General features: G+C 45.4%; 2 protein-coding genes across 5 annotated transcripts in view; both read right to left on the bottom strand.

Moving 5' to 3' along the window:
• Positions 1-3,408, bottom strand: part of DGKI (diacylglycerol kinase iota) — a 402,429-nt gene extending 399,021 nt beyond the window's left edge. For all 4 annotated transcript variants that reach the window (XR_009244222.1, XM_058654978.1, XM_058654979.1 and 1 more), the window contains exon 1: positions 2,964-3,408. Coding sequence is in view for 3 of the 4 variants with exons in the window: in XM_058654978.1 (XP_058510961.1) it covers positions 2,964-3,376 (413 nt within the window). In the remaining variant the exon portion in view is untranslated. The remainder of the gene's footprint in view (positions 1-2,963) is intronic.
• A 27,593-nt stretch (positions 3,409-31,001) lies between these two features.
• On the bottom strand, positions 31,002-140,680 carry CREB3L2 (cAMP responsive element binding protein 3 like 2). Its single transcript, XM_004594380.3, has 12 exons — positions 140,053-140,680; positions 69,288-69,504; positions 60,711-60,886; positions 58,803-58,890; positions 53,491-53,675; positions 50,978-51,124; positions 49,921-49,979; positions 47,945-48,013; positions 33,979-34,078; positions 33,659-33,785; positions 32,235-32,451; positions 31,002-31,194 (listed from the first exon to the last, which is right to left on the bottom strand). The coding sequence occupies exons 1-12, from the start codon at positions 140,152-140,154 to the stop codon at positions 31,119-31,121; spliced, it is 1,563 nt and encodes a 520-aa protein (XP_004594437.2). The 5' UTR covers positions 140,155-140,680; the 3' UTR covers positions 31,002-31,118.
• Positions 140,681-144,179: the final 3,499 nt, after the last annotated feature.

Here is a 144,179-nt window from a genome sequence, read left to right as displayed (position 1 = left end):
TATGTGTCGATTGCAGCACCATAATTTTCAAAGAGCAAGAAAGTAGCAATTTGCAGAGAAAAGTAGCAGCTCACTGGCACTGCCTTCCAAAAGCCTCAGCTTTACAGGCCATGGAGACCATGAGCCGCAGGGGCGCACGTTCAGAAAGAAAAGAAGAATTATCATGGGAAAACCGTGCCTCCCCACCAAAAAAACAAAAACAAACAAAAGATAATGAGGGGAAAGCCAGGAGTAGATAAAGGAGTTTATTTTACTTAAGAAAGTAAAAGTGAAGCAAAATGAAAAAAAAAAATCTGCCTCCAGAAATGGTTATTTAAAGGCTTTTTGAAAAGGGCTCTGGTTCCTAAAAAGACAGGAGTCACTGCATATGCCCACCCACTCCTCATTTATTTTTAAACCCTAGCTTATATGTTCCTTAGCAACAGAGCAGATGAGACCCCCTACACGCGCGCACGCACACACACACACACTCTCCCAAAGTCCCCTTCCTCTTTCTTGTCAAGTTTCAATGTGCAGTTACTCATGTTCTACAAGCTATTCCTTGCCTACCTGTGCAGCTCCACTGGCTCACCTTAAGCGACACCCTACACAAGCACCCATCCTCCCCACTCCAGCTGAACTCCTGTGTGGGCTGCACACTGCGTCCCTTCGTGACTCCACCCCGTGGACTCCCAGCAGTGCCCCTCAGGAGCAGGGCCGGCAAGGTCCTCACCGAGGAGCCGACAGCCACTTCCAGCCAACAGCGCTCTTTCCCCACACACCGTCACAGACCTCCCAGCACACCAGTTAGGCCCAGCTACATCTAAGCCCAGCACAGAACGGCCACTGGGACTACTGGGTTGGTCATTCACCATGACTCCAAGGAAAGAATGTAAACAGTGCTTGAAAAGAAGCAGCTTCCAGTTACAGAGGACAAACGTGGGACAGCTAAAAGCACCTGCCACATCACTGTCTGTTCCTCAGTTTCTGGAATTGCCTGGTCTTGTTAAGCCAGGCAGGGTCTCATCAGTTGAGGAATCAATTGTTTAGCCTTGGGGGAAAAAAAAAATTGGGCAACAATCCGTCAGATCCTAGTGTGTTTAAGCACTGCCTGAGGACCCTGTTAAAAATCTCCACCCACAGAGAGTGTATGCTGTAAGTGTGGGGTGTCAGGCACTTCTAACAAGCCACCTAAGATGACACTGATGCAGGGGTTCACTGCGCTGGAGACCATGACGCTACCTCTAAGAGGAAAGGATGCCCACAGAGTAGAAGCAGCTTCCCCGCCTGTCATGCAAGGAGTCCCTGCTCGCGCTCATGACTGTGTGTGAACACACATCTCAGAAAGCTGTGCTTCTACCCAGTATGGGTACACTTCCCCCTCACCCTCCACCCCAAGACAGGTGCAGAGAACTGTGTTTCCCAAGAGGCGAAAATGATTTCCCTTGCAAACTCAAGCTCTGTAGCCCTACCCACTGGGAAGTCAACATGGATATCCAAGACACAGGACCATTCCTCTGTCTCAAAGCCCAGACTCACCCTGTGCATAAGCAGCTCCTAAAAGAGGCTCAGTGTAGTCCCTGTTCCCCTAAGGGCCCAACAGGCCATCCTAACTGGGAAGTAGAACTGCCGCTGTCCTAGCAAACCTCCCTGGAGTTAGCCCACTCCCTCCCTCCCACCTGCCTATTTTTAGAAACCAAAAATATAACATGAAAATCCATTTCGAGCCTCTCTGTGTGAGTAACTGAGAAGAAAATCCAGGTGGGAAATTCCCTGAGCGCACAGGAAGGGGGCCACAGATGCCAACCCCTCACCAGAGAGGCGGAGGAGCCGGCACCAGACCACAGGAACACACCGAGCACATGCCCGCTGCCGGGGGTGGGGGGTCAGTCCAAGCTCTGCCCGTGGGGATCCCGGTGATTCACCCACCTGCCCCCATACATCAAGCGCACCCTCACCAGCCCACACACCTCTGTCATCTGCTTTTGCTTACATAACAGCACATGGTGTGACAGGCTGAACACATCAGATGGTTTTCTGGAAGGCTTGCTGACTCAAAACGAGTAGGGGCATCAAAGTGCACTCACTGACCCTTTTCAAGACACACTTGAAGCCCTAGTAGATGCAGGTCACCGTGCAACTATGCTTGCGCCTGCACTTTTACAATCAACAAGCAGGAAAAGTCCTCCCAGCGACTCCGCGAACGTGTCTTTACTCTTCCCTTGGCATGGGGAGATGGGGGAACCTACCGAATGCCCTTTTCTTTTGGGAGATCCTGACACAATCTGGAGCTACCTTCTGACCTCCTCCGGTGGCCAGTTATCCCACCCCAGGCTCTACAAATGCACCCATCATTAAATGCAAATGCAGTCCCGCCCTGTCCTCACCCTGACCTTCTGGGAACACCCAAGAGAGACAGAGAGCGAGAGAGAGCGAGTGTGTCAGGAATCCCCACAACAGAGACCCACCTCCCACTTGCCCCCTCACTGGGGGAATGTGGCTGCAGGTGCCACTTCCTTAAGGATGGTTCCCCAGTAACCCAAGCTTCAAGTTCGTGCCAAAGGTTCAGCCATGAAATCTGGGGAGCTGGGGGAGCGGTGGGAGATGACACCAGCTTAAGGGCAACTTTGACGACTTCTCTCAAGAAAACGAGGCATCTCCGTGTGTCCTCACCGCCCCTGCCCCAACCCCCCCCCCCCCCCACACACACACACAGGCATTTGCGTTGCTCTGGCAGCAGGGACCCTGGTAGGCGCCCGCAGGCTCCCCCAGCCCAGAATGATGGCACGAAGAAACAACAGCGCGGATCTCCCGAACGGTTCTAGGAGAGAAAGAGAGAGAGAAAAAAAAAAAAACAGAGCGCGCGAGGCAGAGAGAAACGAAGTGCCCCCAACTCCTGGGAAGCGCCTCTTGGACAGAGAAGAGTGTTTACCCCGCCCTCGGCGGCGGCACCTGTCTGGGGCTGCTTGGCTCCCCGTGCCTACCTGTACGACACCTGCTTCCGGAAAGTTAAGTTCCTCAGCTTCTCCTCCAACGCCTCGTCCTTCTCCTTCTGGCCGGCAGCCGCGGGCTCTTCCAGAGCAGCGGCCGCCGCTGCCCCTGCGCCCCGCGGGTCCACACCGCCCTCGGCGCCCAGGCAGCAACTCCCGGCGCCGCTTCCGCTGCTGCTGCTGCCGCCCGTCGCCCCTTTCTCCTCTCCCGCCGAGGAGCTGGGGTTCATGGCGACCGCTCCACCGGCGGCCGCGGAGGGAAGCGAGGCGGCGCAGCTGCAGAGGCCGGACGGACTGACGGCTCTGGTGGCGGTGGCGGCGACGCCGGCGCCGGCTGCAGGAGCGCGGGCAGGTCCGCGCGCAGCTGGCAGGGGCAGCAAATGGCAGCCCCTTCCCGCAGCATCCATCCGCGGCTGCAACGCACCGGGGCATTGTGGGAAACTCCGTGCCTCCACTCCCCCTCCCCGACCAATCAGAGGCCACCTCTCTCCGCCTCTCTTCCCTGCCCCCTCAGCCCCCCACCCCCAAGGCTAGCCGGCGCCCTCAGTCCCTCTTTGGCCTTTACCCAAATTGGGAGCAAAAACCGGGGCTGAACCTGAACTCGGAAGCGAGGCGAGTGGCCGCAGCGGAGGGAGAGCCAGCGAGGGATGAGGGACAGCCTAGCTTGGGGCGCTGAGGTACCGAAAGCCGGCACCCAAGAAAGGAGAGCTTTGAAAAACTCGGAAAGCGTGCCGCACCCTGCTTAATACACCAGGGAACTGGGACCAGGACCCGCGAGGTGGCCTGTGGTGGCCGTCGCTCCGTTAGCGATGGTGCATACCTGGGTTCGAGCGCCCTGATGCCAGGTGGGCGCGAGCCAACATTGTCTCCACCACCGTTCTTGAGCGCACAGGGCAGCGGCCAGGAACAAGCCCCGAGACGCGCAGACCTTTGGGGAGCGGTGGCAGGGGGGAATGTAACAAGACTGAGACTCACCGGCGCCTTGGAGCGAATTCGCGCCAAATGTAAATTAAAGGGGAGGGGGCGCCAAGTTTAAACCTTCCCTCTCAGGTCAAGGGTTGAGACCTCAACGGGCGGAATGCCCCAGTCCAGCTCCTTTCTCGCCAGCGTGTATTCTTTACGCGTCGCAGGTGTTCGCTAAAGAGCTGTTAATTCCATTGCCTTGGTTCTCGGGGCCCTGGACTGCTCAGCAGAAAGGTTGAGCAGAAGGGAAGGGAGAAGTGGCGGGTGCAGCTGCTGCGTTCGGGCAAGAAGACAGATTTAACCAAGGATGGGGCATAGAGCCTCGGGGGTTTTAGGACCCAGTCTCTGCAGAATTTAACCATCTGCCTCACACCCAGTTTGTGTTTCTAAGATGACAGAAAACTCCTTGTGGTGTGAATTGGGTTCTACAAAGTGTTTAAGATGGATCGTTTTCCAAATTAGAGGTTTCCACCCAAGAAAAATCGCTGCTGTCGGCATACATGAGAAATTCATCCTTAATGGCAGGTGTTCCTAGCCCGATTGTAACATGCGGATCTGCGGTGGTAAGTGAGCCAGACTAGTCAGGCAGGCAGCGGAAGAGCCAGAAAATTTTCTTGTAACGAAAACCTCCAGCATCTTCCAGTTCCCACATTCAGTAACTCTCCTCGTATGCACCTTTGTCTTAATGTAAAGAAGCGCACTAGGATTGAAGGGTAAACGTACTTTAATGTGAAAATTTCTGAAGTCCATACAATGTGATCAAGCCACAAATTCAACTTGAACAAATTTGTGCCCTGACATACTTGTAGATGCCCACAAAAAACAATTTAAGACTAGAAGCAGCTTCAATTACCAATTTAAGTAACTACATGTTTGTTATCATCAGTCGGTTACTGTCATGTGAACAACAGAATTCTCTGTTGCCACCAAGAGAAATAAGGCAAAGTGATAATGTATTCGTGCAAAGCAATCTCAAAATTATCTCAACTATAAAAGCCATACAATGTGCAAGTGGAATATGTAGTGGTGTGCTGCCCTTTATACTCCAAGTTAATATACAGGCACATGACCCAAAGGGTTCGCTATTCTTGGGGTGTCCACTCTTATCCCAAGGGCTGTCTGAGTCCTAGCTATATCACTCTGATCCGGCTCTCTTCTAATGCACATGGGAAGCACTGGATGGTGGCTCAGGTCCTTGGGTTCTTAATGCCCACATAGGAGCTGCACCCCTGTGGTCACTAAGCAACTTCATAATATATTTATTCACCCCCTTTGACTCTAAAATGTGGAATCCTTGGGAAGGGTCAAAGTGATTCCAATCACAGGGAAAGAAAATAATGTTCTACTTTTAAAAGACATCTTGTGAAATTCTGAGTATTAGAAGAATAGAAGCAAGAGAATGAGTGTGTCTTGGAATGACAAAGCATCCGGCTCCAGGACTTACAAGTCCAACCCAGACCTAAGGTTAACAATATCTCCATTACTAGCCCAAAGTCATGCCCCGATTCAGGAAACTCCTTGACTTAGCTCTCCATTGCTAATTACTGTTCAGTGAAAAATTGGTATCATTCCAGTCTTTGCATACCACATTTGATTCTCTTAAATTTCAGGCTGATGAAAAACGCTTTGAGCATGATGCTCTAAAGAAAAATAAATAAATTTTAATTTTAGCTATCTTAAGCCCATCAGGAAGGTAGTGGAACTGAAAATTTCTCAGCTAATAAGACTGCAAAACTAGATAACAATGAAAACACATTGTCTAGCATTTTTTAAAATGTATGTAGTCATCAGAAAATTTTAGGAAATGACACTGAATCATGCTTTCTGTAAGTCCGTAACCCACATACACATTCACAGGCGTACATGAAGAGCTCCAGTTGTCCATAGGGCTTTGGGAAGTTAGGTCACTAAAAGACGAAAGGAAGTTTCACGGTTGAGCTTTTATGTGTTACAGTCTATAGGAAAATGCTAACTGAGCCTTCCAGCAAAGCCTGCGTGGCCTTCCTGGTCACTAAGTGAACAGTTTGCTCTGTCCAGACTCAAGGCCCACTTGCATGCTGAGCTCACGCAGGGCCCTTTGCACTTGCTCATTTACTGCTCACAGTGACCGTAGTTTCTTGGCTTTCCTTTTTCTACTTGCCAGTTGTTTAATTCTTTACCTAATGGTGTGTTCAGCCTGTGCCTGCAAAGCAAACTGAAAGCGTGCCATTGTAAGAATTGAAAAAAAAAATTAAAGACAGTGGAAAGGAGGAGGGTGGGGGCCCGAGGGGCAGTAGGATAGAAGGATCACCACGCTTCTAAACCTGCATTGTGAGATATATGCAATGTCTTCACTTTATCTAAGTAACGTAACTCAAAATATATATAATATATATACAGAAAGTATACATAAAGCTTTATGTCAGAAATTCCAAAACTTCCTCAATTCCCAACACCCCTTGCTTTCTCAGCACTTCTATTTTCTGATACTCCTCTAGGCCTTCATGAAGGAACTTCTAACACTTAATGTTTCCTAGGTAGTTAGGTGTTAGCAATTTAATATGTATTTACATCTTAGCAACTTTAGTAGCTGTTTGAAAATAAGGCATATACATCAAAAGAGAAAAATAGTGTTTGCACTTCACATTTAAGTTGCAACTAATACTTACCAATGGTATAGTCACAGACATGGCACAATTCTCAGCCGTAGAACTGTTTTGAACACCACCTCCCTCATTTGCTGTTCCACATTGTAGTACTTCTTAGAGCCATACCACCAAAAACAAAACAAAACAAACAAAAAAAAACCAGCTTGCAAAAGAAATGATGTCATTGAAGGAATCTAGTAAGATCTGGCGTTGAAAATGTCAACTACTTTGAGTTAATGGAATTCATGATGTCTAATAGATGTTGAGTTATTTTCCAAAATGTAGTCTATTCTTATCTCCAAAGTTAGCTGTAATTATACTGCAGAGAACTGAGTGCCTTGGTAGATAGTTTAAGAACTGTTACTCTACCTCTGATTCCTGCAGAGTGTTGTGTTTTGTTTTGTTTTTGCCTTGGTTCCCCGAGCCAAGGACTGATGAGGAATTACAACCCCAGGACTCAAGAATGAAAGGAAAGACTGCTGGCGGCTGCTGTCGCTGCCTCAACCACCATTCCTGTCAATTGGAGCTACAGGTTCTCACAAGGCGTGGCTTGTAAAGTCTGTGCTGGTACCTGTGCTGAGCACTCAACATTGCGGGGAGAGTTGAGTCTAACACTCACTTCCTTAACTAGGAGTCTGAACGCAGCATAAATGTCTTCCTGGAAACCTTGAGGAAAAGAGGAAAGGCTGTCTCTTATATCAGCCCCAACCAGAAAGACCCTGGAACCCCAGCTCTGCGGCTCAGTCTACAGGGAGGTAGGATGCTGATTCTCCCCTGGCTTCTGGAAGGATCTGATACCTGGCATTCCGGCTCAGTGATGGGTGTGCCCGTGGGGACCCTCATCTGCCTGCTTTTCCCCAGTTTCTTTGCAATAAACTCAAGTGGTTTTATTGGAAAGAAAAAAAATAAATGAAAGGTTGAAGGGAAAATGAAAAGACAGAAAAAATGAAAGTAAATTGAAAGTGGTCAGTTATGAAATGGCTACGACCTCACAAAGAAAAACTGTCCGCTTGCTTCTCCCAGACAAGTGTTACCATGGCAAGTGGAAGTTACTCTCACTCCTTGGTTCTCTTCCTGGCTTTTTAAGATAACCACTGGGGAACCCGGACACCTTCTTCCCAAGAGAATCTCCCTTCCGAAGTGATGGGAAGAACCTGTGTGGTTAGGGCCTGAGTGGGCCTGAGCACTGCAGTCTCCTGCCAATCCCATTTCAACAGATCTTGTCTCAGAATCCAACCCTCCCTGAGAAAAGAGGGGATGACTGAGACTGCTCGTAGAGATACAAAATGAGACAATGCGGGGCCGATAGCAGCTGGGACTCTCCATGAAGCCAGGCATCAAGGAAGGCTGGGTAGAGCAGAGGTCAGCAAATGGAGCCAAGTCATTCTGGGGAGTGTGTCTTACACCCTCCACCTCTTATCTTTCACCTCTTGCTTCATGACTTCGACTTTTCAGAGAAGTTTCTCAGCGCTCGTTAAGTGCCTCCCCACACCCAGCCATTAGCTGCTATCTAACTTGGATTCACTTTCCTGCTTGCACTTCCCACTATCCAAATGCTGTTTTCTGTTTGCCTGTGTCTCTCTGCTTTCACTAAAACTTGATCTCTGGGGACACTGCAGTGGCTCATAAGCTAATCCTCCACCTGCAAACACCAGCATCCCATACGGGTACCAGTTCATGTGCCGGCCACTCCCACTTCCCATCCAGCTCCCTGCTGACAGCCTGGGAGCACAGTGGAAGATGGCTCAAGTCCTTGGACCCTAGCCCCATGGGGAAGACTCCAAAGAAACTCCCGATTCCTGGTTTCAGATTAGTTTAACTCTGGCCATTGTGGCCATTTGGGGAATAAATCAGTGGATAAAGATCTTTCTTTCTCTGTCTCTCCTCTCTAGAAATCTGACTTTCAAATGGAAAATAAATATATCTTAGAAAAAATTCTCTGCAACTTAGCTAATATTGTTCAGCAAAACTTGACTAAGCTCAGTAAATGGCTCGGATGAATGGAAGGACCTTAAGCAGCACTCCATTGTCCAGGAGGAAGATCAGAGCATGGGGGGAAGGCCATGCCATCCCGTCTCCCATGCAGGCACGCTCCCCCATGACGGCCCCTGGTGCGATCCTTCCAGCCAAGGACAAGCCAAGTTACACAAGTGTCACAACTTTCTGGGACACTCAAGTTTCTTTCAATTGGCTCTTTCATAAGTTCTTGCCATTTTTCATCATTATTCCTCTTTCTAACCGCTGATTCTCCAGAAAAAAAAATGTAATATACTTTTTGTTTCTGTATTGAAGCAGCTGGTTTAGAAGCCAAATTGAAGGAATTAATGTTTATCTCCATTAAGTTTTTGCTGTCTACTGACTTTTAGCCATCCATCCAAGAGTCTTTGGGATCTGGAGTTGCTCATTCGTTGTAGGGAATGCGTCTCTCTTGGTTTTTAATCAAAAGCAGGGCTGGTCATCAATACCCTTAGATGATTAGTGAAATCATCAATAAATTGTCCTGAAAGGGGGAAGGTTAGAAACCTCAATCCAGGCTGCCAATCAATCATGGTACAAGGAGTTACTAAATATCCTCATGGTGACAGACATCACTCTAGTGAACACAAATTCAGCATGGAAAAATTAAAGACTCTGTTGTCTTGGCACAAAAACATTCTCAGTGTCCCACCAACCAATAGCTTCTGTTTATAGAGAGTGAAGTTCATTGTAAAACATTAAGTTGAACTCTCCTTGAACCCACATTGCTCTGTGTACGAACTTTGATCAGGAGACTAATATGCTAGTTCTATCGCATTTCCCAATAGTATTCGAGAAAAATCCTTATCAAAGGAGTTCATCGAATGTGACTTTTAATTAACTCATCATAATTTCTAAGGCTCCTATATTGACTTTTCAACATATTGACAAAGTCCTTTCTTTCAAAACACGATGCAAATAATAAGGATTCAAAGAAGGCTACAAGCCAATTACTTCCCTAAAGGAGTTTACCAGTTAATTATAACAAATGAGAACCATTATACCGCTCCTCTTTCTCATTTAAAATGATAAAAGTCACAGGGCAGTCATCATGCCCTTTTTACTCAACAGATGAGCACAGCCCCTTACTCGCCTCCTCTGACTGGAGAGAGGTATATGATCTAATGTTCTCTTTCCCCACCTGCCCTGAAGTGAAGTGTGACCACCTGACCTGATTCTGAGCAACAAGGTCAAAGTCAATACAATCAGGGCTTCTGCGTAAGTGCTTTGTTGGTGCAGCAAGTTAATACAGCCTTCAGTCCTTTGTCCTTCATCCATCGTCCTGCTCAGAGAGCCGAGCCAGTGCCTTGAAGTATAATGCCATCTCCCAGACTTGAAGATGAAAACCATTACAAAAAAAAAAAGGTCAAGAAATATCATATTCTGGGCCTTGATGCCCCTGAGCGGCTGCCAGTCCAGGACAGTCTAGCCACTAGCTAACCATTCTACCATGTGGAAAAATTAACCTTCAATCTGTTTGAGTCACTGTTGATTGGATTTCTAGCTCCGCTTGTAGTCAAATGTATTCTTGTCAGATAGCTGGCAAAAAGAAATTTAGAGAAATATTTAATGTCTTGGTTGAAATATTCCTAATAATCTATATCCACTGGGGTATTTGGAGCATCTTCTCTCATAACTACACTTTTGGGGACAAATTTCCTTTGGAAACAAAACTATGAAACAAATGGGACAGTCCTTCAACAAATCATTCTACTTTTTTATTTTAATGCTCAGTGCTTTTAAAGGTTTATTTATTTAGGAAAGGCAGATGTACAGAGAAGCAGAGACAGAAAAATCTGCTGTCTGCTGGCTCACCCTCTCCAAGTGGCCCCAACAGCCGAAGCTGAGCTAATCTGAAGCCAGGAGCCTGGAGCCTCTTCCGGGTCTCCCATGCGAGTGCAGGGTCCCAAGGCTTTCCCAGGCCACAGGCAAGGAGCTGGATGGGAAGTAGGGCTACCGGGATTAGAACCAGCACCCATATGGAATCCTGGCACGTGCAAGGCAAGGACTGTAACCACCCTAGGCTATCACGCCAGGCCCAATCATTCCACCTCTAAAAAGACATCTCAGGAAAAAAATTCCAAGTAAGCAAGATTCTAGATTCAGGAGGTTATTTGTGGGAAAACTGCATTGAATGAGGTGGCATAATAGGTCAACGATAGGAAAATAATTAAGGAAATTTTTTAATGCTCATTCAAAATATTAGATCTTATATGAAGACATTAGGATGGAAAATGGAGTGACACCCATATCAGAACTGTATAAAATATGTGTACATGAAAAAGAACATAGAAATAGGAAAATAATTTATTTAAAAATATGCATAGTGAGGCCAGAGCTGTGCTGTAGCATAGTGGATAAAGACACCGTTTATGGTGCTGGTGCTGGCATTCCATATGGAGGCCAGTGTGAGTTCCAGCTGCTCTACTTCCAATCTAGCTCACTGCTAATGTGCCTGGGCAGAGGATGGCTCAAATCCTTGGACCCCTGCACTCACATGGGAGACCTAGAAGAAGCTCCTGCCTTCTGGCTTTGGACCAGCCTAGCACCAGCTGTTATGGCGTTTTAGCAAGTGAACATTGAATGGAGGACCTCTCGTAGCGTCTCTCCCACTCTCTCTGTAACTGTCTTTCAAATCAATAAGTAAATCCTTAAAAGTAAATAAAATTTTTAAAATGTCAATAGATTGTGACATTTTAAATGATGTATATTGTTTCAACCAAATATCTTCCCAAAATATCATCTTATGCTTCCACCAAGAAAAAAAGTATTGCAGAATTATGCCTTGGAACATCTAGACATAAAACCATAGTCATATATTTAATTGAAGCTATTGGCTTGAAACAGCTTGAATACTTGTAAGACCAGAAAAGATCATAAAGATTAGAAGGGGGCCACTGAAGAATGAAGGTGAAGTGTAGCACAAAATGTGCTAAACAAATTTGTTTCTGTGTTTGTTTTTCCTGAATTTCATGGACAATAATTTATTACGATGAATGTTGGTTTTTCTGCAAAAATAAAAATGGCGATCATAACATATCAGAGTGGCATCTAAGAGGTTATCTGTTACCACCTTTCATTTTGCAAATAAGCAAACTGGACTTAGCGTCAATGGCCTACTCGAGGCCACACAGGTAGTACGTGTCCTCCTTATCATGGCTCATCCCCCAAGTAAACACTCATCAAATAATTAATTTGTTAACTAGCTAAGCCGTCCGTGTGTACTAGAATATGTTGGGTGTTGTGCTGGGAACTATAGATATGGAGAAATTAGCCACATAGCCTACCCTTCAAGGATCAGGGTCTTGGTGGCTGAGCAATAGGATAATAAATATAAGATTAGAGACATAAATGCTATGTTCTTAGACGGGGACCTGGGAGAACAGCTCGCTGACATGGTGCAGATAAGGAATGAAAGCGAGGGCAAAGGAAGACGGGAAGGCATATGGGACCAGAATGAGTAAGTTACAGACACGTTGAGAGTTTTTTTCCTGTTCTACTCTGAGGGGTTTGAACTTTCTAGTACAGACATATTAAACATGACTCGTTTCTAGGCAAGAAAAACGGCATAGTCAGGAAGAAGTTTTAGAAAGCTGTCAAAGTGCGAAGGACAACGCTGAACAGGAAAAAGCAGGACGGTAGTTGTGAAAGCACTGAAATAGCCCAAGAAACAATAGTAAGGACTCGAACTAAGCCAGAGGTAGTGACCCAGAAAAAAGATAAATACTGGAGAGATAGTGCTGAGTTGGGACCAAAAAAGTTGACGCTGTTTATTTGTAAATAGCAAGGGAAATCATGGATTAAAAGTTAAACTGCACCAACCTGAGTCATTCTTCCTATGGATAGCTCTAGAACTTTTAGGCAAAACCTAAAAACACAAAGGCCTTAACAGAATTGAACTGATTCGTGCGGCTGGCGTACCGGATTAGCTGCTGCCCGTGCTGCCAGCATCCCACGTGGGTGCCACCTTGAGTCACACTTGTCCCGCCTCTGATCGAGCTCCCTGCTAACGTGTATGGGAAAGCAGCAGAAACTGCTCAGATCATTACAGTCTCTGCCACCCTGTGGGAGAGCCTGCCAGCACAGGTTCTGGTTTTAGACCAGCCAGCTCTGGCCACTGCAGCCGTTTGAGGAGTGAACCAATAGGTGAAAGACCTCTCTAGTCTTTCCCTTTTTCTTTGTAAATTCTGCCTCTCAAATACATATATAAATCTTTTTAAAAAGGAATTTGTTCTTGTCTGTATGTCACTCACAGCTGAATCATCTGGCATATCAAATCTTTCCTAATGAAATGTGAGTTGTACAAGGGAGAGTTCAATTCAGGCATAGATGTCAGGACCAGTGGGATGGCCTAGCAGCTGAAGTCCTTGCCTTGAATGCGCCAGGTTCCCATATGGGCATAGGTTCTAATCCCAGCAGCCCTGCTTCCCATCTGGCTCCCTGCTTGTGCCTGGGAAAGCAGTTGAGGACTGCCCAAAGCTTTGGGACCCTGCACCTGCGTGGGAGACCTGGAAGAGGCTCCTGGCTCCTGGCTTCCGAATGGTGTTGCTCTGGCTGTTGTGGCCACTTGGGGAGTGAAACAGTGGATGGAAGATGTTCCTCTCCATCTCTCTCTGTTTATCAAACTTTGCAATAAAAACAAATAAATCTTTAAAAAAATAGATGTTATATTTTCAAAGACAAAACTACACAAAAATAAAAATCTGAACAGATCTATTACTGCTAATGGGATTGAGTTGTAAACAAAAATTCACAAAAGAAAGTGAGGAACCAGGTGTCCTCATTTATGAATCCTGCCAATCAAGAGTAATATATTAAAATTGAGAAATTTAAGGAAAAAAACCCATCAACCTACTTGAACCTCTACTAAAAACCTGAAGAGCAACACTGCCAAACCCATTCTGTGAGAGCAGCAGTAACCTGGCGCCATGTTAGAACAAGGAATTTCAAGAAAATTGCAGACCAATATTTCTGATGAATAGTGGTAAAAATATTTGATGAAATGCTGGCCAAAAATTAAAAAGCATGAGTAAATGATTACACATCATAAGTAAGTGGGATTCATTCTTGGAACACAAGGATGGTTGAACATCTGAAACTCAATCAGTGTAATATACCACATTCACAAACATTGTGATATGCCACACGGACAAAGGGGAAGCATGGGAAAAGATGTCAAACACCACTGACCACCAAGGAGATGCAAACCAAAACTGAAACTAGATATCAACTCACACCTGTTAAGATGACAGCTTTGAGAGAAATGAAAACAAAATGTTTTGATGAAGGCGGAATTGGAACCTTTATGTACTGCTGACATCGCAAAGCAAAACAAGTGCAATAGGCTCGCATCATTCTAAAGCACAGACCAGCCATTCTACTATTGTGTATTTATCCAAAAGAACTAAAGACAAAATAACAAAAAGGTATTTAGGCACTAATATTTATAGCAATGCTATCCATAATAGCCAAGAGACGAAGGAAACCCAAACGTCCATCCATGGCTGAACGGATAAGCAAGATGTAGTTTGTACAGATGCATTTAGCCCTCAAAAGCCAGCAAACTCTAACACAAGCTACAACTTGGAGAAAACTTGGCTGAGTGAAGTCACTCACAAGAAGACAAATACTGTCTGATTTCACTTATTTCAGCTACCTAAGGTAGCCTAATTATTAACGAAAAGTAGAATGGATTCTGCCAGGAACTGCTGTTTCCGGGGGTTGGAGGGGAACGGTGGTGTGGAGAGGACGTGTAATGGCTACAAAGATCCACCGAGACCCGGTTCTGCAAGACAGAAAAGTTCTGGGAACTAACTGGACAACAATGTGTATCTATTAAATCACTGAGCTGTGCATTTAGAAATGGTTAAGAGGGCCTGGTGCAGTAGCCTAGCAGCTGAAATCCTTACCATGCAAGCACAGGGATCCAATATGGGCGCTGGTTTGTGTCCCGGCGGCTCCACTTGTCATCCAGCTCCCTGCTTGTGGCCTGGGAAAGCAGTCAAGGACAGCCCAAAGCCTTGGGATCCTGTACCTGCGTGGGAATCCTGGAAGAGAACGGCCCAAAGTCCGGGGGCCCTGCACTCGCATGGGAGAGCTGGAAGAGGCTCCAGGCTCCTACCTTCAGATCGATACAGTTCTGGCCCTTGTAGCTCCTTGGGGAACGAATCAATGGATGGAAGATCTTCCTCTCTGTCTCTCCTCTCTGTATATCTGACTTTCCAATAAAAAGAAATAAATCTTAAAAATGAGCGGGGGGGAAAATGTTTAAGAAAGCCAGTTTCATCAACTGGCTAATTCCACCTGTAAGGCATCCCACATGGGCCCCGGTTCACGTCTTGGCTGCTCCAAACTTCCCATTCAGCTCCCTGCTTTTGGCCTAGGAGGGCAATGGAATATGGCCTAAAGTCTTGTGACCCTGAACCTGCATTGAAGACCCGGAAGAAGCTCCTAACACTTGGCTTTGGATCAGCTCAGCTCCAGTCCTGTTCATGTTACACATTCTTATATCACAATAAATCATGTTTCCAGAAAAACTGGAAAGTTTTTGGAAAAAATAAATTAAAAAAAAAAAACTATGTGCTGGGAAACCATGAAAATGAATTTCTGCTATGAGCATGAATTATTGTAATCCACCTCTGACTTCAGATTTCAGAACTCAAGAAAGGGAAAAAGATCCTGTGGAGAGACGGGTCCGAATGACTGGCAGCCAGGTAGAAGCCGCACAAGGCAAAGAGAGAAGTAATTTCTTCTTGGATCCATCTCAGCTGCAATGCCAAGCCTTGCACCAGTTTTCTTGCTTGCTCTTCCCTCTTCATTAATCAAAGATAATGCAGAATTACGGGGGCAGGGGGGAGGATTATGTGCCAAAGAGTTTTCCATTTTCTGCCTCTCTGAGAGGATGTTGATTGGAGAGAAAAAAGTTCCCTGAGGACAAATACTCTGGCTAGTGGGACCCGAATTCGCCTGCAGTGAAAACAGAGTGCTTGGAGTTCTGCTTCTGGTACTGTTCTTCGGGTCCCTCTGGTGAGCCCTGTGCAATCAGCCACACTCGCCCGAGCCGAGCCACCATTAAGGAGCCGCTCATCAGAACATGCACTTTTCCCCTTTGTTCCAAGGGAGTTGCGTCCTTAATTGGAGCTCTGTAATTTAACTTAGGCCAACATTACATCTGCTGTCCAAAGGCTACAAAGCAGTGCCCGTTATGTTTAGTTGGACTTCTGTAAGATACATCAGCAGTATCATTTCTCAGTCTTCAGTCATCTATCGAAGTCCTGAAGAAGGTGTAAGGACTCATAGATTCACTTAAATTTTTTCCATGATAATTGTTATTAAGAGCATCTACAGAAACACACCACACATACATACCTTTTACTGGTCACACAATAATACAGCCCAAGTAATTTTGAAATACAAAAACAAGTACATGGCACACATACTGGGAATCGCGATACTCATGCTGTTTGAGGGATGATGTTGTTTTCCTGAAATGGAATCACGACGTTGAACGCGAATACGGCCGTCCTGCTTGCTCCAGAGTGAGTTCTTTTGAGACAATGTTTCCTGCTTGTATTTCTGTCTTGCAATTATAGTGACGTTTTCACTCATACAGCCTGCCGTGATGCCATTTGGCCTGACTTCACACAAAGACATCATTTACATAATAATTCCATTTCTATTCGTTACTCATTAGTGCACAAGCACACCATTGCAAACAGCACCCTGAAGTGACAAAGCAGTTAGCACTAAAATGACAGCCCAGGTGAGGCAGAACGCATGCAAAGCGCATTAATAATTTACATGATCATATAAATGAAAACAAAATTTTTAATTTTAAAGACAGAAGACAGAAACCCCAGGTTATTGGGATCCACTGAGTAACATCACACCGAGCCCCTCTTAGCATCTAATTAATGTTTAATCTCAGTCTCTTGCTGTTTTCTCTTCATTTCTGCTAGTTAATGTCAGCCTTGAAAGCCAGAAGCCCTAGGGTTGTATTTCTTCACCTGCAGGGCCTAACAAATCTCTGTTTCTCATCCCAAATTGGAAGTGACCAATTGTAGGCTTGCTTCAGATACTGCTGAACTGAAAGATCATTCTGATTTGGAGTTTGGACCAGCCATTTCTTCAGGTAAGATGTTAGAGATCCAGGTGATGCCTCAGTCCATATGAGGGCTATTTTGAAAATTGAATACAGTTCTTGCTGCCTATACATACTGCTGTCGGTATTCCATGAGTACTGCTCCATTTACCAACTAGAGTCAAATTGTAACACTGAGCACTTAGGCTTTCATCCAACCGGATCCCTGAACTAGAAACAGGAGGCCAGACTTCACATCTGAGAAGTATGAAACCCTTAATGAATCTTCTGTAGTCCAGCTCAGGAGGATTTGGCCGTGGAAAGCGTGCTGGAGAGAAAGTCAGAGCCCTCATTTCTCAAATCTTCTTCAAGTAGTTGTGCAGCATCAGGAAAGCCAACCTGTAATATTTACTTCTCTTACACATAAAATGGAAGAGTTGAGCAAAGTATCCTCTAACATGGTTTCTTCTCCGAGAACCTAAAATAAGAATGAGGAAGAGGATCTGACGCGACAGCCTAAGGTAAGGCTAAAGTCCTCGCCTTGCATGCAATGGGATCCCATACGGGTGCCAGTTCATGTCCCGGCTGCTCCATTTGCCATCCAGCTCCCTGCTTGTGGCCTGGGAGAGCGGTCTAGGATGGCCCAAGGTCTTGGGACCCTGCACCCACATGGTTCCTGGATTCAGATCAGCTCAGCTTGGGGAAATGAAGCAAAGGATGGAAGAGCTCTCTGTCTGTCTCTCCTTCTTTCTGTATATCTGCTTTTCCAATAAAAATAAATAAATCTGAAAGAAAGGAAAGAAAGAAAGAAAGGAAGAAAGGAAGAAAGGAAGGAAGGAAGGAAGGAAGGAAGGAAGGAAGGAAGGAAGGAAGGAAGGAAGAAAGAAAGAAAGAAAGAAAGAAAAAGGAAAAGAAAAGAAAAGAAAAGAAAAGAAAAGAAAAGAAAAGAAAAGAAAAGGAGAAAGGCTACCACACTTGTTTTAAAACAGGAAATGAGGAAGAACTTGGAGTGTCTGTCTGTCTGTCTGTCTCTCTCTCTCTCTCTCCCCCTTACTTTGCTCCCCAGGTGTGAATGCTGTCAAGGGGAAGAAAGGGCTGGCAGCAGTGGCATGCGCTGCAGAACTTCTTGAACTTGCCAACATGTCCCCTTTCTCTCAGCAAAGGATATGGACGCTTCTGATGCTTTTCTGTTTCAGAAAACAATATCATGAGTGTTTGCCAGTCTGAACGTTGAACTATTTCCAAAAGTCTGCTTCATCAAAGCTAATGGATAACTGTAGTAGTCAGGAGTTCCATTACTCAACATTAAATAGCAATAATAGAAATGATGCGCTTACCAGCACTCTGCAGGAATTCTTTTTTTTATACATTTTTTATTATTGTTATTATTTTATAATACAGTTTCATATTCCCTTATCCCTTCCCCAGTTCCCTCCCCCCAGTTCCGCTATATCATTACTAACATAAAGTTCTTCATACTCAGTCATATGTCCATCATTGTGGGCACGGACACCGGCAGAGGGTCCAGAATCCTATTGTCAAGATATAGTAAACAGTTTCATTGTAAGTCCATCTTTGTCTGAAAGTAGAAATGCATGCCACACTACATCCTCACATCTGAATGTTAGTCTCCATTTCACAGCTACCATACATCCCCTTAAATGAAAAGTCATGATTCAAAATCAACAATAGAAAGAAAAACAGAAATTTACAATGCCATGAAGTTAAATGACATGGTACTAGATATGACAGTCTCCATTACACAACTGCTGTACGTCCCCTTAAATGAAAAGTCGTGATACGAAATCAACAATGAAAAGAAAAATAGAAATTTACAATGCCTGTAGTTAAATGACATGTTCTTCAGCTACACATTAGTCATTTAATAACATGTTATTTAACTTCTTGATGTTGTTAATTTCTTTTTTCTCCCAGATGTTTTTTTTGTTTTGTGGCTCTTCATTTAAGGGGATGTATAGCAGCTGTGTAATGGAGGAATTCTTGGAAATGGAAGGAAGTGGGAAGGGAGAGGAGGGACGGCGTTACAGAGGTTAGACCTGCGTCTGCTCCCCTCGTACCTGCACTTGCCAAAACAAGAAGACAGACAGATGCAAAAAGAAATGAAGATGCCCGTTGAGTTTGAAAGGGATCAAAGCTAATGGCTGGCTTGATGACTACCTGTGGTGATGTCAGATTTATCAGGAAAAACCAAACTTCCAGCATCCCTCTGATACATTTGCAAACTCAGACTATGTTTTGATTCCAGAAACTCTAATTTGTTCTTTAAGGAAACATCTCCAGGGGCTCTCATTATGCCTTTATTAGCATTGTCTTCAGCTCTTCCATTAGCTCTGCTTCCAAGGAAAGAACCTAATCTGATTACTCAGCCTGAACTCGCTTTTGAACAGTTATCTCCTTAAATGGCTAATGATGTTTCTTTGCTTTCTTGTGCCCATCAGCCTGTGGAATCCTCAGCCTGGGCTCAGTGAGAAGGCCAAGCCCCTGGCAGAGAAGTGAAGGTAAAGACAGTGGAGGAGTAGGATGCCACCTCCCGTCCCACGCTGAAGAAGAATTTCCGCGGGAATGGTGAAAGTGAGCAAAGCATGAATTTTATTGAAAACCAGAAGTCAGAAGCAAAGGCTGCAGGGCAAGAGTTGCCTGCACTCCACCACAAGCCCGGGAAAGCAGTCGAGGACGGCCCAGAGCCTTGGGACCCTGAACCCGCGTGGGAGAAAGAAGAAGAAGAGGAAAAAGAGAAAGGAGGAGGAGGAGGAGAAATTGTAACTGAACCAGCAAGCAAGGGGTCTTGCTGCGGGATATCACCAGGAGATGTTTGGTAAGCCTCTGTCTTCCAGAGAGAAACCAAGTGCTGTTCAAGGCCAGCCCAGAGGGTAGCAAATGCTTTTCTTTCGCATTTAAAGGGATCTTGAACCCTTTTTCCATTTGAAAAGGATCTTACCTAATTTAGTCCATGTGACTCTTTAAAAAAAAGGGTTTTTTTGTTTGTTTGTTAAAGGATAGATATAAAGGGAAAAGGAAAAACAGAGAAAGATCTTTCATCAGCTGATTCACTCCCTAAATGACTGCAATGGCAAGAGCTGAGCAAATCTGAAGCCAGGAGCCAGGAGCCTCCTCCAGGTCTCCCACATGGGTGCAGGGTCCCAAGACTTTGGACCGTTCTTAATTGTTTTCCCAGGCCATAAGCAGGGAGCTGGATCGGAGGTGGAGCAGTTTGGACATGAACCCAGGGCCCATATGGAATGCTGGCACTTGAAAGCAGAGAACTGGCCCGTCCTGGCCCAGTAACACATCTAACTCAAGAACCTACAGTGAACCAACCTATAACAAAAAGTCTGGTAAAGAGGCTAAGGCTTTAAGTACCCCTGTGGTGCTGAGTCACCACTAGAGCACACACAGCCAGCCAGCCTTTCTGCTAGTCCCCAACTCCCTGGGTCCCTGTCCAAAGAAGTTTTCCTTGGCTGAGCCAGCTGGCTTCCCCAGACACCTGATAGGTGACGATGTGATCAAGCCTTGGGACCCTGCACCCGCATGGGAGACCTGGAAGAAGCTCCTGGCTATTGTCTCCTGGCTTCGGACCAGCTCAGCTCTAGGCCATTGTGGCCACTTGGGGAGTGAACCAGACAGAAGATCCTCCTCTCTCTCCTTCTCTCCGTTTCTAGAAGTTTCTAACAAGTTTCTAAATGTGTGTAAAAACCTGTAGCCCATAACTGGGAATAACACTTCCTCACATTTGCAGTTCTGTTTTCCTCTTTGTGCAGAAATTCAGCCTAAGTGTGTTTCAAGCGGCAACCAAGATCATTGTCCTTTAGCAATACCCGAGGGAGATGGAGTTAGAATAGGGAGAGACCCGTCCGTTCTCCAGCCAAGTGTTGCTGCTTCACTACTCACATCCAAGCTTTTTGTTGCATTTTAACATTTGCTTACTTTTTAAAAAAAAAGATTTATTTATTTTTATTCGCAAGGCAGATTTGTAGAGCAGGAAGGAGAGGCAGAGAGCAAGCCAGAGCAGTATCCCGTCGGCGTGCAGGTTAGAGCCCCAGCTACTGCTTCCAGATCCAGCTCTGGACCAATGCCTCTGGAAAGGCCATGTAGGATGGCCCAAACACTTGAACATCTGGCACCCATGTGCGTAGCAGGCAGAGTTCCCGGCTTCTGGCTTTGGCTGTAGATAATACTTCAAAATTCTACTATAGGGAGTAGCACTGTGGCTCCCGGTGGCAAGATGTTGCTTGAAATGATCGCATTGCATATAGGAAGGCCAGCTCAAGTCCTGGTTGTTCTGATCCCTACACAGCCCCCTGCTGATGCTCCTGGGAGGGCAGCAAAAGACCACCGAAGTGTGTGGGTCCTTGTCACCTGCCTGAGTGACGCGGACATTGTTCCGGAATCCTGGCTTCAGCCCGGTGCAGCCCTGGCTGCTGTGGGGTTTGCAAAGCGAACAGCAGGTAGAAGATCTCTCTCTCCTCTCCGTCCCCTCTCTCTTTCTCTCTCTTGTATGATTCCCCCTCTGTCATTCTTCACTTCAACGGAATAAATCTTTCATTCAATAAAGTCTTATTGTAACTGACAAAAGATTTTGCTTCGGGCCACCCGCGGTAGCCTAACAGCTAAAGTCCTCGCCTTGAGTGCGCTGAGATCCCATATGGTCGCCAGTTCTAATCCCAGCTGCCCTGCTTCCCAGCCAGCTCCCTGTGGCCTCTCTGTCTCTCTGTCCATCTGAATGTGCAATAAAAATAAATATATCTTTAAAAAATGTTTTTGCTTCCAAAAACATAGCAGAATGGAAAGAATGAGAAAATGATAGAACATGAAAAACAGCTTTTGAAATAACAGACAATACTTTTTTAGAAAGATTTGTTCATTTTTATTGGAAAGGCAGATCTACAGAGAGGAGGAGAGACAGAGAGGAAGATCTTCCATCCATTGATTCACTCCCCAAGTGAGTGTAATAGCCGGTGCTGCGCCTATCCGAAACCAGGAGCCAGGAACTTCCTCCAGGTCTCCCACATGCGGGTGCAGGGTCCCAAGGCTTTGGGCCGTCCTCGACTGCTTTCCCAGGCCACAGGCAGGGAGCTGGATGGGAAGATGGGCCGCTGGGAGTAGAACCAGCTCCCATATGAGATCCTGGTGCGTTCAAGGCAAGTTAGCCACTAGGCTACTGCACCGGGCCCAAACGTGTTTTGTAAGATGTTACTAGAGTGTGTACTCCAGTTAAACAAAGGAACAAACCAAGGAAACAGAAATCCTATGATCTAGAACACAGTCATTTCATGAATAAAAGCCTGGCAAAGGGCTTTTCCAGTGCTGTAGCAAAGAGGCATCCCAAGATGACAGCTGTGAAACATGAGTCAATGCAAACAATTAGAGGCATTTTAAACAAGTGTTCCTTTCAAAATTGGATGTTGACAGATTATCTAAGTAATTTGAATATCAAGAACATAATATTAACAGACAGTAAACTGCTGTTATATATTTCAGATGTTATGCTAATAATATGAATGCAAAGATTAAATGATACAGTCAAATCTTAAAAGAGATTAAATGATGATGTTAAGAATTAATTCTATATACTAAATATTATATATACACACATATTAACACGTATACTGTCAGATCAAATAGAAAAATTAAGTACTTATGAAACCCAGGAAAGAAGAGAAAAAAGTTTTAAAGATTTATTTTTTATTTATTTCAAAGGTAGAGCTAAGAGCAGGAGAGAATGAGTGGCTGCAATGGCTATGCCTGGGCCAGTCCTGAAGCCAGGAGCCAGGAGCTTCTTTAAAATCTCCCACATGGATGCAGGGACCCTAATATTTGTGCCCATCTCTAGTGCTTTCCCAGGAGCATTAACGTGGATCTGGATTGGAAGTGGAAGGAAAAAGAGAGAGAGAGAGAGAGAGAGAGAGAGAGAGAGAGAATGAATGTGATGCTAAAATTCTTACGCATCATAGTAAGAAAAGAATAACTATTGGGTGTGATGCTGTGGCAGTGAGGTTAAGCCACTGTTTACAACAGCCACATTAATCAGAGCGCTGCTTCAGTTTTAGCTGCTACTCCGTTTCTGATCCAGTTTTCTGCTAATGAGCCTGGCAAAACAAAGGATGATAGGGCCACATAGTGGGACTTTCGCCATCCAACTGGGAGCTCTGGGTAAAGTTTGCTTTTTCCACCTGGGCCAGCCCTGGCTCTTGTGGACATTTGAGAAATGAGTTAGCAAATGTCTGATATATCAAATACTAGCAGCATAAGGACATTAATAGAAATACATAAATCAATGTGAAAACAAATTTAAGTTAGCAGCTTCCAAGAAGTAGAATTTGAGGGAAAAAAAAGAATTGGTCATTATTATTTTTTTAAGATTTTTAAAAATTTTTTTATTGGAAAGGCAGATATACAGACAGGAGGAGAGACAGAAAGGAAGATCTTCCATCTGTTGATTCACTTCCAAGTGACCACAATAGCTGGACCTGAGCTGATCTGAAGCCAGGAGCCAGGAGCTTCTTCTGGGTCTCCCACAAGGGTGCAGGGTCCCAAGGTTTTGGGCCATGTTTGACTGCTTTTCCAGGCCACAAGCAGGGAGCTGGAAGGGAAGCAGGGCTCCTGGGATTAGAACCAGCATCCATATGGGGATCTCAGTGCATTCAAGGTGAGGATTTTAGCTGTTGGCTACTGCAGGTGACAGGCCCAGGTCATTATCTTTCAAGAAAAAGTTTAGTTGTACCCAAAATTTTAACTATGTGTAATAACACCGCAACAATGGTTTTAAAATTTAACTTGATTGCATGAAAACTTGCCCCAGCACTCTTCCTACCTCTCTTCCCTGGTAATGCATTCCATGTGAACTCTGCTTTGTATAAATGCTCAAACCTTTAAACTTGGCAGGGTGGGGGCACTGAGCTTCTGGACCAGAGGGAGCAGAACCAGCCGTGAGTTCCTGGCTGAAGCTCAGGTGCTGTCTGACTTGAGACCTATTTCTTATTCTTTTTGAGTCCCAGTTTCCTCCACTGTGAAAAAGGGTAATTATGTATTCCCCCCTAAATGTTTGAAGGTTTGATTTAAGGTCATAGATGATACTAGAAAATCATCCAGTACACAATACACAATAATTGCTCCTTTATCCTCAAGGCCAGCGAATCTACGACTATTACTAACCCATTATTATTACTAGTGTAAGAACTCTGACATTTTTAACTCCTTTATCTAGCTTTATTTAGTTTTAAATTTGAGAGGTAGAGAAGGACAACAAGACAGCTCCTGTGTCCTAACTGGTCCACCTCTGAGATGCCCTCAACGAGCAGGACTAAAGCTGGGAGTTGGGAATGCAACGGAGCTGTCGTGCCAGGTACAGGAAACCCCTGACCTGGTCATCACCTCTGCCACCTCGGGTCTGCGTCAGGAAGTCAGAAACCAGAACCAGGAATGAAACCCAGGTATTCCAATGTGGGACCCAGTCATCTCAGCTACTAAACAGAAGGCCCACCCTCCAGTTGGTTCATTTTCCCTTTATATCTTCAACAGCCCCCTTCTTCAATAGCACTCATTTGCAGAGCTATCAAGGGTGATTTATCCTGGCGTCTGAGTAGACATCTAGGACACTGGACACCCTCTTAATCTACTCTTGATCCACATGTTTATACTCACCTGAATCATGCTAGGCCTGCCTGGAGGCTGGATGCTGGAGTCTGAGATCAACCTCTAAGTTAGTATGCCAAGGTCAATGGAATCTGTTTTACATGCAGGTCTTACTAGCCAGGTATAGTGACACCAAACAGCTGCCCCTGAAACTGTCAGATGTCTATTGTGGTTCCTAAGGCCGTAGGTCACGGTCACATCACGCGAGCACAGGGGGACGGTACCAGCCAGTCAGCAGGCAGAGGAAAGTGTAATTTGTTACCTGGAGTCAGTCCCTGGGGCAGACAGAGAGAGCGGTGTGGGGAGCGGCCGGCCGCACATGGATGAGGTGCTTCAAGATGGCGGCTCGCCGAGTGCCAGGAGGCGGGACTTGTCCTGCCAGTGGGCAGGCAGGAAGTCACAAGGATAGGCTAATTCTCCCTCGCTGCGATTGCTGGCCTATCAGATAGCGCCCCGTGGACCACGTGCAGAAGTGATTGGTGGAAGAACTATATTTAAGCAGCCGTTTTCGGCAATAAAGCCCTTTTTGGTTCGGCAAAGGCTCTTACATGGGCAATGGGGGGAATACAGAAACGGGAAGAATTGGGAAGAAGGGTGGCGAAGAAGCGGGTAGGAAAGCTTAGACGGGGACAGGAGCAGCGAAGAAGGGTTTTAAACGCAGCCGCTTTTGCCAGTTTTCCCCGGACCTTCAAGAATATTCCTCGTCATTTTAATGTCGCTGCAGGGCAGCGACAGAGCGGCCTGGGGTGTGCAAACCTCCAAAGGAGCTGGCTGTGGGGTGGATTACTTAGTTTGTGAAACGCCCTCTAGGGTTAGCAAAGTGTCACAGAAGAAAGCCATGTTTAAAATACAGCGCTCTCAAATCAGTATTTACCGTTCTTCTGAGGTGGCTTCCAAAACTGGTTCCCCAGTTAAGAGAGACACACGTTGCCAAAAGCCTCTGCAAGGCAAGGGCCCTTATGTGAGAACAGAAGGCCAAGTAAGACTTAAATGCAGTCCCTAAACCAAAAGGCAAGATTGGGTATGCTCTCACAAGCAAAACACATATCATTTGGTTTTGTTTTTTTCCCAGGTAAGCACTGTCCACGGACTTCGTCTAACATCTTGGGCGTGCTTTCTGAGAGCAAACACAGGTCCCACTCTGAACGGACACAAGCACATCTGGGTGCAAAGACAGTAGTGGAACGGAGATGGCTCTGCATGGCTGCATCGCCCTCCATCAGTCGTTTCGTCGGGGTTTTTGGAGCGTGAATGTGGCATTCTCTGCCCCTGTTGCTCTCTAGACAGCGTGTTCCCGTCGGCACAAGTCCAGCGCCTCCTTCTCCAGCATCCAGAGATGGGAAAAGCAAAATCAAATCCATGGCTTTGGAAATCTAGTTAGGGAAGAGTCGGAGGAGACAGCAAAAATGAGTCAGGCCGTCTGAACCTCCAGAGAATATTGGTTCTCATCCTGTGGTAGAGTGAAAACACAATTCCATTCCTCAATAACCGTCCAACCGACCCCTAGGTGTGGCGCTGCCGAACATACCAATGGCTAGTTTGAGGCTCTTCTCTCATTTGGATTAGATCATCAAGAAAGAACAGTGAGGGACACAAAACCAAACTTGGGAGAAAAGCAAAATACTTTCAAAACCAGACCGCTACATTGTTAAAAAGACTGGGCAACATTTCACTAAGTAGGAAAAATATTTATTTGCAAGAAATAGAAATACAAAAGCATAACAAGTCTGATTTTTTTTTTGTCCAAACTAAGTACAAGTATCCTACAAAGTTTTTTTATTTTATTGTGTTGATATTTACTAGGCTTATGATAAGACTAAAAAGTCAGTAAAAAAAAAAATAAAGCACAAAAGATAAAAGACTCAAAAATGCACTTCGTTTTTAACACTGCTGGTCTACGCAACCTGTTAGAGAAGGCAGGGAAATGCAGGTGCCGGCACAGACTTTATTAAAGCTCACTGCGGATTCTAGTCCGCAGGCTGGTCACTCCAGCTCCAGAAGGATTGCTCCTGGTTTGTCCAACAGCCCTGGTGTTTCCCCTAGACTCAGAAAGCATTTTATCTGGAAGGGAGAATTGCTAAGTAGTGTGGGTCACAGGTCCACAGTGCAAACAGTTCCTGTTCTCACCCAACTGGTGAGCAGAGGATGGCAGCAGAGCCACACTGCTTACTTAACTTGCTGGTTTTCCTTTTCCTGGGATGCAAAGCCTGCCAGCTGGAAATTCACAAGACGCAATGCAAAAGACAGAAGCTGGGCATCTGGTGGACAGCTCCAGCAGAAAGCAAAGGAATGGGCACAAGGTTCCATCACCGGCATCAGGCGTCACGTGCCCCGCCCCTCTGCCTCACAGGCTGCTCACATCCCTTCTTAGCCATCTCCTGGGAACTGTCACCCTGGTTACTCTACCTGTAAGACTAAAGCGAAACCCAGCACAGCACCCAACACCTTAGTAAGTGCTCCAGAAACATAATTTCCCTATCTCCTAGACTGACACAAAACAAAGCATTTCTGAATGTCAGGTGACCCTGAATGACAAAACACAAAATCGACCTTTCTCTGCAGTTAAGTGCTGGCCCTTTGACCACATTAGTCCTCAAATGTCCTGCTATGACGACTTACAATACCTTTAATCCTGACTAGCTAGGCTTTTTTTTTTTAATGTGATTGCACCCCTATCAAATGATATTTTCCTAATGGACATGACCCCATTTCTTTTCTCCTGACTGGTCAACCTGGGAGTGGCTGACTTCCAGGAAAACAATTTTGACATTTGGAAAAAGTTCTTGCTGCTCCCTCCCCACCTCCCATTGCCCTGGAATCTAATACCATAAAACCTCTGGGGAAAAGGGATTCCTCAGTCCCCCGGAGGGCTTATGTAAGGCACTATTTAAGGCACAATGAAATAAAAGAAGACAGTGTGTTTGTGTGCAGGAGAGAGTGTGCCAGTGCAGGAGTGGCTGCTTGGGTGGAAAGCTGTAATGAGTGAGATTTCCTTGGTCCTTCTTACTCCCTAGGGCCTCACGCTCCAGTCTTCCTTAATAAAACTCACAAATCCCAGGAGGGAGCGAGGGAGAGAGGGAAGGAAAGGATGGAGGCAGGAAGAAAGAATGGAATAACCTGAACTCTTTCTGGCTCCCTCACAGTCCCCTCTCCCCACTCCCCACTGGCTCCTGTAACAGCATCCCAGGGGGCTTATCCAGCTCTACTAATTGTCTCAGCTGAACGCAGTGACGGAAAATGACTCTCAGCAGAGCACCACCCGCTGAGAGCTTCCCGGGCCTGCCAGGCCTGAGAGCGGGAGTGCCTGCCTTTCATCCAGGTTCTCAAAGAACAGATTCCACAGAACTCCATGAGTGGCTTACAGCAGAGGAGGAGGAGGCCACACACCCCCTCTTCCATCTCTGGCCTCCCTGTGGGGACAAGGCCAGCTTGGATGGCCCACTCCTTGCTGGGGGGGGTGGGTTGTCTCTTCTGCATTCTGCTGCAAAGCAAACTCAGAGGAGCTGGCCCTGGGCGGCTCTGATCTGCCTGGGCCTCAGCATGAGCTACAGGGAGCAGCCATGAGATTCTGAGAAAGAATCTCAATAAAACATATAAGACAACACTGTTGGCCATGGCCCCATGCTGGAATAAGGAAGAATCAAGTCGGTCCTTCTTTGTGGACATGCGAAATTCACAGTCCCCTTTCTGCATCTGAGCTGAACTGAGACTTGGAAAGCAAACCGGCAGTCTATTCATAGCCGGTCTGTAAGTAACTTGAACTGAAAGCTGCCTTCCTAATCTACAAATTAGGTCTCCAAATAAAATCATGTTAACCGACAGGTTATCTAATTTTGCCTACATTGATGTCAAAGCTCACCCCACTTCCTACCAAACAGGAGCAGCCTAGTTTGGCTGTCAGATCCTTACATAACCCTCTCCTCCTGCGAGCCTGGCTCGGAAGCCCCAGCACTTCAGAAACTCTTTCTTCAAACTGGCACCAAGGCCTTTTGCTGACACCATCCTTTCCTGAGTGTAGCCTGGTGGGGAGCTGGGGGAAGGAGCCTAGTTGTAGGGTTCTGGGGTCCTGGGCCTCCCTGCTCTCTGCATATCTGCAATGCGGCCCCTTAACTAGTGCAGTCAAGATAGGGCAGGGGGAAGGCCTGCTTGCACGATCAAAGAGTGAACTGATCAGACAGAGTCTCAATGGCTTAGGGCTGGCAGTTATAATAGGCCAGGACTGTTCATGCTCTGGCAGAAATCTCCAGTACAAAGCACCGGTTAGACCGCGGGATGTTTGCTTAGCGGAGACATGCTCTACAGCCTGTGAACGCAGCTTTGGAACAAGGACAGGCACACCCCGTCAGATATCTGGGGCCCATCTGTCACCCGGTCTCCAACTCCTCCATGTCCTCTTGACCCATTTCTGTCCTCCTTCAGTTCCCTTTACTCAGTCAAGCGAGGAGATTTTTTTTTCCCCAAAAAAGAACAGCAAAATTTGCCTTTAGAACTACTTTAAAGGGCTGCTGGACCTCTCTGGCTAATGTCCGCGGTGGCCAGCTGGCTGTTCTGCAAAGATGGTTTCCTTAAAAGAGCCTTGCTACAGTGACGTCCAGCAACGGTAGGTAGGGGAGAAAACGAAATCCTCCATGCAGCGAGGACAGAGACTAGAAACTTCTTTCTTCCTTTTCCTTCCTCACTCACAAGAGCAAGATTTCCTCTGTGAGAGCCTGACTCCCCAGGGTGGCTCCCTGCAGCTGGTGGGTGTGGGGGGCTGCCCATTGCTTCCGCCCTCAAGGGTGACAACTTTTCTTTCCTCACCGTGCAAATACACATCACCTGAATCCATTCTATCTGCTTGCCTTCTGGGACCTCACAGGCTACCTATGCCGGACAAACACAAGGCAGTTTAAACAGAAGGATAGGTCAGCAATGGTTCAAGGTTACCAGCAGGATCCAGAGAGAAGTCTAGCAGAGGCCATCGGTCGCCCTCTTCCTCGCTGCGACACAGACAACGGCTGGGACAGTGAGAACCGTGCAGAAAGCAGGGCTGCCAGGCCCATAGCGGTCCTGATGCGAGTGAGGAGACACGTCAGGCTGTCTCCCAGGCTGGAGGTGCCTCACCGTGGTGACTCTAAATGAACTCAGGTGGACCATGCAGGGATTGTGCTCATGCGGCACAATGACAGACACACGACACCAAATCCAGTCCCTGATACGGAATGGGAGCCCTGAGTGTGGCTTAATCCTTCTGAAGTTCAATGACCATGTAGATGACAAGCAAGAGAGAGACAGGGAACCTCAAGCCAAAGGCCCTTCAGCTGCTACTAAAAATAAAATACAAAATGTAAGCAAATTTCCTACATGAAATCTTTTACAAGCTAGAGAAAAACACTTAAGGGAATCTTCTACTGTATATAATACATGACCATTTCCATATCTTTGTATGAAATAGGAAAGAAAAAAATTAACTACAAAAGTTTACTTTTAATCATTTAAAAACAAAAGAATAAAGTAGGGTAGGGGTTAGGTTGTATCTCTTTGGGTGAGCTGCAACGTTGCCAAACCTGCCAGTAAAAGTAAGAGCATGAAGGTTCAAAAGTCACCTGTGCCCGACCTGTTAGAGCAGCGGACGCAGGGGCAAAAGTGGAAGTGCAGAAGGCGGGACTGGAGGAGGGGCCAGAGGCAGGTGCGGCCAGGGGCAGGTGCGGCCAGGGGCAGGTGCGGCCAGAGGCAGGTGCGGCCAGGGGCTGGCAAGGGGGGCAGGCAAAGGACCTCTGCTCTGTTACCGGAACCAGGGCAGGAACGCATCGGACCGAAAGCTGCAGACTGGCGCAAGGCAGGCACTGCTCTGTCTTTCTCTCTGAGTTCGTCCCCTTTGTAAGGAGGCAAGGACATAAGGGAGATTTCTCAAACGGAACTGCTTCACAGTCCTCCACTACAAAGAAAGAAGAAGACGTCATCTGGAAAGACTGGGGATCCCAGAGTCTAGGGACTCCCCCAACACCCCCAAACCAGCTCTGAAGGCCAGAAGAACAGCTTAGAAGGAAGCAGTGGATTGCTCTGCTGTGGCTGCAAGCAGAAAGCCTGGGCGAACTAATAAATACTATTTACAAAGGGAGAGGAGAAGCTGGAGAGGCAGAACTATGGTGGGGGTGGAAGTTGGGGTGGGGCACGTCGTGGGGTAGAATCCTACTGCCAACAGGGCAGGACAGGTTTGCCAGGAGTGGAGAAGCCTGATCCCTTCCGGCATTGCACTTGCGGCCTGAGAATATGAAGGGACGCCCTTGCCCACCGTTGCCTGGGCTGGACCGCGGTCAGGTGAGGGCTCCAGATGGCAGGGGGTGGTGGTGTGAGGCGAGGTGCTGATACGTCAGAAGCATTCACACGAGAGCCCCGGGTGTGCATGAAGGAGGACGGGAGTCAGCGCTCTGCCAAATCTCAACAGGCATCATGGCATTCTGGTGGCTAGAGTCTGGGGTGGCCATTGAGCCGGTCTTGTCTTCAGAGAGGAGTCACACCTCACAGGGGAGAATCGAGCAACATCTTGGGTTGTTTGTTTGTTGGTATCCCTGGTGGGAACAAGCCTGCTTGTCCCACTCACACCCCTAAAATCATATCCTACAGCAGTAAGAGGCAGGGAGGGGCAGATGCAGAGCAGGGGAGGGGCAGGGACCAGAGGGTAAGATGCTCTCACGCTGCAGGCGGAAACCCCAGGCACGCTCATCTGTGTCTTTGTTAAGATCCAGTGACAAAGAGGACAAGCTTATGACCAGGGTGATTCGTGGTTGGAGAAGTGGAGTTAGGGGAAACTGGGAGGAGCCAGCCTCTTCAGAAGGTGGTGTTCACTCTCCTGTCCAGCTGGACGACTTTCAGCGTTTCATTGCCCTCCAGTTCGGTGCTGACTCTGCGAAAGCATGGAAAGGAAAAAGTATTAGCCACCGACTGCTCTGGCTCTCAGGACACAGCCATTCGAGGACTGCAACTGTGGCCTAGCCCAGGCTCCCCGGGTCCTTTCCTCTGTTGCTCAAGTTCCCCTGCCAACCTGTGACCATTCATACCAACACCCCACCCAAGAGAAAGCATTCGCTGCAGAGCATAAGTCTGGTGGTTTGATAACTGGCTTGTTCTAAGTCGCTGTAAGTTACTGCATCCCCCAAGGATGTTGGGCCCTGAGCTAAAGTCTGGGGAGGAGAAAAGTCAAAGGATCCCTGGCCTAGAAGAGCTAATAGTTCAGACAAAGATTTACAAGTAGTTGGAAATAATGAGGAGGGGTCAGGAAAGAAATATTGTGTTCACAGCCCAGAAAGTCTCCAGGCAGGCAGAGGAGGGTGAGAAGAGACGATAAAACATGAGAGATTTCACTGGGGCCTTGAGGACTGAGCCAAGGGGAGAGAGAAGGCTTCTGTCCCGAGCCAAGTAATGCAGCAATTAGACCCTCAAGAGCTTCCGGGAGGGGCTCCAAGCATTCCCCATAATGGAAACACTCCTCTTGCTTTGCCTCTTAAGATAGCAGAAACGATTTACATGACGACACATGTACAGTGATTCCATCTTATAAGGGTCAGCCCACGTGAGACCTACATACATAATGGACACACAAAAGGGTATATAATTGCCAGCCTTCCCCTTCAGGGTTATGGTTAGAAAGCTGCAGAAAAAACATCTACAATGGGATCTTCCACTCATGTGGGAATAGCCTCATTTCTGGGAGGGCTGGGATCAGATCGCGGCTAAATCGACAGCTACTTCACACATCACCTGCATGCAGGGGGTGTCTGCACACACAGCTCACATCAGGTCTTCTTCCTGCCTCTTCTCGGGGCATCTACGGGCCAACAGTGGACTCTCCTGAGTCTGGGGCAGTCTACACCCCACAGCGTCTGCTGCTAACTTAACCCATTCTCTGCGCATCAGTAGAGCCCAATCCCTGTCTCTAGGACTCACAGATGCTGCTGCAGTTCCGACAGCACTGACTTCTCCAGGCTGGTCTCATTCGAGATAATAAAATGAGGAAGATCCACGTCGGCTCTGGACTCCAGCCCTGACACCCTGAGCAGGGAGGAGCCTCTGTCCCAGCCCCCCAGCTCCCCGGCTGAGGATGGGCTGGACGGCTCCTCCAGGGCAGAATGTTCTTCATAGATGAGCAGGTTCCTGGATCTCACTGAGAAAAGAGCAGAGGAACACGGTGTCAGCAAGAGGCCACAGGGGTCCCCTACACCCCCTCAATCCCCATGGCCAGGGCTGGCACCAGACGACAAATGGTGGCTCCCTGTTGCCCAGGACTCAAGGTGCCAACTGAATTGGATTTTTCATAAAGGCTTCAGGGTTTCAGAGATTCCTCATCAAAAACATTATGCCCATTATACCGTGCTGGAAGTGCAACCAAACAGCAAATATACACCCAATAAAACCACCACCTTCTGCTGCTTTGGAAATAAAACTCCCTCCCTGCCAACCCATAACAATCGAGGAAAATCAATTCTTGGAAAGTCAGAGTCAAATACTGAAGAGGTTCAAATGGTCTTGCAAGGGAATGAGGTACAAGGCATTAGCACCCAAAACTGGGGAGAGGGTACAAAGTCAAGGCCATGAATCAAAGGATGAACAATCTCTTTTGTCTACGGGACAGTCACACAGGTGGGTGAGTCTCTTGCAATTCTCTAGCCTTGCGGTCACATACCTGGCACCTGCCCAGTGAAGACCAGACATTTCAGGATGGAAAAACTGTCCCATCTCAAACATAAGTCCTCATGACTCTAAGCTAATTCTATTAGTAAGGATATTTGTGTACAATCTCTTTTTCACTATCCTTTTATTACCTATATATTTAAAAAAGATGTTATCCACATATGAATATATGTACACACAAATACATGTATGTATGTATATATATGTGTATGTGTGTGTGTATGAAAATCAAACACCTGAATCTCTGAATTCTCTCAGTTGTGGGTGTCATGTTTTGTAAGAAAAGCTCATTATCTTATTGTACAGATTCTTATGATGGCAGCACACATTCCATCTAGTGGAAATGTAGGAGTTCTCTTACAATGTTATGGAAAACAGTACTCCCTTTAATAAACACGCATCTCTCCTTACAGACCCAAACAAAGGGCATGTTACAAAGCATCAGGCAAGAATCTCCAGCAGTAGTTAACACACTGAGTTCTATCAAGCTCTCGAGAATTCCCAGGGATGTTCCAGATCAGACGTGGGTGAGAGGCAACAGGGCAAGCATCAGCTGGGGTACCAGCAGCCACCCGCGAGCAAGTGGAGAAAGCCCAGTTGTACCGTGTTTTAAAACATGAGTTTTAGAAAGCTCCAGGGGAACAAAATGCGACACTTCCCAAGCTTGGTGGTTGTCTTACCAACAGATGCTGTGTACGGCTCCGGCATGGAATGCTGGCTGGGCAGTGTCATCTTGGTGGCAGAAGGATAGGGCCTATAGCCCTGGAAGAAGCTGCCGAAGGCCACGGCAAAGCACAACACTACGACCTGGGGAGGGAAGATGGGAATGGGGGGCTGTGGGTTGCAGGCTGAAGGCCAAGGAGAGACACTCCCCTCCAGCAGGCCTGCAGGTGGGACCCACAGGTCACATCGTCACACAGAGAAACAGCATTCTTTCTCCGCCCACACAGCACTTGGCCTTGAAAAGGATCCTACCCTGAGTAAGCTAGGGCAAACTCACCATGAGACAGGTGCCAGTCTGTGTGCCAGCCAACTTGCAGGTACGAGAAACCTTGCCCATCACCAAGGTCTGCAGCTTCTGGAGCTGTTGCAGCAGAGTCCTGTCAAGGTAATAATCGGAGGCCATGAGGGGAGTCGGAGAGATAGGAGATGCTGCATGATGGCCCTAGCTCTGCTGTGCTCTGCGACCCTGTGTGCCTCTGTGCCTGCCTCGAACAGACCGCGGCAGGCTGCTTTCCTCTGGGTGCAGATACAGAAAACAGCACCTTAACAGTTTGTTCTGTTATAGTGTGATGCTAAGAGATAAACACTTCCCTGACAGGTGTGACTTGTTAGTTAACAACAACAACAACAAAAGCAACGCTCTGATTGGATGGCTGTTACAATCTGAATTTTGTATCTCCCCCCCCCCCCCCCTGCAAAAAACGGAGGTAGTGAATTTTGGTTGATTCTTAACCGAAAAAGAAAAGAAACCAAACCCTCAAGGTAATGGCATTAAGAGGGCAGCCCTTTGGGAAGTAATTGGGTCACGAGGATGAAATGGTTAGTGAATAAGCTTCGTGCCTTTAAAAGGGATTAAAAAGGCTGGAAGGGCTCCCTCCTGCAGGCGAGGACATAGCTGGACGATCCTTTCCACGAACTGGAAAGTGAGCACTCACCAGAAACCAAACTGCCAATGGCTCAGCCTTGGCCTTCCTGGCCTGGAGCGCTGGGAGGCACAACAAGTCACACAATTCCTCCATTCATGGTATTTTGCTATAGAAGCTTGAGCAGACAAAGATAACGGTGATTAGAAGCACTGACTTCTCCAAGAGATATGAAATATGGATGAATAATAAGAAAAGAGAAGAAAAAGACTAGCAGAAAATAGCTGGAGGCATAGCTGCAGGAGGTGGCTGTGGTTGGACAAAGCAGCAGCATCTAAACAGTAGGCCTTTGGGAGGCAGGAGAGAGAGGGGGAGTTAAAACAAGAGCAAGTGAAGCTCAGGGCATGGGACAGGCACCTGTGCTGATGCCTGGGCATCCTGAAGGTTCACCGGCACCTCGATAGTGAGAAAGGCAGCCAAAGACACCTGACAGGCCAGACTCTCAGCGCAGAGCCAGGGATTTTTGGAACTAACCCTCTGATAGAGACTTTGGTCTTCCTCTAGGAAAAGACAGTGCGGTAGAAAAAGAGATATTTTATCCCTAAAATTGAGCAGCTGGGCCTCCACTTAAAAGGGAAAGGCTTGGGAATGAGAATGGGGTCCTATACTCTGTTCTGTGTGAGATTAGAACTCAAGAGAGAGCAGGTGGTGATTTGCTCCGCAGCCCCACAGTGAGCGGCACAGTCTCATAGGATCTGAGGACACACCCTTCCAGGCCACAGCAGGTGGGATGGGTTCTGTGTGAGAGCGCAACGAGTGGACGCTTCCCCTTGCCCTCCCTCCCGATCCCAAGCCTAATGTAGCATTGGAGACTTTCTGAGCAGATGGTTTTTTCTTGAGTCTCAAGGATTGGCAGCAAGTCCACACTGCAATACGACGCAAGGGAGCCTCCCACGTTCCTCAGCCCATCAAGGGTTTGCAGAATTCTAGGCTTTCATAGCAAATTTGCCTCTCATCACACTGTAATTCCTGACCCGCTATCAAGTGTTGGAAAGACAAGTAATGTTTTCCAAGCTTTGCAGTTTCTCTGATAAGCAGTAAGGGAATACATTCTCCCAATTTAAACAAATCAAAGATAGGCTGGCCATGAACTTGCTTTCAGTAGTGGAAAGACAGGTGGGAGAACTGGAGTGGTCCACAGTGTGCACTAAAGCATTCACAACTGAGAAATTCAGGATTGGACCCACTGTGTGTTTGCAACAAAGTAATGTCAATGGAAGTAAAGCAAAATCATTTATTAGCAACATTAAATTCTATTTAGTGTGAAGATCTTTCTTTTGTATGAAGCTATTAATCTTTTTTCTCTGGTCACATGCAGACTGGAGCTAGTTGACATTTATGCATAGCTCTGCAGGCCACAGATTCTCGGAAAGCATGATGCTTGATACTCAGGGCAGAGAAATACTGATAATGTGAGCACTTTGGACACTCAAGGGTCACACCTAAGTGGTTCAGTGATACAATTTCTTTCCCTCATCAAGGATTTTGTCCCTTCTCCCGGGATTTCTCCAGAATATCCCCTCCTTCGTATTAACAGGGCTGCCTTGAACAAGCAGCCACCTCTGGAATAGGCATTCCTTCACCCAGAGTTGAGATTTTGCTGGCACTACCACATGTGGGACCGACCATCCTGTGTAATATCAGGCACAAAAACTTCACTGTTGTATTTCTGGAAGTCCTGGGCCCACAGATAAGACCACGTGGTACATTTTTCTCTTGTGTGTTGGTCACTTTTCACATTGCCAATTACTGAGATTACAGCTGTCTGCCAAGCTATGGGGAGGGCTTCTCTGCCCCTTTGGCATGCTGAAGAGCCACCTGAGTAATGGCTGCCACTTTTGCAAGGCACCCTGATTCTCCGCTGGGCAGTCCTGCTGCCTGTGTCAGTAGCCTTAAGAGTTGGAGTCAAATGGCTCTGTGCATCAGTGGGCCACCTTTCTCCACCCAGATGGAATCCTTCTAGATGGTGCCAAAGCCACGTTATGTTTGCTCTAAGGTCTTAAGGTGTTTGGAAAGAGTAGCTAACATTTCTATTGCTTACCACAAGTCTCTCATCCCACAGGTCCTCCTCGCCCAGCCCTCCTTCCTTGGTTCTTAGAGCATGAGAAGTCAGGAAAAACAGTGTCACACAATGCTTGCTCAGGCCTGTTCCTCCTTCCCCAGGATATAGTTTCTCCCAGAAGGCTCTGCATGCCTTCCTAAAAATAGACTTCTAGCAGGCAAGATACACAAGATCACTTCAAAATGTTCACAGAAAACAGGATTGAAAGTTTATTTTGGTGCCAAAAAAAAAAAAGTGACATCCACACATAGTGTTTTCCTAATAGGTGTTTTCACAAAACTTTTGAACAACTCCTCTATGCTCAAGTTTCAAAAAATTTTTGCACCAAAATAAAGTTATCTTTCAATTGCATTTTCCACAATTTTTAAAAGATTTATTTGTTTATTTAAAAGGCAGAGTTACAGAGAAGTTGCACACAGAGCATGAGAACAAGCAAGAAAGAGAGAGATCTTTCAAATGCTAATTCATCCCTCAAGTGGCCACAATAGTCCCAGCTGGGATGATCCACGGCCAGGAAACAGGAGCTTCTTCCCAGTTTCCCACATCGGTGCAGGGACCCAACACTTGGGCCATCTTTCACTGCTTTTTCAGGCACATTAGCAGGTAGGGAGGTAGATTGGGAGTAGAAGAGCCAGGCCTTGAACTGGTGCCCATACGGCATGGTGGCACTGCAAACAACAGCTTTACTCACTGCATCATGGCACCGCCCCCCCCTTTCCATAAACTTTTTGAAGTACTCTCAGACATGAATTCCACTGACAGAATGTCTCAGCCTCAAGGTGGAGAAATCATCTTCTCTCTGGCCCCCACTGCAGGTGCCAAACTGCTTCAGATTTAGAGGGACCATTTAAGCATGGCTGGAGGAAGCAGAGGAAGTTTCGTTGGTTACTCACTGTAGGGCATGCCACGAGGGATTCATCAGCATGTCCTTTCCAAACTCAAAGATGGCTATATGCTGAATCCACCACAAATGAAAATGGCTGTATAATAGTCCCTGATTTCTAACAATGCATTATCCAGCTCTTTGAAATGAGCAAAGATATTGTTTAAAGTATACCTTTTTTTTTTTTACTTGAAAATTTGGTGGAAATCATTTGAGACTAATACCATGCTGCTTGCTGTTGCGCCTTCTCTTTAGGTTGGTGAAGGTAAACTGAGTTATGGTGAAGACGATAACACTCCCGGGCCCAGTCAATCAACAAGTGAGAAGCATTCCAGCAGAGTAAATCAGAGTCATTCATCCAGCCCCAACATCTCAACAGAGTCCTATGATCTGATGAACCTTGGGAAATTCATATACATTCATAACAGAAACACCCACTTCCATCATAAAGTTAGTTAACAGTAATTGGGTGCCCACTGATTAAGTTCTAGGAACTGCATGTCTTGAGACATTAAGCATAAGTATGGGTCATTTAATAATACACACATTTGGACAAACAAGTCACTGTGTGAACATCAGAGTGTAATTATGTAAGCGAGGGTGACTATAATGTTGCTAGTTGGTAAAATGTTATGGGATCACCATTGTGTGTGTGGTCAATCATTCACGACGTGTCATTACGTGACATTAGATGGTATACGTCTCAGTTAGACAATAGTAAGAAGACCTAAGAGGGCAGCCAAAACCAATCTGACCCCATCACTTGTATGCCTTCCAAGATGGTGCAACATGATAAGCGAATCGATGCCCTCATAAAATTAATAACAAAATGCTTTAAGTATTTAATAAAATCCAATGACATTAATATCACATTGACAACAGCTCAACCACAAGATCTATGTCCACCATTAGATGTCAAGATATTACCATGAAAAAGATCCAAGTTAGAGACAGAAGGGCCATAAAAGAACCCAGGGACAAATAGCAAATAATAAAACTCAATGGCAATGAAGTACACGATAAGAGAATTTCAACGACAAGGACATCTATAAAAACCAGAAGGTAAAATAAATACTTATATCAAAGAGAAAAATGGAGATAATAGATAAAAGCATCCAGGATGCTTTTTTCCCCTGTGTTCCATGTCAGGAAGTCAAACCTCAGCTTTATTTAGAAAACTGGAAAATGTAAGATCTACCCCTTTGTCAGACAGGAAAAACGTAGGCGCTGGCTTGACGACTGCTAAACTGGTACACATGCCAGTACGCTGGAACAAGAGGGTGGGCTCCAAGGGCAGAGGACCCCCAGTGCAGTTGCTGGGTGCCTGCCACCCAGCTTGCGCAGTGCTGAGCACAGGCAGCTAATCAAAACGAATTCTCCTGACCACTTCAACTAGGAGACTCCTGAGTGCCTCCACCTCCTGGGGTGCCTCTGTCGAAGAATGTTTGCTGTCTCCCTTCCTGGTGACAGATGAAGCCAGCTCTTTTTACCGGAAGCCGATAACCTCTTAAGTGATATGTTGGTCTGAGATGATGTAGCAGTTTCTCGGATGCTGCTGGCTGCAGCTTCGCAGGCTTGGCTCACAGCTGCTGCCCCGCCTGCATGAAGGGTCAGGTGCAGAAAATGCAGCCAGTCGACGAAATGGAAAAATCAGTTGAAAACTAAAGCTATAAAAAGTCAGCCATAGGACAGACCCAGTGGTACCTTCAAATCTCAGTATAAAAACCCCCTTTACAATTGTATTTTAAATCATTAGTGATTATGGCTAATTATGGCTTAATGAATTCTTGGGCTTCTGGGAGTAAGGTCTTAATTTAGAGGGGGGGAAAACATTCTTAGCGTATGTTTTATCTGGGTCAACAGATTTTTTTTTCACAACTTGCTAAATTGGAGTGTCCTACACTTGATTGAAAATGTGGATTTTGTCCTGTGGTGAGATGTAAAAATAAACTTCGTGGCTATCCTCACGCAGATCCTTCAGAAGAGCAGTCTAAGGCAGCTGCCAGCCTTGCCCGAAATAAACTGTCACCCTGCATCTTGCATGGCACATCCAAGGAAACTGGGCAAAACATTCAAAAGCATCCAAGAGTGTGAGACATAATCTAGCAATAACTGGGAAGTGCACCAGCATGCTTTCTTTGCATTTGGTGTAACTTTTCCTTTTCTCTTCTGTCTCTTTTATCTCTAAGAATGAGACAGAGCGTGAGAGGCAATGAACAGCGTCACATGGTTCTCACATGTCAGGTACCTAACTTCCTAATGGACTCAGCAATCAGAACCCAAGACAAAAAAATAGCCTGGGCATTCAGTTACTTGGTGTCTTGAGGTCTTCAACTCAGGCTCAGTACGTAGATACATTCCCCATCAAATCTCATCCTTAGAAGTGGAACTTGCTGGGCTACCGTGTGTGGGCACACATGTGTGTACAAACCACTCTAGTCACTCAGTCTCTATCGGAGGTAAAGGAATGGAAGTACCTTAGAGGAATAATTTCCAAATATCAGATCATGAATTGTTAGTGAGTAGACTGTAAAATCAACTGAGCTGTGATTGGTGTATTTTTTTAATGAAACAAGGAGATGGAATACACAGTCTCAGAGAGCATCACATGTGCTTAGTAACTACTAACTGATGAAATGCATTAATTATGTATCAGACATACAGTTACATGTTCCCATGGTAGGTCATTTTATTAGATAAAATGTAAAATGACTGTACAATCAAAACAGTCTGGGTGTCATTTATTTAAACACAAGTCAAAACCACAAAGTCAGTGACTGTGAAGTGGTTAGCCTCATAACAAGAACGGAAGGATCACATACCCTTCCAAGGCAAAACCCGCCCTGAAATCAGCACAATCCACAATCCCCCGAGTCCCAGTCCAGCGTCTAGAGCTGCGACCCAGGAAATTCTGATGAGGACAGGATGTCCAAAGCCAACACTTCTCTACCACAAGGGCCTCTGGTGGAGGATGGGGTGGTAGCAAGACACGGTGTCTATTCGAAGAGCTTCTCTATGTTTTGTAAGGACATTTAAGATCCATGCCCTCTGGGGCCCGGAGTGTAGCCTAGTGGCTGAAGTCCTCGCCTTGCATGTGCCAGGATCTCATCTGGGTGCCGGTTCATATCCTGACTTCTCCACTTCTTATCCATTTCCCTGCCTGTGGCCTGGGAAAACAATTGAGGACAGCCCAAAGCCTTGGGACCACATGGGAGACCCAGAAGAGGCTCCTGGCTCCTGGTTTTAGATCGGTTCAGTTCTGGCTGTTGTAGCCACTTGTGGAGTGAACCAGTGGATGGAAGCTCTTCCTCTCTGTCTCTCCTTCACTCTGTAAATCTGACTTTCCAATAAAAAAAAGCAAATAAATCTTAAAAAAGAAGAATCATGCACTCTGTCAAGGACCTAGACGATGAAGTGTGACATATACAAACCAACCATGCAAGACAAAATGCTGAGTAACACCTATTTATTTATGATCCTTGAGGGCTGTTCATGGAGCTATGGCCTAAACGAAAACATAAATGAATTGTCTTTTTTTTTCTTGCTGGGTAATTGCTGTATTACAAGAGGTTTATTTATGTGGCAGGGACCAAAGAGCATCTCTAAGACACTCTATTACCCACTGGCTGAGGGACGCAAACCAGAAAATTCTGGTATATTTTCTAAAGTTGTACAATTTCTGTCTTTACTATTCAATCACACCAGCATGCTTTTCTAATCTCTCTGAAGTTCAAATATTTCCACGTGAAAAGAAAGAAAGCTAATATTCTCCACACAACCAGGAGTTACAGGTTATGGAGGAGTGAAAGGTAAATTAAAGCAAGCTATAAGTTTACAGAAGAGTCATCCGTTCTTAAACGGTCTCTCCGTGGACACTGGGGGTGGACTTGGTCAGCTGCTATTAGGCTAACAGAGAAGAGCACTTCTACAGAGGACCATAGGGTGTGTGCAGAGAGCAAAACACACACACATCCAGTGCAAACGGATACAGCACTGTGGGCTACACAAACCAGAGTACAAACAAGGTCCAGCAGGCACTGCAGGAGAGACCTTTTCCCAGAATCACACAAACTCAGAACAAGTGGAGTTGGAGATACAGCCTCTAGCCAAGGGTAAGATCGAAGAGGGAAGGTGAGGATCCCTTACTTCTGATCATAACAGAGATACGTATCATGACAGGTGCAGCTCTGATGGCTTGGGAGGGAGTCTGGGCAAAGAGTGTCAATGAAGCTCACAACCCACCCATCTCAAAGGTTCTCCTCACTCTCCATCGTGTCAGGCAAACGTGTCCACTGGTGTCTAACACCTGCTCCTTCCAACTTACCCTGTGAACAAACTGGAATTTAGAAAACTTAACCCCTCAGGCCTCTTCCTCACAGTGGGATGGGATGGACAGAATCACCCACAGGCATAACCTGCTCCTTCCTCCTTTTCTTCTTGGCTCTGCTCCACAGCACTGGGGAAAGATGGATCTTTGGGTTTTTTTAATGCTATATATATTCTTGGGGTATGCCAAGAAAGATCTTGTCTGCTCTTTCACGTGGGCCGCTTCTCAGAGTCGTTTGGGAAACTCTTAAGCTGGAGCAATGAGATAATGTCTCCCTTTAGCAAAAAGCAAGCCTAATAACTGCATGTTATAAAAGCAGTGGCTTCTTCAAGTTAAAGGTTCTTTAGCTATGAGGCAAATTCATCAAGAGCACAGCACCCAAATGGTCTATCCTAGAATGTGGGAGCAACGAGCTTTGCTGTGCTGCGAGTTACAGATTGGTCTCTGACCCAGGAATCTGATGTCTTCCACAAACAAGGTTACACTGAATCCTACACCTGACACACTGGGAGGGACCTCATGCACACACCTGCCCTGTTCACATTCCTCACAAACACAGGCTCCTTGGTTTCAGAGGTGCTCACTTGCCACCTGATTTACCTCCAGAGAACAGAGGTAGAAGTCCACACAGCTCTCGAATATGGACTAGAGCCCCTTGGGCGGCAAGTTCGAAGTTCTGTATCAGCATATGATCTAGAAAATGTAGGGAAGAATTCCAGATAGGCACATTCCTTGGGTCCTGCTGATAATACACCCAATGGAGAGGGGTATGGCTATAGGGGGGATGTAGTAGGGTGTTCTAAATGACTGGGTCTGAAAATAGGGCACTCTTGTTCAGGTCTAAAGCTGGCCCTGTGCTGGGATAAGGTGGTGGTCCTTGAAGGAGAGAGGAGCCCAACTGCGAGAGAAATCAAGGCAAGAACCCTGGGCAGGTATCCGGCACAGTGGGTAAGAGGCGCTCAGGATGCCTACGTCCGATTTCAGAGTGCCTGGGTTGCAGTCCTTTCCTGCCTCTGCTTCTGAGAAGCAGCAGGTGATGCTCTAACACCCCCATGACAGAGCTGGACTCAATTCCAAATTGCTGGCTTTGACCTCATTCAGCCCTTACGGTTGTAAGCATCTGGGGAGTAAACCAACAAATGAAAGTTTGTATCTCTGCTCTGCTTTTCAAATAAATGATTTTTTTTTTTAAAAAAAAAAGAGTTCATATTTTAAAAAGAGAGAAAGTAAAGCAAAGAGTACTATTCTGCCACCCAAAGGGCCTGCACTCCAGTGAGTGAACATGTCTTTCAGGTTGAGCCCAGGATGAAGGGCCCCCTGGGAGACCATGTCACTCCTATCTTGCACATTTCTTGATGGTGTGCAATTAGTGAACCACCTCCCACAGGAAGTGTGAAGGTGTTTTCGCACATTTTGTCTCAGCTCTGAGCGGTTCCTGGGGGAGGAGAGGGAAGCAAAGCAAGAAAAGCAAACTGGCCCCTTCCTCCTCCATGTTTCTGAGCTCAGACGAAAGAGTCTTTTTGTCTAGAAACTCAGCTGCCGCTGAGTCCAGAGCAAACAAGACGCAGGATGGCTTCAAGCGCCGAGCACTGACTTCCACTTGGCCTGGAAGTGGTGAAAGAGAACCACTTTCCTTTGGATTGGTCAGTGGGAACACGCACCTGCCTTTCCTGCCGCGCCATGCATATGGAACAAGGGTACCCAACGTCTCCTGAACCCACTTCCTCTGACCCAGGATCCTGCTCACTTCTCAAAGTCATTTCTCTTCCGTGCAGCTGCCTCCAGGATAGTAATAGAAGAAGCATCAATAGGAACACAAACACAGGTGTGTGTTCATTTAGCCCAACCCTGTACTTAGTTTAAACACTGAGTCACTCACACGGTGTGATATGACGACAGGGTCCCAAAGCCTTCCCTTGCCCCATTCTCTAAACATCAACTCACCGTGGCTGGCTTAAGGCCAGGGGTTGTCCTCTGAGCAAGGGGAAGTCCTTGGCAAGAAGCAGGAGGAGAATGGGGGAAGCAGAGTGAGAGGGAGGCTACCCTTCCCAAATCAAAACACCTCAAAGATATTGGTGGAAGATACCATGAGCCTAGGAGCTCTCTCATTATCTGTGGGAGTGGCCGGCATTGTGGTGCAATGGATTAAGCCTTAGCCTATGATACTGGCTTCCCATATTATTGCTGGGTCATGTGCTGGCTATGCCCTCACTGCTCCAGTGCCCTGATAATTCACTTGGGAAAGCAGTGATAGACCGGCTCCAACGGTAGAGTTGGAAAGCAAGAGAGAGACAGACAGAAAGAGAAGGTAAGGGGGGTAAAGAGAGAGACTGGAAGGCCAGCCTCGGAGAGAGAGTTAGACACACACACAGAGGGAGGGAGAGAGAGAGAGAAAAGATCTACCTTCTATTGGTTCATTTCCCAAGTTGCTGAATCAGCCAGGCCAGGCCAGTGCAGCTCCCAGGCGCTCCCAGGGCTGACGTCCCAGGTGGGTGGCAGCAAGCCAAGCCCTCGGGCATCTTCTGCTGCCTTCCCAACACATTGGCAGGGAGTTGGATGGGAAGTAGATCAGCTGAGACTTGAGTCAGTGCTCGCTTGGACTGCAGATGTCCCAGGCTTCAGCCTGATCCTCTGTGCCACAACTGGGGACCCTGGCCACTTTCAGTAACAACACCCCACTAAGAGGGTTTCAGACACCGACATCAAGAAGTAGATTTTTCTCAACGGAGGTTCAGATATGAATCCTGTAGAAGTATGTTTACTGGTTTGGAAGTATATCAGCATATTTTATTGAAATCAAATAGTTCTTAAAAAAGGAACATATACATTATAAGTACATAGATGTAACATGCTTCAAATGTAAAGATCTCTGAATGAAAAGATCTTGACTTTCAAAAAACCATTTTGTATTTTCAAAGTGGGAAAAATTATACATAGTCTTCACTGAAGTTTAGAAATGTGCTAAACACACTGAGACTATAAAACTAAACAGTTCTTACAATAAATGAAACAACCAAAAAAAAAAAAAAAGAAAAAGAAACCACTTAAAAATCATGTATCTGACAAGCAGTTGGTATCCAAAATATCTAAGAAGTAACACAACCCAATAGCCAAAAACAACAGACTAACTAAAAAATGGGCAATATACTTGAATAGACGTTTCTCCAAAGCAGACATGACATGACCAGAGGGTGCAGGAAAAGCTGCCCAACCGCACAAGTCCATCAGGGAAATACAGATAAAATCCCCTAAGGGATTTCACCTTACAAGTGTTAGGATGGTGGCCACAACACAGCCACGACATAGCACGTGCTGATGAGGGTGTGGAGAAAAGGGAACCCTTCCCCACTCTTGGTAGAGATGTAACTTGGCACAGTCATTATGAAAAATGATACAGAGGTTCCTCAAAAAAATTAAAAATAGAAAGACCATATAATGTAGGGTTTGTGCCCAGAGGAAATGAAATCCACAATGCGCAGAGATCTAATTCCATGGTGACCGACGATACAGATGGCTTTCCTCAGAAAAACACTACATTAACAACCAAAGGGGGAATGATTGCACTTCATTTTCTGAAGCCATAACCTGACATGCAAAGGACTAATCTTCAAGCCCACTGCTAAGACTTGCTGTTAAGCAGAACCCATGCAGAGTTCTCACTCAAGGTCAAAAACAGAGCAGCCCACTGTCAACACGAGGGTGTGCTAAAAGGCACGCGGGATGTTCCAAGTAAATGAAAACCGCAAGACGCTGGTTGATGTCTGACTCGGTCCTTCACTAAACAGTAACAAAATGGGGGGGGGGGGAAGCTATATTGAGAAAGATAAGAAAGAGGGGGAGTACCAACCAGTTGGAATATATGGACCTTATTTGAATATCTGGCTTAAACTCAGAGGAGAAAAAAAGGAAGTGAGCGTGGGAAGAAATGAGCGTCCAGCCCGGAGAGACACTTGCCAGGGCCAGGCGCCTGCAAGTCTTTTCAAGCACAGCCCGACTGCACCTCTGCTGCCACCGTGTGGTCAACGCTATGGCTAACACTCGCATCCTCAGATGAGACCACACTGGACGCAAATTCCAAGGCCACTTTTTGTTAGATTTCCCTTGCTTTTCGCCAGTTCTTGGCCAGGACATGACCCACTCATAAACCTAGGACGTCCGTAGCAGAGACAGCTATAGGTTGAGTGGGATAATGGGATCCAGACAGCCTGAGAGCCCAGCAGGTCTCCCTCTGGTGGTAGCAAAGAGGAGATGCAGCCTCAGGAGGCGGATGGTCAAAGTGACACCAGAGTCGTGACATTTCAAAGCAGCTGTGCTGACCCAGAAGGCCAGAGTGATGCCTCAGGGAGCTGGTGGTGCTTCCTCCTCATGGGCGGAACGCTTGACAGGAACTGGGACAGAGACCCAGGCATCCCTTCCCCTACACCTCTGACTTGGTTCTAGGATGGGGGAAGGGTTGGGGCCATGGGAAGGAGCTCCCACCCGCCTTGGAGGAGCCCCTGAGGAGGGCTCTGCTGGCCACAGGGGAGATCTGAGGTGGCCACCAGGAACATAGGGCAGCCTCTAGCTGCCAGCTAGGAAGACAAGGGGTCTCTGCCCACAATGGCAGGGATGGAAGCTGCCTGGACAGCCTGGGGAGAGCACAGACTCAGGTGGGCAAACTGCACATGAGGCGCGGGTCTCAGAGGTGAGAGGCAGCCACTGGTGGCCCTGCAGGCAGGCTGTGTGTGGGCTGCCGGCCCACGGGTGCGGTACTGCTCGGCGTCAGGAAGCCACGGGGCTCACTGGGCTGTGTCTTGAATAAGGATCAGGGGCCAGACTGCAAAGGTCAACTTTCACGTGTCACAGAGAAAAGTGATTGTCAGGTTCAGCTGGGGACTGGGTGCCGGCAGGGGGCGTGATGTGGGGAGTGGGTACCTGACTGACCTGTTCCATAAGCCCTCACCCTCAGATGCACAGGGGAATCTGGGGGGCCCAGAGGCCCTGATTCTCATTGATGGCAGTTGGAAATGATGAGGATAGGAGCCTGATGCTTGAATCGCAAATGACGAAGAGCCAGGGGCTGGAACTCAAACTCAATGCAACACGAAGAGGTTTAGCCTGCTCCTTCAACACCGGCAGAACTGTTATTAGGTTAGTATTTTCTTGACAAAAGTCCACTTTTTCTCATCTTGATTTATTGTGCCTATGACCAAGAGGGACAAGAACCCCCAGACCACTGTTTGCTTTGCTTTTCAAGCATTGGTGTGCACCTTGTTTGCCCTCAGACACAGATTCAGGAAGCAGCTCTCCACCAGCCACTGTCTTCCCCACACCCCTTAACTGCCTGCGTATGACGCAGCTTGGCACCTCTTCATACTCTTCCCAGTTTGAAGCTGCAGAGCCAAAAAGCCTGGGCTTAGAGGCAGCTCCAGCATTTCCTGGGTGACCCTGGCAAAGTCAGCTACCCCTTCTGAGCCTCATTGCTCTCCTCTAGGTAACAGCGGTGTCCCCAATAACATCTCCAAGAGCCAACAAGCCAGTTCCTGCCAGAGTTCACCATAGCCCAGCAAGTGCAGGAGGAGTGAGAACCAAACTCCTCAGCTGGTTTTTCAAAGTGGCTTTGAGATGGAGTTTATTAACTCGACTTTAGAAACTACATTTTAAAAAACAAACATGGTTTTCTTGTTTCAATCAATCAATCACCAAAATTAGGTGACCATGCTGTGGCCAGTGCCTCTTTGTCCATAGCTAAAGTTTGGTATTATTTCAGGAGAAAATGACTCACTGCCAAGCCTCTGGTTTTTTGTTGTTGTTGTTGTTGTTGTTGTTGTTTTAATAATAACTGTCAGGATCAACCTCTCCACCAAACCTTTCTAAAATGAAGTGTGTGTGTGTGTGTGTGTAGGAGGCAGGTAGAATGTAGCTGACCATGCATCCTGGCATAACCACAGCTTTGAGCGTCATCTCCTCCACTTTCCTTCCTTCTCTGGTCATCTTGGGTTCTGCCTCCTCCTCCGTGTTCACCTCCCACCAGGCAGCCCTTCCAACTGTCCCATTAGCCACACTTACCTGTTGGTGTTCTCTAAGACTTCCACCTTCTTGCGAAGCTCCAGGTTCTCGGTTGAACAAGATTCCACTCTACCAAACAGAGAATAAAGCAAAGCGGTCACTATCAGGAGAGCTGACCCAGGATCTAGCGGAGAAGCATGTGGGATCAGGGCAAAAGGAGAGGACCCACTCTGCCAGGGAGGGGAGGGTCTGAACTTGACCAGGCCGAGCTGGCATGAAGGACCAGGAGCTAAAATAACAGGAGGAAGCAAGGGACAGGTCTCTTGGTAACGGAAGATGAGCAGGGGTGAGACTAGAGGCAAAATCCCTGTGGGTGTTACAACCTGCCCCTCTGCCTCTTCCCTCCCCCAGCCCCTGGCGCCATTCCCAAGGCCTGCCATGCTTCTGCTGCGCCAGCAGTCATCACAGTGCTATGTTCCCCTGGCCAGAAAGACTAATGAGAAATCCTGGGGTCTGGGCGAAGTGCGAGAGAGGCCAGACAAGCTCCAGGCTCTCAGACAAAAATCCTGCTGCTGGAATACACATCCTCCCAAGGAAACGGGAATAGTCATTTAAAAATGTATTTATTGAAAGGCAGAATGAGAGAGAGCGAGAGCGAGCGAGCGAGAGAGAGAGATCTTCTATCTGTTGGTCTGTTTCCCAAACGGCTGCAAGAGCCATGTCTGGGGCAGGCAGAAGCCAAGAGGCAGGGACTCTGGCTCCGCATGGGAGATGGGACAGAAGAGCTTCGGACACCTCCCACCTTCTCCCAGGGCACTGCAGCAGGAACCTGGGTGGGAAGCAAAAGAGAGGGACTCAAACTGGTGCTTCAGTGTGTGAGGCTGGTACTGTAAAGCAGCAGTTTTACCCGCTGTGCTACGATGCCAACCCCACAGAGGAATATCTTGATCTGCTTATCCATAGATAGCAGGGGAACAGAAGGAAGAACCAGTGATACATGTATCAGGGTTTCAATCAGGCGGGAGAAGCACAAGCCTTTCTATAGCAAGCCATTAGGTCGCATCGACCACTTCTCTCCCAGACATACAGGAAGAATTATTTGTGAGTCTGCATAGGCTCATTCTCATCTTAACATGATATTAGTTTGTCGGATGCAGAACTATTTCCTAAGGCTGACAAAAACGTATTTTTAAATTTTTTAACAACCTTCCTGATATTCAGGACTTTCCGGAAAAACAAAAGGTATCTTGCGCTGTTTCTGAGAAGAGTCCTGTGCCTACAGAATGGGCTGAGAGGACGGAAGAGCAGGAGCCGCCAAGCCGACTCAGGTCATTTTGTGTGCATTGTCTACAGTGAGTTGTTTTTATTGGAAAGGAAGATTTACACAGAGAAGGAGAGACAGAGAGATTTTTTTTCAATCTGCCAGCCCACTCCCCAAATGCACGCAATAGCCAGAGCTGAGCTCATCTGAAGCCAGAAACCTGGGGGTTCTTCAGGCACTACCACATAGGAGCAAGGTCCCATCTGTCCTCTGCCGCTTGCCCAGTCCAGAAGCAAGGTGTGGCATCAGAAGGGGAGCCCATCCAGGCTACGGTGCTGCAAGCAGAGGATTAGCCTGATGGGCCACTGCACAGGTCTCCACGGTAATGCCACTCTGAGGGGAAGTACCATCTGTCCTCTCTTGTACTTATCTATTTCAGTAGAGTGTAAGAAAGTTAACATTGGCACTGGGTAGAAACAGAGCCTCCAAGGGTGTCGGGCCCTTTGGCTTGAAACAGTGTGGTTGTAAGGCCCACGAAGTTTAGTGTAAGTGAGGGAGGGAGCCAGCAAAAGGGAGATCTCATCTGTCTGGCTCTCTGCTTTTCAAGTCAATGAAGTCAATTAATTGTCAAAGAGCTTTAACATCCTCTTCTTACAAATGCTCTCTCCTAACCGCCACTAGGTGGCAGGCAAAGCCAGCTGATAACGCAATCATCTTTGCAGGTGACAAGAAATTCAAGCGCTTTTCTTGGTCAGGGATCCACTGGCGGACTTACTTTTTCTCCAGGCTATCCATGTATTCTTTCTTCTTTCTCCTGCTTTCCTGGGCAGAAATCTAGGAAAGAACGTGGGGGAAAGGATTACTTTCTTTTTTTTTTTTTTTTTTTTTTTAGATTTATTTTATTTTTATTACAAAGTCAGATATACTGAGAGGAGGAGAGACAGAGAGGAAGTGGAGCTGCCGGGATTAGAACCAGCGGCCATATGGGATCAAGGCGAGGACCTTAGCCACTAGGCCACGCTGCCAAGCCCGAAAGAATTACTTTCTGAGTACAAAAAGCAACTAAGAGCGGGAGGAAGACAGGAGGTTGTCTTCCTTCCACCTGTTGGCTAACCTGCTGTCATCTCCCCTGCTTTCTTCTCCACCCACTAGGCCCCCCACTGAAAGGGGGCGCTGGCTAGAGCCAGGACAAACTCATGCATCCTAAGCCATTGCCATGGTCTCAGGTGAGCGACTTCAGCTGGTCCAGTTCTCCAGGTACAATAACCCAGGTGGGTTGGGTTGTGCGGGAACTCCCTGCCAGTCCTGCCAGTGGACGCAGAGTGGTTGCTTAGCCCTCAGGACCTTCCTCTATCTGCCTCTTCTCTCCTTCTGCACCTCAGCGTTGCCCCCCGGGCCATCAGGGGCCTGTGAACTCCTGCACGGCTTTAGGATTCGGAGGCTGCCAGGAGCAGCTGGAGACGAGCAGACTGTACAGAATTGTGGGTCACAGACCGCTTTCAAAGAAAGAAAAATCCCCTGATACTTTTCTCTTTATCTACAAGTAATCACTACACGCACTAGAGGAGAATATTTATCACTAGAGGATGAGAACTAAAATTCGACGGCAATTATGACTTCTCTTTGGTGAATGGGTTATCTCAGGCAAAGGAGTGGACACAGCCATTTAGGAGTTCAGTGGATGGAAGGGGTGAAGGAGGGCAGGGATGAGGCAGGAGGACTGGGCCAAGGAGGCAGGAAGGGCATGCTCCCCACCAAGGGATAGGTGGAAGCTGGTCCTTGGCACAGGCAGGGAGGGCCTGCTGCTGCTGGGTTCCGCTCGGAGGACTCACCTTATTCTTGATTTTCCTGCGGATTTTCTTGAGGGCCTTCTCCTCTGACTTTGTCAGGGGCAGCTTGGTGGGGATGGGATAGCCCTCCGCAATCAGAGTCCTCTTCTCCTCTTCTGTCAGGACCAGGGGCCCTGAGCCTTGCAGCTTCTGTGCAGACCAAGGAGCAGGAAACAATGAGAGGAGTGCACCTCGGCACCTGCAGAACCACCCCCGACGGGGTCGCGAGTCTCACACACAAAGACAAGGGCTCCTGTCCGCTTGGAGGGAGAAACACCAGAGGAAACAGTGATGGAGAATGAGCCTGGTGTGGCGCCTGAGACACCAGGGTTGCAACTCAAGGGAGAGGATGAAGAAGGCTTCCCCCACTGCATCCCAGGAAGTACCCCTCGTTAACAGGTTAAAAGAAAAAGCGTGGGATTCATTTTGCACATCCCTCAAGATTTCCTGGCCTTAAAGTAACGAAGCACTTGGAGCTTGGCTTTGTGGCTGAGTTCTGTTGTTCTTCTGAAACTCCAATTTAATGACATGTGCTTGACACACCAGGTGTCGCTTCTCACGCCACTCACGGCTAAGCGCCAGAGCACCTGCTGGCACCTTCCACGCAAGTCTCTGGTTTTAGTAGTCCCATGTGTCCATCAGTACCTCGGATGAGCACTGAGGCTCATCTCATGCAACTCCTAACAGAACACTGTTCTTAGTCACACACTCCAAGACCCTCTCACCTATGTGCCCCATGCTAAATGCCATGGAGTCAAACTCCAGCTCTCAGCAACCTTCCAGTAGCTAAATTCATACCCTGGAAGGATAGCAAAATGGACTGGTAACTGCATGTGCCTTAAACATTTGAGAAAGGGAACATTTCTATGCATTTTTTAAAGAAAGGGGGTGAATTACAGAAACAGGATTGCATTCCAAGTGTAAAGAAGTATTTTGAAAAACAACTTAAGACACCACTCTGCCTAGAGTTCCTGAAGCTATGAAGTGTTGAACATTTATAGGAAAACACATGACTTGGGGCAAGGGTATAATATAGAAGACAGGATTTCTCCACATTTACCTCTGAAGTGGATTGGTCATAATAGACCATTATAGTCGTATAGGATGACAGCTATTCTAGTCATTCGAGGAGGTTCAAGTTGAGAAGGTAAGAAAAGATTGGTAAGAGGATGATATATGCACACATACATGAGAATACAGATTTACAACTCCCTGGGACAGGATGAATCTAAATTTCCCAGTTATGTTCATTGATAGATGGGTCATCTATTTAAGTATTCCATTTACACTTAAATTCTGATAATACTTTACAACATTGATTAGAATCTTCATAAAAATCAATTCATTCATCAGAATCAAAAATGCTAGTTGTACCTACTCCCCCCTGCGTTTAGACAATGTATCCATGTGTATGGGACGGAAGACAGATGACCATGATGCTGAACTTCAGTCTTTGGGCTAAGATTTGTGCTACACACAGAACAGGGTTCAAGTGTCCTACAGATCTGAATCTCAGAGACGACTTCTAATTCATCCGAGATTGTAAGTGGTATCTCTTAAAGACGCTAACTCTTTAAGACGATAGCTTAAAGATAGCTCTTAAAGATGATCTAAATTAATAGCCAATATTCATGTTATAATTTTGAGGAGAAAAAAAAAAAAACAAAACTCCTTATGGTTAGAACTCCGTGAGCACTGAATAAACACTGCAGCTGTAAACATGGAAAAGAGAATTCTGGAAGCAAGATAGAACCTATGGTAGCGCTTCAGGGTTGATTTCTCCCTCTTACAGTCGTGCTCTTGTTTGAAGATGATTTGTCCCTTCTCACTCCTAAACTCATGTGCTGGGGAGGCATTTGGCCTACAGGTGCAGATCTCCATGTCCCACATTGGAGTGCCTGGGTTCAATTCCTGCCTGCACCTTGCACTTCCAGTTTGCTGCTAAGGAAGACCCTGGAAGGCAGTGCTTGCTGATGACTCAAGTACTTGGTTTCCTGCTATCCACAAGAGAGCTATGGCTCTGGGCTTTAGTCCCCACTCAGTCTCAGGACACCAGAGGCATCTGGAACGTGTACCAACAGATGGGACAGACATGTGTATGTGCTTATTGACTAAATAATAATAATAATAATAATAATAAATCCCTGTTAAGACTTGGTCCCCAGTGCCATTGTGTTGGAAGATGGGGCCCTTACAAAATGGAGGGAGCTGCTCCAACAGGCATGGATAATTATGGAAATAATAAATTATTATAAAACAGGTCGGTCTACCCATCTTATTCTTGCTTCTTCCACCTCTGCCTGCTTCCCCTTCAGTTTTTTCTGACATACAAAGCACGACATACAGCCCCCGCCGAGAACCAACAAAAACCTCTTTTCTCTGCAACTTCCTGAGTCTCAGGTGTTCTGTTACAACAACACAGAAAGGGCCAACTCCTTCAGTTATGAAACAGAAACTTCTTCCCTGGAATAAAACCAAACCAAAAGACTGCTCAGAGATGGCCATCGGATACTTACATGTGGAGCTGTGAGGAGAGGAGAAGTGGAGAGGGCAGAAGGGGCCCGGGGCACGGATCTGGCAGGGCTGTGTGTCTGAGGCAAGCTGAAGGGGTGCAGGCGTGGGTTGGGGCTCAGGCTGCCCTCTGAGTCACTGCTGTGACTGCTGGGAGGGGTTGGTGGTAAGTGCAGGTGGTCCACGGAGGCTAGAGACAAGAAGCAGATTCCATCCATCACACGCAGCAAGACTGGGGCCAAGCAATGGTCCAACTGAGCACAGCCACACAAGGGAACTTGGGACAGCTGAACAACAGAATGAGAACTCCAAAGCTCTGAGACTGTTGAGCCGGGGAGGGGAGGGGAGGCCAGGTGCAGAGTGCAGTATAGACTAGTGCTCCTTTTGTATGAAAAAGGAGAAGCTACAGAACCACATTTTCTTGCATTAGCATAAAGACACATGGAACATTTGGATACTGGTGTGAGACCCAGTGGCTCCACTTCTGATCCAGCTCCTTACCAAGATGCCTGAGACAACAGCAGAGGGTGGCTCAGGTGCTTGGACCCCTGCATCTACATGGGAGAGGCAAAAGATTCTTCTGGCTCCTTACTTTTGGCTATGGCTTGGCCCAGCCTGGCCATTGTGGCCATTTGAGGAGTAAACCAGTGGATGGAAGACCTCTCAATCTCTCCGTCTAGCAAGCTGTAACTCGGCCTTTCCAAGAAAAAAAAAATCTTTATGAGAGACAGATAGATAAACAGAGAGGAATACAAAAGTATATACAAGAAATCATGAAAAGAATGACTCAAGGTAAACAGAAAGACATTTTTAGAAGAGATGACAGCAGTTACTCAGCAAAACTTTCAGTGAATTTTTTTAGAGAATAGTTTATGTAGTTTGACTCATAAACCAAGCTAATCTGTTGTGTGCTTTAATGTAAAATCTCTTAAGACAGCAAAACCCAGCAGCCCATGAGGGTTGCCAATAGCTGCTTGGAGAAGGCTCATTTGTTTCTGGAGGAATGTGCATGGTAGGGCCTATAGGCAACAGGCCAAGCATTCTCCATTCAGAAAATACTAAATCCATCCTAAGAGAGATGAGTAGGTGCAGGAGAAATGGGAGTGCAGAGGAGCCTTCCTGAAAGCCCCCTGCCCTGTGCCAGGGCCCCGGGGGCACCACTGGGTATCCAGCGGGTAGCTCTAGGGTCTCAGCAAGAGGCTTCTGCAGGAAGAACCCAATCTGGGTTCAGGCTGAATGTAAGCACTTTTGGGTCTTACCCCGGCTTTTTGTGAACAGTGGGCTCCTCTGTTGAGCAGGCCCCTGTTCCTGAGCCAAGGAAGATAACCTGGGGGAAGTCCTGCAACAGAAACCCTTCTGGGAGCCCCCAGACAATAGGGCCCTCAGTGTAGCTGCTCTGAACTGGGCACAGTGCCTGGCTGCTTTATGCTTATCTGGGTTGATGAAACCAGAGGCCGGCTCGAGGTCATGGTCAGACCTCAGCACTTCATCTCCTAATCCCTTGTTCCAGTGGGCACTGCCCAAGGCACTACCGATGGGGAGAAGCAATCTGAGATGGCTACTGACCTAAAGCAGATAAGGGCACCCCAAGAAACCCCCAGCAGCCCTTGGAGATTCCAGTCAACAACCGGGCAGCTCTCCCACTGTGACCCCTGACTATCCAAGGTCACAGCAAGTGATGGCCCCCACAGCCGCTCCTTGTAGAACCCCTCCCCCGCACATACTCTGCTTCTCTTCCTTCCTCGTACTCCTCCAACACTTCTCTCTCTGTTTTCCAACATACTACATTTCTCTAGATGCTTCCCATCTCCCATCTTCCCAGTCAATGTCTTTCCTGGTTAATGGAATATCCACAAATACTCTTAAAGGGAGAATATTTATTCTAAAATAATCCTGTATTTTCACACCAGCCCTGTCACCAGCCAGCTGAAGGCGGCTAAGCAACATTTACTATGTGCCTTACATAAGCACGTGCTTAGCTAGAAAGTAGGAGGTTTATGAATGCTAATGAAGCTTTTTCCCGTGTCATGAATACCAAGACACTATGACTTTAAAAAAAAAAGTGCATTTAGTTATCATCCCACATCAGAAGGCTGGCTCTGGCTCTGGACCCAAGTTTTCCACAAGTGTAGACCCTTGGAAGACAGCAGTGTTGGCTTAATCATTGGGTTCCTGACACCCACGTGGGAGACCTGGATCGTATCCTTGATTCTAGGCTTGGACCTGGGCCAGTCCTGCCACAGTGGACATTTGGGATGTGAATAAGCACATGAGAGTCTTCTTCCTCCATCCCTCTGTCTTACACACACACACACACACACACACACACACACACACATATCTGGCTTTCAAACACACAAATAAACTACAAGAAAATAGAATCTCAGAAAGCAATCAGGACTTCTGTTAGCATGTACCATTATATTCCCCCAAACTTAGAAATTGTACCTATAGCTCCCTTGTCCCTTTCAGTTGGAAGAGGTCAAATTATTCTACGCAAGGTTGTTTAAAAGTTAATGGAGGGGCTGGCATGGTGGTACATCATGGTAATCCTCTGCTTGAAGTGTCAGCATCCCATGTGGGCACCAGCTGGTATCCCAGCTCCTCCACTTCTGATTCAGCTCCCAGCTTGTGGCTCAGGAAAGCAGCAGAGGATGGCCCAGGTTCTTGGACCCCAACACCATGTGGGAGACCCAGAAGAAGCTTTTGGTTCCTGGCTTCAGATCAGGCTGCTCGGGGAGTGAACCAGTGAATGGAAGATCTTTCTGTGTCTGTGTTTCTCCTTTTCTCTATATAACTCTGCTTTCCAAGTAATATAAAGAATAAAAATTAAAATTAAAAAATTAATGAAAAAGGGAACTAAAAGATAACTCATTTTGGTAAAAACAAAGGGTATTGGAAAAGGCATATAGTGGAAACATTTCAAATTTTTCACACTACATAAACATCTTTTAATTTCATTTTTCCTAAACTACCTTTTCATTTCTTCTTTATAAGGACAGGATACCCAATCCAAAAAAAGAAAGAAAGAAAATCGATTACAAAAAAGTGAGTGATTAACTTGAATTTTATCTCTCCTAACTAGGGAGAGCTACTAGTAGGTCAGTATCAGATTTCCAAGCATCATTTGAAGTGCTCCTTCTAACTTACTGCAAGAGCTGAGGAGAGCAGGCCACTTTGCCTAGAAACTCTGCTGCGTTTGGGCATATTGGATTTCTTTATCTCTGCTTATCCAGGATAGAGAGAAAGGATGGTCATTTACTTGATTCTTGAAACATTTCTCCTCCTGTGACCCCAGATTCTTAAGCCACTATGAGACACTGAGGCAGTTCTGATGCCTTGTGAACCATACTGCAACGCAGATTAAAGGAGCACGGTACATTTGATAATAACAACCAGTGTCATAAAAACTGTCAAAGCAGCATCTAAAGCTACAAGTGAGCAAGGGCTGTGGGTTCAGCTGCTGCTTGTTACATTTATTTATTTATTTGATAGGCAAAGCTAAGGAGAGCTGGAAGAAAGAGAGACAGAGAGAAGTCCTACACCCATTGGTCCACTCTCTGGGTGGCCACAATGGCCATTGCTAGGCCAGGCCAAAGCTAGGAACCTGGAACTTCACCTTGGCTCCCACAGGCTGGCAGAGACCCAAGTACTTGGGCTATCTTCCACTGCTTTACCAGGTGCATTAGTAAGGAGCCAGATTGGAAGAGAAGCTGCCAGGGACTTGAACCAGAACACATATGGTATGACAGCCTTGCAGCCACCGCACCACAATGCCAATCCACTGATGTCTCTGCTTCTTCTTCAGCTTGCTGCTAAGGCAGCCTGAAAGCAGCATATGATGGCTCACGTGCTTGATGACACCAGCAAAGAGTTCTGGGTTCCTAGAACACATCTGCCGGGCGAACCGTGGATGGAAGGTCTCTGTTTCTCTCTCTCTTTGTCACTAGGCCTTCCAAACAGATGAAAACAACACAATTTTCCTTTTAAAAAACTGGAAAGGCATCAATGCATATAATTTAATGCCAAGAAACAGCATCACAATATGGATTCTGATAAATCTTATTAATTTTTAAAATTCTTTTCTTTTTTTATTGATAATAAAGGGCCAACCCAACTGAACAGGCATAATTCAAACTCTGAATTAATAAAATGTGTACCCGTCACACATTTATTACTTTGGCACAGAGCTTTTCTATGACAATTGTGTATACTAAACGTCACTAATGATCTATATTTCCAAATCTGGATTCAAGCATAAACAAAAGGGAGCTGACAGCAGGACCACAGACCCCAAACTCAGATAAATCAGGATGTGTGCAGGATGTCGGTGCACACGATGTAGAGAGCGCCACACTGAGCCACAGGAGGTTCAGAGATCTGTGTCCGGGACACCCAACTACAGCTTCAGAGAAGAGGGAAAAGGTTCATAAGAAATTAATGCAGAGAAAGAAAAATGTGGAGCCACTTCAGACAGCACATCATCTACTTCTAAATGATGATGCGAATCCCAGAAGATGCCAGAAGCCATCAACATGACCACACAGGGGGGCTCCCTGCACAGGGTCCATCCAAAGTTGGCACTGAAAAAACACTGAATTACCCATAAAGACAAACTACATTCTTTTTACAAGGTACTGAAGCCCAGAGTGATTTTGAATAAGCAAGATGCCTTTGTGGATTTGTGGATTTGCAAGGCTGTATCAGGCTCAGGCCAGGAAGGTGTGTGGTCACTATCCATGTCACAGCAGCCTAACAAAGTTTTGAAAAATCTTCCAGGTTAGGAATAAAAGGGCAGTACCACATAACTGGAAATGGGTGTATACATCTCTGAGAAAGCAATATTTACATTTCAGAATGTTTATCTGGATTCAAGACTTTTACAAAGAGACGTTGGCCTGTTCCTTAATGCTTCTTAGATTTGAAAGGCACAGAGACACACAGAGAGGATGAGAGAAATCTCCCACTTGCTCGCAACAGTCAGATCTGGGCCAAGCTGAAGCCAGAATCCCAGGACTCAAATATAAGAGCAGACACCCAACTACTTGAGCCATGGCCTGCTGCCTCTGAGGGTGTGCAGGAAATTGGAACTGGGAACTGGGAAGCGGGGAGCAGTTATCTCATATTGGATGTGGGTGTCCCACGTGTAACATTAATCATTATGCCAAACTCCTACCCTGGAACGGAGCCATCTCATAAAAGCAGCTGCACATGCTATTTCTAAACACCCCAGTGCTCCTGCCATCCTACCACGCTCACTCTTCAGACAGTGGAACCACATCTAGCAGCCGAGAGAAAAGCAGGAAGATACACAGACCTTCTTTAGGAGAGAAGTTGAGGAACTGATCCACTTCATGAGGCTCCAGCTTGATCTTAGGAATAATCGTCTGGCACGAGGAATCAACCTGAAGGAACATTTTAAATACAGTTGTTAACAACTGGTCATGGCCTTGAAGGAGCAGACCAGAGGGTCTTCCTCTTGGGCAGCCCTGCCTATCTGGAGCACTGCTTCTCTGCCAGGGGGCCATACCAGTTCTTGACCTTCCAGGCATCGTTAGGCCTGGCATTACTGCTCACGGACCTCCCAGAACCCGAAAGGCTCAGCTGTCAATGCTTCTGCCTAGGGTTCGTGTGGTCCACTACAGGCGCTCTCCAGGAACTACTCTGACACATTTCTGAAAAGGTTCCATCTCTACCAGTTTGTCCTGCACGAGGAACTCTTGCACACTGAATGACAACCTTTGCTTCAGGCTTCCAGAGAACTGATGACAGTGATCTGATAACCACACAGCAGGCAGAGGATGAAGCTTAGCTGGCCCTCACAAGGAGCAAGACCAGGACTCTAATCTGTGTCAGTTGCCTTCTTGATGCCAACTGAACTAAGATCTCAGTGCACAAGGACACTACTACAGGCACCAGGACGCCAGTCCCATATGAGAACTTAATGAGGACGGCAGCAGAGGTCTTCCACCTACAGCCCTCCATCTTCTACACATGGACCTAGAAGGCAACAGGCAGTGACATGTCTGTGGCACTAACGAGTCTGTGTGACCTTCTCCAGGACACACAGGCACTCCAATTTGCTCCTCAGAGATCTGATTTAAAAAAATTAATAATGGAGTCATGACTCACACCCTGGTATTTTGAGTTCTAAGAAAGTTAGGTCTGACTTTCAATATCTGTTAAGATATACCAGTAAGATTTTGATCCATTGCTACATTTTGGAAATATGCCTAGATAAGGAGGAATAGGATCAAAATCTACTTGCTCCAGGCTTGAAATCCAAAGGAAGTTTATGATTTTTAATGTTTCCCATGTGCAACACAGTAAGAAACAGTAGGTAGGAGATTATTTCCCCCCAGAAATGACATTTATGCCTCTCCCGCTAACTTTTAGATGCCACACGCAAGCATGGCCAGGCCACCAGAGCCACACCCACCACAGCCCATAGGAGATTTCTGAAATGTGCAAGACAACTCAGTTTTGCTCAATGAAAGTAAAAGATTACACATACGTGAACTAGTATTCCTAAAAGCCATGGTCCCAGAAGGTGTGGATTGTATCATTATTGCACCATTTCCTTTCTATGGGCTTAAACATCAATGTCACAGTTGATTGTGCTTAGCCTGGTGGCTAAGATACAGTTAAGTCCCATTCTGGAGTACCTAATTATTGACACCCAGTACCAGCTCCTGACTTTAGCTTCCAGCCCACCCAAACCCTGGGAGGCAGTAGTGATTCCTCAGTTAATTGGGTTTCTGCCACCACATGGAGGACCTAGATTGAGTTTCCAGCTGCTGGCATAAACCCAGTTCAATCCCAGCTGTCATGGGCACTTGGGTGTAAACCATCAGGGAGCCCACTCCCAGTGCTCTTCTTTCTTTACCTCTCAAATAGGCAACAATTAAAAAAAAAAATCTTTAAAAATCAATGCCATTGAAAAATTCTTCCACCATGGATATACTATATTTTAAAAATTTTTGTAATAGTAAGCAAAAAATGAAATAAATTTTGCTCCCAAACTTTCTGGACACAGTTTTAAAGGAAGTGATAGAGTCAATGCCTAGCACCAACACATGTCCTTGATACCCACACATACAAATACAAAATACAAAATACAATCATCTCAAACATATGCAGCCATAATCCCCCAAAATATTAAACTCCTTCCTGGAGAGCAACACATTCCTGTTCAGCTATTCATAAAAGAGAAAGCTGAGCATACCCCAGTTTGCATTTCCAGAGAGGGTTCTTCCTTTTCATAAGGTGTAGAGATGGTTGTGATGGTCAGAGTGACAGACGGGACAAGTCCTGGGGCTGGCTCATCTGTGATGGGCTCTGTCTTGATGGTTGCTGCAGGAAAGTCGGCAGAAAGGTACCATTTCTCACTCTCCACTTCCTCTGTGGGGGAAAATGACAAACACACATGTGAATTTGTGCAGGATCTCAGGCATATGTAAAATGACACTGCCTTTCCCCCCGAACAAAGTTCCACCCAAGAATTACTGAGAATAGAACAAAATGAAATAAAGTGAAATACGAAGGTGGAGATAACTGCATAAACAAGTGGATGGTAAAATAAAATCTACACTTGCATTGGACTGCATGGGAGTGCATGCAGAGAAACTCTAGCGGATCACCATACTAAAGAAAGAAATGTGACTTCCTGGGCCAGGCAGGCAGGACGGAGACGACATACACAGAATTTGAGGGAAGGAGAAATTTTCAATCTGTGACAATTTACAAACCAAGGGAAATGTGCTATCTATTCAAAATTAAACAAATAAGCATGTTTAAATATAAAAGAGGGGGCCGGTGTTGTAGCACAATAGGCTAAGCTGCTGCAGGGAACACTAGAAATCTTCTATCACGGCATCAGTTTGAGTCTCGGATGCTGTTTCCTAATCCAGCTTCATGCTAATGCTCCTGAGAATGCAGAAACTGGCCCAAGTGTTTGAGCCTCTCAACTGTTCCATTAGAAATCAAGATGAAGTTCCCGACTTCCACCTGGCCCAGCCCTTTGAGGAGAAACAAATGGTTGACCACCAAGGACTTAGGACCAAGGATAGGAGACAATAGCTCCTTTTCTCTTTCTCCTCCATTGGCAGTGATTGGTTTTCTTGTTTTAGCTTCTCACTTCCGTTTTCTGTCCTCTTTTATTCCTTGTGATAGCATCCAACCTTCAACTCACCTAGACTCCCAGAAACTTTGGAGCTTTGGAAAACTTCCAAGTTCACAGTAAATATGCAACATTTTACTGAAATGGACTGGTCAAAAGGACTTGGCCAACCTGAGTCTTGTCGTGCTACTAGCTCTCAGGGCTTTCTTAAGGCCTGAGGCCAAACAAGCAGAGGATGGAAGGAGTAGACAAGGCACCTCCGTTACTGAACACACGTGGTGTACTTTTCCTCAAAGACTCAAAAGGAGTGCTTCAGCCAGCCCTGTGAAAGCAGGCAGGCACGCAGAAAAGAAGTCCAGTGCACTGGGAGCAGGTGTGGAACAGAAGCCTGAATCCAGGGGCCCACAAATCCACATGCCTTACCTCACAGTATTAGCAAAATGAGTCTAAAATCAGTCAGAGACACATCCCTCTGGTTTACATCTTAACACACCCCTCATCCTGCTTGGTGACCCATTGTTTCTCAGGAGAGCAGTATCATTCATATTATGAAACTATTTCACATTCAAGAACTTGACTCCTGCTTTCAGGAAAAGTACCTGAAAGTCACTGAGAACTGGGGGCATTACTGAAAAGGATGACAACAGAAGCTCAAGGCTGAGGTTCGTGCTTATTAATATTGTATTTCCCATGAAGCATCCTTCAGACACAAAGGTAGGTTCACACTCACAAACGAAAACCATCTTCTGCCTCACTCCAATATGTCAGCGCTCTTATTCGTTATCCTAGTCCCAGCTGATGTGCTGAGGGAACACAGAGATGCTCAGTACTTCTCTTCACACTTTTTGTTGAAATTATTAATCTCATTCATGAATGTCCATAGTGATTTTACTTGCTAGACAGAAGTATACAGTGTTTTATTGCACTCTTCTAGCACTGTAATAGCTAAACAGAGTCATTATTTCACGGTTTTAAGGGAAGCAACATTATCTTTTCCCTTTGTTGAAAACAAGAGAGTGAAAGACTTAAAAATATGGCAAAATGATGCATCACAAGCCCATACTTCAAACAGAGGATACCGGTTCTTCTGCTTTCTCCGACTCATCACAATGAGGCTCTTCCTTTAGTGACCCTTGCTGGAGGACCCGGTCACCATGCTAGGTAAGCGACATTCATCCTCCTTTACTGCCTAGAGTCCACGACCTCTAAGATGAGTCAGACTGGTGCTCTTGTCATCAGCTTAAATGAAAAGTCATGAGGGTAGAGTTCTTTATCTCGTCCCAGTGACTTTCTGGTCCCACTCATTGCTGGCATGTCAACATCAGATCTCCAACCAGAAGCCTATGTCATCAATGAGTCACTCATGGCCTCCCTGTGCATTCTGCCTTCTGTACTGACGCTGCTGCCAAGTTCATCTAATCCTTTCAAAATCCTTGTTTCCTTGACTGTGTGTGCTATACACTTCCCTGTTCTCCCTGGGTAGCTATATCCCTACCTCTTTCCCTCTTACACTGTCAATCTAGAGCCACTGTTATTTCCTTCTAACCACCAAAATAATGCCATGTTACCTGGCTCAGGCTCTCTCATTAGGCATGATCAAACCCTGGATCACAGCCTTCCCCTGGGCTGACCCATTCACCTCGTGTGATGTCACAACATCTGCTCAGCTTGAGCTCTCTCTTTTCATTCCCACCTGTGAAAACTGCTTCTTGAATTAGGGGTTTCCATACTGTGAGAGCCTACCCAGCCATCACTTTCCCAGGACCTTCATTAGAAGGAAAGTTACTATGTATGATCCTGGACCACTCTCAGCAGGCCTGGGACAGCCATGGAAGCAGCTCCTTACTCCACCTTAAATAAAAGTACCTTGACTGGCACATGCTAAAACATGGAATTATACAGCTTCCGTGCTAGTACATTTTATATTAAGGTCTATAGATAACATTTTGTTTTTACATTTGTTCTTATAACGATCTTGGAGGACAGGAGCCATGTCTACTTTTCTCTGAACAGTCCTACTCCAGCACCAAGAAACTGATGCTTTAGGAAGAACACTGAAATCATGTAACAAAGACACTGCATATCTGAGATCTCAATTTAATCACAAAGGAACATGGCAAAAATCTAGTAACAGATAGAGTTGGCCTCTATGGGTGAGGCATGATTTGAATGTTCAAATAGAAGTTTCTATTCCTCAACCTTAATATTATCTACAGCGGCAGATGTTTGGTGCAGGAGATAGGATATCATTTGGGACACCTGCATCCCCTATGGGAACAACAGGGTTCCTGACTGCACCCCTAATTCCTATTTACGCTGATGTATATCCTGGGGCTAGTGAGGATGACTCATGCGGTTGGGTGCCTGCCACCCATGTAGGAGACCGGGCCTGAGTTCACTGCCGTAGGCTCCAACCACTCCGAGCCCAGCTCTGGCCTTTGCTGGCATTTGGAGCCTGAACCAGTGACTGGATGTGTTCTTCTCTCCCTCTTTCTCACATCTATATCTCTGATAGAACTAAAAATATTTAAATATCAAAGACATTTCACTGGAATACTTCTGTTTATTTGAAAGGCAGAGCAACGGAGAGGGAGACAGAGACAGACACAGAGATTTTCCATCTGTTGGTTCATTCTCCTTAGGGCCATAACAGCCAGGTCCGGGCCAGACTGAAGCCCGGAATTAGGAAATCCACCTGAGTCGCCCTCCTTGCAGCATGTGCCCAAACACATGGGTCATCACCCACTATCTTCCTACTGGTATTAGGAGGAAGTTGGATGAGAAGTGGATTTCCATTATACCATATTGGCATGGCAAGTGGCAGTTTAACTCATTGCACCACATTGCCAGGTCTTCCACTTTATCTCTTTTAACTTCCTTAATTTTTTTGTTTGTTTCTTTAAAAAAAACACCTTTTTGGGGGGTGGGTAGAGTAGAATCTTATGTACAGCATCTGGTAGACCACCTTCGCACAGGGGAGAAATGAATGAGGGATGTCTTTCTGGCGGCTGAGGAGGGTGAGTCCTCATCCCTAGTATTGGTTCCTGTGGTCACCAGGCCACATGTAGTTCTTCAGCCCTCGTGTTGCCAAGAACCCTACCAACAAGTCAGCCCCGAAGCAGATGACTCCTATGTAACACTACACCAGCATTTCTTAACCTTCTCTTCTGAGACTCTAAAAAAAGTTATAAACGCTCTCATCAGAGTAAAACCCAAATTTAGACAGCCACAACTTTATTTAGAATTTCTGGAGTTACAGTCCATCTGAGGTTCATGAAAAGACTCTAGGATAATAACAGCTTCACTTGCCCTATACAATTGCCTTGGGATTCAGATAACCAGGAGGAAGGAGAAAGGCAAGCGGAAGGGGGAAGCAGAGGGGAAGAGGAATGGCTAGGATGGGAAAGACAAGGCGACAACGAGAAAAATCTGATATATTAGGAGAAAGCCTCTAATAACTACCGTCATTTTTTCCAGATTTAGCAGAAATTACAAAAGAATTGTATTCAATTTCAGCAAAATTGGACAGGAGAGCTGAGGCACTGGCTTTCCCTGGTGCCATGAAATACACACTTGCAACAGATAAAGTATTAGGTTGAAGGCAAACAGGTGTTTTTAAGTGCAGCATATTTATATGTTGCCTAAAGAGCAAACATCCTTCTGGCTATCTCCCATGACAGCACTGCACCTCAGACTGATCATAGACTGATTACACTCCTCTACACACACACACACACACACACACACACACACACACTGAATACAAGAAGTGGGTTCTAAAACACTTGCCCACCTACAAAACTCAGAAAAATAACTATTAGCTTAATAATGAGCAGGTTCTCCATTCTTGCATTGCTTAACTTTGATTTTACACATCTCAAATGGTTACTACCTTTTCTACTTATGTAATTAGGGTAAGTGCTCGATAAACAGCTAAGGAAAGTAATGTTTAAATGAATCATAAGGCATTTATAAAATATCTACTTCTATTGGGCCTTATTTTTAATTCTGTACGACTGCTAGAAGCCAAGAAATACTTCTCCCATCAGATACCTGCTGTCCAGCGTGTCTGCACAGAGATGCCCCAAGGCAAGCAATGCTGGTGAGAGAGCAGAGCAGGTGTCCTCCATGATGCTATTAGTAAAGGTCATGGAAAAGCTCAGGTTTCTGTAGCTTCTTCCTTAACAACTTTTAATCAGTTTATTCAGTGAGGTAAATGTTTATCAAGCATCATGAAAGTACCAAGCACAATGATTGCTGACAGAAACCCAGAACTGCACTTGCCATCATTTGGCTAAAAATACAGAGGAGGAAATCTGGCATGGTAGCCTAGCAGCCAAAGTCCTTGCCTTGCACACACCGGGATCCCACATGGGGGGTGGTTCTAATCCCAGCAGCCCTGCTTCCCATCCAGCTCCCTGCTTGTGGCTTAGGGAAGAGGTCTAGCATAGCCCGAAGCCTTGGGACCCTGCACTCGTGTGAGAAACCTGGAAAAGACTTCTGGATTCTGGCTTTGGATTGGCCCAGCTCCAACTGTTGTGGCCGCTTGCAGAGTGAGTCAATGGACGGAATATCTTCCTCTCTGTCTCTCCTCTTCTCTGTATATCTAACTTTCTAATAATTAAAAAAAAAACCTTTAAAAATTACAGAAGGAGGTAGATATATAAGTGGGTGATTGAAATGCATGGGCTACTGTGGTTATCTCTACATAAATGCCAAGTAAGGAGAGTGGAAACACAGGATAACAGAACACCCTCCAGATAGGCAAGCCAGGCATTGAGTTATGTTGAGTTAAGACTTAAGAGGTAAGCGGCATTTTGAGGAGTGAAGGTGGGCAGACGGTATAGGGAAGGCACTGCGCTTTCCAGTAGAGGTAAGAGGGCAAGAAAGGGGCAGAAAAGTCAGTGTTTATGTCATCCATATAAGAAATGCCAGGATACAGGAAGGGGAGAGACTGTATCAGCCCACACAGACCCTCAAACCCGAATTAATGAGTCAGTTACACTCTAGGCAACAATGGGGAACTTCCAGAGATTTTAAGAGGATTAGTAAGATAAAAGTAAATAGTTAATTATCTTCTTGAAACATTTTATGTTTGCATCTTATAAAAATTTTGGTATAATGACTTCATAAATAGGTTCTCTGCTATCTAAAGAAACTTTCCATGCTATTGATTCCATAAAATAGATCTTTCTGGTTTATAATCCTTCCAGGGCAGGGATGGTGAATACCCAGCCTGCTGGCTGTATAAGGACCACAAAATCATTTGGTCTGCCAAGGCAACCATTGGTGAGTAATCTTTATTTGATAATTTTGTACTACCTGTGAATGATGTTATAAATATACAAATAGTCCTTGGCAAAAAAAAAAAGTTCCCCACCCTCGCAGAGACTTGTAATTTAAGGCAAATCCACCGAATCTGACTTATAAACAATGAATAAAATTAAATAATCTGGGCCCAGCGGCGTGGCCTAGCGGCTAAAGTCCTCGCCTTGAACGCCCCAGGATCTCATATGGGCGCCGGTTCTAATCCCGGCAGCCCCACTTCCCATCCAGCTCCCTGCTTGTAGCCTGGGAAAGCAGTCAAGGACGGCCCAAAGCTTTGGGACCCTGCACCCGTGTGGGAGACCTGGAGGAGGTTCCTGGTTCCCGGCATCGGATCGGCACAGTACCGGCCGTAACGGCTCACTTGGGGAGTGAATCATCGGATGGAAGATCTTCCTCTCTCTCTCTCCTCCTCTCTGTATATCTGACTTCGTAATAAAATAAATAAATCTTTTAAAAAAATTAAATAATCTAATAGATTGAGCAACAAAGCACTCATTATTGCAGTCACTGCAAAAATTAAAAAAAAAAGGTCGGTAACTGAGAAATTTATCAATTCCTCCTGAATAACCAAATATTCACATCCTCTTACAGCTTTCTCAGTAATAGCGATTGCAACAAAAGCTGAAAACAATATCCTTATTATCAGTCAGGCCCTAGCCTCAACATTGAAATATATTATCATACTTAATCGTCACAACAGGACATAAAGTAGATATTGTTATCTTAGTTTTCCACCCCTAGAAACTGTATCTTAGAGAAGTAGTCAATTTGCTCACGGCTAGTGAGTGGCAAAGTAAAATTTTAAACAAGATCTGACCACAAAACATATAACTTTAGCATGTGTTCAACACTTTTATATAGTTGTATACATTTCCAATCTCAACTGAAAAGTTCTGAACACAATGTAGCAATGTAGAATGTTTTTCTTTGTTTCCTCCAGTATTTGGCATATGAACTCAAGAACCGCTCAGTGAGTAAATGACAGACAGCACTGAAAAGCATTGATAACATGGGATGAAGGAAATCAGACAGGGAAGAAAGCCACTTCACAGACATCACTGTGTGAAGAGGCATGGTGCCAGCTTCCAAGATGGCCCATAGCAATCCTGACCTGGTACTCATATCCCTATACAGTCCCCTATCATCCTGAACCAGACCTGCCCTATGTGACCAAAAATAAAAACAAACAAACAAAAAACCCCAAACCTTCCAGGGCTAGATCCGAAAAGGTACCACAGTGGATCCAGTGAGGAAACCACCTGCCACACTACAGAAACACTCAATCAGCCCAGAGCAGAGCAACCAATGACCATCACTGATTGGCCAGTTTGGCAAGTGAAACATCTTTGAAAACACCTCCTCCAATCTTGGATGATCTTGGACACAGATTTCATTTCAACTTCATGCGAGTTCCTGAACCATAAAACACAGAGGTAACTGGCTCCTGAAGCGCTGGTCCACAGAAATCATTAAAGATAATTATCATTATTTCAATCCACTAACTTTTAGAGAGACTTGTTAGCAAACAACAGGTAAATAATATCAAGAGGCACTGGGAATGCCTTTCACAAAAGAAGTAGGCTTGAAATTCTGTATCCATGGAATTATAGAGATATTAAAAATAAGTAAAAGAATTTGGGGGAAATATTAGGACTATTTAGTCATAACAGAAACTGTCTGCATCTGAACTGAGGTCACTCCTGAAAGCAGTCTGAGTAAGACAGTGAAGGCTAAACAGGAGAGAGAGAAAATAAAGACACAGCAGGAAATGTAATAATAATAATAAAGAAGCAAAGAGGGAAGTGGAGAAGGATGAAAAAGAGGAAGGAGGACATGGGGGAAGAGAGGATCAAAAGAAGTGGATGAAGACAACAAAGGAGGAAGGGGCAGGGAACGGGGACGGGAAGGAGATACTGGTTTGCTGAGATGCGATGTGGTAGACGCTGTTCTACGCTCTTTCAATACACTCATTTCACCCTTTGAACAATTTTTATTTTCTCAAATTATTTTAGTTTTATTTCTTTATCTCCTTCCTAGGAGGCTCTGCCTAGCTCCATTCTTCTGATCCGAGATTGAGAAAGTTGACACAGCACTGTGAAGAAAGCATGATAGACTGCAAACAGAGAGAACAGCTTTTGAAACTTACTTGGAGTATAACAATACCTGGCTATTATCCCTCTATGGAAACAAAATACGATTGAATTAGATAGGCAGATACGTTTTGGGGGATTTGGAAGATGGACCATATGATAAGTAAAGGTCTAAGGATAAAGGTCAGAATGTCTTTTAACATCTTTAAGGCCAGAAAGATTAGACTTTGAATAAATTTCTGGTGTTTCCCCAACCCGAGTATACCATCATTGAAGTTGTCACTGTTGGTCACATGAGCGAATGGTGACTGGGCCCGAGGCTCCTCACTCAGGGAGTAGCTGTGTTCAGCCTGGATGAGGGGTGCCGGGGATGTTGGTGATGGCTCCACCTCCATCGACACGCTCTTCTCTGAGAGGAAGGGGTCATTCAGGAGCTGGCCCAAGACGTTCTGGGAAAATTCATCCAGAAGTTCTGAGAAGTGCTACAAAGAAACAAAGGAGGGAGAGTTCAGTTTCTTCTGTCCATGATCTGATATTTAAACCCACACTTACTGGAAGATCATTACATCATCCACTGATACGTATGAAGACACTTATCTACAATGTTCAGCTATCTAGCACTGTCTAGCCAACCACCCCAGAGTTTGGTAGTTTTAAAACTGATACCACACATGTTTTTTTTTTCATGGTTAGTGTCTTATTCTTTGATGAATGGGTTCATAGATACTGCAAGTAAGGGTGAAAAAGAAAGTTTAAAATAGATAGCCTGTAACATGTAATGACTGTTGGTTTATTCTAGAATATCTTGCTCTTAGAGAGTTTAGGGTACACCCAGCTGGCAAAAGCATTCAGATTTTCCAGATGAACAGTTTTCACTTTTTTCTTGCCTCCAAGGCCTTATTCTCATTAGCTGCTTTCTGCTTCTGTTGCATGATCTCAAAGTCCCTCTGATTTCCCTGAGAAGTAATCAAGCTATTCTCTTTTCGTTTCCCCTTGCTAGTCTCCTGCAATTTATCTATTTATTTATTTTTGGATGGGCAAGTTTGAGTTGATTCCCACTGTCCATGCTGATCACTGAACGAAACCTGGAAGGAAGCAACTCAGAAAAGCAACGGCTCAACAGTGGTCCCCACTGGCCCACCTAGCAGACTGTACCCACATGAGCATTTGCTGGGCTCATCACATGTTTTTGTTTTGTTTTGTTTTAAATATTTTATTCTTATTTGAAAGGCAGAGTTACAGAAAGAAGGAGGTAGGGAGGAAGGAGGGGAGAGAGAGAGAGAGAGAGAAAGAGAGAGAGACTTTCATTTACTGGTTCACTTCCCAAATGGCTGCAATGACTGGAGCTGAGTGATCTGATGCCAGGAGCCAGGAGCTTTTCCTTCATTTCCCATGTGCGTGCAGGGTCCCAAGGACTTCAGTCACCCCCTGCTGCTTTCCCAGGCCACAAGGAGGGACCTGGACAAAAAAGGGGAGAATCTGGGACTCGAACTGGAGCCCATATGGAACAGAGGAACCACAAGTGGAGGCTTAGCTCACTAGAGCACCATGAGGACCCCTAAAATAGCCATCATGTTTTATTTCTTATTACCCTATGATATGGCTGGGTGGAAGAATTGATTCAATATGAGTTCCCTGATTCAGCCTCAACAAAGTGGCGTCGGGGGTTGGTGGGGGTGGCTGGGGGCTCTGCTGAGTTAGGACAGGTGGTCACCTGGCCCTTTTCTCATGGAGGTTAGACTGGGTTGGGTTTCCTTGTCTAACAGTTGAAATGTTCCATGGGAGAAAAAAGCAGAGTTGAAAGGTCTGGTAAGTCACACAACTTCACTCCTTCTGCCATGTTTTTGTTCAAGGCAAGTGTCAAGGCCAGCCCAGACTCATGGGGTAGGAAAACAGTCTCTACTTGTTGACCAGAGGAAGGAAAGAATTGTGTGGGCAGGGAACAGCATGATCGTGTGGGACTCACTACTGTACTGATCTACCACACGTGCACTGATAACATTTCTAAATAAGCTATCCTGTATTTCTATGCTTATTTATAGTGAGGTGTCAAGTTCAAAGACATTAGCCTTTTCTCCCCATTGCCTACACTTTGCTCTTCTCTAGATTTTTAAAATCTCCTTCATTTCTTCACAGCTTTCATCTCTAATATTATGAACTTCCTGGAGCTCACCACGCTGTGGCTGTGACACAGTCGAAGGCTACACAGAGCTGCATATCCGTTTTCTGGGGTTCTTATGATCGCCTTGTTCCACTCTAAAAGAGCAAGAGCTTCCTCCTCCATGATACAGTCTCAGGGCCTGCAAAGCAATGCTTCTCATGCTTGCCATTACTGACACACTGGACAGAAACATTCTTTCCAAAGAGAAAGGAGGGGTTGTTCTGTGTATCCCAGGAAAAATTAGCAGCAACCTTGGCCTCTACACACTGGATTCCGATAGTACTGTCCCACTTCCAAATGTACGTCCGAGGAAACATCAGCTCTGATTTAGAACCACTACAACAGGTATTAAAAACAACACCACTAACAAAATAAAATTCAAGTTTAGTTTGGCAGCAGCTATTCCAGTCACTGAGGTCTCCTTAATGTTCCCTGAGTCACATTCCAACATGTTCACTGATTAAACTGCGTCAACTTTATCAATTAAACGGTAGGGACACTTCTGGACAGAAAGGAACTTAAGAAAGAAAATCTAACAATGAGAAAACAGACTACAAATACAAGCAATAACATTTTGGTAGGTGATGAAAAGTGTTAGGAAACGCAGGAAGAGGTGGTGGAAGATAACCTTGGAGTTACAGCTCTAACATTAGGTTGATTATCCCCAGAGTAGAGTCCCCTTTTGCTGATATCACAGAGGAGACCCCTCCATAGGCTAGTTCCTTGTGCACAAGGTCCCTAAAGAACTAAAGGGAGGGTTTCACGATACCACAAACAGGAAATGGTTGCATCTCAAAGGGACAGAATGCAGGAAGACTGAAGACCTTGTACATATCCTGACACACGGTGGTCAATGAGGACAAGAGCAGGTGACCGGGAGGGAATTCTCCAAGCACACATACATTTAGAACTGGAACGTATTGGGAGCATGTAAAAGCAATAATCCCTACATGCCAACTGCCTACATCTCAGTTACCGACAGGAGTTTGTGTCATTTTATTAAAAAAATTTAATTCAGTAAAACTACATAATATCATGAACAAGTATATACGATGTTGCTGCAATTCTTTTCTTTCCTCTTCCCTTTTCCCTGTTGTACTCCCCCCACTTCCTGCTCCTCTCTCAGCTTTTTTTAAGAAGATTTATTTAGCTTTTTTAAAAAAGATTAATTTATTTTTATTGGAAAGGCAGATATACAGAGAAGAGGAGAGACAGAGAGGAAGATCTTCTGTCTGATGGTTTACTCCCCAAGCGGCCGCAAAGGCTGGAGCTGAGCCAATCCAAAGCCAGGAGCCAGGAGCTCTTCCGGGTCTCCCACACAGGTGCAGGGTCCCAAGGGTTTGGGCCATCCTTGACTGCTTTCCCAGGCGACAAGCAGGGAGCTGGATGGGAAGTGGGGTTGCCAGAATTAGACCTGGCACCCATGTGGGATCCCAGCACGTGCAAGGTGAGGACTTTAACCACTACGCTATCATTCCAGGTCCCTCTTAGCTTTTTAAAATAAAATAAGACAGTATTGTTAAAGCACCTATCCACATGCCCCTTCCTCTTTCTCAAAGTTAACCCCTAACCGAAAACTTGTGTTTATTTTTCATCTCCAGGTCTTCATTCTCTTACTACATATGTATGTTTCAACACATACACAGGTACTAAAAATATACATGTCTTAAATTCTAAATCATAATACATCTTTCTGAAATGTCTTTTTTTCCAGAAATACTTTTTTGATTTGCCCATACTTGTATGCATAGCTTCCTTTCATTCATTGAAACTTCTGGGTATTAGCCACTATATTTCATGATTTTCTCTTAACAGCAAAGATCTTTTAAAATGCAATATAATAATATAAATAAATTATAATAATATATCTTTGCCCATGCATGTATATAAAGAAGAGATTGCCATCACCTCCTGCTGCCCATCTTTAGAGATTCTGACTTAGTAAGTCAAAGGTTTCTGTATTCAAATTAAAGCTATCACCACCACTGAGCAAGTTATACTAACGTCCATTTTTCAACGATTGGAAGTTCACAAAATTCAACCATTGGAAGTTCAAAACTGCCCAAACTTTGAGCTAGGCATTAGGGATGACAAATGAGTCAGAAGACAGAAGAAGTTCAGGCCTTTTCTAAGCTTGCAGTAGGCCAGTGCTCCTCAAACTTCCATGTCTGTATGAATTATCTGGAGATCTTAAGACATAGATTCTGAGTACCAGGTCTAAGTGGGGTTCACTATCCTTTATTTATTTCTAAGATATTTATTTGAAAGGCAGAGTTGAGAATGAATCTCCCATGCATTGGTTCACTCCACAATTGGCTGAAACAGCAAAGCCTGAACCAGCAGGCGCCAGGAGCTTCATCTGGGTTTCCCTACGGGTACAGCATCCCAGATATCTGGGCCATCAGCTGCTGCTTTCCAAGGAGCATTAGCAGGAAGATGGATTGGAGCAAAGCAGATAGGACATGCAACAGCACCCATATGAGATACCAGTGTCACAGACAGTAGCTTAGCTCACTAACCATAATGCCTGCACCAAGATTCTTAACTTCTCAGTAGTTCTCAATCAACACTGCTTGTCTATGGCTCACACTCTGAGAAGGAAGGAGCAAAACAGCAGCAAGACTGATTGGAACCAGACTTCCTGGTTATACAACCACCTCTGGTTCCCTGAATAGCTCCCTGGAGGCACAAATACTGGTTTCCTGATGGCTAATATTCTGCAAATATTCTTTGGGATTCACATCAAGACCAACATTTTGATAACAGAAAGAAATAAATAACATAATGTAAAATACAAAAGCAAGAGTTGAGCTCACAGTCCTTGCATGTTAAAGCCATAGTTCTCTGTCCCCACAATGTCAAGGTCAACTCTGGCTGGTGAAGCAGTGTGGTCCTGCTGCACCTGCAGACTTCTGTTCTACCTTGAGGCAAGGCAAAGCCTGCCCAGATTAGTCATTCTGCTGATATGCTACGTTCTTTCTCCTGAGCTGCACTAATGAATGTGATTATGAACAGCCCCTGGACAACCAATAATAAACTTTCTCTAACTCTGCTAACCTTCCCTGAGCTCCCCCTATTTTGGATGATGTTGTAATTATCATGGTACCAAATAATTTGGCTCTAATGACAGGTAGGCCTACTGCATTATCATAAACTATCTCTTCTCCCTTCTCCAGTTAAAAAAAAAAAAGTGTCTTCAGAAGCAAGGATCAGCTGTATCTAACCATCCACACATGCCTAGGAACTCGGAAAAGTGGAAACACTGAACAGGTTCAAGGGACATACTACTAGTCATTGAAAAGATTCACACCATCAATGGACCGGATGCTGTGACTGAGCCCAGAAGTTTAGTTCCACCTGGATTTCCTTGCCTACTGTGGGATACTGGATTTAGCAGCCTGAACAACATCCCACTGCTGGTACAGACTGGACCAAAATTAGCTCATCAATAAGGCCAGAGTCAGTTAAAAACAGTCATTGTAATCCTGGAGGCCAACCACCAGAGAAAGGAGGAAGCCAGCCTCAAAGAGAGAGACTATCAGATCTTGCAAACACTTTAGGAAATTACTCAAGCATCATCGGTTTAATTCTTTCTAAGGCAGTGGTATAATCCATTTTAATCTTCTGCCTAATACATATTTTTAAAGATTCATTCATGTTTATTTCAGAGGCAGATTTACAGAGAGATGGGGGAGACAGAGAGGAAAGAGAGTTTGTTTCCATCTACTGACTCAACAATCAGTACTAAGCTGATCTGAAGCCATTAGCCAGGCACTTCCTCCAAGTTCACATGGGAGTGCAGGGGCCGAAGGATTTGAGCCATCCTCTACTGCTCTCTCAGGCCATTGGAGGGGAGCCGCATGCAAAGGGTTGTCTGGTTCCAAAGTTGTATTGCTGCTCAGACCAATGAAACTGGAAGCAGCCAAGACTCAAACTACCTATACAAGGATACCAATGCTGCAAGTGGAGGATTAGCTTACTAAACCACCATGTCAGCCCCTTGCCCATTTTATTATCTAAAATATAAAAATTATATATATATATATAGATTATATATAGAATATAATTACAAAATTACATAAAATATTCTAATCAAATTTTATGGGTCTACAAAGTACTTTTTTTTCACAGTTCTTTCTCCATTCAGTGCTCACAATGATTCCATAAAACTGAATTTAAATCCATGGCACGAGGTCTCCGTCCCCTACTGAAAGATCTTGAATTCAAGATCCTCTTATTTCAAATGGACTGAATTTTTTCAACAGTGTTTTTCTTAGGAAAGAGGAGATCATGATTCAGCTCCATGGGAGAGGTCCTGAGAAATACCAAAACACGATGATGAGTATCTCCCAGGATGATGTTGGCAGGAATAGGTGTTGAATTCAACTGACGGACCAAGCATTGGTACATTCCATTGTTAGAATAAAGAGCGGGGTGATTGCCGAAAAGGAAGACACGACCCCACATTTGGATGCAAACATTGGGATTCATTAGTTACTTTTCCCAGGCTTGTACTGTTGGTAAAAGGATCTGAGACCTCACAAGTCCAGCTGACCCCAAATCCCATGGACGACGTAACACAACATACTATGTCTCTAGAGTCAGCTTCCAAGCTGGATCAACAGGGGCCTCACAGTCCTTCTCCAGAAACACACAGTCTTTTGCATTGAAAGTGCAGAAGCTTGTTGGGGTTAGATGGAGAAGCCCCTGGCATCACTCTCTGTGGTAACAACGGTGGAGATTTCACTGAGTTTTAATGCATGTTTCTGTTCTAGGGCTTCAAGTCACATCACAAAGTCTGTGTTCAAAGCAATCCCTTTACAGGGCTAAATCTCTAATGTGTAATATGAATATTCTTCATCTAACTCAGTGAAAACACTTCCTTTAAGAACCTGTGTGAAGGTCTTATCTTCCCATTAAGCAAAGACTCTGTATTTAATATCCTGTCTCCTTTTAATCTTATACATAGTCATTTCATTCCAGTTTCATTGGTCTAAGCAGCAATACAACTTTGGAACCAGACAACCCTTTGCAAGCCTTAACTTTGCAAGATTACATTAAATGATGCATGCAATGCAACTCATGCCTAACTGGTACAACAGTCATTTAAAAAATGCTTTTAAAAGCTAAAATAATTTTAAAAATAAAATGTTTTCCTTTTCTACCTGCACACTGGCTTTCCAGACTGTGATTTCTAGAATGTTCTTTCATTTTCCTCTTTAAACATCTGGAAAATAAGACAAAACAAATCTACTTCTTTTATAAAGTCATGCTGAACAGTCAGCTTAAACTGATCTTTGACCTCCCTACGCAGCTGCAGAGTTGCAAGTAAGCAGGAGAGGACCTCAAAACGTTTGTTTAAAAAATAAAAAGGTATTTCAAGGTAAGCTTAGGAGTGGGTGGAGCGGGTGTTTGGCCTAGCAGATAAGACAAGGGTTGGGCTTCCCTAACCCCATATCAGACTGCTCCACAGTAAGAATCAGCTCTGCTCTCAGTTTAGCTTCCCTCTAATGTGCACTCTGGAAGGTAGCAGAGAGAGTTCAAGTAGTTGGGCCCCTGCTACCGCCTGGGATTGTGGGCATTTGGGTACTCATCTACCCTTTTTTCATCACTCTCTGCCTGTCAAATAATAATAATAAAAAAAGTTCATGTTGATTAAAAATTTTATAAATACACAGTTTCTTCATAGTATATTTCCATGAACTTTTTGGAGACTTCTCATCTATCTTAAGATAATTTGTACTATCTTTGATGTTCCTTTCACTGGCAACATAACTAATTTCTCAGTTGGTCTTATAATCTAGGACCCAGATGAAAATCTTTTTACCTATTCCCCTTATGTCTCACCCAGATAAGTACACCCAGATCATATGCACTCAATAGCTGTCTTGTTTGGGTCTATTACCATTGTAAACACTTTAGCAAACAGTAAATAACTCTGAATTAGAGCCTAGATCTCCTAACAACTATAAGTAAGTGCCAAGAAACATTTAGAATGCATAACCAAATTTATAAGTGAGTTAAATTGCTAAGCTTTTAGGTCACTGGCAAACTGTCAAGGCACCTTGAAAGGGAGGGGTGGTTTAAGATCTGGGCAATTTCTTGCAGTTAACTGTTCCTGGATCTGGGGTGATGGAGGTGAAGAAGGGGGAATAATGCGGTGAGGGCAGAGAGTGGACAACATGGAACTGGATGCCTTTTGCTTGAGTTCAAATACCCTAATACATTGAGCTACTAAAGGTGGCTTCTCACAGGACTTGGCGCCGAGGTTCACTCATCAAATACAGTGAGCAGCAATTCCAAGATGAGTGAAAGTCAGTCTTACACAGACAGGGTTCTGCCAAGAAGAGAGTTCTATCCAAGCCTCTCCAGTGAGTGGCAGGCAGCCAAGCACTTAGGCCATCAGCTGCTGTCTTCCCAAGCACATGAGCAGGAGGCTGGATTAGAAGCAGAGTAGCCAGGATCCAATTAGTACTCAGATATGGGATACAGGTGTTCCATACTAGGGGGCCTAACTGTTGTGCCACCATACCCATAGTGCACTTACAAGTCCCTTTTTGTGCAGAGACTAATGGAAGAATGTGAACTGGACAGGGTAAGGATGTGTTTTCTAAACTTTGCACCATCCCTCCAACCTCATGTGGACAACTTCCTTACCTGTAAAATGGTGTGTGGGGAGAGGAATGGCTGAGTGGACTTCAGACTGGATCAATAGCTTATCTATTGTTGATGATGCATGAGCTCTTAGGAAAGTCTAATGAAGACTCTGGACTATTCTTCCTGAGACACACCCAGAGTAACACACACACATAGCCCATGGTTTTAGGAGGCTCACCTACAACTGCATTTGATCTATATGGGACAGAGGGAACTTCCATAGGTTATGGATTTGATCCTGCCAGAAGAGATAGTAGTAACCACACATGGATAGTTACAAGCCATAGCTAATGATCTATTAGGTGATTACACTGTAATACTCTAACGTGTAGCAAGCAATGTAAAGATGGGAAATATCTTCTTTTTGCTCCTGGGTTTCTTTAATAGATTTGCCCTTGTGACTCCTGTCCTGGGGCAATGAGGAAGATGGGCTGGTGGAAGCAGCAGATGATGGAATTGAGGAAGCAGGACCAGAGAGCTGACAACCAGAATCCAAAGCCCAAGACCCGACTGAAAAACATAACTGCCCTTGCTGCCAGCCTCTGGGTGAAAAGATCACTGCCTGGCAGGCAAGAAGGCTTAGTACTAACAAATCAGGGCTGGGAGCCTTGCTGCAAGCACAGAAAACCTCAGAGATGGAGCCACAGAGGTAGGGAACATAGTGGGGCACACCGACAACCGCAGAAGAAATAACGCGAAGGCCACGCCTCAAATTCCCTTTGGAAGCCAAAGCCTCCCTCCAACAAAACACACAATTGTGTACTGCTCAGGAGGGGACAAGGTGCCCTTGAATGGAGGGTGCTCACCAGGCTGCCCTCGGCTCTCCCCCAGCATGGAGAGAAGGAGCGTCTCCCAGGTATCCCAGACCTTAATGGTTCTAACCATAGGGCCCTGCAATGACCACACAGAAGAAGCCAAATGCCAAGATGGAAAAAAAGACAACTTGTTGAAGTCATAAGCAAAACTTGGCTCATAGATCAACCCTCTTACAGTGAAATTTCAATGATACCCAATTCATTTCTGGGACTAAAATCTGGGTACATTACAGTTTTCTAAATAAAAAACTGGGGCTAAGCACTTGGAACTCTATTGAATACAAATTTTGGAGCTTTCAGAGCTTGTTTTGTATTGGGAAGTGGGAGTTTTATTTTGGTAAAGTGATACTGAGATTTCAGAGTCAGTGATAAAAATTGGTTTTTAGAATCTTGTTATGGAAAAAAAATATATATGGAATATATATTGGCCTGTATTGTCCACATGTGCTTTTCTGTGTATATTAAAGAAGCTTATGAATGTTTTAATTAAATTAGCAATGCATGGGTGAATGCTATTTAAAAGAACTCTACTATAACTTACAAATCCATAGGTAGGGTATGCTCTACTTTTTCTAAAAAGACATCCTGGGGGGGAGGAAGGATGAATTGGCAGAGTATGGAAGACTGTTGGGTAATGAGCTTGGGAAATGGTGCAGTGAATCCATACACCGTGTACTCCAGCCAAGATGAATCATAATGTAAACAGCAGACACTGAGCGATAATAATCTGTCGGTGTAAATTCTTCAGTTGTAACAAATGGACCACTCTGATGGGGAACGCTGATTACAGCGGAGACTATGCACATGTGAGGGCAAGAGATGAATGGCGGATGCTTTCATTTTCCACTTCATTTTGCTGTGAGCCTCAAACTGCTCAAAAGCTTCCTGTGTCACCTTACTGCATGTATTACATATAAATATGAATGTGAAAATTGACATTTGCTTCAAAAGTCATGCACCAACACTAATTCCTTTTAAATTACACAATTTTTCATCATTAAAACAAGTAATGATGCACTTTCTCCAAATGCAATCCAACCCTGAATGACCCAGAGCGGTTTTTAGAATCTGATCTGAAAAAACATGTTTTTCATTTGAATTGTATCTAACCACAATACAAACACATCAATTATTGAGACTAAGCAGAATGTACTGTATAGTGGCTCCTGCTGGCAAAGAAGAGGTAGGCAATTCAGTCTTAGCATAAAGCCAATATGCCAGTCTCCTGGCTCATTAACATACACAGTTGCAAATGTCCCCAAAAGGCACTCCTTAGTTGTTCCTGAATCCAAATTAGTCTCTAGCCTGGTGGAGGTTCTTTCCGTCCATGGTCTAAGACTGTCCGACTAGTCCACATAGCAATAAAAGTAGTAACATGATACCACCTTTAGCGTCAATACACAGTGCTTAACACATACGAAACACCGCTACACCATGATTGTCCCTGACATGCATGAGAGCCAGAATGATCCAGAGGATGGAGACTGCAAAGCAGAGAGGAGGAGGGGGGCTCCTAGTTTTCTGCTTCCTTCCCATGCACCTTTGGTTCAGTCTGCTGTCACCCATAATTAACACAGACAACTTGGTTCAGACTCCCAACTGTGCAAAAGTAATACATTCTGAGTTTCAACTCAAGCCCAAGGGTAGATGATGTCTTCATGTTAATGGAGGAAAAACTTGAGATTCTTTTACAGTAAGCAGGGCTGTCTAGAAACATCAGAGGGAGGAGTCCTTTTGGATTTGTTTTGAGTAACCCAAGTCATTCCTTGGGTTCTTCTCTTACTTCTTCTGCTACACCAGTCAGATGAATCTTACCAATAAATGGAAGGCTTTCACAATCATGGTGGAGTCGATCCGTCAAGGCTGAAGCAGCACAGAATCTGCAGTTCTAACCTCTCCATCATCTCTGGTTAGGGAGCCATGGAAACCAAGGACTTAGAGCAGAAGCCATTCCAAGAACCACATCTTCTCTCTCCCCTTTCTCCACTTCCGTTCCTAACTAGGGAGGAGAGAACTGGTGACAAGGCAGACTTTTTGGCCTGGTCTACACCACATGCAAGACAAAACAAGTATTCCCTTTCAACTCTCCCAGTGTAATGCAGTCTGAAGTTCAAACTCTCCCCAGTTAAAGTTAAATCAGATTTAAATGTCCTATTCATTATCTCTTGGCCCAATCTCATGGAGTGTTCCTATTTATTCCTCAATTGGCTATTTTTAGTTCTTTTATACTCTTCTTATAGTAGTAAATTTGAAGGCTCATCTGTCCCTGCTTCAACCACAAGCTTTTCCTCTTGGATTCCTCCTGCCTTCTCCCCCAGCAGTTACTAACCATTGTAGGCACCCAGGGTAGTTCCTGATAGCCTTCAGTGGAGCACATAAAAGGTATTCATTCTTCACTCTCTCTTGGGTCTCACTCTGAAAGAACTAAAATCTAGTATTTTTGTCATTCCAGAAAAATACTGGGTTATGACAGCAACTTGAAACCACAGACAAGCTTGAGGTAATGCTGGAAGTCATCTGGGACAATAAAGATTTATTTATTTTTATTACAAAGCCAGATATACAGAGAGGAGGAGAGACAGAGAGGAAGATCTTCTGCCCGATGATTCACTCCCCAAGTGAGCTGCAACGGCTGGTGCTGCACTGATCTGAAGCCGGGAACCTGGAGCCTCTTTCGGGTCTCCCATGTGGGTGCAGGGTCCCAAGGCTTTGGGCCGTCCTCGACTGCTTTCCCAGGCCACAAGCAGGGAGCTGGATGGAAAGTGGAGCTGCTGGGATAAGAACCAGGGCCCATATGGGATCCCGGTGCGTTCAAGGCGAGGACTTTAGCTGCTAGGCCATGCCGCCGGGCCCACTCTGATCATTCTTAATTTGAGAAAACTGAGATCCAAAGTGGTATATGGCATAAAAAGCTAAGGGTTGGGCTCTTTAGCTCTTTACCTTACAGACTCTGTAACAAGAGAAATAGAAAGATCACCAACTGGAAGGCTGAAGAGGGACCTTGGGAATTCCTGCATGGAATTTTTCTGAATACCACATACAGTTTGCAATGAAACAATTCCGCCTGCAAGGCAAGGTCTGGTGCCAAAGATGTCTGGTATGAAAACCTAAAGGAGTCATGAAGTTCATGGGGGAAAATGGCATTCCTGCTTCCTGGAAACACATACTTTATCTGTGTGCCAAACATATCACAAGCATCGCTGGGATCATCTCGCCCCCTCCCGCCCACGTGCTCCACCAGGGAGTAGAGAAAGGCTTCCGAAGTGCAAGGTACTAGCTGCCTTGTTGACATACCCAGGGAGTGACTCACTACCAGGAGGTGCCCTTCACCCTCAGATAAGAACGAGAGGAATCCCACAGGTTGCTGAGCACGAAGATTTACACTGGCTCTGAGTTAAGGGCACTCAGACAGTTGCTCTTCAGACTCTCCAGGTATGACCTCTCTTTGAAATGATGGGATTGAAACATCTGAAGCAGCATTTTACTGGTTTCAAGTCAGAGAGCATTCTAAACCAGAGAAGAAAGCATTTTAGCAGCCAAAACAGGTTACAAAAAAAAAAGCTTCACTAATAAGTAATGTAAGAAGTCAAAGGTGAAGCTGTGGGTGTATGTAGAAAGGCTTGGGGTTTAGACCTTGTTCTGTGCTTAGTTCTGTGACCTTGAGAGTCACTGAGACTCTCTGGGTCTCTTTCCTCAGAATATACAAGCATGGGGCTGAAGGTTCCTCAAGTCCCTTGTAGCTCTGACATTTGGAGATGAGTTAGGATACAGGTGGCTCTGCCTCCACTCACACTGAGGTGAAGTGAAGTAGCCAAAAAACACTGAGTTCCCTGAAACTCCCTGTTTCTGGTCTTTTCTGGGATTCTTTGACCAAAAATTAAAAAAAAAAAAAAATAGTGTTGCCCTGAGGACAGTTGAGCTAACAACTGCACAGCACTGGGTGTGGTCCTTTCAATAGCTGGCCAGACAGGCTTCTATCAGGAAAAAAAAAAAAAAAGAAAGAAAGTCTCAACTAGTGTAGCTCAAGTATGGATGGAAACTCCAGACTTAAAAGCCGCTGTGCTCCTTTCTCCTGACCCACATTTCTGCAGACAGAAAATTATCTTTTCTATTATTTATTTTTGTTCCTTTGAAAGGCAAAGCGATATCTTTCTCTCTCTTCCATTTGCTGTTTCACCCCCAAAATGGCTGCAATGGCCAAGGTTGGCCCAGATCAAAACCATGAGCCAGAAGCTTCTTCCTTTCCTACGGGGGTGAAAAGGGCCCAGGGATTTGGGTCATCTGCTACTTTCCCAGGAGCATTCTCGGGGACCTGTATTGGAAGTGGAACAGCTGGGATTCCAACCGACACCAGTAAGAGATGCTAGCAGGCAGTGTTTAACATGTTATGCCACAATGTTGGACCAGAACAATATCTTTTTGGTTTATCTAGGCAGAACCACTGTGAGAAACAGGCAGAGAGGATTGGCCAATTTGTAGAAAAATTCAGGCCCTTGATTTCATGCTTTCTCCTCCACTCTTTGGAAGAAATCAAAAGGTCATGCAGTGGGCAGAGGTGCTTGCTCACCCAGAAAGTTCTATTATTTCAAGTAAGATGAATTTTCACTGATCAGGACTATACACCATATCATAGGTCCCTAGGTACTACATGTTAGTGGCAACCACTGTCCATTATGCTAACAAGCAAAATGTCACTGCAGAGTCTTATCAGTCCAAAAGGTGTCAAAATGTCGACTTGTCTGTACCATGAGCAATCAATATGTGAATCTGGCCTTTCCATGGGTCTGTTTTCATTATTCCTGTGACATGCTGCTCAGTGTCACAAAAATTCTGATGACTTTCTCATTGCATTGCACCGCAGAAGAGATCCTAGTTTCCAACTGCTTCTTTCTCCATCAATTCTAATAGTTTCCACATTTGCAAAGCTCATGTTTGTAAGAGGTTAAATTTCCAACAAAGTTTGGGCTTTACACTGATCTCTTGCTCCCTTCTGTTTAAACACTTTTTTTTTTTTTTTTGGTCACCAGCAGCCCATTTAGAAGGGAAAGAGAAAGAAAAACAGACATTCACAAAGCTGCACACAGTCTGTGTGCAGAACTAAGGTGCAGCTGGACCACTTCACTTCCCCGTCAAGTCTGCAGCACACAGTAAAAGTTAGGAAATTGTGCCAGTGCTAATACTCCCAGTCTCAACAAAGTGGTTTGTTTATTAGAGCTTCCAGCTCACAAAAGAGGTATTCAAAAACTCCACAAGTAGCCTTGGGAACCAATCATGGCAAAAGTAAACATAAAGCACAAGTTTTGCCTCTGCAAGCAGCAAGTATGATATCCATGAACATGAGAGCCCTGGGTGAAAACAGGATCCCAATTGTGCAGGGTAGTCCACTGCTAAAAAAGTGTGTAACCCTGAGTTTTTACATACTATCTATGAAAAAATTTAAAATGGCCCTCATAAGGCATATTTAAGTAGCTATTTGAAATGATCTTTAAAAAAACAGGTGTGTTGCGCAGTTGATAAGATGCTATGTGGAATAGCCACATCCCATTTCACAGTACTTGGTTTGAGTCCCCGCTACTCTGTTCCTTATCCAGATTCCTGCAAATGTGCAACCCAAAGGCAGAAGGCGATTGCTTAAGTACTCGAGTTCCTTCCACCCACTTGAGACATCCTCATGGAATTCGGGGCTCCTGGCTTTAGGCTGGCCCAGCCTTGGCTGCTGTGGGCAGCTGGGGAGCAAACCAATGCAGGCAAAATCTCTCTTCGTCTCTCTCCCTGCTTTCCTTCTCCTCTCCTTTTCCCTTTTCCTCTCTCAAGTAAAATAACAATTTTAAATGTGCTGTGGGATATTTGCTCAAATAGAAAATATTTGTAATACATATGTAAATAGAAAAACATTACAAAAACTCCATATTTCAATGAAAATAAAAAACTGATTACAAATGCCAAATGTGGAAATGTATGGACAAAATAATATAGTAAAATGTTGAGAGCCCCACTAGAAAGTGTATCAAGTATTTTTATTCTTGTCTATACATTCTGCATTGAAGACTTGCTAGTTTATAAAAAAAAAAAAGTATTTTTTAATAAGAGACCCCATGTAATCAAATTAAAGTAACACTTGGTTTAAATAGTTCCCAGGGAATAAAGAATAGTGAGGACAGCTGGCTAAAGGCAGCAAGTTTTCTTCCCGCAAGATGGATATTCTTTTCTTCTTGTTTTCAAAAATAGAACACTGGCAGGTACAGGTTTAGAACACTGGGCACTCTTCAGGAGAAGACCTCAGGTCACACAATTTTTTCCTGTTGCCTGACCAGAAATCTCTCTAATTTTGTTCCGCCATGTTGAGAGCAGTTCATGCTTATCAACAACCAGGCCTTTCTCAGAAGCTCACAGCTCCCTTCAGGTCAATACACAGGGTTTCTTTTTATAAATCGCTTCAACCAGGACCTCTGCATACAGCAAAATCTCAAACTTCTCTGCACCCATGCCACCTTCACCAGGCTGGGCTCTGACGTATCCCCCACAACAGCCCCACCAATGTTTTTTCTTTCATACGTTCAAACATTTTACCTTAAACACTACAATTAAGCTTTCATTTACAGACTGCATTTAGTTCTAGTTTCTTCACTCTCTTAAGGCCACCAGGTATAAGTACCTAAAATAGTATTTTTTTTTATCCTGTTCTCCAAATGAACTCTTATCGTTACTATTGGCTAGCTTCACCCATTCTCACAGGGAGCAGGCAAGCTCTAGCCCCTTATGTTTTCTTAGCAGCTGCAGCAGGCTGAAACCTCAAGGGACTTCAGGAGTCCCATTTTCTGATACACACATTATAGGTGACCCCTACCCTGATCACAGACTAGAACATCAAAGAGCTCATAGGAAAACAAAATCAAAAGGATAAATTTATTTTGATGCAAAAATGAAAGTCACGTATCACGTTTTCGTAGTACTCATTTCCATGAACTTTTGGAAGAAACTTTGTATGAATATGATAGGACAGTGTTGCTGTGAGCCTTGGGGTTATATTATAATTATATATAAATTGTGAAACTCAGGATTCCAGTCCAGTGGATTTCAAGTTCATCCAAAGGGAAATTATCCTGAATGACTGGGTCTTACCAAATCAGATGTTCCCTTTGAAAGAAGGTCTAGAAACGTCAGTGAGATTTTCCTCCCTACAGATACAAAACATTAACCTGTGCCTACTACAATGTGGGCCTAAAAGATCTTGAGCTTCAGATAAGACTGTAGCTCCAGATGACACTGGACCATGGGCTAATCAGACCCAGAGCACAGGAACCAGCACAGTCATACCAGGAGTCCTGACCCACCTAAACATGAGATGGTAAGTGTTGTTGCCTTAGCCACTGTTTGTGGCAATAAGCTGGGATGTGCTATGGGATGAATTGTACCCATCTCTTCCTACAGGCAGTAGTCAATAATCAGGTTTCGTTGGAATCCTCATGATAAGAATAATGCCATCATCAGAAATGGCGGCTCCCACCCTTCACCACCATGTGGGGCTACACCAAGATAGTATTTGTCTATAAATCAAGAAGAAAGCCAGCATCTAGCTATACTAGCATCCTGAACTCTGGCTTCTCTGTCCCCAGAGCTGTGAGGCTAACAGTGATCCACCATTCTGGCTTTTGGGATGGCAGCCCAAGTTGATTCACACTTGTGGCAGCAGAAAACTACTGTGTCTGCCTACTGTCCACAGGCCTGTCCACTCTCATTTATGCTCTCTTTTCTTTGTTTCTTCCCTTTGAGGATGTTCATTTGATGGGGGAAAAAAATGAATCCTGATGACAAATACAAGAATGGATGAATCTCAGAGTCTCTTAGCCAACCTCCAGCTGTGGAATGTGGCTCTGGCTGTCTCTCTTGGACTGGTCTGAAAACTCTCCACTCAATTTTGAAATCCACGTTAGCCTCTCCTCTTCTTGCTCACTCCTTCTGAGACTTTAGTTTGAGATGGTGGCTGTGACTTCATCCCTGGCCTCCCAAATCATAGATTGGTTTTCTGCCCTGGCCCAGGGTTAGGTAAATCTCTTTACTTTCCTTTATGGCCTAGCCAAGACCAAGTCGATTTTTTTTAAAGAAACTTTTACAAGAAAATTGAAAAAAGGAAAGCAGAGTGTAAGAAAGTAGGGTGTAAGAACTCGACCCACTTCTAAAAGACATGTTTCTTGCTGTTACTTAACTCAAGACTCGATACAGTCTGGTTTGCCTGGTGTCACCGCTGGAATATTCATCTCCATTATCTGCTTCTTCCCTCTGCCCTGCCATTACAAGAGGTTTACCACTGTGCCAGTCTCCTGCTGGCCCAGCTTGTGCTTGAGTTGGCTCCTTACTCACTGGGGAGTGTCCCAGCCCTTCCCAACTGCCATCTCCCTGAATCTTCACTCCAGTTTCTGGCTCCATGGATGAACAGAGCATCTTCTGCTCAGTGCAACAGTGTCTGTCCTTTCCAAGACCACACTTCTGTTTTATTCTGTCCATTAGGCCTCCACACTCTGTGACTCACCCTTGTTCTCAGACCACTTCCATTGAGATTCAGCCAAGATACATGAAGAATTTGCTATGTACCCCAGATGTAGGCAAATGCCTAGGTTGCCTTGTATCTACCCTGCTGGGAGAACAACAGCCAGGAGCTGCAGGCTCTCTGGATTTGGTTAATGCCAAATCTGTGATAACTATACCAGGATGCTAGCAGAGTTCCGTGTGTGTGTGTGTGTGTGTGTGTGTGTGTGTGTTTCTAGCTCTAAATATATAGATATAAAGATATGTGGGGAAGGCAGGTAACTCTGTGCTTGGACATCCACCCCAGCCCCCAGGCAGGGCAGTTGCAGATTAACCAAGGAAAGGTTCTAGGGGTGCACTGGAGTAGGAGTGGCTGAGGTCATGTTTGACAGAAGAGGAACGACCTCTGGGAGCTTCCACAGACTCAGCCATGGTACTTTCAGGTAGGCAAGGGAGCTGAGACAGAGTGGCCTAGAGAGAAGAAACCAAAGGGCATGTCTGTGTCAGGTCAAGACACCTGTCCACATGGAAAGTCTGGGCTTAGCTAAATAACATCACTGGTCACTTGCTGGCACATGCAAAATCTGGGGCTGGGTGGCATACCTGACTGGGCTAGGCCATAGAACCTGCCTTTGAGTGTTTGAGCAGGAGATGGGCCATATCAAGGTGGAATGTAGCACCCAGTAGAATGTAAAAAAAAAAGAAAAAAAAAAACTGGATCTGGGGGCAGATTCTGTAACGGACTTGTGGGTTCACCTCTGTGGCACTGTAGCACCCACGGGTTTATGTAGGGCTGGGGGTGATGATGAGCTGAGCCAGGCCAGACCACAGAACTCACTTGACAGGAACCCATGTGACACTCTTGGGAGCTGGGCCTGGGAGGAGGATGGACAGGGCTGGGCTACAGTACCAGTCAGCACATACAAAGGCCAGGACTGAGGGCAGACTATGCCAAGCAGGGATGCAGCACCCACTGGCACATGAGACCTGGGGCTAGGAGCAGTTCTAGTAGGGAAACTTGGGGGAACTTCTGTATTACGCCACAATTCCTGCTAAGGAGTACAAGAGCTGGGTCTGTGGGCAGGCCAAACTGGGCCAGGATCCAGTACCTGCTGGTGCTCCCAAGAGCCAGAATGAATATGGGACAGGCCAGACTAGGCTAAAGTACCTACTGGGTCATGTGAGAGCTGGGTTTGGGGATAGGCCAGGCTGGGCAAGACTGTAACACCTATCAGTGAGAGTTGGAATGGGCGTGGGCCAGATGGGCCAGGTTGCAGCACCCACCGCTAAGTTCTAGGACTGGGGGCCAGCTATGTTAGTTTGGGCAGCAACACCTGTCAGACATGATATCCATTGCTGGATAGTATGCCAGGCAGGATAACTTGGAGAACTCCTTTGCTAGGCCACAACTCTCACTGATGAGCGTGAGAGCTGGGGCTGGGGACATTCCAGATTAGGCTGGGCTGTAGCAGCCATTGGTATGTGTGGGGTCAGTCTGTGGATGGGTCGGGCTGAGCCAGTCCACAGCACATATTAGCACTAGTGAAAGCCAGGATGGGATGCTGGCTGGGTCCACCTGGCTTGCACACCCACCAGTTCACATGAGGGCTGGTGCTGAGAGTGGGCCAGGCTGGACTACGCTGCTGCACCTTCTGGCATGCGAAGGAGCCAGAATGGGTGCAGACTAGCCAGGCTAGGCCATAAGCACCAGCTAGTAAGTGCCAGGACTGGGTATGAGTCATGTAAGGTTTGACTGCAGTAATCCCTTGCCGGTGCAAGATATGGGGCTGGGAGCATGCCTGGCAGGAGAACTGTGGGTACTCCCTTGCTGGCTAGTGAGAATGACAGCCAGGGCTGGGAGTGGGCCAGGCTGCACAAGACAGCAGCATCTTTCGGCACACATGAGGGCCAGGTCTGGGTGTGGTGGGGGCTGAGCTAATAAGGCACAGCATTCATGAATGTGCTTCAGGGCTGGATGTGATGCAGGTTGGGCCAGACTAGGTCGCAGCAGAGGCTGGGATGAACAAAAACCGGGTTTGCGGGTGGGCCTCCTGGGTGTTTGAAGGATGCCTCAAGTAGGCCCTGATAACCACTGGTGTGCATAAGGACCAGGCCTGTGACAGGCTGGGCTGGGCTGGGCCACAGAACTTGTCAGTTTGTGTGAGAGATTGGGCTGAAGAGGAAATGATCAGGTAGCTGTATCCACTGGTATGTGCACCGGCTGGTTCACGTGACAGACCAAACTTGACCCTGCACTCTGGAACACACAGGAATTAGGTCTGAGGTCACCTCAAAGTTTCTTGGGGAAGGGCACCCCAACTGGACTGATGGACTCAAACCCTGGCCAAGAATTACAGGGCACTGCCACGTTCATTTTGTAATTCTCAGTCTTAAAGATGGCTCTGTGTTACCCACTCACACAATATGAATTATCAGGAGCATAACTAAATATTTATGCAAGAATGAATAAAATCACAGGTTACATGTGAATGGGCCCTGCCACCTCACTGAGAAATGAGTCTCAATTTCACAACAGAGAAGTCATCAAGCACCAGCAAACTGTTTTCTCTCAGGCAGCATCAGCTATCAAAGCCCAGAGAGGAACAACTGCTTGGAGGCAGAATCAGCCAATTCTGTTATCTCTATGACATAAGGTTTACAATAACCTTTTTCCCCAAAGTTGCACAGCTGGGGAAGAAATGGGACTCAAAAGTCAGAATCTGTGAAAGCCACACTCTCTCCATGATAGCATATGCTGCTTCTTTTTAAAGGTTTATTTAATTTTATTAGAAAGAGAGAGAAATGGAGAGACATAAAGAGAAAGAATGAGACCTCTCATTTGCTGGATTACTCCCCAAATGACTGCAACATTTGGAGCGAAGCCAATCTTAAGGAAGCAGCCAGGAACTCCCTTAGAGTCTCCCACGTGGGTGCAGAGGCCCAAAGACTTAAGCCATCCTCTACTGCCTTCCTAGGACATAGTAGGGAGATGGATCTGAAGTGGAACCGCAGGGACTCAAATGGGTGCCCATATGGATTACTAACATTAGCAGACAGAGGGTTACCCGGTTGAGCACAGTGCCAAGTCTCTACCATATGCTTCCTACCCTTCCAGGTAAAAATAGGACTAGATGCCAATGCATCTGCGGGCTACAGAAGTGCCATGTTAACCAATGGGATGTCTATACTTATCAAGCAGGCACTGCCCAAGGAAAGGACCAAGACTCTGGGCTTCTGAGAGGGTGAAGTTCCTAATAGTCAAGTTAGCTTAGATGATGACCATCAGCTCACCTTTGCAACTTTGGGAAAATGTGAAGACATCACAGATGCTCACAAATGCTAAAGCCTCTCATGGATGTAAGGTGGTCTGATTGCCACTGTCCCCTAAATGGTGGACAGTTTTCTCACCTGTCCCATACTTTTGAGCTATCCCCTATTTTTTTTTTTCAAGAATCTGGATTATTTAGGGTGAGGAGTGACTGGGAATTATATCAGAGAAAAGAAAAAAAGTGTATCTTTGTGTACTTCCAAAGAGGATCGATTTTAAAGGAAAGAGTTCTAAATAGGCTAAATGAATGATTTCACTATTTGTAGACCCCATCTTTGTCAATTCATTTACACGTTAGCATTTATTTGTGACCATAAAATCAGTACCTGTTATACCTCCTCAGTCATTTGAAAATCGGCACATTGTGGGAAAATATTTGAGTCATCTGATGATGTGCCTACTCCCAGCAAAGTCCGAACACGCCAACACTCATGCTGCGAACAAGTGTCCTTTTAGTGGTCTCCTCATTGCCATGTTCATCACATCTTTGTGCTTTTGCGTGGTGATTTTGTACTTTAAAATGGCCTACAACATAGTGCTAGAGTCACAGTGCTTTAGGCCACAGCTCAGTGTTCATTAATAATACACATTAAATAAGGTGTTATTAAACAGAAGGATATTGATTGGTTGATTGGTTGACCTTAGCCCTGTATTTCCTCGAGGAGTGATGGCTCAGCAGTCATTATTAATTCGGTGTTCACACTGACTCTGCAGAGCACATGTGCACGTATATGTATATAAAAAGAAATCACATGTCTGTGCTTGCTCATTAAAACTTGCAAGTATGCAATATATGCTTAAGGGAAGTATGGAAAAACATCATTTATTTAACAATATGTCATTGACCTAATTATATATTAACTACATAAAATCACACAAGTATATGTAAAAAAAAGACTAAAAGGAACACAACATATGGAATGGCGCTGTTGAGACAGTGAGTACATAGGTTTTTTTCATTTCTTATCCCTGCAGTGTTAATAATATACTATTGTTACCGTTCAGAAATAAAATTTCCAATGCAATCTAACTCCCATCCATTAGCATCTGCGAGAAGAACCTCAAAGTCTTTATCATCAATTCTATGACTAATACCAGATGAGGCAATCTCCCCATAATCAAAACCATGTGGATGAGTGGTACAGTTTAATTCAATTTCCTGAGAAACTTGGAAATGATGTTCCTAGTACGTAGCTGACTTGCCCCGTCACAGTATGGAAGCTTCTCTTTCTGTCTGGATTTCGATTAACCTTCCTTACCCTCAGCCCAGCCTCCTCCCCAGCAGACCTGCTGCTGGGACAACATGTCTCCCAGGCCTTCAGATTCTCATGCTCCCAACTCAAATGTCAGCACAGAAAGGCAGCGCCTGTGCCTTGCGGTGTCTTTGTGGACCCTGCTGTTTCAGTGTCACTGCACTTGCCTTGATCTGAAATGAGCTTATGTACTTATCAGTTCCTGCTGCTCCCTCCCCACAGTGAGAACATACAGGGGCTGACGGCATTGCTCGGCACAGCAGCCCCACCTGGAAAGGCCACCTGGCACGTGCTCAGCGAGGATTTGCTGACTACTCACTCTAATTCCTTTTTCCTTTCTCCTTTGACTCTGGATGGAGCCTTGATCATTTATTTACCTATCTATCTCATTCCGGCAGGAGGTTTAAGAATACGTCTACCACTTACTGAGCTCCTTCAAGCTATACTTCATGACATCTCTTGGCTCTACCCTAATTTATTTCCTGGAAAACAACAGATTCTAGGATTACAGTCTGTTGCCTCCAAATCATTGTAGTTGGCTTAAAATGGGTTTACTCCTAGTGGTGTTTTGTTGAAAACCAGCTTATCACTTAGTTGGTTAACTGCCATCCCACATAACACATTCCTTCTTCATGAGCAAACTGTTGCAACTGCCTTTTGACTTCTCTGCTCACACTCCAGTCTGGCTGAAGCACGAGAAACTGATGATGGATTTAGCTGAGATTTGCTGTTGGTTTATATCAAGGCCCTTTGAAAAGGGCTAACAATCTCCAACACAAGACTCCTAAAAAGAAGAGCGGGGTGGCGGGTTATGAGGAGGGAAGATTTTGATCAGGGATGGCCGTCTCAGAACATAATCAAAGACAGCAGGCATTTAGCCTGGAAAAGACACCTCATCCCACGTCAGAGCACCAGGGTTTGACTACTAGCTTCAGCTCTTGCCTCCTGCTTCCAGCACGTGCAGACCCTGAGAGGCAGTGGTGGTAGCTCAAGTAATTGGGTTCCTGCTACCCACACGGGAGACCTGGAGTGATTTCTAGCTCCAGAATGGCCTTGGCTCAGGCCTGAATGTTGTGGGTACCTGGAGGAAGAAAACAGCATATGAAAGCTCTTTTTGTATGTCTATTTGCCTCAAAAATAATAAAAATAAAAGAATGTGATGATTAAGAAATTACTTCATCTCTGTTGAAAAATCCTGTTTCACTTTCATTCGGTCTAAAGCCACAAGGAGTATACACTGAATTATCTTAATGCCAAACCTTAATCAGAAAGCTGTTGTGATATAGGAAAGCTACTTTACCTAACGCTATTTCCATGATGGTTTCTAGGCAACCACTTGATGAGAACTAGCTGGTAAACAGCTGGCAGCTAGACAATACCGCAAAAGAGGAACACTAAAACAGGTAGTCAGAGGGGACCTGTTGAAGGGAAAGCTGTCATTAAGGGCTTGTCACACCTCCCAGGATATCACACAGGCGTGGAATTTCACACAGAGGAAAAGAAGCAGGAGACTGTGAGCAGCAAACACAAAGAATAAATGGAACTCTTATGAGACAAAAATCTGCCACTCCTTACAGAGAAAAAAGTCAAGACCTTGAAAGGATCTCTGAGTGGGTTCTTTTAGCGGGTGGGATGAGAGTATTCTGAAATTCCATAGCATAGTTAAGAGTTCTGCCCTCTGACCTTCACATACAGGTCAACTCTGGTCTACTTATGCATGCTGGGCAGCTAAAATGACGCTTGGAATTGGAAAATGCCCACGGCACTTCATGATTGTCAGAGTTATAAATGTACGGTTTTAGTGTTTATTTAGGTTTTGTTCCAACTGTATATTACTCATACATTTCATGATGAGAAAAGGATTAGCAATCCTAGGGACATACTCTATAGCTTACAAACATTTCTGCTATTCTTGGGTGGGGACAGCAGATAGCTAACGTAAAGCAAGGGTGGGACCAGGCAGGGAGCTCAGGCCTTAAGATCATCATGGAATGGCCTGTCTTCTCTCTACTCTAACTGCAGCCAGCCTAAGCTCTTTTAAACAACAAAGCAGAAACACACCAAAAAACCCTCCACAAACTTTCAGCACAAGGAAAAGTACTGCCAAAATGAAATCAGTAGAGTCACAGAATGGTATTATCCTCTCCAAAGGCAATTCATACGTAATTCTGACCTACTCAAGAAACATTATACTTTCAAAAATGGATCTTTTTCTTCTACCAAACTTCTAAGATCTACCAACATAAAGTCTGCTACACCAGGTGGTGCAGGAGTTTGGAATGCTCCTTGTTTGACAGTGTTGGAGAAGGCAAGGAGAAAAGAGAAAAGAAGAAAGTCTAGAGTGTAGGGTGAACAGCTGCCTCGGTTTGCACCAGATTTTCCCGGTAGTATCATTGAAGGCTCCTGTGTCCCAGGACACCATGCAGTCCCGGACAAACAGGGACAATTGCTCAGCCTACAAAGGAGCACAAAGCAAGCAGCAGACATTGTCTAAGCACAGGAGGAATTAGTCACTCAGCACTCCCTGTCTGTGAGAGCCCAGACTCAGGAAACCCTGCTCCTGGGCGTCCGTGCTTTAGCAGAGCTACCAGCCAGCGTCAGGGATCTGGGAGCCTTTCATCCTGCCCCCTCCACTGGGAGTCTGGCCTCTTACTTAACACAAAATAAAATTGAACAGGGCGGAGTCTCTCTGATAGAGAAACCATGCTTGCACCATTTTCACCACACTTGCAGGGACACAGCTGATGGCCCCGATGAATCAACTGCTCTCCTGACCTCCCATTCCCACCCAGACAGCCTTCTGCAAGGGGTTGAAAAACACACACGTTGGCTCTATCATTAGAACCCCCTGGAACTACCTATTCAGAGTCAGAAGCCGTCAGAGACACAGAGAAAAAGAACATGCTCCTAAACATTTAATTTAGGGATCGAGCAGCAAAGGTCTGATGCACTGAAGCCAGTCCCACTCTAGCCGGCTGAGCAGCACAGGCTAAGGAGAGCATGACAGCAGCAATTTTAAGAAGAGCCCTTCAGTCCTGCCAAACAGAAAACCCACATTGAAAAATACCCATGGAGCCCAGAGGTACATCAGGACACTTGATACTTTCAGTTCTAAGTTGTGATTAAAATTTTTATGGGGTCTATCCTGTGGTGTAGTGAGTGAAGGTATGACCCACTCACTGGCATCCCTTACCAAAGAATCCATGTAAGTCCAGTTGATCTGTCTTTGATCTGGTTCCCTGCAGATCACCTGGGGACTGCAGGGGATTGCATGGGAGTCCTGGGAGACCTGGCTGGAATTCTAGGTCCCTGGCTTCGACACACCCTAGCCTGACCATTGCAGTCATTTGAGGTGGGGATGGGAGGGCTGAACCAATGGATGGAAGATTCTCCAGACAGAGAGAAGAGTCTCTACCTTTCAAATAAATAAATTGATCTCTAAAATGTATTTTTAAAAATTGTTATAATTACCAAGTAATTTCAAATAAATTTTCCAGGGAGAAGGGAAGCAGACACATTTGAAACCCACTACTCAGTGCTCGCTTCGGCAGCACATATACTAAAATTGGAAACCCACTACTCAAACTTCTTAAATATATACTGCTATTTTGGCTTTAGATTTTTACAATAGAAATAAAATATTACAGATAAAACTAGAATCCACCAGAAAAAGACAGGTCAGAAAGACTGACCATGGCTCCATGAGCAGGGCTGCGGGACAGTCACACTTGAATCTTACTGCTGAGAGTAGGATTTCTAGCCCCTCGGCTGAGTGCCTTTCAATCTACACGTAATCACTCTTTTGATGCTTTCGGGTTGACGCTGGACTATCCATCCCAATGGAAGAACAACAGTGCCCCTGGGCTACATGAGTCTGTTCACCATTTTCAACCACAAAGGGTCTGCCCCTTGAAAGATAGTGCAAATTCAATGACTCCACTATTGAAGAGCTGCTTTTAGTGCATTTCATGTTGTTACATAGAGACCTTGCTAAAAGCAGTGAATGTGAATTTAATTCAATTTTCCCTGACATACATCTAAACTCTCAAAATATTTTGTCTCTATTTCTCCCTGCCTGGGCCAGATATAATGAAATAAACTTCCTGAACACACAGTGTGCTCGCCTAGCTGCCTCAAACACAAGCCTGGAATTCTACCTCCCTCCCTTATCCGCTTGGGAAACTCCTATCCCACAACTCCGTCTGTTCCCACTTATCCACGAAATGTTATCACTAGGCACCGAAAGACTCTTACACTGCCATTTACATTCTCCCACTACATTTAAACACTGACTTTATGCATTTTGTCCCATATAAGACATTAAGCACAGGATCTAACACAGTGCTTAAACATGGCAGAAGCCAAATAGCTTGGCAAATGCATGCACAATAACGCTGTTGCTTTCCCCTGCCCTCTTGGGTCGCAGCCTGACCACACATAGGGCAGCCTAGTTGCATAACTCCAGAGGCAACTCATACACTGAACTCTCCACTTGGCCATGATTACTTCCTATGAGAAAAACTATGGCAATTCTTATCTAAGCAATTAGGTCAGTCCCTCAGCTTCTAAATAACCCTTAAACTCTAGGCTTGACAGGTAATTTCACTTTCACAAAGTGAATATTTTGATAACTCAAATAATTCTGACTTCCTCCTTCCAATATACCTGTTTCACAAGTGTTCCCAACAAACCTGTGGGAAACCAAGATGGCTGGGGATATCAGGGAGTGGCCAACGCAATGAAATGTATCCCCTTTCCTCTGACAAGGTATTCGTTGATTAACACGAGCTCTAACTACCTAATGCTGTAACATAGGTGAAAGACTGGTTAGGCCGGTGAGTGATGACTATCATAAAGGACCTCCTCCCACAAGGCAGGAACACTGCATCTGGCATGTTCTGTTCTAAGGAGCTATTGAGTTAGTCACTTTCTAGTTTGTTGTCAAGTCCAAACCATACTAAATATAACCTCCATAGTCTCTGAGGCAAACAGGTAGATTCTTCCTTCCTTGCTCATATCATTCCCTGGGATCAGATCCTAGTGGAGGAATACAGTTAATTTTTCAGATGTTTGACAACTCAGAAAGTTTATGTGCCCCGAGGCATATCAGATCAAAGTGACAGTCTAATATATGTTGAACACTGACACAAACTTCATGTTAAAAAGGAACCCTACTGGGGCCAATGTTGTGACTTTGTTGGTAAAGCCACTATCTGCTATACAGGCATCCGTAACAGTCCCAGTTGTATTCTGTCTGCTCCATTTCCATACCAGCTCTCTGCTAATGGCCTCGGAAAAGGAGCAGAAGTTGGTCCAAGTGACTGGACTTGGATGAAGCTCCTGGCTCCTGTATTCACATGGCCTAGTACTACTGGCTGGCATAGTCATCTGGGGTGTAAACCTGTGAATGGAAGATCTCTCTCCATCTCTGTAATTTTGACTTTCTAAAATAAATAAACAAATAAATAACCCCATTAATTTAGGAACTTAGCAACAAACCGCTTACATAGAAAATCTGTAGTGTGGGAATAACAATTACATTTTCATTCCCCTAGAATGGTCATAAAAACAAATCCTTAGCTATTTCAAACAAACTCAGAAATTTGAGACTATCTGACAGATAAAACAGGCTTCGTGTAGCTATGTTTTAAGAACTTACTGCTCTGCTAAGAATTTGCTACAATATAACATCTAAGTGCCTTAAGAAATCCAATGATAGAGGGAGACCCATTTTCCAGGTCACATTTTCTGCATTTAGGTCCACAAAGAAGCTGTGAGTAGCCTGCGGCAAGGTCTTTCAGCTGGCATTTCCCACTCCACCTAGCCACTTATATATGAGTAAGTGAATTTGGGCCGAGATTAAACTCAAGGAAGATCAGTGAGGTCAAGTTAATCCTCTGGCAGCTTCATTTTACAAACTCCAGTTGCAGCTTCAATATAAGGGATGTTAGAACTTAAGCATCTGTTTTCAGAATGCCAAGTCAGAAAACAGGATAAAAAAACTAAAATTAAAGCAGAAGATACCACAGTGGAACTTGAAGGCAGGAACCCGCGGATTCCAGGGAACTAAAACTGATTTGTCAATGAGGACTGAAGGGTTCTCATTTGGGGATAACAATAAAAACGGCCTCAATACTTTGCAGCCTGTCCCATTAACAGCAGTATACATTTCTCTGATTTGTGAATGGCCTTGTGAGTTGCTTTGGCCAACACAATGAGGTAAAAGCACCACGGTCCAAGCTCTGAAACTGAGCCTCACAAGTCGTTGGCACTTCTAGTCTGCTTCTAGGAAGCTCGAGTTGCTAATGCGCGGAGGGGCAAGTCCGCTGAGGGATGAGAGGCTCAAGGTCAAGTCCCCTACCATCCCAGATGGTGACCAGCCATCTCTGAGAAAAAGAGCTGGCTGTCGATCAGTAGCAGGCCACCGGCTCCCAAGTGAGCCTAGCTGAGACCAACAGGCCCATCCAAATGAGCCTGGACCAAATGGCTGGTTCATGGAATTGAGGACTAAATGAGCAGTTTGCTGTTTCAAGCCACTACATTATGTGGTGATTTGTTACCCAGCGAAGTCATATGCTTTTCTCAAAAAAATTTTTTTTGGAAAAGATACTGCAATATGCCCAAATATATTCAACTGCTTAAAGACGCAAAACCAATGCTATATCTAATATTCTACCAACAAGGGGAGAAATTCATGATGTAATCAGAGACCGAATTAAATTATCTTAGGCAATTGCATCTTTTGTAAAGTGCATCTTTTGTCACCCAATGACAAAAATTAACACAATATTTATAAAATTTAAAGTAATCTTATTACTAGTTTACTCATATAACATAAACTTGAGTGATAAAATAGGTAAACAAACACACAGTTGTAATCTCACAAGCGAAGGATGTCAGAGACCAGACACTACGAATCAAAGGAAATTGACATCTCAACTACTGAATAAAAACAGGCTCCCAGTGAAACTTATAAATATACCTAGACAACAAAACAGTAAAGTTTCTACCACTACCGATATCAACAGTGTGGTGACTCACGTTAAGAGATAAAAAGTTGGAGTTAAGACTATACCTGACAGACTATTTTACTGCAAAACACAGGGAAAATGTGTGGGTAAGGGAGAAGCAGGGGGTGTGGGAGGGGAAGGAGGAAGCCCTATGCCTGCAAAATTGCAGAACAGAAAACAAGAATAAAAAATGCCTCAGTAACTTTCGACTTTCATTCTATTGCCTTTATTTCTCTTCTGAGTTCCTGCTCCTTGATTTTATAATTCCCATTACTTCATATTCCCACTAAAATTCTCTAACAAAAGCAACAGGAAAGCAACAGTAACTTCTGTTTATACAGGACTTTTCTAGGTAGTTTTAACATCTAGTAAAATATATATATAATTAAATTGTATTGTAAATCCTCACAATTACCTCATTAGGTAATATGATTAGACCAATTTTATATAGTAGTAAACCAAAAGTCAGGTTAACTAACTTGCCAAACTCTGTGGTTTGAATGTACCAGGGCAAGAATTTAAAGCAACATGTGTGTAGTTACACAGCTCATGAATTTTCCATTGTGTAACACTGCCTTAAGGAATAATGAGTGCTGAGCTCATAAAGGAAACTTTTCATAAGAATACAAGGTTAAAATAAGGTGATTATAAACAATTGCGAATATAAATGCATATTTATAACATGCAAGTGTGCAGGTGTGTGATGGGGAAAGAGAGAGAATAAAAGAGAAAAGGAAGTAAGCGTGAAAACCGCAAACTCTGCCAAAAAAACATCGGAACTGAATTGATTTGGGCCGAAGCCTTTCCCAGACTTACAGAGAAACATGTGTAGGTAATGAGTAGGATTGGTGATATGAGAGTCAGGAAGTATCTAATAAAAGACATTACTGGGTCAGTTATCTCCTGATCTGATCTATGTGAAGGCATCAGGGGCAGAACCAACCGGAATTCACCCAACTAACTGTGCACGTGTGTGTGTGTGGGTGTATACAATTTTTCCGTACAACAACCACTGCTAAAGTAAGGCACATGTACTCTTTAAATTAAAAAAGAAATATAATGTCATCTAGAATTGCAACTTTTACTCAAAAAGAAATATGGGCTTAAAAAGTAAATGTACTCTGAGTAAGAAATTATTGATCAAATATTCTTCATGAAATTCCCTTTCTTTCTGCAAATTATAAAATGAAGAAGAGAGATGAGAATTTTTTTAAAAAAAATTGTGGGTCTACAAATTACTACACAGAGGTTACTTAGTTCAGTGTCCTTGAGCTCAAGTCAGTATGTAATGAAGTGTAATTTGCGGGAAAGTACCCTGAATTAGAACTGGGGAAGGACCACCATGCAGACCTGCCTCTACAGCCATGGCATGGCATGAGTCATAGCTTCTACGCCGCCAGCAGCATCCCATAGGTCCTGGAGCCTGCAGCAGCCTCATCCTCCTCAGTCCCTTACCCTCTGGAGGGGGAGGGTAGGCCCCTCCCTCTGCCTCTGCCATAAAAAGGCACACTCACTTGGAGGATGCCCTGTACCATCACCACCTCATCGCCAGGCAGTGATCTGCCTTCCTCTCGGTCACCTACACCCCCTGGCAGAATGGAAATGTTTGGTTCTCTGGTCCAAAGGCATACCTCCCATCCTCTGGGTCACCCTGTCCGCTCACCTCATGCTTAGTTCCTGGAAGTTCTGAAATTTATCCTATGCAGACTCCTGGAAGACCGCAGGCCCAGCCAGCAACCAAGATCCTCATCCTCCTTATGCCTCTACTTTCCAAGGTTGCTACAGCTGACCCCTCAATTTCCTGAACCAAGAGCTCCTCCTCTAGGAGCTCACACCTGAGTCTCCATAAATGCATCTTCGGCCCTCCATCTGTCCTTGCTATCACCCCTACATTCACCTTCACAGTCTGGCACCACATGCAAAATCAGAACCAGCATAAGAAACCTTGCTCTGCAAGGGGAAGACTGTAGATGTTCACATTGAGTAGGACCTTGGAGAATTTTAATCTTAAACTCAAAACAAAGAACTTATCAAGTAGCATAGACCACTGCTGAGCAGTGTGAATTGTACCACTGAAAAAAGCTGTGTTTAACATTTGCTGACTGGTTGAACTTGGTCTTTGGAACTGCCCCTGGAAGGACAGGAAGACCATTGGAGTGAACAACTCTTGAGTGTTTCTTCCCAGGTGTGGGTCACTCTCTGCTGGAAACTCCAGAACTCATTAGGACAAACTGGCTTCCAGGTCCTCCTTGCTAGGCAGCCCTACATCTACCCCAAGAGCTAATTTCCTTCCTCTTCCCCTTGCTCACTGCTCCAGGCACATATGGCCTCTTCAGAGCTTTCCACCTTTGCTCCCGGGGTTGGGAGCCACTGCCTCTTCCCCACCTTCAGGCTCAGATGCCTCAGTCTTCGTGAGGCCTTATCAGGCAACAAAGCCCAGCTCCCCAGCATCCTCTCACCACATCCTGTTGGACCGTTCTCTGGAATATGAACCTCTCCTGGGAAATGACGTATGTATGCGCTTGTTTTCTTTCTCCCCTGTTACACAGCAACTCCAGCCTCTGCTTTGTTTGCTGCTGTAACCCCAGCACACAGAACACAGTGCTTGGCATGAAGTGGGCACTTTGGCAATATTTACTCATGAAATGAATGCCCATGCTTGCCACCCTCACATATGGACGTGTTTGCTTTCTCTCACGCTGGCCTGCACATCCAGCTGTCCTAACTGGCAGGTCATTGTGAATACAGATTGTGACATTTGACATCGCAGCCATCTCTCATAGTTTTGAGTCTCTCGGGTCTTCAAAAAGACATCCCCTTCCTTCCTCAGCTCACTTCACTGGCCTTCTGATCTGGAAGCTGCCAGGCGCCTGAGAGGCCTTCCAAGTATAGGGCCTGTGACTTCCTCTGAAGTCCTGAGAAGACGGAGCGCTTGGAAAGACATCTCCACCCTTTGCTGCAGCTCCACATCCGACGCCACGTTCTCTTTGTTACCTCTTCCCAACCCGAGCTATCATGTGGTTAGCACTGCTTTCTTCCTGATCCCCAAGAGTCTGTTTAATAACCAGCTCAGCAAGCTTTACGGTATTAATGTCAAGTTAAAAAAATTTTTTTCAAAAAATTATTACTGTGATCACCGTTCTCTAATTTTCAGACACATTATAATTGGCTTTGGCACTCCTCCTACTGATATCTGACAATTCGTACTACTTCCAAGGCTTTGGGCCGTCCTCAACTGCTTTCCCAGACCACAAGCAGGGAGCTGGATGGGAAGTAGAGCTGCCGGGATTAGAACCGGCGCCCATGTGGGATCCCGGCACGTTCAAGGCGAGGACGTTAGCCACCAGGCTACCATGCCAGACCCTGTGCCTGTGTTCTTATAGATTGAACTTAAATGTGCTTTTAACCTCATCATTCACCAACTATATTTGCATTGGAGTGAAGGAATTTGCCTGTTTAACCTCTTGATCTTTTATAAGTTCCCCCTCTCCCTAAATTGCTGGTTTAGGGATAATTATGTCTGGTACTTGGTTGGTTTTTATAAATTTAAAATAAAAATGACAAATATTCTTTTTGCTTTGTTGTTGTTTAAAAAACGTTTGGCTTAATGATTTTTTTGCATGCATACTCAAGATTTTTTTGCATGCATACTCAAGAAAGGAAGAAAAAAACAAAAGGAAAAAAGTATGAAATATTGAGGTAAGAATTTATCAGCAGCTGCTATCAATGAATCCCAACAAGGGCTGCACAGTCTCTTTTGTCCCTTTTAAAGCTGCCATCTCCAAGAGGCCCTCACTTAACCCACCAGCAAGTCTTTGACTCCCAGAACTTTTGTCACTACCACATCAATCACGTTTTAACATGGGAATGTTTTCCTTCTGTGTTTGTTCAATCCACAAACTCAGACTCATGCTTAAGCACTTGAGGCTATCGAGTCACCAAATACAAAACTTTCAGGCCATCCAGAAACACAAGATTACTCAGGGAAAGGCTTTCCTTCGAGCTTGTATCCTCTCAGGAGGGGAAGGAAGCAGACAGATGTGGTTGGATATTGAATGATCTGGATAAACAGCCTTCTTCCAAAGTCTTCATTGCCTCCCCAACTCTCCCTCTCCTCCCCCCCTTTATAAAACGTATTTAGATCACAGACAGTCACAAGTCAGCAGTGACTAAAATTTAGTTCTACTGCGGAGATTATCCAGAAAGAGAAAAGGCAGATAAGGAAACTGCCTGTATGGTGACATCATGGAGTAGCAGCTATCTCTAAACCCGGCCAGATCATTAGGCCATGATCCCAAACTGCTCAAGCCAGCCTAAGGTGCTGATGATGCCCATAAACACTCCTTCCTCAGGGACTTTAGCTTTCCTACAAATATGCACTTAGTGTTTCATCCCTCTTTAAACATACAACATACATGTACAGCTGGGCACAAACATGTTTACAAACAGAAAAAGAAAACACCCAACAGACATAAACACAGTTTTGATTTTTTTTTAATTTTAAAAGTTTATTGTTATTGGAAAGAAATATTTTAAAGAGAGAAGAAGAGACAGAGAAAAAGATCTTCCAACTGCTAATTCACTCCCCAAGTGGCTGCAATGGCCAGAGATGATCAGAAGCCAGAAGCCAGGAGCCAGGAGCCAGGAGCCAGGAGCTTCTTCCCAGTTCCCCCAAATGACTGCAGAGTCCCAAGGCTTTGGGCTGTCTTCTACTGTTTTCCCAAGTCACAAGCAGAGAGCTGGATGAAAAGTGGAGTAGCCAGGACAAGAACAGGGACCCACATGGAATTCTGGCACATGCAAGGTGAGGATTTAGCCACTAGGCTATCATACCAGGCCCAGTTTTGCTAATTTAAGCATTAAATTTTTCTCTTGGGGGTAATTAAATCAATGACAAAAAAACCCACTTGAATTTGTGACTTTCAAAACTGCATCTTAGGTGGTACAATGTCATTTACAGATTACACAGGTAATTAGGCCATGGCTATGACTTTTTCTGTCCCTGGCCATCTTATAAAGAACCCTAATCTCAGAAAGCACTCACTGGACAATCTGAGAGAGGAGGTGCCACTTAAATTCATGAGCAAAAGACCAGCAAAGGGGGGCTCTAGGCTCCCAGCTGAAGTCACCATCTGTGGAGCTCTGGCCCAAGTCTCCAGCTCTCTTCCAATGTAACATGCGTGGGTCAGAGCAACTTTCACTTAAAATCTCACTTTCCTTGCAACAGGTTGGTTCCATATCAAAGGAGGAGCAAAGAGCAGAGCTGTTACTTATGCCAAAATAGGTAACTGTGACAGAAATTCACAAAATCTTCACACTAGCCTGGAGCACGAATTGTTACACCTCAGGGTGCATCACAATTACCTAAGGAGTTATTAAAATATGCATGGGAGCAAGAAGCATATTTCCAGCCGCAGTTCAGTCAACAGGGAAAGCCTGGAACAAGTGAAAACTTTTGAGGAGAAAGAAGAACATGCTTCACTTTTCATTATAGAGTTTAATTTGGAGATTTCAAAAGAAAAAAAGCAATAACATACTTTGCTTTAGTTTCCTACCTCTGTAGTAAAAAAAAATATGTGAAAGGAAAAACAGAGGTAGCCAGCAAGGACCCTTGTAATAGGGAGTTCCTGAGAGCTCCCTGCAGAGGTGTCTCACAAAACGCCAGACCAACAGTTCTGGGTTGTGCCTCTGCTTCCCCCTGTTCCGTGCATAGTTCACCGAGGGGACACTCATCACAGGCATCTGGCAGCACAGGAGGAGAGTGTAGGGACTGAATGGCTTTTTCCTCTTAGTTTCAGATACTGAAGCCTTAAGTCCCAGTGTGATTTGGAGATGGAGTCAATGTTCATGAGGGAACATTGCTTGCTCGCTCTCTCCCCTCCCCCCCTTTTCTTCTTTCTCGCCCATGTGGAAAAAAAAAAAAAAAAACCAGCAAGAATGATTCTATCTGCAACTCAGGTAGCAGCTGTCACCAGAACCCTTCCTTGCTAAGACACCCAGTCTTTGGTACTATGTTATTGCAGCAGGAACAGGCTAAGACAGAAGGGGAATGCACTAGGTCGTGTGGTAGTTTGGGCTGCAAGCTCACAATCAAAGCGCCGTCATCGCCTGACCACTGACCTAAATTTGAAACAAGAGAGGAAAAGTGTTCCTGGAGCAAAAGCATGGCCATGACGTCACTATCAGATCCAAAATAATGTACAATTGCCAACTCAGCTTGAGTTCCAGCCCTCCTCCACAGTTGCATGTCCTCAGCCCAGGTCTTCCCAAATGCTAACCAGAAACAAGAGCTACTCCTGAAGGCTCTGCAAGAAATTAATGGTCATTTTAGCTCTACTTCTTAGTTTTTCTCCCAGACCCTAAACCTGAGGACTGGAGTTTGGCATTCAAGTACTAGAATGTCTGCTCTGAACTCAATTTCGTAAGTCCTTCCTCCCCTAGCTGACAGGGTAGCAACCCCTGGGCTCCCCCTTCACTGGATGCTTCACTCAACTATTGGAACACCATGTAAATACCTAACTGCTCTTGTTTTTTTTGAGTACCACCTGTTGCCAGGATCTTTGTTATAATACACATCATGCCTAAAGTACAGCGCCAGACTGTGAGATCTCTATTTCTCTTCCCACTGCAGCTGAAGAATACAATACTTAGAGAGCTAAGTAACTTCTCCGAGTCAGTAAATACACACAGTTTTAAAAAATTATTTATTTGAGAGGCAGAGACATGCAGCTAGTTGACAGCACCTGATTGCCTGGTTAAGCACCCACAGTAAGAAAGCAAAGGTTCTATGCCCACTCTTCCTACCCACTCCCAGGCCATTCAAGTTAATTGATGCGTGGGAACCTTCACCAGAGGCTCTGTGTGTGCCCTACTCCTTGTGCCTCCCAAGCCCCATTCAAGTTAATTGACAGCACAGAAATGGCTCCAGGGACTCTCTGCAGCCAGCACCTCCTGCCTCCTAACTCACTATTTACATTAATTAACTGCAAGAAAACTTGGTGCTCTGGCAGCTCCCTCCTGCCTCCTGCCACTTCATTAATTGAATATTTTGCACTTTGTGTGGACACTGTGTTTGTACTGCATAGCTCTCAAGCTGACTGGAAGGTAAGAGCTGAAAAAGCTGAAAAACCTGACTTTGATCCCCCAGTGCAGGGACTCCTAGAGTGTAACTGGCACTGCTGTCACCAAGCTTGGCCAAAAAAGAGGACTCCTAACAGTCTACACCTGTGTCTGGCATGATCTCTCAGTGATCTGCAGCAAAACCAAGTTACTGGGGCTGGTGCCACAGAATAGTGGGCCACTTCTGATCCAACTCTCTGCTTGTGGCCTGGGAAGGCAGAGGAGGATGGTTGAAGTCGTTGGGCCCCAGCACCCACATGGGAGACCTTGCTTCAGATTGGAGCTAATCTATTCTGACTAATTGGGGAGTGAACCAACAGATGAAAGATCTCTCATGCGTGTGAATGTGTGTGCATGTGTGCGCACACACGTGTCTCCTTTTCTTTGTAACTCTGCCTTAAAAAAAGAAACCCAATGACTTGCATCATCAACACTGTCTTCCAGAGTCTACATTAGCAGGAAGCTAAAGCCAGGAGACAAATCCAAGAATCCAACCTAGGGTGCCAAGGTGCGATGTGAGCATCTTAATTACTGGAGAAAATGTCCATCTCAAGATCCACTGTTTAAACCTCTTTGACTTCCATTGTTTTTAGATAATGTTTTGCAATTATTTTGAGAGAGAGAGAGAGACAAAGGGAGCAGGTTGTAGACAGAAACAGAGATAGTCCAACTGTTGGTTCACTTCCAGAATGACATCCATGGCTAGGGTTCAGCTATGAACCGCAACAGCCCACCCTTCTGAATCTTCTCAGTCTCCTGTTGTTATCAAGCCACCAAACCCCCACACAGGTCTACAGCTACACCCGTCCCTTAGTCTATGCCCTTCTAAGCCACCAACGAATTCAAGTTAATGGCTCTTCTCTGCCACCTGTCAGATTCCAAGCTGCAGCATGAAGACATCACAGAACCCAAGAACAAGTCATGTGTGTTTTATAGCAGTTCAAAGAAAAGGAAGGAGAAAGGGTACAGCAGGAGGAAAAATGAAGCAGGAAAAAGAAAGGGAGAAGAAAATGGTCAAGAACAAAGTCAAGCAGCAAAGAAAAAGAAGGGGTGTCCAGTAAAACAGTGTGTCAGATAAGCACATTGTGGGCTCTTTCGTGGAGAGGATAGAGAGCTAGAGTCTGGCTGTGCAGCAAGGTCCTTGGTTCCTATTTAAGCCAAAGCAAACTGTTTCTAGACTGTGAGGAGAATGTGCACAGTAACATGATTATAAATTATACCAGCAAACTCTGATCATTGTATATGGGTTTTGAAAAAGTAGCTATGAAGGACATCTTTGGAGAAAGTGTGACAATCTGACATGAACATATCATGTACTAGTGTAGAACTTTTTGACCATGACTTTCATTGAGGTTGTTTAGGAGAATGTGTTTCTTCAAAGATGAATGTTTCGACATCTCAACTAACTTTCAAACAACATTTAAAATCAATCCATCCATCAATCAGCCAACCAATCAATACTGCAATACTTACCACATGGATTGAAAGACAAAGAAATAAGCTACTGTGGTAAAATGCCAACAGTTCGTGAATGTAGTTGAAGTATATATGTTGTCCCTGTATAATTTTTACAAATCTTCCTAGACTTGAAATGCTTTGAAATAAGAAAAGTTACAACTTAGCCCCACTCCGAGAAGCAAAACTTATAGGGGGCCTGTTTTCATTTGTCCCAAAAGCTCCTGCCACGGACCCTGAAAGCACCCTTGGGTGAGTCAGAAGTTCATCTACCTCTGCACCATTCAAGGAGCAAGTTAGCAAACTGCCTCAAGCTTCCATCTCCTTATCTGTAAAAATGAGCCAGAAATGGTACCTAGGACCCGGCATGAAGGCTCAGTTGGCTAAATCTCCCCCCTTGCAAGGACTGGGATCCCACTTGGGTGGGTGCTGGTTTGTGTCCCAGCTCCTCCACTAACCCATCCAGCTCTCTGTTTGCGGCTGAGACAAGCAGAGGAGGATGGTCCAAGTCCCTGGACCCTTCACCCTCATGGGAGACCTGAAGAAGCTCCTAGCACCAGATCGGCTCAGTTCAGGCATTGTGGCCACTTGGGGAGTGAACCAAAAGATCTTTCTGACTCTCCTTCTCTCTTGAGATTTGCCTTTCCAACAAAAAATAAATCTAAAAAAATATGTATCTAACTCAAATGGTGAATTGTGAGAGTTACCTGCAGTAAATCAAAACGTACCACTGCTATGAGAAAGGGCAGAATGTACAACAACATTCTCACTTACCTGACACGAATAGAATCCCTCAGCATAAGCTGCTTTTCTTCTTTTTTTTTCCCCCTTGTCCTCTCACATAAAACACAGAGAAGCAATTTCAGGAAAATGGCATGTGCTAGAAACCACAGCACTTGGAACTGCTCCACACATCACAACTCTTCAGAGGAATTCAGAGTGCCATCTCTTTACCAAACTGTTCCTTACATAGTCTTTAAAACTCTGCTTCTTAACTTTACATTCAAGGGGGCACATTTGCAACAAAGGAAGAGCAACTGTAAGAAAGACACACGTGCCTTCTTCTGTCAACAGAACAGATCACAAGACAAGGGAACCCAAGTCTTCCAAACAGATTCCTTATTCTGCCAGGAAAAGCTGAGGCCAGGGCACTGCAGAGCTTGCTCCGCCCCTCCCCACAGTGCCGGCCTTGATGCTTGGGAGTGTGGCCCAGACAGAGTACATTCCACGGGGCTGGAGAGTGGGCCAGTGTCCAGCAGCCGTTAAACACCACTCCTGTATCCTCCAGCAAGAAAGAATGTCTGGAACCAACAGCATGTGCCTTGTTCTATGAACAAATTTCTCCTCCTGCCGTTTCCCCAGCTTACAGAAGGAGCTGTTTATGTGGTGCATATCCACGTACATTTCAGTGCCTTTATACAGTGTGCCTCACTCCAGAGATACGTCCTGAGAACACCCTGAGTATTAAGAATGGAGGGTGGTATATCTAGGATATCAGGAAGAACCTAACTCTTAAATGAAATTAATATGAATACTGAGAGACACATAAAAGTTTAAAAGAAAATAAAGTTTACGTGAAACTTAGGAGTTGTCTACTTATTTCCAGAGTTTTGCCATTATGTTTAAAATCACATAGGGGAAGCTACACATGTTGTTACATGGGACTTAAGGGGAGCTGTGCACACCAAAGTATTAACTCTTCTATAACAGCCCTGAGATGGGTTAACACACATGCAACTCCACCCTTGCTCTGTGCAGCAACAGATCATGGGTCTCTTTCTCTGTTGCAAACCTCTTTATCATATATTCTTAACTTCATCTTGGACTTCTCTGCATAAGCCCCAAAAGCTACAGAATTCTTCTACCGTTTATCTTGGTTATTTTCACTTTTTTAAAGTTACTAAGCAACCATTTTAAAAGAGGAAAAGATGGAAAATAACCTAAAATTCTAGTTGGATATTAGTTAAGAAACTACCAAATACACACAGATTCATACATACAATGAATGCTACACAGCCATTTTAAACTGATGGGTGAATATTAAAACAAGAATTAATTGGGTCTATTGCTGACAAGGAGCATGACACAATCCTTGGACAAAGAATATGAAATGTAGCTATGAGAAACAGATGCTAAGAGAAGATGTCTGAATGCTAACGCAGGAATTAATGGCAGTTGGAAGAGGTGCATAATGAGGTTTTTTTGGAAAAGTATCTTTTTTTTGTTTTCATTTGTCTCTAAAGGGGAAATGCATGCATTATAATGAACAATGGCAACACTATTTTTAATGGAAAAAAACAGAAAATGATGAATCTAGAATAGGTGTATTGTTCTTATTCTGAATTCCATAGTCTTCCAATGGAACTAAACACCAAAGCATCTATCTATAACATTCATGGGTAAGTAATGCATGGAGTATTTTTTTTTCTTATAGGTCTATTTATTTGAAAGGCAAAGTCTCAGAAAGAGAGGAAGGGAGAGAGACAGAATCTACAAATAGATATAATCATCAGTTAAGCCATTGAGCCAGGCCCTGGACTTCTACCTTGCCCAGTTCAGACCACTTCAGCCAGTTGGGGAGTGATCCAGTGGACAGAAGCAGACTCTTTGTGTTATTCTTTTAAATGCGCTTTTTAAAAAAAAAGCTTAAAAAGAGAGAGGTAGCCACCCTGGTAAGAGTTCTCATGTTTGATTTGGAGACTTTCCCCTAATCCAGTACAGTGCATCTATGAAAATAGGTATACATATGGGGAAATTCACACACCAAACCCCACACCAAAAAACTGGAGAAGTGACCTAGTATGAAATTTTAAAGCGGGTCTGAGATCCCACAATTGATGACAGACACAGTCCTAGCGATCGATCCTGTTGCTACTTGTGTGTCTTGTGTAGAAGACATTGGTACTGGGGAATCATGGCGCAGCAAGAGAAGCTCCCACCTGCAATGCCAGCATCCCGTTTGGGTGGCCTGTTCTTGTCCTGGTTGCTCCACTTCCAACCGATCTCCCTATTAATGCACTTGGGAAAGCAGCAGAGGGTGGCCCAAGTACTCGGATCCCTGCAGCCATGTGGGAGAAGCTCCCAGCTACTGGTTTCATCCTGGCCCAGCTGTGCTCATTGTGGCTATAATGGAAGCAACCAGCGGATGGAAGATCACTCTCTATCTCTCTCTGTAACTCTTACAAGTAAAAATTTTTAAAAGATTTATTTATTTTTATTGCAAAATCAGATATATATAGAGAGGAGAGACAGAGAGGAAGATCTTTTGTCCAATGAGTCACTGTCCAAGTGACTGCAATGGCCAGAGCTGCGCCAATCCGAAAGCAGGAGCCAGGAGCTGTTCTGGGTCTCCCACGGGAGTGCAGGGTCCCAAGGCTTTGGGCCATTCTCGACTGCTTTCCCAGGTCACACACAGGGAACTGGATGGGAAGCAGGGCTGCTGGGATTAGAACAGGCATCCATATGGAATCCTGGCACATTCAAGGCAAGGACTTCAGCCCCTAGAGCACCACGCTGGGCCCTCAAGTACATTTTTTAAACATGAGAAAATGACGTCAGTCCTAACAGCCATAGTCACTGGGGGCATTTATGAAATGAAGCGACAAAAGGAAGATCTCCCTTCTTTGTGTGTTACCCTCTGTCTTCTTCTTCTTCTTCTTTTTTAGATTTATTTGTTTTTATTGGAAGAGCAGATTCACAGAGAGAAAGAGAAACAGAAAGATCTTCCATCTGCTGGTTCACTCCCCCAGTGGCCATAATGGCCAGAGCTGAGCCAACCCAAAGCCAGGAACTTCTTCCAGGTCTCCCCACTGAGTGGAGGGGCCCATGGCTTTGGGCCATTCCCCACTGCTTCCCCAAGCCACATACAGGGAGCTGGATGGGAAGTGGATCAGCTGGGATATGAACTGTCTCCATATGGGACGCTGGTGCATGTAAGGCGAGGACTTTTGTCTCTAGGCTACCGAGGCGGGCCCTCTAAGTAAATCTTTTGTTTGTTTGTTTGTTTAATCCATCTTCCTGTATATAAAAGTGATCACACATGTTTTTTCTTGGCCCTAGTGTGATGACTCAATTGATTAATTCTCCTTTTACAAGTGCCAATATCCCATATGGGCACTGGTTCTTGTCCTGGCTGCTCCACTTGTCATCCAGCTCCCTGCTTGTGGCCTGGGGAAGCAGTGGAGGACAGTCCAAAACCTTGGGACCCTGCACCCATGTGGGAGACCCGGAAGCAGCTCCTGGCTCCTGACTTTGGATCAGCGCAGCTCTAGCCATTGTGGCCATTTAGGGAGTGACCCAGTAGATGGAAGATCTTTCTGTCTCTTATTCTTTCTGTAAATGTGTTTTTCCAATATAAATACATAGCTCTTTAAAAGACAAACACCAATGTTTCTTCTTACTACCCGTTCCTTTCTGAGATAGGACTGGGGTGATGCAGTGTTTGCGACACAATGGTGATGAAAAGTAAAGAGATACTTGCTCTATTAGAACTTACACTAAAAGGAGAGACAAAGACAATCAGAATAATGGGCCAGAAATATGGAATGTTACAACCCTCTGAAATAAAGGCATCCTAGTGACTAAGAGCAAAGGGAGTTTCCTTAAGGCTTGAGTTCAATCTGAGTAATAAGTATAAGTTATCTGGGCAAAGGGAAGTGGGAAGGAAGAGTGTTCCAGAATAGCCTATGCAAATGTCTGGGACAGGAAGAACTATTAGGGGTCTTCAAACAGTGCATGAAAAAAAAATAAATATAAATAATACATATAGTAATACATAATATATAATCTTGTGATTAGACTGCAAAGATTTCAAATTTTTGCAGAAAATTAATCCATCTTTTTATTTCATTTTTCCCCCACAAATGATTAGGAGTACTTCCTATGAAGAAATTTTTAAAAGAAAGCAGGCTCTTACAATTGGAACTCAGATTGCCAGGGACAAACTGTATAGAAGTTGTATAGCTGGGCCTGGTGCTATAGCCTTTGACTGAAGTCCTCACCTTGCATTCGCCAGGATCCCATGTGGGCACCAGTTTGTGACCTGGCTGCTGTACTTCCCATCCAGCTCCCTGCCTGTGGCCTGGGAAAGCAGTCGAGGATGTTCCAAAGACTTGGGATCCTGTACCCACGTGAGAAACCTGGAAAAAGCTCCTGGCTCCTGCCTTCTGATTGGCGCAGCTCTGGCTATTGTGGCCATTTGGGGAATGAACCAGCAGATGGAAGATCTTTCTCTCTGTCTTTCCTCTCTGTAAATCTGACTTCCCAATTAAAATATATAGATTTCTTTAAAAAGGGGGGTTACACTTTAAGAAAAAAAGAAGTTGTATAGAAGTCAAACCATAGAGATGTCTTCTATAAAGCAATATAAAACCACAGGAGGCTAATGTAACTATTTGGAAAGATCTCATCTACATTTAGGGGTGATGGGAAGGAAAGAGAGACCAAACAGATATGAGAAGAGCTGTTCACAGACTACTGTAAAAGTTCTGGTAAACAACAGATAGCTCTGTCCTGGGGAGTAACTATGGAGATGGAACGACACAGAATAGAGTCAGAATAGAGTCAAGGCATTTAGGAGGGACAGTGGAAGGACTAAGCACAAACTGGAAAGGAGGTGTGAGAGAGAGGATGAGGTTGAGGATGGCTCCTAGTGGCCTGGCCTGCCCAGGTGGATAGATGACCACACTGCTCACTGAGATAGGAAACAGGTCTAGGGTAGAACCTAGTAAGGTATGGCATAAATTCTGATCTACACGTAGAGGAGGGGCTTTCAAGATAGTCCAGTATACAGATGAACTGGCAACTGGATGATCAACTCTTGGAGCGAGATTCGGAGCAAAGATACCAATTATGACCCAATCAAACACAGATGGGAATCGAAGCAACGGATGTCATCCACAGCAAGGTTATAGGATGAAAAGGGATGACATTTCAGCAGTAAGCCTTGGGATATCAGACCTTTTAGAAATGAATGGAGATTATGTCCTGTTTTTATAAACTGTAGAGCAGGAGAAATACACAAGTTATCAGAAGACTAATATTTCTCTGTATTTTGTGGATTTAGACACTAATTTAAAAAGTAATAGATCAAGCTAGGGGAGACTATTCATTGTACACACACACACACAAGCAAAGTTGAGTCCCTATCAAAGTTCCAAAAAGCCCAGGAGAACGGACTGCTGGAGTTGTCTGTTGAGGCTCTGGCAAGGGGTGTAGAGTTACTCATAATCAGTAGGGTATTTCTTTCCCAGAACCCACAAATGAGTCCCATACTCAGGCCTCAGCCATGAGCTGGCGGCCACTCCCAGGGCTGGCCTGACACACTGCAACCTCACATCTGCAGACCTCTGGCCCTTGTGCTCTCCCTTAAAGGGCCTTTGTCATTTGTTCCCAGGCCTTGCAGGCAGCACAGAAGATCCTTTGCTTCTGCACACTGTAAAAGCAGAAGGAAGTTTGGGGAGCTGGGAAGTTAGAAAGAGGCTTTATTCTGCTCAGTTCAGGGAGGGCTGGGAGCTGTGAGTCTAAGAAAGACACAGAGTGGCACAGGACAGTCTCCGCTTGATGTGCAAGGGCCTTCCCCATTAAAACAGCATGCCGAGGAGACACTTGGGTTGTATGTAAGATGGCTTCCCCTCTTCTCTCAAGAAAACCATTTTGAACTGCATTTGTGTGGTGGAATGAAAAATGATTTCAATCCCAACTAAGTGACCGTAGAATCACCGCATCCAGCTGCACAAATGTTTAATGCGATTCCACTCAGGCCACTGGGAGGGGTGTGGAGTGGAGGCTGGGCCAGATGGTGCGCAACAGCTCTTCTTCTCCCAGGATTCTGTCCCCTGTGTAAGAACCAGATGTTCTACAGACAGCCACTCTGGGTAAAAAGTCAGCAGCTTTTACAAGCGTCTGTTTTCTCTATGCTTATATGCAAATCAACGGCATTCAGAGCTCTGATTAATCAAGCTTTGTGCTCAAGAGGGCTGTTTTAGTCCATGAGTTTGTTCTTAATCCAATTTCTCTCCAGAACCTTCTTGGGGTCCCTTTCGTAAATCTATGGTCACACAGCTCTAGACATATGCTAAGACCTACTGACCTCGTGCTCCTTCACTTACGAAATTTTTGCCATCCTCTACTCATAGCAGCCCTCAAGTCCTGGGTGCCATCAGTCCCAAATTTCCCGCTCTAGGCATCACAGTATAGTGGCTGTGCACTATTCTACCCTGAATCCACAAACCTGCACAGTATGATCACCTAGTAAAGTGGTTTTGTCTGTTTTTCTCCAACACTGCAAAATGAAAAGTGTAAATCAGAGCAAAGTTGAAATAATTTTCCAGTGAATATATACACCAACCTCGTAAGTTACATTAACATTGCATTATTCTGGCTTATCATAAATCTATTCAGGGGTATATTCATCCATTACTCCATGCCCCTTCCCATGCATACAATGTAAAATTCAGATTTCTGTAGACATAAATATTCCCTCTGGGATCTACCTGCAAACTTTTTGTGTCTATTTCTAGAAACGTTAATTTAGTCACTCTTAAGTAGGATTCAGGCCGTAGTACTTTTTGAAATCTCCCCCCAAATTAAATGTATCACTGAAGGTATAGATAACCTCCCCAACTCTTCTCATAGTGCTGTGGGAGCACACTGCAGCCAGCAGAGCAAACAAAGGAGCAGAAAGTGCAGGATGCAGGCAAGAGAGCTGCACAAAGAGAGGCTGAGGGCGTAGCCAGGACGACGCAGGCCTAGAGTGACTCCCTATCAGCCCTGCTCTGCCACCTCCCGTTGTCTGTGCCTGGTACACTGCCATCCAACCCACACAGCGGCAGGCTGCATGCCCTCTTGAAATCCAGCCAAAGGAGAAAGCGGTGACAGCAACAGACCCTGCCTGGGTTTGTCCAAGGGCCCCAAACCCAATGTTTAAGAGGCAGAAGTTGCAGCAGCAGCAGCAGCAGCATCTCTCTTTCTTTCCTCTGGGAGGCCCAGAGCACACATACACAATGATGGTGCAACAATGCAGAAATGACAAAATAAAACTCACAAGACAGTTAACACTCAGAAAAAAAAAAATAAAGACAATTAGTGAATCTACAAATATTTCTGCTGTTAGCCTACTCGCCAGGCATCAAAATAGTCAGCAGCTATTTAAGGGAGACTCAGGTAGCTAATTTCATGTTGATAAGATTAAATATGAGGTGGTTGATTGGTCGATAGATAGAGCTAGAGAGAGATGGATACGCATAGTCACGAGCAATTTAGTTCTCATGCCAAGGTTTTGAAATCAAGAGTGTTATCACTTCTCTTTACAAATGAAGCAAATGAGGTCAAGATAAATAAAACCAAATCAGAGACTGTCAAGCTCAATGAACCCAAAAATGTCCATGTCCTGACTTCCGGCCATGCTTTTCTAATCTCACAGCACTTTACAGAAAAACAGAAATTGAAGTCAAGTAGAATAATGAGTCTAGCAGCAGACTTTATGACAGAAAAAAAAAGAGGATCATCTTGAAAGCTTGTCAAGACAAAGCTCATAAAATGTCCAGATGTCATTTCTGAATCTAACTCCAGAAATATTTCAGATTGTTGCAGACATAACATTCTTCAACAGTTGTGGAAAATGAGAGTCCACACAGAGCCCTAGATGGCCCCAGCGCAGGGTTCAGGGATAGCAAGGTGGTTGTTGTTGTTTTTCTGTCCAGGGCCACTTGGAAATTCACAACATCACTTGTGGATCATACAAAATTATCAACTTAATGATTAGCCTCTTGCAGATTTCCTGAACTTCAAGTCCTGTCTGTGCAGGCCACAACAGGGCTAGACCAGATGATTTTCTGGACCTTACATAGCCCACAGGCCAGCCATTCCCCACTCCTGATAGAGCATTTGTTAAACTTCAGTGAATTCTAAAAACATCAGTGACATCTCGGGATGGCCTGTAAGACAGCTAGCTCACAGCTTTTGTCTTTAATTTGTTGGCAGGGTATGGGAGGGCAACTGTTTAGAAGGTAGGAGCATTCACAGTGATGTGAAGTGACTATTCCTGGCTTTTTGTGAAGCTAATCACCTGGCAGCAGTGAACTGAAATTCCTTATGGCAAGAGTCTATCAGAACTGAGCGTCTGTGCTTCTTTGTACAGACCCAAACACTCTCCTTCATGGATCATCATGACCATCTCCACTCTCTGTCACTCAAGGTCATTAAACATGGAGGATGGTCCAGAAAGGTGGTCCTGCTCCCATATAAGTCATGCCATCCTGTCATACTGTCTGCAGATAATGGTGACCTGGAAAAGAACCTAGGACCCTGGAAGTCAAGATGCTGAGTGATGCAATTCACCATGATCCTGGCCAGTGAGGCTACCAATGCAGGTGGCTGGGTCCCCACTGTGATTATATTCTCACAGTTCCCAGCCGAGGCAGCACTGGACACACTGCATTATTCAAGAAATAACTATGGAAGAAAGCCAGAAATGGAAACCTTAAAGGAGAAGTACACAGACTTCTCTTGGCGAAGCAACACCTCCAGTTAGTGGTTCTCAACCTTGGTTTCTTTTTTAAATCATCCAGAAACCTTTTTAAATCCCTGAAGCCCGGGTCTTATTCTAGAACCAGTTTGTCAGAATCCCTAGGACTAGAATCCAGGCATCAATGTTTTTGTTTGCTTGTTTTTGGTTTTTAAAGATATGTTTTCCTTGTTATTGGAAAGGCAGATTTACAGAGAGGAGGAAAGAGGAAGAAAAGGTCTGCTGGTTCTCTCCAAGTGACCACAATGACCGGATCTGAGTTGATCTGAAGCCGGGAGCCAGGAACCAAAAGCCTCCTCAGATCTCCCATGCAGGTAGAGGGTCCCAAGGCTTTGGGCCATCCTCTACTACCTTCCCAGGGCACAAGCATGGAGCTGGACGGGAAGTAGAGTAGCTGGGACACAAACCAACACCCATATGGGATCCCAGTGCTTGAAGGAGGAGGTTTAGCCAATTGAGCCACCGTGTTGCTCCCGCGCCAGTCATCAATGTTTTAAGCTCCCAGGTAAGCATACTGTACAGCCAAGATTGAAGACATTGCTCATACAGTGAGCACAGTCAGAGCAGGAACTGCATAGTCCCTGAGCATTCATCCGGACTGCAGCAGCCTAGCAGTGGAGTTGGGCAAGGAAGGGACCAGAGGTTGAGTTAGGAAAGTCCTGGACTCCAGGGGAACATCTCTGAGCCTGGACAAACACAGCTGGGGAGAGGGGGCGGGCAAAGCTGTCAGTGCTCAGGGCTTACCCCAAGCATTCCAGACACAAGTAAACAGCAAGCCTAGTTTTAGATTTCCCAAACAGTGAGCCAGGCTCCAAAAATACATGGCTGGGGATTTCTCAGTGTTGGCTTCTACACTGGGAGAACTACAGACTGGAGGTCTTCAGTATTGCAATGAAGGAAGTGGAGTGACACAAAGGAAAACAAATTTCCCACTAGCCACCACCAACATTCCTTAAAGACTCCTCTTTTTGCTGCTCCTGCTTTTTATTCAAACACTGGCCCCTACGACTCCTTTGCTCCCAGCAACTGAGCCAATTTGCAGTCAGTTCTTTAGTTTCCAAATGCTGAAGAGTTTTCCCCCAAAGACCCTGAGTCATGCACGCTGTTAGTATTAGACCCTCCAGCACGCCCTCATCTGCTCACCATGAGGCAGGCAATTCTACAGCTGGATTCCAAAGCTGGAGTTCAGGACTTGAAGAGCAAAGGCCCCAGAGGAAAAGGGATGATCAGGTGAAACAGAGAAAGAGCCAGAGACACGCACAAGGAAATAGAGAGAGCTGAGGAAGAGAGATGGGAGAAGGAAGTTGAGGTATGTGTTGTCCAAAAGCATTTAAGTAAGTTAGAGGAAACTTACAAGAAGAGGTTAAAACAAAACAAAACTTCCAACTTGGTGTAGAGGAGGAGAAGCAATGGAGGAGGACCAGGAAATAGAGGAGCGGGGGAGGGAATGCTCCAACCCCCAAGAGAAATAGACTAGCAGTAGGGGAGGGAATGTCCCAGCCCCAGAGAAATGGACTAGGAATGGGGGACGGAATGTCACAGCCCCAAGAATTTACGCTTAAGAGTCCATGTTTGCTCTTCAAATCAGCCTAAAACAATGGGTTAGATCAGGGAGGCATGAATGAATGTTGGGGGAAGCCTTCCATTTATGGTCAGAAAAGTCAGTTTTAACTTTGGTCTACTCTAAGTCATAATCCTGAGACTACTATGAAATATCTTTAATTAGAAAGACTGTTTTTCTTGCTTATGAGGGAGGACCTCTATTCACTTCATATGTTCTCCAAAAATAGGGATTGTCTCTTCTCCCCATCCCTTGAAAAGGGTTAGGTTTTGGGGACAGAGGCATCCTGCAGCATCTGGTGAACGGCTCAGTGTCAGCAGTGAGATTCCAATTTGTGCAGGGCAACCCCGGGAAGCAGGGCTTCTGGGGAATGCTCTGAGAACACAACAGGAAAATGGGTGGCCTGGTCAGTGTACAGGGGCAGTTGCTGTTGCATACAGACATCCAAACCTGTTCCCTCTCAGCCTCCATTTTAGGGACATGCGCTCCACACAGCGATTTTTCACATGACTTGGGCCATGTGCATCTTGGAAATACGATAGAAGATGCTAACACACATGACACACTGCCCTGGAGATTGCTGGAGACTGCCACATTCACCTGCATCCATGGACCATGTTGAGCAACCTCCACTCTAGAGGTTTTCAACTTTCCCAGGGTTTCTCCAGTAAAAATCACACTCTCCTGGTCACTGCCATTTGCCAACTGGGAACCTACGAAAACCCTGGTGAACCCTGAGTGCTACCGAGTGCAATCTCTCTCCTGCAATCTAACAATGAGATCCTAACACCTGCCACCTCCTCCCCCAACCTCACAGCATCTGGAGACAGGGTTCTCGGGAGAAAACTGGAGTTAGAAAGGGCAAAAGAATGATAATTTCATGATAGAAAGAGTGGCTTTATAAGAAGAGGACTTAAGAGGATAAAGAAATCACTGGCTTTCCACTATGTGGGGACATAATATGAAGATGGGAAGATAGTACTTATCACAAATGCAAGTGGCAAGCACCCTGATCTTGTACTCCCCTGCTTCCAGATCCGTGAGAAACAATGTTGTGGTTGAAGCCACTAAGTTGATAGCATTTTGTTATGGCATCCTGAACAGACCAAGACAACCAGAGACTGTGCCACGAACAGTCCATACGTGGCACAGTGGGGTACAGGAGCCTCTGAGATAACGGTGTCCTCATTTTGGCCCAAAGACAAGGCTGGTCAATGTCCCCTCCAGAGACATTCTGGAGCACAAAGGTCCAGAACTAGACAGACTGCCTGGGGCCCCAAGGAAGAAATCTTAAATAGAGGAAGCAAGGGCAGACAGGAAATGTCAGGAGAAGGAGGGTAAACTAGAGAGAGGAGATAAGGAGAGGACTGGAGTTGAAAATGCAAGGGGAATGCTGGCTTACTTAATACTCCCTTTGCACACAGCAAGGAGTCCCGAGATAATATTGATTCCTGGGCTGCTCTTCTAAAGAAAACACACCAGGGCTCAGGCATGTGTGAGTAAACTGTCCAACCAGGAAAACCTGCTTACTCGCCAGCTAACACTTTTAAACAACCTATCCCTCCACCAAAGAATAGATGTTTACAAATCCGTGGAAAGAGCCAACTCCCCCAAGACCAGTTTGCCATGGACTTTGTTCAGTGTCTGTACCCGTGTCTTTGTTATGTCGGCTCTGCTAGGTCTGCCCTCCTCAGGCACGGCTGAGTCTTCCCCAGCCTTGTCATCATTCCAGGAGGCCAGATTCCAGGTTCTGCACATGGAGGCAGCCCAGTAATGCCTGTTGGCTGGCTGCTTTTGCCTGAGACAGCACCATCAGTCCTTTGGATTCCCAAACACACACTGCCCATTCCTCTGCTGTGCTCCATTCCAATAAAAGCAATTTGAAGCCCACTCACTTTCCAGGCATGGTTTACAGACCAGAGGATGAGCAGACTACCCCAGGGGTGCCAGAGAGTACAACTGACATTTTTGGCACACCAAGCACAGTAAGAAGGAAGAAAGTAGTCGCCCTATCCATGTGAGATGAAAATCCATGTCCTAGTCTTCCCAGGTCTGCAATTCTTTAAATTTGGGAAAATGTTGCTGTGTGGTTGGCAGAAACTGTTATTTGAAAGGCAAAGTGACAAAAAAAGAGAATGAGAGAAAAGAGAGAAAGAGAGAGACCTATCCACAGGTTCATTCTCCAAAAGGCCACAATGACGGAGGCAGGGCAAGGCCCACACCAGAAGGTTGGAACTCCATTTGGGGAATGGCAGGTGCCTGCCCGTACTCAGGTCATCTTCCACTGCTTTCCCAGGTGTAATGGCAGGAGTTGTGTCTGAAGCAGTGCACCTAAGACACCAGTAGGAGATGCTGACAATGTAGAAGATTTAACCCACTGTGCCACAATGCCTCCCTCACCCCACATGGCTTCTTGAACACTCAATATCCATCTTACCCATGTCTTCTGTTTCCCACCAGACAGACCAACTTTGCTCAGGGTAGCAAGGTATCCAGCTAAAACACAAACTTTTCCTGGCCTCTTTTTCAGGTGGAGTTTGTCAATAAAACCTAAAACAGATTCTGTTGGGGACGTCAGAGGACACCTTGGCTCTCCCCTGCCTGCTTCAAACCTCCCACATTGCTCTGGCAGGGAGGCCAATGCCAGGCTGGCAGGGAGGCCACATCCTGCAGGCACGAGGACCAAGATCTTCCTGCTAAAGGTAACGCAATGAAAGTTGGGAAAATCATGAGCCCTGTCGACCTTTACACAGTTACGAATGGCCTTCTCTGAACTTCCTTGTTTGTCACATGAAGGGTTGAAATTACTATATTTTCAAGCCAAGTGATATATGCTTGTCAACTTGATATTTTGCTCTTACTTTTCGCTTCTTTTTGTTTTTCTAAAATCAAATTTGGCTCAGGTGATGGTTTCTCAAAAGGGCAATAAGCAGAAAGATCTACCTACCAGGATATTTTCCTTTCATTTGGCAAACACCAAAGAACAAAACTTTCCCATGAAAGGCACTTAGTGAAAGGCCAAAGGCATCAAAACGTCTCCAAAATTGTAAACAATCTCAACACAAGAACCATTAAGTATAATTCATTAAAACTTGCTAGCCCTATAGCTTAGGATTTTCTTTCTTTTACCATCAATCTCCTTATCAGCAATGACTGCTTCCTCTCTTTGGCTTAAAATAAAACTTTCTGGACTGACCTTATGGTACGATAGCTCTGCCACCAGCAACATTGACATCCCATGTAAGCGCTGGTTCACGTCCCAGCTGCTCCACTTCTTCTTCTTCTTCTTTTTTTAAGATTTGATTTATTTTGATTGGAAAGTTAGATGTACTGAGGGGAGGAGAGACTGAAAGGAAGATCTTCCGTCTGCTGGTTCACTCCCCAAGTGTCGTAATGGCCAGATCTGAGCCAATCCGAAGCCAGGAGCCAGGAGCTTCTTCTAGGTCTCCCACACGGGTTCATAGTCCCAAGGCTTTGGGCCGTCCTCGACTGCTTTCCCAGCCCACAAGCAGGGAGCTGATGGGAAGCAGAGCCTCCACGACACAAACCAACGCTTATGTGGGGCCCCAGCGCATGCAAGGTGAGGGCTTTAACCACTAGGCTACTGCACCAGGCCCCAGCTGTTCCACTTCCAATCCAGCTCCCTACTAATGTGCTTTAGAAAAACAATGAAGAATGGCCCAAGTGCCTGGGCCCCTGCTACCCATATAGAGACCTGGAAGGAGTTTAGGTTTCTGGCTTTGACCAAGTCTAGTCTTGGCCATTGTGGCCATTTGGGGAGGGAACCAGCGACAGGAGACCTCTTTCTTTCTCTCCCTCTCTCTCCGTCTCTCTCTCTCACTCCTTCCTCTTTCTCTCTCTGTAACTTTTTCTTCCAAATAAATAAAATAAATCTTTATTAATTAATTCGAGTGAAACCCAATGATTTCCAAGGGAGACAGAGATTTGGGCACAGTTTTCAAACTGCTCCCTCCCAAAATCCTATTGAAAACGCCAAAATCATGAAATGATATTATGGAAAAGGCTCCATTCTCATGTGCAAATGTCCAGAAGGCTAGCATTAGGGTGCCAAATGAAAGACACAGAAGAACTTAGCACCCTGCCTCTCAAGAACTCAAGGGCAAGTCTCTCCCGGAGAGAACTCTGCATCATCAGCTGCTTTGCAAAGCCCAAGGCTAAACACAGTTCAGGCTACATATCCCACATATCGGAGAAAGAGCATGTAGCTGACACATCTGGGCTGCAGCTTCCAGCAACCCTCTACAGCTGGTCTAGGGGAAGCGCAGGACACACACACACACACACACACACACTCACACTCCCAGCTTCTTCCCAAAGTGTGTGTGCAGCAGCCCCAGCACAACTACTCCATGTCACACACACAGTTCCTCCCCCCGCTTCCTCATGCTAACGGATCCCAAAATGAATCACAACAAGCTCCAGAAAGAAATCTGCTTTAGGGGGAAAACACATGCAAATGAACTCCATGTCCAGATGGTTTTTGTGGGGATCACAAAGACACAGAATGGGTTCCCCCTGGGACTTGTCTCTCCCAACATGAGGAATGCTAACACCTGCCACCACCTTACTCCCTCAAAATTGACCCAAAATTTCAGTTTCTCAGAACTCCGAGACTGAAAATTTCAAGTGTGATCTCATGCAAATCAGTATTGGGCAGTGAGCCCAAAAGAATTCAGCCAGGAACCAAGGAATCTTTTCATTTCCTTTTCCCTAAATGTCTTCACAATTAGGCCTCAACAGAGAGTCCTTAAGCTATCTATTAAATGTTTCCATATGTTCAAAATTCAGCATGGGTTTCCTTGAGATCTCTCTCTGAAGTTACTAGAGCAGAAAAATGGAGCACAGAAATTCAGTAACTCCTAAGGAGCATCATGTACCAGCCGTGGTGCCAGATCTCTCCTCATATGTGGTATGCATCCTCTATCCAGGCCTGATGCGATAGCCTGAGGAAGACAGAGAATCAGAGTTGCACCAGACTGTAAGGCCAGGTTTAGTTCATCACCAGACATTTTACGAGACACCCATCATGTACCTGTCACTGTTTTGAGAGCTTAAAACACTGCCGAGGCTAAAACAAAGTCTCTGCTCTCATGGTGCTTGCACTGTGTTGGAGCAAACAACAAAGGAACACACTTACAGAGCTTCCCAGTGAGAGTGCCCTGGCTCCATCCACACCACTGGGAGTGGGGAGAAGGTTGGCAGGAGTCAACAGAGTGTCTGAGAAAGATTCCACCTGCTGGGATTAGCCTCACACATGACTTTAATGTGCTATGTGGATATCACCATTTTCTGTGAGTGCTGTGTCAGCAGTGTTCATGTGCACCCAGGAAATAACATGCATCCTTCTGAGTGGGCTACGAAGCTATGCCCACTCCAAAACTCCCACGCTTTCTGCTACCTTCAACCTCACGCCAGATAGTAGTAGATCCAGCATGCCACAACAGAAAGAGGAAGAGTAGGAATAGGCAAGCTGGGGGGGCAGGTGTTGTGGTGCAATGGGTTAAACTGCCTCTAGGGATGTCCCCATCCCATATCTGAGTGCCTGGGATGGAATCCACTTTCACTTCCAATCCAGCTGCCTGCTAATGCACCTGGGAGGTAGCTTTCATGAGTTCCTGCCATTCATGCAGGAGCCCCAAATGGAGTTCCTTCTCCTGGATGCAGCCTGGTCCAGCCCCAGCAAATTAACGGACAAAAGAGCTCTCTTTGTTTGATCTCTCACTCTTTTCACCCTATCTTTCAAATCAATCAATCTTAAAAAATAAAAAGCTAGCACTGCATCATGCTTAATCCACTCAATCAATTGACCTTTTCTGTGAGACCAGTCTAAATTTTAGTTGCCTTCTGAGAGTCTATTGAAACAAAAAGGGAACATTGGGTTTTGGCCCAAATCATGTTTCTCCTTAAGTAGTTTCTGGCAGTTACTTCTTTTCTCTCTCTCTCTCTCTCTCTCTCTCTCTCTCTCTCTCTCTCTCACCCTCTCTCAATGCCAGCAAACCTAAAGCTAAAGATTTCTAGTGCTATTAGGAACTTTCAGCCACAACAAGTTACCAAGGAGCCAAGGCGACAGGTTTGTCTCCAGCCATGTTCGATCCTGGCCTCAGCTCACATACCCTGCCTTCTTGCTGTACCCAAATGCAGGTCATGGGCTGCAGGGGAGCCCTGGAAAGAAAATGGACAAACCCAAAACAAACCAAAAAACAACTCCCAGCATTGCCTCAGAAATTAATACCATCTCAGGGTGAGAAGTTTAAAGTCACAAGTTAAAAGCTACAAAGCCGGACTTCAGGGTCTTTGCTTAAAAGAAAGTGTTTCCCCACTCAGGGCCCAGCACCTTTGCAAAACGGGGAAAATGCCACATCATATTTTAGTTTTTGTTAACATAAAGCAAAAACAGGGTGCGTGTGCCTACACACTCACACGCACACACACATACATGCTTAGGTTCTTACAGACCAGGCCAGTCTTTCTTCTGGCTGGAAAACAAAGAGAAGTTTATCTGTGACTAATTTTCCAAGACAAAGTTAAAATCTTACGTGGCCACAGGTAGCCCCAGCTTATGAGCCCATATGCTCAGCTTGCTAACAGCAAGGCATTGAGACAAGAGAGGCTGTGTGTGTATTGGAGCAGGGTTTTCACGGGAACTCTATACTTTGCCCAATTTTGCTGGAGACATAGCCCTGCTATAAAAAAGAAAAGCTATGTTTAAAAGATAAAAGGTTTTTTAACATAGGTATGTCCAACTCCCAAGACACTTTCTTACTGAACTAAAGTAATCAAAATCATCTACTCAACCAGCCAGGCTTCTGAATCCCACATAACACCATGCAGTTAGCTCTCGAGCAAACCCTAAATTCATGGGTCTCATCAAAGGAGCTTGGTCTGCTCTGGGCTGAGAAAGACCGACCTTTACAGCCTGGAAACACACTTCTCCTTCACCTCTACCCACCTCTGTCTCCAGGCCTTGTGTGTCTGACTCCAGATTTGGATGAAGACCTTCCCTCTGCAGCCCTCCCCCTCACCGTCCTTGGAAGGCTCAAGGGCTATGAAAGGAACATCCCCCCTGAGACAGCCACATGGAGGAGTTGGACAAGGATTGGGACATGAGCCAGCAGAGCCCCTTGAAGGTCCTACAAGCAAAGTTCAACTTGCGTGCGGCTGCACATTTTCCTTGATGCCACAATCATTTATTTCAATGTTCCTTCCACAGAATCATATTCTTATTACAAAACCATGTGTCCTCACCTGCCCTTGCTACTATTTCGTCTAAAGCTGGAGCCAGTTAACTTGGGTTTTCTTTCTTCATTTTTCTACTCTGTGAATATTGTTTCTGTCTCTGTGAAAAAAAAAAAACCCTCCTTTTGAGCATTCAGTGAATCCACCTGATACTTTCTTGGCAGAAGGGTAGAAAGAAAGGAAAGGACTCCAACCATGCAGTCATTTGGTAAATTCTAATACTCTTATAATTACAACGAATCATTGGGCCATCTTCTTGCATATCCTCAAATCTAAGACCCACAACTGACACAGATGCAAAGTCCTTCTTGCTACCTGGAAAAATAATGGATAGTGGATAATGGAATTATGCATAGATAATGGAGTTAGAAGACTGAAGAAGGGAGGGCTCATCAAACTATATGAGAAGTAGGAAGAAATGCTATATATAATACGTAGCTATTTATTTATTCATTCATTCGTTTCATGTCTATTTTTTCTCATTTCCTGCACTTCTGCAACGCTTTGTCTCATGTGAACACAAGCAGCCAGTTCCGAGGCAGGAGGTCAGATACCACGCAGACAGGTAAGTACCACAGGACTGCTGTGAGCTAACTCACATCTCGGGCTTGAAGCTCCCAGCGGTCAGCTGAAGAGCACTCAGCCTTTCTTTATCTGGACATCTCTGCAGAAAATCTCTGTTCTTTGAGATCCTGTGATGGACTTTTCTAGAATTTTGTCCACTTTTTCTATTGAGTCTTCCCAAGTTTCATTTGCAGTTTTCTCTTCCCCTACTCCTTTGGAGTTCCATCATTCTCAAACTCCTCTAATTCTGGCCTTTCTGAATTATCTAATACAGGCTGCAGGCTCCACTTATCCCCTACCAGACTGCCAACACTCCCATGGACATCACCAATCTAGAACTTTCTCTAGAACTCCAGAACCAAGTCTCTAACTGCCTTTTACATGCAGCTCCTGAATATTCCAGAAACAGAAACACTATGTTTGGCACTGAATTCATTATCTTCCCCACCACTCATTGACTCTCCATAGATTCTTATCTTAGGCCAACAGGAATGTTATCAACTTAGCCTGTTTGTTAAGTGAGAGAACAGGAAGTACCCAATATTCCTCTGTCACACCCTATGATCTTGCAGTCCCCAAGTCCAGCTTCCAATCCTCTTTTGCATCCAGTTACTCTTCCGTGCTCAGAGCCTAGGGGAATCTCATACAAGTCATAGATAAAAAGGCCAACAAGCAAGTCATCTATCATCATTATGTCTGCCCTCCCATCCATCCTTTACAACCACTAGTTTCTTTTCTAAAACATGTGTCTGCTCTTGCTCCTCTTATCAAAAATCGTCCATTTTCTTTCCTATAAAAGAATGTCCAATATTCATAGAACATGCCAATTTTTTCATAATCTCACTGTGCCAAATTCCCTAGATAGCAGCTTACTCTCAAACTACCCACAATGCATTGGGAGTCCCCAGACTACATGAATTCCTATAGACTTACTCGGTACCTACTGCTCCCACTGATTGTGGAACTCCTACTTACACTTCAGCAGGTACTGCAAACAGCACCCTTCCAAGAAGTGTGCTCCAAAGGCATCATCCTCTTCAGATCTATCTTTCTCTGCTCTCTGCTAGAGAAATATTCTAGCACACCATAAATGCAAAACATACATAAATGCAAAACATACATTCAATGGTTAACAGTGTACTGATTTGTGTACGCATCTTCCTTTTCATTCTACTGAGTCAAGAGTGTATATCCTCCTGCCTAGAACATACAACAAAGTGGAGGAAGGATCAGCTGTGAGAGATGTTTCCCCAGGATGCACCGACAGGAAATGAGGGGAAGGAGTTAATGGCTGCACCTTTAAAACAACCTTGGTTTTCAATTTCTGATACCATTGGCCAGTGAGAAGGTATTTTCCTCACAAATCCTATTTCCTCCAAGCTTTCTAAAAACACCAGCCTATCAGTTGGAATCTTGCAAGCTCTTTCTCAGCCAAAAGGAATTTCCCTTTAAACAAAAACTATTCAGACATTTCCAAGATATGAAAAGTTAAAAACCAGGATTTTCCACTCAGACAACTAGGAAACTGTAGGCTTTTTTCCCCCCCAGACTCCCCTTATTTGCCAAAAAGTCTGAAAAAAATTCTTTTTCCCTGATGTGAAAAATAAAAAGTCTACTTCTACTTCTGTGCCTCTCTGTTTTTTCAATCTTCATTTTGTCTGGATTTTTCTTATGCAAAATTTGGAGCGAGAAAACGGAGAGTGTAAAATGAGAAAGCACACCTGCCAATTGAGCCGTTCTAAATGAAATACGTAATCAACTAAATGTTGTTGCTGTTTTAAATAACAGGTTTTCAACCATGGGAAACTTGCAATGGTAGGCGCAAGATACATGAGGACATAATAGAAATGGGACTTTGGGACCATGTAAAACAAATGTAGAATTTTACAGTTGGTTAAACTGGAGACTTGGAATAGGAAGTAAATTGTATTTCCATGAGTTTACACATCAAAATGCTTCATCCTGCAGAGAAAAAGTCTCTTTCTAGAACTACCATGTACAGTTCTAACAAGAAGCAAGCATAGACATCTGGGTGGTCCAGAATAACCCATCTCAACTAGTGAAAAAAAAAAATCAAAGCTCTTCAGTTGTGTCAGGAGAACTTAAATAAACTGCACCAGTTTAGAGCAACTCGAAAGCAGGCAATTCAACATAACCCGACTAACATAGACCAACAGCAGTTATAAACACCAGAATACACAGTGCATGACCTAAATGAAATCTTTCACAATGATCTTCCCACACAGCTGAGAAAATTAGAAATGCCTTCTCAGAACACCACAAGGACATCCTCCAAACTATAAGCAAAAAAAAAAAAAAAAAAATCTAGCCAAAACACAGCCTGAATCTAACGGTGACACTGACTACAGAAGCAGCTGTGCCCCAGCAATGTGACCCAGCAGCGCCTGAGAGTTTGCCCTAGGGAAAACTGAGTCACTAAATATTCCCCCAGATAAATGGGGTGCAGAGATAAAGCAGATCAAAGAGCCCCAAGGCTCTTCCTAGTTAGAGTAGGACAGCAGGAAGATGAGGGTGGATCAAGCCAGACCTTTCCCAGGGAAGATGCATCCCTAAGTGGTACTCCAAACATTCCCAGCTTTCCCTCAGTCACAAATGCAGAGATTCCACTGCGGAGTCCAGGGCAGTGGAGGGAGAAAAGAGACAGGCAGCCACTGAACACGCTCACATGGACCAGGTGGTAAGGAAACCAAGGAAGGAAGGGGAAGTAAGCCCGCCAGGGTTACGGAAGCCAGAGCAAAAACAAGTTATGTGACAACCTCATAGTCAGTATTGCCAGATATTTCCATGAAACCAGGCAGACAGGGCAGAGAAATGTGTGGGACCCAGCAGTCAGGGAGAGTTTGGGGGACCCATCATCCACAGCAGGAATCAGAGCACAGAGATCCCGGAATAGACAGTGAGCCACCGAGGGCCATCACTGTTGACCTTGCAGCAGTAAACAAGAGGGGAAAAACTGAGCAAGAAGGAGCATCTGGCAAGCATGTGTTCAAGGCAGAGAGCCCTGCGTTTATAGCAGAAGGTGGAGGCTGGGCACAGAGGGAATAAAGATGCATGAGAGAAAATAATTACAGGATCATCCACTTCCTGAATGATGTCAGACTCCCATGGTTGCAACACCTCAGCCTTAAAGAGGAGACATTTGACTTGAGAAACAGGATGGAACAATGTGTCTTTGTAGGGTCAGGCAGTCATGTGTGAAGAAGGGTGACCTCCAGGTGCCAGCACTGTGGCACAGCAGGCTCAGCTGCTGCCTACAACAGGACCTTTGGGCCAGCCATGTGGAGAAGCGTGGATGATCCTTGGGGCTCCTAGCTTCAGTGTGGACTAGCCGACGCCTTTGCTGCCATCTGGGGAGTGGGCCAGTGGATACATGATTCTCTTTCTCTGTCTCCATCACTCTGCCTTCCAAACAAATGATTCTTATTTTTTTAAGAGCGACATCCAAATAGCTGAAGTAACATGCACGTGGTCACCCACGGACCAGCCAAGTCGACCTGGTTTGAAAGCCCACCGTTTGTGCAATGTTGCCTCAAGTCCCTGGAAAAGGTGGGACCGTTCTCCACCCACCCACTCTCATCATTCCTTAAAAGGAAAAAGAAGAAATTTGACACGGGATGACATATGTCACTATCATACTGAACTTACAAATTTACAAAAGCATTTAAAATAATCAATTGTTTTTAAAATATATTAACAAAAGAGGACAAAGACCACCCAACCCGTTTGCCAGGACTTCCTCATAGTGCTAATTAAATAGAAGCAATTAAAATGTAGTAGCATCTTGCACTTGACTAAGCACCATGGGGGTACAGAAAAGATTAATGTCACCTGTTCTCAAGGGATAAAATGGAGCACAACTTCTCTTGTGCTTCACAGATAAACTACACAGTTCAATTCAGAGAAAAATCAAGGTCATTTAGAACTTTATTTGATGGATGGCTAAATGGCTCAATTGGCTAGTCCTCCACCTCTAAGCGCTGATATCCCACATGGGTGCTGGTTAGTGCCCTGGCTGCCCCGCTTGCCATCCAGCTCTCTGCTTGTGGCCTGGGAAAGCAGTCAAGGATGGCCCAAAGCCTTGGGACCTTCACCCACCTGGGAGACCTGGAAGAAGCTCCTGGCTCCTGGCTTCTGGCTTTGGATCAGCTCTGCTCCGGCCGTTAAGACCATTTGGGGAGTGAACCAGTGGATGGAAGATCTTTCTGTGTCTGTTTCTCTCTGTGAATCTGCTCTTCCAAAAAAAAAAAAAAAAAAAAAGAATAAATCTTAAAAAAAAAAAAAAAAAAAGGAAAAACTTCATTTGGAAGAACCAGAGCTTCAGATGGTGGGTCTCAGCATTTACTACCGATTCTGCAAGGAATAGGAGACAGAACTACTACTCCCCCAGTCACAAACTCACTCACTTGCTGCAGTTCAGATGCCCGACTACCTTAAGCCTCAACCCTACCAGATGCCAAGGGTCATTTCTCCCATGAGAACAGCAGACACATTAGCGTCAGGCTAGGCTGCGGCAGGCAGGCGGTTCAAGCTGCAAGCAGGCACATGGGGCCTCATCAGTGCTTGAAAAGCCAGCCATTTTCAGCTGGAAAAATAGCTTCTTTGAAAGGTGGCATTTGGCTTTCTGCCTACTGTGGACCTCAAACAGAACAAGTCATTCTTGTCTTGCGTGGCGAGCATGAGTACAGGCTCAGCCAGCTACCTCCAGCCCTGGTATTTGACCCGAAAGCCGAGAGTCCAGATAATACAATTTATTCTGTATGTGCTGGTTAACAAGTCAGGACAGTGAGTCAGGCTGCAGCGCTCTGACTCTGCCTTTACCTCCACGAACATCTCCTGCTTGCTTTGCAGGGAGGCTAATTCCCTTTTGATTATCTTCCTTTTTTGGGTACTGGGCAGCACACTAATTAACATTCTTGGAAGTGTGCAAGTGGCATAGTACTTGGGTTTACTCTTTTAGCTCGCACGGCTAATTATTGTGGATTTCACACAACCTTTTATAGTTCATCTCTGTGAGAAAACAAACATACCTTCTTTAAACAAGCACAACTTTTGAATGGAAAAAAATGGTTAACTCAGGCTGTTTTACCAATGCTCATGCAAGTTGAGTCTCCAGTACCTCTTCCCTCCCCAGTGATTAATCTAAGCTAATTATGGAAGGTTCAGTCCACTCACCTCTCGCATTAGTTTAGAAATGATCATATGGGGCTCGGCAGCGTGGCCTAGTGGCTAAGGTCCTCGCCTTGATCCCATATGGCCACTGGTTCTAATCCCGGCGGCTCCACTTCCTCTCTGTCTCTCCTCCTCTCAGTATATCTGACTTTGTAATAAAAATAAAATAAATCTTTAAAAAAAAAAAAAAGAAATGATCATATGCCCCAATCTTTATCAATAAAGCTCTAAAAAAAAAAACAGCTAGTGGGTTACTAAGAAAAATTTCTTTCATCAAAAACAGAAGGTGGGGAAGATGGGACCCAAGGAAGAGGTGCCCTTTATCTATCCCTGGAAGATGTCAATTTGAATGTAACACCTGCAGCTCATGTCATCATGCCTCCAAGCTGAAGATGAACACTGCACACAGATGGAACCAAGGCCACGAGGAAACTGAAAGTTCTGAGTCAGCCAAAGGGAAAAAAAAAAACAAGCCAGATTTCTAGGCCTCTTGCAACACAACATAATAGTTTACCTATGAAAATCAACTCATCTGAACCGGTTTGTAATTACTGGCAACTAGGAACACTGTAATTAACCCAATTATCAATGGAAATGCAAGGCTTTGTTTCTCCAGCGTGAGCAATACCAGAGCAGAACTGCCTGTTTCCACAGAACATTATTTTTCACGATTCTCTCCAGAAGGAGGACAAGTACAAAACTGCGAGGCCCATGTCACCTTGTCACCTGTGTGAACACTGAGAACAATTCCAAAGACAATAAAATCTGGGGCCAAGGACTCTCCCCCAAGACAGCAGACATCAGAGATGACAGACAAAGCAGCAGACAGGAGCAGGGCTGCCTTATCCCTAAAGGCCACGGCAATGGAGGAACAGAGGGGGTGACCTGTGTTCCGTAAATCTTCCTCCCCTCTTGACTGTCTGTTTCAGGTTCTCCCTTTGAGATTCTCACTTTTGCACCAAAGTAATCAGTGTTAAATATAAATCCCCATTTGGGATAATACATGAAACTTTATGGATAGTTGAATTTTTCGTGGAGGGCCTTGAAGAATTAAGTCGGATTTCACAATTTTATCTTTTGCTAGAATTCACTCCATTGATTCATCTGGCCTCCAAAGGGGTCAGTGACCATAAGCAATGACATCCTTAACCAAAGAGAACCCAGGTTCCCCTTCTGAATCCTGGGTAGAGACCAGCAGTAGGAGCTGAAGCCAAGTGAAAGATCAAACCCGAGGGTTCAGTAGCCCACTGAAATCATCGTAACGTTCTGGGCCTACCTGGAGCAAGAGGAAAGCAGCCTGGCTGGAAGGGCAGCCAGCGCTCTGGATCAGTGCAAGCTGCAGAGGCCACACAGCCTTCCCAGCTGGATGTCAGCTGGTTGCACATCCCTTAACTCCCTGCCTGCCAACCACTGTCTCTAATTAGTCACATCACCGTAAGATCCAAGCAGAAACAAATTCTGGATAGTGTAACTACCAAATAATTGTAAAGAATGGGTTTTACAGGAATACAGTGGTATCAGTTCCCATTGTATGCTTTAAAAAGGATATGATCACTTAAAATGTTGATAAAATATTTTCTAAATGGCTGCATTGAGGCATAAGAGATGGTTACCAATGAGATTCATTATTCAAGTTCACTGTCAACCTCTTCCCTTATAGACTCCTCCAACTAAGCATGCTTTTAAAAAAATAAATAAGGATTCATTTGTTTTGATTGGAAAGGCAGATTGACAGAGAAAAGAAGACATAGAGAAAGATCTTCCATCTGCTAGTCTACTCCCCAAACAGCCACTCCCCAATGCCCAGAGCTGAGCCTATCCAAAGCCAGGAGCCAGGAGCTTCTTCCAAATCTCCCACATGGGTGTGGGACCCAAGGCTTTGGGTCATCCCCTACTGCTTTCCCAGGCCACAAGCAGAGAGCTGGATGGGAAATGGGGCAGCCAAGACATGAACCGGCAGCCATATGGGATCCCAGTGCCTGGAGGTGGAATTCCCCAAACCCCATAGCCTCCTGCTTACTCAGTGTTTTAGCCAAGGCCTCCACTGACTTGAACCGGGTTCAGCTTTAATGTGGTCCTGAAGCTCTCTTCACCCTCAAGGACATGAAAGTGAAAATCACCTGCAATGGTTTTACAGCTATAATTCTTCATCTTCTAATCATATCCAGGAGTTAAACATGTGCTAAGAATTTCTTTAAAGATTTACTTATTTCAAAGTCAGAGTCACAGATAGAGAAGGAGGAAGAGAGAGATACAGATTTCTAACCCACCAGTTCACTCCACTAAATGGTCACAAAGGCCAGGCCTGGGCCAGGCAGAAGCCAGAGCCAGGAGCCTCACCTGGTCTCCTACACAGGTGGTAAGGACCCAACCACCTGAGCTTTCATCTTCTGCTGCTTTCCCAGTTTACCAGCAGGGAGACAGACTGGAAGTGGAGCAGCTGGGACACAAACCAGATCCCCTATGGAATGTACCTCAATATAATACACTGAAGGTATTGTACTTATACCTCTTCCTCCCTCTCTAAATCTCTAGGTTCCCAAGTCCCCTTTCCAGAGGCAATCAGTTTCCATTTCCTGAATGTTCTTCCAGACACAGTCCGTATAGAAAAGATAAACTACAGATCTGTTTGCTCTTTATGCAAGAATCTGCACATACATACACACATACACACATACACACATACACACATACACACATACATACACACACACACACACACACACACACAACGTGATAGTCAGACGAGCCCCGCGTCCAGGCTTCACTTTTCACTCTTCACTTTCACGTCTGACGTCTTCTGAAACTGCATTTAGCCTTTGTTTTTTTTTTTTTTTAAATGGTTATAGGGTACTATTCAGCTGTCTCATGCCTATTTTTTTTTAAAGGTTTATTCATTTTATTACAAAGTCAGATATACAGAGAGGAGAAGAGACAGAGAGGAAGATCTTCCATCCGATGATTCACTCCCCAAGTGAGCCGCAACAGGCCGGTGTGCACCGGTCCGAAGCCGGGAACCAGGAACCAGGAACCTCCTCCAGGTCTCCTACGCAGGTGCAGTGTCCCAAAGCTTTGGGCCGTCCTCGACTGCTTTCCCAGGCCACAAGCAGGGAGCTGGATGGGAAGTGGAGCTGCCGGGATTAGAACCAGCGCCCATATGGGATCCCGGGGCGTTCAAGGCGAGGACTTTAGCCGCTAGGCCACGCCGCTGGGCCCATAGCCTTTGTTTTGAAACAACAACTTCCTCAGTGATTACTCAGTGAATTAAAACAATATTCCATACTCTTCACCAAAGCTATTTTTTAAAGATTTATTTTTATTGGAAAGGCATATTTCTAGAGAGAAGAGGAGACAGAAAGATCTTCCATCTGCTGGTTCAGTCCCCAAATGACTGCATCAGCCAAAGCTGAGCCGATCTGAAGTCAGGACCCACGAACTTCCCTACGGTCTTCCACTTGGGTACAGGGTCCCAAGGCTTTGGGCCATACTCGGCTACTTTCCCAGGCCACATGGAGGGAGCCGAATGGCAAGGTGGATTAGCCAGGATGGGAAACAGTGCCCACATGGGATGCCGGTGCTTGCAGGAGGAAACAGCTCAGAGCTTTACTAATTCAATTTCCAAGGAGCGTGTTCATATTCACTAACCATGTGCATCATTATTTTGTAGTCTTTGGACCTGTCTCCTCAAGGACTCTGTCCTGGACCAAAGCCACCTTATCCAACCAAATGAGAAAAGCATGGCTCCTAACGGCTCCCAGAAGGCTCCTGAAAAACATCATCATCCCAGCCTCAGAGATTTTAAAAAAATTATTCTATCTTTATAAAACAGCTTATTTGGCAGGTTTGCTAAAGCACAGAATCAGCAATAAAACATGTGATAACTAAATCCCTATTTCAAGTAATGAGGGTGATCACGGGGGAAAGGCCCGAGGCTGCCACACCAGCCTTGGACATCAGCTCCTTTGGGACTCAGCTGTTTCTGGGTCCCATCACCCTCTTCCAAACTCTCCACTGGCTCCTATAAGTCAGGATTCCTCATTCATGCAAGATGGGCAAGAATTCTGGCTTTGAATCTTGGGATCCTGTATCCAGGTGGAAGACCCAGAAAAAGCTGCCAGCTCCTGGCTTCCGATTGGCTCAACTCCGGCCATTGTACCTCAACAGATGGAAGATCTTTCTCTGTCTCTCTTTCACTCTGTCAGTTTGCCTTTCCAATAAAAACAAGTGAATATTTTTTAAAAAGATTTATTTTATTATTTTTTGTTGGAAAATCAGATACACAGAGAGAAGGAGAGACAGAAAAGAAGATCTTCGGTCCATTGATTCACTCCCTAAACTGCCACAACAGCCAGGGCTGCACTGATCCAAAGCCAGGAGCCTCTTCCAAGTCTCCCACACGGGTGCAGGATCCCAAGGCTTTGGGCCGTCCTTGACTGCTTTCCCAAACCACAAGCAGGGAGCTGGATGGAAAGCGAGGCTGCTGGGATTAGAACTTTAGCCACTAGGCTACAGTGCTGGGCCCAAAACAAATTTATCTTTTAAAAACAAACTCTGGCTTTGGAAACAGGCAGATTTGGGTTTGAGTCTTGATTTTTGCCACTAGTTAGCTAGGAGACCCTAGTAAAGGCGCTCAAAATTATTAAGCCCTGGTTTTCTTACATAAAATTGGAGTAATAAAGATGGCTGTTAGATGCAATAAGGTTAAATTGTAATTCTGGTACCAGCGTTGTGTCATGGTGGGTTAAGTTACCACCTGTGACACCAGCATCCCATACAACAGCTGATTGTAGTTCTAGTTGCTCCACTTCCAATCCAGCTCCCTGCTAATGTGCCTGGGAAAAGCATTCCTGGGCTCCTGCCACCCACATGGGAGACAAGGATGGAGTTCCAGGCTCCCAGTTCCAGCCTAGTGCAATGCAACTATTTGGGGAGTGAACCAATGGGTAAAATCGATCCTCACTCTTTTTCTCCTTATTTCTTTGCAAAATTGGCCCCTCAAATAAATAAAATCTTAAAAAGGAACAAAAATAGCACACTTTTTGTAAAACGCTAAACATAATATCTTACAGCAGCACCAGCTAAATAATCCGTGGGACCCAATCAAAAATGAAAATATGAGGCCCTCCCGCTTAAAAGTAAGAATTCCAAGGTAACGGTAACACATCCAACCAAACGTGAGCTCCATGGGTGTGCCCAGAGAACAGGAACGTGCTGGCAGTATCTCTTTCCAGGAGCAAATGTTGAATAGTTAGTAACTTCATCATCTCTTACCACCTTCCCAACATCTATCTGTACCTCACTGTCCCTGCAGGCTCTGTTCTCCATGTCAAACCCCCAACCTACAACACCTGGAAAGTTTCACTGCATTGGAGTGGCACAGCACACTAACCCTCTGCCCTGTGATGCCGGTATTCCATATGGGTGCCCGTTCATGTCCCAGCTGCTCCACTTCCGATCTTGATCCCTGCTTATGTCCTGGGAAAGCAGCAGAGGATGGCCTAAAGCGTTTAGGATGCTGTAGCCCAGAAGAGGCTCAGCTCAGCTCTGGCCATTGCAGCCATTTGGGGCATGGATGCCAATGGATGGAAGTGTTTCTTCCTCTTTCTCTCTCTCTCTCTCTCTCTCTCTCTCTCTCTCCTTCAAATAAAAATAAGTAAATCTTTAAAAAAATGTTTCACTGCATCATTCCACAAACAGGCCTCACTGTCTCAGAAGTAAGCCGCATTTACACAGAAAAGAATACACCCCAAAACGGGTGTTCTCAAACACAAGATGTTGCTTTAGGCATAAGCCTTTGCTCTGGCTTCGCACTCTGTTAACACCCTCACTTCTTTGAGATCTTTGTTCAGTCTGGCCTAGTTGTCAGGAAACTAAGATGTCTGCACTCACATTAGAGTACCTGAGTTTAATTCCTGACTCCTGACTCTAGCTATTACAGACCTTGAAAGCCAGCAGGTACAGCAGGCACTTCACTCCAACCCTGCCTTGGCCATCGCAGATATCTGAGGAGTAGATCATTGAGTGAGAGCAAGTGCTCTGAGTGATGTGTGTGTGTGTGTGTGTGTGTGTGTGTGTGTGCATCCTTTTCTCCCATTCTCTCTGCCTCCCAGATAAATAAACATTTTTAAAAGTCTACATTAAGGGCCCGGCGGCGTGGCCTAGTGGCTAAAGTCCTCGCCTTGAACGCCCCGGGATCCCATATGGGCGCCGGTTCTAATCCCGGCAGCTCCACTTCCCATCCAGCTCCCTGCTTGTGGCCTGGGAAAGCAGTCCAGCACAGCCCAGTGCTTTGGCATCCTGCACCTGTGTGGAAGACCTGGAGGAGGTTCCTGGTTCCCGGCTTCGGATCGGCGCGCACCGGCCCATTGCGGCTCACTTGGGGAGTGAAACATCGGATGGAAGATCTTCCTCTCTGTCTCTCCTCCTGTCTGTATATCCGGCTTTCCAATAATAATAAAATCTTTAAAAAAAAAAAAGTCTACATTGAGCCCCATTTTCTATGGAAAGACTACCATGATGACGGAATTCAATACCACATTTTGCCCTCCTTCCAGCTTGTAGTCTCTAGCCCCTCTTTATCCTGCTTGACTTTGATGTTTTCCACTGCTCTTATTTTGTATGCTGTGTCACATCATGTACTTCTTCATTCTATTTCCCAGTTACTGTTCATCTTCTCCTGCACACACATATACAAGAAAATAAACTGGAAGTCAGGCAATTTTGTCTGCCTTTGTCCTTTTATGTATCCCTAGTGTTTGGCGGATGGAAATACGCGATAAATACTAATTGAAAGCACAAAGAATGTCCTTGAGTGAATGCATACTCAGGCCACTGTGTTTCCATATGGAAATTCAACAGGAGGTCAGGCCATCCCACATTACAGGCCAGTGGAAATAATCACTCTGCAACTGGATCCCCAACAGCAAAGCTCTCTGCTTTCACATCTCTGCCAGAGTCTCCTTATTTCCAAGTGATCAAATCCAACCTATGCTACTAAACCCAATCCCCTCTCTCACCACTTTTTCATATACACAGTTTGTTTCAATGGTGAGTGGCATTTTATTTGAGAGTGCCTGTTCAGAAATGAGGCACATCACTCCATGGGGAACATCACACTTCTTATTCTAAAACAGGAGTAGAAGGAAAATGTCACATGTAACTATGTTATCACATGATCATAGAGAAAATAAGCTATTAATATCAAGAGAAGTCCACAGTCGATATTCCTAAACCATGTATAGGGACGTTAGAGCCAGCCCACGCTGTTCTTTGAGGAGGCGATGCCACCGTCCCAGGCGGCATCTCTGATTCTGCCTGTCAGCTCACACATGCAAGCAACCCATGGGAGCCACGAAGGGCAAGGCCGATACCTGTGTCTAATTCATTCCACCAACTGAAAGACCACCCAAAGCCATGACACGACAACTGCTCCTTGAGACACCTTCACAGCAAATGAACCATACATTTCGGAACACGAGAAGAGCTGCCCCTCGCTACGTACATGGCTAAAAGGTAGCCCATCTCAGTGGAAACATGTGGGGTACCCACTAATCGGAAGCTATCTGAAGGCCACTGTGCTCCAAGTTCTTTACAGAAAGTGCATTGGGGCAGCCCGAGTCTCCTGGGCACAGGCTCCCTGGGCAAACCCGCAGGATCACACGCAACATCTGGCTTTTGCCCTTGCATGAACCATCACTCCCTCCAAGCCCTCCACTCTATACTTTTAAAACAAGCCACCCCCAACCACGGTACACGCACACACACACTCTGGTGGGAGTTAGCAAAGAGGCTCTCATCACTTTTCCCAAAATAACGTCAGCTAGAGGCAAATGCCAGAGAGGTGGAGCCTGCAGGCCATTTTGCAAAAGTTTCAAATATCCTGGTACTGACCCCATTAAAAGAACCTCGACAGGGAATAAGCCAAGGCTCTCTTTTCTCACTTGCATCTGTCTCTCTCTCTCTCTCTCTCTCTCTCTCTCTCTCTTTCTCTCTCTCTCTCTCTAAGACTTCACAGAGGCATATGGCTGAACGCGGCACAGAGGAGCCGGTGAGCTGTCCACGCTTCCCCAGAGCCTTCTTCAAATATGCAGTACCTCAGATTTTCCACACTCCCCTGCTGGTCTCTCCTCCTAAGCCAGGGAAAGCTGATTTCTTGGGTGCACAATTCAAGAAACCACATAAGGCAGCCTGCCTCCTCATAGGCAGAAAGGTTTTCAATACACACGTACTTTTAAAAAAAAGTTGTCAATGTAAATAAGAGAGCAAAAGAAGGAGAGACACTATGAGACGGATGAGAGCGCTGCATTCTCTAGTCCCACAAAAAGCAACGACACGCCATTCTCCACACAAACCCCTACGCCTGCATTACAGGACAGTTAGCAATCCGGAACGATATGACAGGTAAGAAACAGGCTGGGGATGGGGCAGGTACAAATCGCTACAGGAATACAAAGCGTTATTACCCTTAGGGTAAGCTGAAGAGCCACTGCCAGACTTGGTTGGCTTCGACAGAAAAGCTACACCGGGAGAGGACCTGCGGACCTCTGCCCCCTCCCTCCCCCCCAAACTCCCATCCCGGCTCCCAGGTCCCGGGGTGCCGGGCGCTCACCGTGTGGTACATGAGGGCCTCGCTGTCCCCGGGCTCTGACAGCTCGCTCAGCTTGCGGTCCCACTGCAGGACGCTCTGCTCCCCGCTCTCCAGCACCTCCATGGTGGTCCGAATCGCGCAGGGCCGAGGATGCTGAGGGCAGGCGGGGAGAGGGCAGAGCCGCCTGGCACCCGCAGGATCCCGCTCCCTCGGGGCGTGTGTGTGTGTGTGTGTGTGTGTGTGAGTCCCCGACGCACTGAGGCAAGAACACCTTCACTCCGGCGCCTCAGCGGCAAACCAACCAGGGCCCCCCTCAACCCGCGTCCTCCCGGATCTGAGAGGCTCTCGGGGGACACAGAGCGCCCGGGGAACGGGCGGGAGGCCGCAGGAGCTAAAGCAGGACGTGTATGCAGAGGCGAGACAGGAGATGAGCTCCCATCCCAAGAAAACCCCTTCGCGATAACCCCCCGGCTCCACGACTGCTCCAGACACAAACTTTGAGACTCGCCTGGGCTTCTCAGCTTTGCTTCAGCACCCAGCTGCGACCCCACCTCCTTCCAGAGCAATGGCCAATCGGATGCCGGTTTGTCCGCAGGACCCAATCAGAAGTCTTTCTCTGCTCTCTATCCCGCCCACCACGCAGGGCCAGAGGGAAGAGTCGGCCTAGTCTTTGGAATGTGGGCCGGGTGCGCCTTTGACGTCAGCGGGGAACTCCTCTTCGTGGTTATGCCCTGCAGTGGGCGGTTTGCTCCAGGGACCAATGGACTGCTTGGGTCTACGAGTGACAGACTGCTGGACAGACCAATGAAGAAGGAGAATCTGGGCGTACAGCCAATCAAATAGCGACAAGAATACATTTTAAGAAAAAGGGAGGGTGCGCTCAGCCGGTAGGCTAGGGCTCCCGAGAAAGTGGCAGAGGGCAGCAGGAGCTGTGGTATCACACACCTCCCTGGAAAAGCAGGGCGCACGTACACCGGCCAGAATATTCTCCAGGAGCTGCATTTACTTGAGTCTCTAGAGATTTTCTTTTGTTAATGAATTACACATGATACACAAATATGAATATTTCCTGACGCATAAATTGTTACTGGGCCAATTTTTAATCATTTCACCCACTTCTGTCCCGCTGTGCTATTGACATGGATGGGCTGGACTAGTTCTGGCACTTTCATGAATCAACATTGATGTGGGTAAGTGATGTATTTGTCCAGATCCTAGACCAACCAGCGAGCTGCTGTGCTAGTTCATAAAGCTCTTATTGCAGCGCAAGTGTGAGGCAATTAAAAAATAAAGGAATAAATGCGTAATGCAGTATCAGGAGAGTGGTCTTTACAATAAAGGCAAACGAAGATCGCGGAGGAGGGCGGGACTGGCCGTGCTGTGGGAAACGCTGGTCAGAGTGGGTGACGTCCGGACTGGGCGCTAAGAGAAAGGAGATTGAGGGAGGAACTGCTGCTTGGACGGGCTCCAGGGTGTCCAGTGTAGCTGAACGCCTGATTGAGGGGCCTGGGCCCGGGCCAGGTCACCACACCTGTTTAGATTACGGAGGCAGTGACCTATTCTAAAGTTAATTTCCTCAAACAACTTGATTTTTCTTCCTCTTTATTGCCTCCGCCTTTTAAGGAAATAGCTCTTGAATATATAGTTTGTCCATCTTAAATATAAAAAGCCTTTGAGAGTTGGGTCTAGATGTTTCTTACAACAGCAGCTTCAGCTATTACGTCTTGCTTTGTCTTTTTGGCAAGTATTTTGTGGTGGGTGGGGCCAGTCAGACAATGTCTTGCAATTCTTTTTTTTTTTTAAGATTTATTTATTTTTATTGCAAAGTCAGATATACAGACAGGAGGAGAGACAGAAAGATCTTCTGTCTGGAGATTCACACCCCAAACAGCAGCAACAACTGGAGCTGAGCCGATCCAAAGCCAGGAGCCAGGAGTCTCTTCCGGGTCTCCCATACAGGTGCAGGGTCCCAAGGCTTTGGGCTGTCCTCCACTGCTTTCCTAGGCTGCAAGCAGGGAGCTGGATGGGAAGCGGGCCGCTGGGATTAGAACCGGGGACCATATGGGATCCCAGTGCATTCAAGGTGAGGAGTTTTAGCCACTAGGCTACCGTGTTGGGCCCAATGTCTTACAATTCTACGTGTCTTTAAGCAGCAGTGAATGCCACGATCCACTGCATTTGTCTTCTACAGCCATTAGCAGGAGTTAGATTCAAAACTGGAGCAGCCTGGAAACAACAAACAACCAGCTGGTCCCCTTTTGGAAATGCCGGTGCTGCAGGTGGTGGCTTTACGCGCAGTGCCACAGCTCCTGCCCCGTTTTGCACTCGATATTCTTAACTGTCCCATGGCTTGGCCATGGGCTGATCACTTTCTGGGAGAGCTACCTAGGCCAGAGCACGTCAGCTTCAGACACAGATGGCTAGTGCGTGGGGAACAGCTCCCGGAGGGGCTCTGTCTTCCTGCTGCTCAGCTTCTGAGAAGATGGGACCGTGAAAGCCCAGACTCGCGCAACAGGACAGAAGGTTCTTCGCCTCCGGGCGAGCTTGGAGGGAACCGAAAAAGGATGGAGGAAGGGTTAGAGAGACCTCGGGTATACTCCACTGGGCCAGTCTTGCCGCTGTGCGGCTCTTGCCTTAGGATGCTGCTTCCACTGAGTCACAGGAGCCGTTGGTGAGGGGCAGAGATTCCTTAGAAAGAGAATGCAAGACTCCATCAGAAACCAAGAGGCTGCTAGCAGGACAGAGAGGAAACTTACTTTTAAAGCACTCATTCAGGTCATGTTTACAACACTGCCACCGCACGGCTGTCACGAGGCAGTGCAGCTCACAAACCCCAAGTAAGATGGGAAGAACTGGTCTACCAACACCGATTCTCACCAATTAATTCCATTTTAAATTTCAAAGCCACAGCTCAAGATACAGAAAGCTTCCATCAACACAAGGAATATTTTCAGTGTTTCCTGATCACAGACGCCCCAGAAGGAATTTCTGTCCTGTCCTCTGTAGAAGAGATGTGCCTGTTCTTTAACTGGAGATGAATGGAATCCTAGAGTAACTCGTCTCTCTTGCTCACAGCATCTGTGGGACGTGCCCTTGGGTTTGCATGTGCAGCTGGTGCTTGTCATTCCAGTCGCCTTGCTCTACAACGTCACTACACACACACACACACACAGTTCCTGGGAGAACTGGGAGGTAGCTTCCTGCTGAGCCTTTGGTTAGGATGATGTAATCCGCAACTAATACACATAAAAGAAACATGTACCAGTGGATCAATATACTTCAGCAAGCAAAATTAAAACCACTATATTTTATGTGTTTAAAGATGCTTTACTTAGTGCACATCGTTAATACATTAGCATCAAATGCCCAGCCAAAAGCACTATAACACACGCACAAATAAGTGATTAAATTTATGAAACACATGTTTTCTCCATAGATACATCTTGCTCTTCTTGTATTTCTTTTTTTTAAGTTTTTTTTTTTTTAGATTTATTCATTTTATTACAGCCAGATATACACAGAGGAGGAGAGACAGAGAGGAAGATCTTCCCTCCGATGATTCACTTCCCAAGTGAGCTGCAACGGGCCGGTGCGCGCCGATCCGATGCCGGGAACCTGGAACCTCTTCCAGGTCTCCCACGTGGGTGCAGGGTCCCAAAGCTTTGGGCCGTCCTCAACTGCTTTCCCAGGCCACAAGCAGGGAGCTGGATGGGAAGCGGGCCGCTGGGATTAGAACCAGCGCCCATATGGGATCCCGGGGCTTTCAAGGCGAGGACTTTAGCCACTAGGCCACGGCGCCGGGCCCTTTTTTAAGTTTTTAAAATTATTATTGGAAAGGCAGATTTACAGAGAGAAGGAGGTACAAGGAGAAAGATCTTATGTCCACTGGTTCACTCCCCAAATAGCCACAGTGACTGGAGCTGAACCAATCCAAAATCAGGAGCCAGGAGTCTCTTCAGATCTCTCAGGCGGGTGCAGGGTTCCAAGGCTTTTGGTCGTCCTCAACTGCTTTCCCAGGCCACAAGCAGGGAGCTGGATGGAAAAGTGGGGTAGCCAATATACGAACTTCTGAAATAGAAGAACTGGGCACAAATAAGCCTAGAGAATTAAAGCATGTATCAATGTATACTTCAAATAAATATCTTATA

The sequence above is a fragment of the Ochotona princeps genome, chromosome 25 (genome assembly GCF_030435755.1).
Source record: "Ochotona princeps isolate mOchPri1 chromosome 25, mOchPri1.hap1, whole genome shotgun sequence".
In the NCBI taxonomy this organism is placed as follows: domain Eukaryota; kingdom Metazoa; phylum Chordata; class Mammalia; order Lagomorpha; family Ochotonidae; genus Ochotona; species Ochotona princeps.
This window is presented reverse-complemented; position numbering and strand designations above follow the sequence as displayed.

Bases quoted from the DNA above. Each gene is read 5' to 3' on its own strand.
- CREB3L2 (XM_004594380.3), bottom strand. From the start codon at position 140,154: ATGGAGGTGCTGGAGAGCGGGGAGCAGAGCGTCCTGCAGTGGGACCGC. The intron at 53,676-58,802 runs GTCTGTGTATCT...TCTTGTCTCTAG, and splicing joins CAACTTCTCTCCTAAAGAAG to CCTCCGTGGACCACCTGCAC. The intron at 32,452-33,658 runs GTAAGACAACCA...CTCTTTTCTCAG, and splicing joins GCCGTACACAGCATCTGTTG to TGAGATCCAGGAACCTGCTC.